Here is a 144,179-nt window from a genome sequence, read left to right on the forward strand (position 1 = left end):
AGCAGCAATTTTTTCATAAGCACCAGACAGGTGTTATGGAAGATTGTGTTCATGCCCAAAGGAATTTAATATTTTATCTTGTTTTAAAAAGGAAAATAGACAACACTATGGCTCTACCATTTTCTAATTAGCACCAGTGGCGTCATACTTAAAGGGCATAAATGGAAGATGGTGTCATGGGAAACAGAAGACCAGCGCATCGACTCAGTGACATGATTCTGACCAAGTCTCATACTCTTTCTCATTTATTGGAGATGATCTGTTCGATCTCAGAGTGTTTGAGAAAGATCAAACAAATAGTTCATATAACAGTGCTTTGAAACTATAAATACTCTATAAATACATCGTATCATCTCTGCCCAGTTATATCATGGATATTTTGAATGGAAATCCATTATATAACTGAATTTATTACAGGGCATGGACCCAGTAACATGATCCTGACCAAGTACTTTTTCTCATTTATTGGAGATGATCTGTTCGATCTCAGAGTGTTTGAGGAAGATCAAACAAATAGTTCATACAACAGTGCTTTGAAACTATAAAGTACTCTCTACAAATATATAGATAGTATCATCTCTACCCATTTTAGGCCCCACTCTTAATTTACAAAATTATCAGGCTGGCACTCTGAACTCCCACGTTGTACCTCCTTCTCTCCTGGCATTGACCACGGGGCAGAGCTGTAATTGTATCTGTGATGGTTCCTCCCACTGGCCTACAAGCTCCTTCAATTCACCTTTCCAGCTCCAGTATCTAGGACAGTCTTAGTACATGTCTGTTGAATGATTTGCTTGCTAAATGAATATTTACATAGGGCCTTCCATTTCTCATTAAATCAGTTCTCATTTTTCTTCTTTTGCATTAAAGTCTAAGACTCTTGTCCTTGCCTTATTACACAGAATAATGTTAATTTTTGTTCTGCCTCCTAAACCTTCCCTTACTGTTACTTTTCTGTGGAATTTTCTCTTTGACCAAGAAGAATCAGTACTATAACTGAAGTCACCACAAGCAAGACATTTCTACAAAGTCCTAGGAATTGTTCTTTTAGATTTATGGATATTCTGAATAGGAATCCATGACATAACTGAATTTATTTTACTAAAAATAAATTTTTTCTCCTAAATATTTGAGTAAAGTTGATGCTCCCAAAATATGGGCCTGTGCATTCAGTGACCCAATAGTTCTCATTCTTTGCTATACAAAGGCACAGGAATAATCTATATTAAACATATTAAGGAGAAGGTTTGACCTCACAAGGAAAGGTAACTTAAGTATGTATTCTGAGCATACCATTCCACCAAATTAACTGAAACATCCAGAGAATGTAAGGAAACTGATTTTTTAAAATCACATAGGTAGGTGTTTAATAGAATATATCATCTTACTCTTGCATTCTCATTTAATTGGTCATTAAGTCTCACAAAAGGAATTTGTTTAAGCTTCCATAATGCTTCTACTGGACAGCCAGGGTGAGGAATTTCTGAAATACACTCAGAACCAAGAATCACAAGCAGCAGTATAGCTTAAGAACCTAAGACTAAGGGACAAACATTTTTTAGGAGTTAAATTCCAAAATAGGAATCTGAAGTTGCAAAGTGCAGATAGATCCTCAAGTTTTTCACTAGTAAAATAAGGACAACAAGGAAGGGTTTGGGGTGGATTAAGTAAAGCTATAAATATGAAAATACTTTGTAAACTGCAAAGCAGTGTTCGGTGTTGTTTATTCAATGTATTTAAAATGTTTATTGGGTGTTTTAGAGCATGTCAGGCACTGCTCTAGGCATCGAGCAGTAAATGAAGCAGAGCCCTTGCCCTCACTCTGGTGGGAAGAGAAAAATAATAAAGATATAAATAGCTCATTGCAGTGTGATGATAAAAGTGCTGTGAAGAAAAATGAAGCAAGTTAAGGGGGATATAGAGTGATGGATCCAGAAGGCCCACTCATGAGATCACGTGATCAGACCTGGAAGGAGTGAGAGAGGGAGCCAAGCAGATAACACAGACAGATAAAGGGGCAAGGGAAAGGCAAGTGCAAATGCCCTGGAGCGACAGAGGGGCGTGGGGTGTCAGCATTCTTGTTAGCTAAGGATCTTTCTACAACAAGACTTAAGCAAGCTTCACCTATATTCCAGAGGAAAAGTATCATCTTGAGAGCAGGAAAAGGACTGAGATGCTGGTAAGGGGACTCAGGGGCTGAGGCTTTGAATGACTACACCACGCACTGCTTCCAGGAAGCAGCCATAGTTGGGAGAGAGATGTACATGGGGCAAAGGAACAAGGTTTTCCTTTAATGCCTCTTCCCCTTTCTTTACATCAGTGCCACCCTGTCTCAGAGACCAGTGGATGCTGGTCCTGAGAGGTAAAATCAGAGTGTCAGGAGAGTGGTGACAGTGGTCTCAAGCAAAAGAGGGAGCACTAAAGGAAGGAAAAGCCAGCTGACTGTCTCAGAGGAAAAAAGGGGTTCTCGGCCAATGAGCTGCAGGGTTGCTGCTCCTGAGTGAAGAGGGGAATGTCCTACAAATTAATATTTTATTCTGTCTTGGTATGTGTGTGTGTGTGTGTGTGTGTGTGTTTTGTTTTGTTTTATCTCTGAAGATAACAAACAGCATGTTCTATTCCAATATGGAAGATCACTCACAAAATTTTATTTCATTTTGTGACCTTCAATGGCTATTTATGAAGAATGCATTGATCATTCAAAATATTTTTTCTGAAAATGTAATTGCATATTATCCATTTCAGTTAAGAAGCAGCTGAAGCATTCTATACATATGACATACTAATTTTATCTTTACTCACAGAATTTTATGTTAACCTTAGGACATCAAAAGGAAGCAGACATCTCCATGTTGATGCATAATACCCGCTGCATACAAAAAGAATAACAACATTATCCATGAAGAAACATTGTTTCAAAAGGGAAGTTGCCTATATGTATTTTTTTTATTGTTGTTTTGATCATGTTTGATTCTGGCTAAGAGAAAGAAGGTACTGAGCCCTGGCCAGCTTGGCTCAGTGGATAGAGCGTCAGTCTGCGGACCGGAGGGTCCCAGGTTCGATTCCGGCCAAGGGCACATGCCTGGGTTGCGGGCTCGGTCCCTAGTGCGGGGCGTGCAGGAGGCAGCCAATCAATGATTCTCTTTCATCATTGATGTTTCTATCTCTCTCTCCTTCTCCCTTCCTCTCTGAAATCAATAAAGAAATATATATATATATAAAAAAAAAAAAAGAAGGTACTGATAATGGAATTTCCATGTATCTCTCAGTCATCCCTTTTGTGGGTCATAGGCCCTTTACAGATTCCAATGAATGCTACAGCCTCTTTGTCCCACAATTAAGAGACACAAAATTCTGCATTTGGTGTCAGGGGGTTATGGACCCCCTACAGTCTATCTATGTCCTACAGAACCAAGGGCGATAACTTCTGCTCTATAAGATTTCGCAATCTGGCCATGGTGGGCTCATGATCTCTACCATAGAGGAGCCAGATTCGTATGACTTAACTTATTTGCATTTGCTGGATTCAATTTGTAGATGAAATTACATTAATCTCTCCCTTGTAGAAGAGTTTAGGCTAAGCACTTAACACATGAGCCGAGAAAGACAGTTAGAAGCACAAACTTTCTGGTGCTCATGAATTTAGAAGATACTGTAAATGAGAAGGAACCACATTGACATTTGTAGTCACAAAACAATATGAAGAGTAGTTCTAAAGTGTATTTTATTATATGTTATTATTGTAATCCCAAAAATTGATAGGAAGCACCACAATGTAAATATAGTACATTATACAGGCAGTTGTTGAAATTTTATTTCTGCTGGACTTGAACATGCAGAGCCTGGAATATGCTGCCTTTCCCCTTTAACGCACTGCCATGGGGACCCTGGGATGCTTTCTGCATTGGTCTCTGCTTACAACTTCTTATCTTATAAGTAGCTGGGTCTGAACAGATATAGTTAGAACTAAAGAAAAGAATATTCCTGAGAGTATGGATTTTTACTTCCTGCCAAGCATTCTATTCTCATATACCCTTGTGACCCTATGGAAATGGGAACCATGAAAATATTTTCTGGCTTGGAGGTTAATCTATAGTTCACTTTCTGCAATGTGCTCCACCAAAGACCAGATGGGATACTAAAATGAACTAGGTTCCTACTACAAAGCACCCTTGTAGCCTGAGGCAGGGGATGGCATTACAAATATGTGTGCTATGTGGAGGTCCCAGCGGGATTTCCTCAAAGAGCCCCTCTGAAGGCGCATGTCCACTCTGGGAAGCAAACCACCCTGAAATTCCCAACTCACTCTGAGCACTGACCCTGCAGCATGGGTAAGGAGGCCAATTGGAACCATGTGTATGGGCGGCAGCTCTGGGCAGACTGCAGTGCCCTTGCCACACTGCCCACAGTCGCGGTCCCAGAGCCCTCCCAGATACAACCTGGTGGAACAAGCTCTCTAAAAACATGGACTTGGTCTTCATGAAAAAGCACACTTCTTGTGACAGTGAAACACATACTTGGGCCTCACTCAGTCTTGGGTTGAATTCTGGCTCTACTACTTTCTAGCTATATGATTTAGACAAGTGATTTAATCTTTGCGCTTCCAGTATATATATGATAATTACACATACATATGTGTAATAACCTGATAATTATGCATTTTTCAGGCTGTTTCACATAGTGGCTAAGAGAATAGAATAGTATGGAGAAGCAAGCTAGAAAAATGGTCAAGAGCTCTGTCAGCTTCAGTTTCCTCATCTGCAAAGTGCAAATAACAAATACCCAACAGGATTCCTAGTAAGGATTCATGAGTTAATATACTTAAAGGGCTTCAGCTAGAGTTTGACACATATTAAATGCTCAGTAAATCTTCATATCATTGAATAATGCACATAAAATATTTAGCAGAATGCTATGGTAAAGTAGGAGCTCAAAATGGCATAAGTATTATCCTCTTATTTTCTCCCTAAACATAGTCTGAAGGGAAACTGTAATGTGTATTTCTGTTGTCCTACAGACAAATTTAGTATGTTTAGTGTCCTCAAAACCAGCTCTTTTAAAACACCCTAAAACTTTGTATGCCATATCCAGAATGTCTCTACTGAACTCAGTCTGTGTCAATTCCCAAAATTTTCTGAGAATATAAAGCATAAGCTGAATTAGATAGAGTCAATGAAAACTAAAGGAAAATGCACAAAGAAAAAAATGTTAGTTTGGAATTAAATATGTGTGACAGAAGAATTTGTTAATCGCTACCAAAAATACTCTGGTACTTCTTGAAAATCTCAACAAGAAAAAAAAAGTTTAAAAAATATTTTTCTAGTGGCCAAAATAAAGATTTGTATAGCATTTTACTCAAAACAGCCATTTTCATTCTGCAGCCAGGATACTTTAAAGAGGAGAAAGCCCAATTGTATGCACTGCCACGAAAATGATTCCAGGTGCAACGAGCCCCTAAGATTTATATAACTCAGCTCTTAATTTATTTCCTTTAATCCACACGATATTTCCCAGCTTCTCAATTGTCAGCCACATGTTTCTCAATAAAGACCAAGGTGGCACCAAACTTTTAGGTTAGATGCTGTGTGTTTTCCTGACTGCCCAATATTAAAAGCAGTTAATGGTTTTTTAATAATCATTTCTGATGGTATTTTCAGAGGAAAATACTGTATTTAATGCTGAACCTTGGACTTCTGCATAGAATCAGTCAGTGTGTGCATGGTTACTAGAAAGATGGATTTTCAAACTCTGATGTTAAGGTCCCTCCCTGTATTTCAGACCCCAGCAAGGAGCAGCACTGAGCTGATAAGCAGCCATTGCCTGGGTGTAATGGAGGGAGCACGGAGAGAGGGTAACTACTTGAAATCAAAATCCATTGCAATCTCAACATAGAAGCATTCTTTGAAAAAATTACAGAACTACTCCCTAATGAGCAATGTGTTCTTATTATCTGTGTGACAAGGAAAAAAGTATAAATCTGAATAGATAACCTCAAAGAGAAGGTCTATGATCTAAAAAAGTTGTAGTGAACAGAAGTTCAAACTCTGTTATTAAAAATCAATCTTTTGGCAGATGGAAACAAACTTTCATCTATCAGAAGGTCTATTTTTACACCCGCCTGCTTGTACTTCCTTGCATGCAAGAACAATTTCTTGCAGCCAATTAAGTAAGATGATTAAGATAATTATTCAAACAGATAGAAAAATGTCTGTTACATTTGTTTTTAATTGTATCCATAAAAAATAAACTGAAAAATTAAAATTTCAATCAGGTTGACACTATGAATGCTTTCCACTAAGAGGTCTGAGTAAGAATTCTTTAGATTGGAAAGGTAATTTGTGAAGGTTTTAGATGCAAAACGGCATAAAGTCCTCCCCCTTTTAAACTTAAACATTAATTTATAACATCCTCGCTTTAAACAGTGAAATCTATTCTGCACCATCAATTACCATTAAAAATTCCAGAGGCCATGTTGTTACCTTTGTGATATTTTAGAGTCTTTGGAAATATAAGCCACAATCATTTCTCATTGTGCAACTTACGATGATAATTTATTTTTTAGGATGAAGCAGCCATCCGAGCAACTTTTCACACGCTGTGTACGCGGTGTCCATGTCAACATCAGGCAGAACAAACACGGCTAATTAGCAGAGGTTAAATGATAGATAAATCATTTCATGAGCAACACACGTAAAACTTTGTATTCTCCATGTATATTAGTGCCTCAGTGCTGTCTTTATCTTTGCTGCAGCCTGCATTCTTTTCTTTTTTCTTTTTAATATGATTCCCAGCATTTTGATGTCATATGTTTTGCCTTATTCCAGCATTTGGAGTACAGGTGTGCCACTGTGTTTTTGATGGAGTGTTGCTATTCCAGAAAGCTCCATCCAAAACACAGCCCCACACATGTAACCCAAACCCAAAGATGAGTCAGCCATTGTGCTTTCACTCCGGTGCTTAAGAGAACTCCTCACATAGCTCAACAGAATACAGAATTAGTAACACACACAACTGTTAAGGAATGGTCCAATATTTCAAAAGACCTCCATCTTCCTCTATGAGTTTTCAAGGAAAAAATTTTGTTTTTAAATTCTGTGTGCATCCTATTAGAATTACAGTCTATGTTTTGAGATTGCTAAAGTCTTTCCTTAGTGAATAAGCCCCCTATGCTTGCTTTATACCACCTCAAAAATGGGAGCAGTCCACAACACTGATGCAATTATTTTCTGAATTAGAACAAGAAGCTTGAGAGAATTTCTTGCCATGGCAATATTCCCTTAAGTGCTGGTTAAGGCTCCATTGATCCTGGCAAACATGTAACCAAATTCTTATTTCTTTGAAAATGTTTCACTTTCTTATCACATTAAGGAAATGACCACTTTCAAAAAGCTTACAACAACAAAGAGGCTTAATCCGGGTATTATTTTCAAGACACACTTTGGAGAGAGACTGGGTGCCCTGCTGGAGGCTTGTCTCTGCCAGTGTTTATTTCTCGTTCGGATGCAGTTCAGAGGTGATTAGTGAGAAAAATGCTGAAACGGGAGGACAGGTGTCATATTCTTTGTGCCCTCATTTAAAGCCTGCGCAGCCGATTCCAGGGTGGCAAATTTGGCACTCTGTGGGTGGCTGCCCAACTTCAAATGCTCAGCTGCTGTGGCTCCCAGGGCACTGACAGACTGTCTCCCCCACTTCAGAACCCCCCAGATGATGAGTCTCTGGCCCTTTAAACAAAAAGCCTGAGCACCATATGGTGATTTTTTAAAGTGCCCTCCAAAGACACAAGAACTTTATGAAGAGCATTCAGAACCCCTCCACTGCATGGGGTCTGTTCATCCTACTGTTTTTGTTGTAGAAACCAGGCTTTCTGTGGCTATACTTCTATCCTTTCATAGAAGTATAGCCACAGACAAATAGAAATTTAGAGCCAGGGGAGACTTATGCACCTTCTAGCCCAGACCCTTCGAGGATCAAAAAGGTAACATGAGCGAAAACACCTTGTAAACTGAAAAATTCTCCCTAAGAGTAAGGTACTTTATTTTGAAGATTGGGAAACCAATGGCTAAAAAAGTATGACCTATCTACTACATATGCCTGAGACTGATAGGTAACTGCAGAGTCAATTTTAACATTTTCATACAAATTCTTCCTTATGAAGTTTAAGATTAAATCACGAGTCCCATGACTTCTATGTGGAATGTATATTTTGAATGAAGAATTCAGGGCTTTTTAGTACAAATCGTCTATCTGGCAAGTAATACATAAAACGTCAAACTAAGAAGTTGCCAACTACAGGCAGGACACTTCCGTAGAGGTGATCTCAGGCTGGCCTAATGCAAGTGCAAGTGAGCAGCCAACATTCTCTATTTCAGAGGATAAATCGATACGCTTTGTCGAGGTGTCATCTTTGGCTAAAAATGAGAGTCTGATAGAAAATGTTGTGTGATGGTTTATACCACAAGTCTCGCAATGCTTTTGTCCAGGAGTATTTGCGATCCAAAAGGCAGAAAGGTATAGGGGGCTGCCCAAAGGGGGGTCATCAGATTTCCAAGTCTGGCTCCAAGGAGCCCTGAACTAACAGAGAAGCAAGTGGAACTGAGAAGCAAGTTCCAGGCCCCCTTCCCAGTGGCATTGTACAAGGAAGCACAGGAAAGAGCCAGAACTGCCAAATGGGCTCAGCCCAGTCAAGCCAGAGACCAAACGGGTGATCTCAGACCAAGCGCACAGCACCACAGTGGCAGGGAAGCCAGGAGCGCCGGGACCCCTACACTTCGGGCCTACCAGTGGTGCTGTCAGGTTTGAAGGACTGGAGGTGAATAATTGTTCATTTATTTGTGGACACCCCGTAGCACCTACAGCTGTCACAGAACTGGGACTGCACGGGAAAATGCTGTGTGTGTGCAGGGAAGAGCGCAGAGGCTAATCTGGAATCTTGCTGACCCACCACCCTGTTAGCTCATTCTCCTAAAGGCCCTGAATGCCTCCCAGCTGCTGCACAGACTGTGGGATTCCCTGGCCCAAGCATGCTCCGGTTCCTCCACTAAAACCCTCTCCCACCTCTGCCAGGGTGCCTCTCCAGCCGCTCATGGTATTGACACGAGGACAGAAATTGAGAAACTTGGAGAGAAAAAAAGGAAGTGTTGCAGGGTTGACTTTACTCATACCTAAGAAACAAATTAAATGCCTTATTGTAATTGGACTGCTTTTAGCTTCTCCACAGCTTTAACCGTGGACATCAGCAATGTATGAGGAAATAGGTACAAATTTGCAGTGACTTTCCGGCTCTGAGTTGAATGTGACATGTAAGACAATCATACCTTCTTAAACAGTGAGGCTGAAACACGGGGCGCTTCAGTGCCTTCCCGAGCCCAGGGCATGCCAGATGTCCACTAGCTTGTATGTCAGTACCCGGCCCCCTTGTGTTTGCTTTCTTTTACAAAGTGGGGATGCTGGGGATGGGCACACACAACGTTGTTTACTCAGTAGGCCTGTCAAAGCTACTGATGACAACTGTCAGCACATCAGCCACCCCCTCCTCCCTGGTTGGACTCTGCCTCCTACTCGCCAGGCTAAAATCCAGCAAAGCCAGGAATCCAGTGTCAGAACAGGGGGGAGAACTTCCAGCTACCCTTATTTCCTTGATTCTCTCCCATCTCAATAACCGAGGAAAAGAGCTTTCTTACGTTACTTCAATATTATATCGGGGAGTTTAAAATAACGTTCCACTTTTATAACGTAAAGTGTGCCCTGATTTAGCTCCTAAGCTAATGAGAGGGATGAAAAACAGTTAATATAGAGCATACACATTACTACAGAGTGAATCTCTCTCTCAGTGGGGTGCTTAGGATAAACATACATTCACATACTGTTTATTATACTTCAAAAATTAAAAAAAAGAAGTTTAGTGTGGGGAAAATTTTTCTAGCTGTATTTAGAGAGTGACCTGAGATGTGGGAAAGTTGTCTGTTGCTTATGTTATTTTTTTCACCCACTTTTGAATTCTTTGAGGCTACATTTCCCCTGAGTTAAGCAGAGATTGCCACCCACCTTGGCTCTTCCTGCCTCTGCCCCGACAGAACCTCTTTGTTGTTTTATCTAATCAGATTCAGAGGCCCTGCTATGGTTGGCTCGCTTGGATTTTTCAAGGAGGTTATATTTCTTATTTCCCAGGCTTCAGAAGAACTAAAAATAACTGGGTGCAAATCTGAAAGGCAAAGCTGCTCTATCTGCCAGCATTTCATAAGGAGATAGGATCAGGCTTAACCAAAAGACAGCGTATCTTTGTCCTTCTGTGACGATTAAAGCAAATTTGTATCCGATAGCAGTTTTGTGGCTAGAGCCGCTGGTTTGTTTTATGTCTGAACTTAATAAGTTTGTTTTTCCTTATTTGTTCATTCGAAATATCCATATGAACACCTATGCTTCCGTGATCATCTTAAAAATGAAACTGCCCTTACGGCATGCGTGGCCTTCCCCTTTGTGCATCTAATACTTAAGACAAAACAAAACAGGAAAGTAACTTTAAAATGGCACCAATAGGATGTGTTCTCTCTGAATGGCGACTGTATCACCATTTGTATACTTATGGCCACTTTCTAGATTTCAGTCTCATGCTAATTCCTTTCCCATTCAATGTAGACGCTCATCCAGAAACCTGAAGAGTGTGTGGCCCTAAGAATCATTCTGAAGGGTTTGTTAAGACAAGCGGGCTTCTTTTCATGAGGCTTTGCAGGCAGAAACGTTCATCTCTATGTTTTCCAAAGACGAATTATGCCCATGAAACATGGGTGAGGGAACATCTGTCATACATGAAAGATAAAATATATCTGGTCTTGCCTTTTCATGTTTTATTTTTTAGAGCCATAAAAAATTAAGAGGACTAAGTCAGGGGAAAAAGTTCAAAAAAGGAATTTGTGCCATTAACTCTGCTAGGGCGTCAGAGGAGATATAGGATTTCAGTTCTGAACTTACAAATATGTGAAACTAGAGATTATGAAAATAAATATTTAGCCATATTCCTCATCTTTTTGTAAAGGTTAATAGTTTCATACTGAATTAAAAGCAAACAAACAGTGGTGAATTAAGAACTTTGTTCAAACTGCTTTCTTTGTTGTGTTCACAGTGATAATCTCTCCTTACAAAACTAAGCAATAAAGATAAGGACTCTTCAAGATAACACTAAGAAATAGCACTGTTATCAGAAAGCATTTACATGCAACATGGAAATTTTAATAAGCAATTCATCATAAATGCAACATATGATTGCATATAATAATTATGAATAGCTGAGTTCAATCATCAGGTTTGCAGACAACTTATTTCACATTATCAGAGCTAAGTCCCAATTGATGTCAGAATAATAAAACTGACTTAAGTGGCAGAGAGGCGAGTGATGAGTTAGACCAGTGGTCTGCAAACTCATTAGTCAACAGAACCAAATATCAACAGTACAACGATTGAAATTTCTTTTGAGAGCCAAATTTTTTAAACTTAAACTATATAGGTAGGTACATTGTTATTAATTTAATTAGGGTACTCCTTCAATCGCACTGTATGTGTGCGCCCGCACGTGGTATTTTGTGGAAGAGCCACACTCAAGGGGCCAAAGAGCCGCATGTGGCTCGTGAGCCGCATGTGGCTCGTGAGCCGCGGTTTGCCGACCACTGAGTTAGACTGTCAGCTTATGAGAACAGGAAGTATATTCCCACTGTCTTGAGTTTTCCATCCTGGATCATGAAAATGATTGGTAGAGATTCTGAGTTCTCTGTGATTTTTGCCAAAATCTTTCCTATGCTAACTATTCTTAAGCCCTGTTCAAAGCAAGGACTATCTCTATCCACAGCCTGTCACGGGTGCTCACAAAATATTTGTTGAATAAATGAATGAAGGAATGAATGTATGAACAGCTTGAATATAGACGGTCTCAATCCCAGTAATGATTTTAAATGAAAATATGAGAAACACACAAAACTTTTTGTTAGCAGTGATGGTAACATTTTACTTTCCTTCTCACTCTAACATATTTTTCCAATCTAAAACTTTGCAAACAATGCGATAGAAAATTTAAGCCATTATCTGTAAAACTGAGGCCTCAGTTACTAAATGGTTATTCCATGTGAAGTTTTGTTTAAGAGGGGGAAAAAAGGATGACTAGATTAACAAGGAGTCGGAAATCTCTGAGGAACACTCTGTGTCTGATATAAAGGGGGACAAAGGAAGAGTATATGGTACAAAAAAGACCATAAGCAACTGACAAAATACTATTTTACCAAAATGAAAATGGTCAGCATCTGCTTTATTTTGCCTTGTCCAATATCCTTTGTGTTTATTTTCATTCCAAAAGCTAGTTTTGCTGAAAAATGCTTTTAAAGCATACAGGTTTGTTCCAACCATGCTAGGTGTTTGGAAGCAAAAGGCACAAATGCTTTTGCACAATATTTCCATAGGTTACACAAGCTCACAGATTTTCAGTTAGGAATATCTTTAAAATATTTATACAGTTCAAGTCATTTTGAAATGGGATCTTGCTCACACAGAGTTTTTAAAAATACTATTCCTTACATATTAAATGATTTCATATATTCATATCTCTCTCATCTGCGTATAAATACATAACTCTTCTGTAATACATATGTGCACACATACAGGAAAAGTCAATTTTGAATGAAAAACACACAAAACAAAGTGGAAGCCCACTTCAAAGAACATGTGCTAAGTATATCCATTGTAAGTAGGAAAATAGATAAGATCCATTTTCTTAATTATTTGCCAAACACCTACCAGTGCCAACATTACCAACGCTATCTTGTAACTTAACAATCTTGAGAGATAAATATTATTATTATTCCCATCCTATCTAATAAAAGAGTAATATGCAAATTGACCATCACTCCAACACACAAGATGGCTGCCCCCATGTGGGCACAAGATGGCCGCCACAAGATGGCTGGAAGGGGAGGGCAGTTGGGAGGGACCAGGCCTGCAAGGGAGGGCAGTTGGGGGCAATCAAGCCTGCAGGGGAGGGCAGTTGCGGGGGATGAGGCCAGCAGAGGAGGGAAGTTGGGGGCGACCAGGCCTGCAGGGGAGGGCAGTTGGGGGGTGACCAGGCCTGCAGGGGAGGGCAGTTAGGGGTGACCAGGCCTGCAGGGGAGGGCTAACAGGTTGGCAGGGGAGCAGTTAGGCATCAATCAGGCTGGCAGGCAGAAGCGGTTAGAGGCAATCAGGAAGGCAGGCAGGCGAGCAGTTGGGAGCCAGCAGTCCTGGATTGTGAGAGCCAGCAGTCCCGATCCTTGGCTTCCTACCGGGATTGGGCCTAAATGGGCAGTTGGACATCCTTCAAGGGATCCCAGATTGGAGAGGGTGCAGGCTGGGCTGAGGGACACACCCTCCCGTGCACGAATTTCATGCACCAAGCCTCTAGTCTTACTCATAAAGACATTAATGCCCACGCCACACAGCACTAAATAGCATAAATGAGATTTTGGCCATGTTCTGGTGAAAAAGCCATTATTCTTTCCAAAACAGTCCACCCTCCCTGCACACATACACTCACACATATGCATATATCCACAAGCACCCCTTTACAAACATTTCTATTTGACTTCATTTATTCGCTTTTGCTTTTTAATCAAGGTGAGGGACAGTAAAACAGATATGGATGGAAGGGATGGGATGGTATTTGTTCCCATTTGGTCCAGTGGACTGGATTGACTGGATTTATTTGAAAGGCAATGGCTAATGGCAGAAGAAAATGTTCAAATGTGCTTTGGGCTGCCAAGAAAAGTATGTTAGAGCATGGGAGAAAAGGCCCTTATGCCCACCTGTGTTGGATACCCAGCATTGTTCTGGCATCTGGTTAGGTAGCTTTGAGAATAGCCTGAGACAGTACCCTTGTTGTGGGCACTGCTATTTCCATGGTAGCAGTAGCAGTGAGGAGCCCCTCCACATGGCACTGCAAACACCTACCAGAGACACAAGAGCCAGGGCAATACAGGTAAGGAATTAAGGGACACTTCAGATGGAGAGGCTGATCTACTGTTAGAGATCTACACATGTGTACATACCAACATATATTACCCCTGGAGCCTTAGGATTCTGAGGAGGTACCTCAAAGGTCATCTTAGAAATTGAGGAGGAGGCCCAGCAGATGGGACTCCTGGCCTCTGTGCCTATGTCAACCAGAGCTGCTCTATTTTCAGATATCTCATACATTGAAGTTCCATGCCATAAATATTTTTTTAATTCTACTGCTTTAAAAACAAAGTACAAAACTAAACCATAATACCGTTTTCCAATTAAAATTGAATTTAAATACCGTTTTACAAATTATGCAACACAATAACTGGTAATGGTTGAAAGCTCTTTAAAGTAGCATTAAGAGTGGTTGCTTTTGATATTCCTGAGTTAGCCAGCTGTCTATAATTCTCAAAGGTGCTTCATGTACTGTGGACCACCTACAAGGTCATTCATATTTTTCATCCCTCATTTCCCTGCTCAAATTCAGTTCCTCATACGTACCTGCCTACTGGATATTTCCAGCTGCAACTTTAAATTCAATAATTCAACATATTCAAAACTTCTTTAGCTTACTTAGTCAATGCAATGGCCCCATTACCCATGTGTTCGTCAGTTAATCTAAGCTAAGAGCCTCAAAACTGTCATCAACACTTCTTCCTCTAACCCACTCCATAACTCACTCAAACCATTATATTTAGTTTCTGGAAAAAGATTTCAAATCCTTTTTCTCTCTTCTTCACTTCTCCTTTCTGTTAAAGCCATCATTACTCTTGCCTGACCATCACAATAGTCTCCAATCTGGACTCTTTGTCTTCATTCTCCTCCTTACCAATCTCAAAATAGACTACAGAAATATCTTTTTAAAACACAAATATGAACATATCATTTCCCTATATTAAAGACTTCAATGTGAAAAAAAAAAAACCACTTAGCATGGTATAAGAGACCCTTAAAACTCTACCCTCACCTTCCTAACTCAGATGTGAACACTTTTAACCTAAAAGGGTCATTAGTTATGGAGAAACCAAGATGGCAGCATAGGTAAACACTTAAACTGCTGCCTTGCACAACAATTTCAAAACTACAACTAAAAGACAAAACAGACATCATCCAGAACCACAGGAAGGCTGGTTGAGTGGAAATTCTACAACTAGAAGGAAAGAGAAAAGAGGAGCTGAGACTCAGAGGAACTGCAGAAGGCAGAGGTACGGAGGCACATGTGCGGCGGAGAGGGCTGGCAACTGAGTGAGCGGCTGGCTTTCTCAATCGGGAGGGAGACAAAAGCTCCGACTGCTCTGAACTCCAGTTCCAGGCGAGACTCTGGGGACCCAGACTCATTTGGGGAGAAACTGGACTGTCTGGCAGCGGGCGAAACTCGAGGGCGGCTCTCTCTCAGAGGTGCTTGCAGTGATTACCATGGGACACTGAAACCCAGGGGTCTCTTAGGGCAGGGCTGACTGGAAGCCATTGCTGTCTGCTCTGCCCTGAGACTCTGCCCCATCCAAGCTTAGCACAGAGGCTTTTGCAAGTCTTGTCTCATAAGGGTGTCTCCAGCATAGAAGTTCTCCCAGCATAGACACAGCTGATCCTCACAGCCAATTGGCCTGGAGGTCAATTCCTCCCAGTGATACCAACAACAATCAAGGCTTAACTACAACAAGACTGTGCACTCAGCCCACAAAGGGGTGCACAAAGAGTGTCCACCTCAGGTGATTGGGGAGGCTGAGCCATTGGGACCTATAGGACATCTAGCACACAAAGTTACTCTATCAACTCAGGGAAGCAGCCAAAATGCAGAGACAAAGAAACATGTCACAAATGAAAGAAATGGAGGAAAACAAATGACTGGATATAGAGTTCAAAACCACAGTTATAAGATTTTTCAAGAATTTTCTAGAAAAGGCTGATAAATTTAGTGAGACCCTCAAGGATATGAAAAGAACCAACTAGAAATTAAACATACACTGACTGAAATAAAAAATAATATACAGAGATCCAACAGCAGACTAGAGGATCGCAAGAATCAAGTCAAAGATTTGAAATACAAAGAAGCAAAAAACACCCAACCGGAAAAGCAAAAAGAAAAAAGAATCCAAAAATATGAAGATAGTGTAAGGAGCCTCTGAGACAACTTCAAGCCTATCAACATCCGAATTATGGGGGTGCCAGAAGAAGAGAGAGAGCAAGATACTGAAAACATATTTGAAGAAATAATGACCGAAAACTTCCCCCAGCTAGTGAAAGAAATAGACTTACAAGTCCAGGAAGCACACAGAACCCCAAACAAAAGGAATCCAAAGAGGACCACACCAAGATACATCATAATTAAAATGCCAAGAGCAAAAGACAAAGAGAGAATCTTGAAAGCAGCAAGAGAAAAACAGTTAGTTATGTACAAGGGAGCACCCATACGATTGCCAGCTGATGTCTCAACAGAAAGTATGCAGGCCAGATGGGAGTGGCAAGAAATATTCAAAGTGATGAATAACAAGAACCTACAACCAAGATTACTCAACCCCGCAAAGCTATCATTCAGAGTTGAAGGTCAGATAAAGAGCTTCACAGATAAGAAAAAGCTAAAGGAGTTCATCACCGCCAAACCAGTATTATATGAAATGCTGAAAGGAATTCTTTAAGAAGAGGAAGAAGAAGAAAAAGGTAAAGATAAAAATTATGAACAACAAATACATATCTATCAACAAGTGAATCTAAAAATCAAGTGAATAAAAAATCTGATGAACAGAATAAACTGGTGAATATAGTAGAATCAGCAGCATAGAAAGGGAGTGGACTGACAATTCTCAGGGGGAAAGGGTGTGGGGGGGTATGGGAAGAGACTGGACAAAAATTGTACACCTATGGATGAGGACAGTGGGGGGGGGGGTAAGGGCAGAGGGTGGGGTGGGAACCGGGTGGAGGGGAGGTATCGGGGAAAAAAAGAGGAGCAATTGTAATAATCTGAGCAATAAAGATTTATTGAAAAATAAATAAGTAAATAAGTTTAAAAAAAAGGGTCATTAGTTGCAAGAATTATGGCTGATAAAACAGGAAAGGAATTTATGTCAGTATATATTGAGTAGCTCACAGACATCTTAGGAAGTTTGAAGAACCAGATGCAGAAAAGGCAGGAAGAAAGAGAGGCTAAGCAGAAAAACCACAGCCACAAGCAGATTGTAGAACCAAGACAGTTGAGACCACCACTACTGCCACCACAACAATGGTCCTGTGCTTTGTACCACCAATACGACCTCTCCGGATACTGTTTCTGGATGCCAAGTGTGGCACTGGCCCCACAGCCATGCCCCTGGAAACTGGAACCCCACTAATGCTATTATGACCAGAAAGACTCTCCACTCAGTGTTTTTCTTCCTCCCTTGCTCCAGCCAACTGGCAGAGCCTGTTAGACATCCATTCCTTGCCAAGAAAGAGGGAGGTGGTATGGGTTACAAAAATAGCAGGCAGACCTTTTAGCTTCATAGGGAGAGTCTGGCTATTAAAAAAAAATGGAATCAGATGCTGGACAACAAAAAATCAACAGAGGTGCAATCCCGCTTCAGCTACTCAGGCTATACAACATTCTCCAAAGGACCTGCTCCATTTGCCTCTTTAAAAATGCTTTTCTCAAGACTGACTTCTTTTTTTCTTCCTTCCTTTCTTACGTTAATCCTTCCCATTGATTTTTAGAGAGAGTGGAAGGGAGGGGAAGAGAGAGAGAGAGAAATATTGATGTGAGAGAGACACATATATTGGTTGCTTCCCACATGCATCCTGACCAGGGTTGGGGATTGAGCCTGCATCCGAGGTATGTGCTCTTGACTGGAATCAAACCTGGGACCCTTCCAGCCCCAGGCCAATGCTCTACCCACTGAGCCAAGAGCAAGACTTCTTATTTTCTAATAAAGGAGCATCTATCTAACCCTGGTCTAAAGTCACCTCTACAGCAGCTAGCAGGGTCGCCTAAGACCATCGGAAAACACAGATATTTACATTACGATGCATAACAGTAGCAAAATTACAGTTATGAAGTAGCAACGAAAATAATTTTATGGTTGGGGGTCACCACAACATGAGGAACTGTATTAAAGGGTCGTGGCATTAGAAAGGTTGAGAACCACTGCTCTAGGCGGAGACTATCTTTTAGCTCTGTTCCGTGAGAGCCAGGCATTGTGCCTGGGACAAAATATGTCTTCAGTATGTTTGTGGAATAAATTTGTGGTTCCCCTAGTGGGGAATGCTTTGGAGTCTATGGGTGACCCCTAGAAGACACTGGCCCCTACTGTCAACAGTAGAGGCACCATCTTCCTCTTGCCCAGTGGCAGGAGCTGACTGTTCCCAGAACTTCACAAGACAATTGGAAGCTGCAAGGCACTCCTAGCCTGAGCACTGACCATCAGCCTCATAGTTGGCACCTCTCAATGCCATTCTGAGTTCTAACATGTTGTGGTCTTTGGCATACTGCTAAAGTTACACCTATAGCAAAGCTTACATGTGGTTGTTTTATTGCCAAAACTAGTGATAAGCTGGGTAGTATAGCAATCTTTTGGAAAATTTTTCATTTTTTTAGAAAAAGCTAAAGAAATTTCAAAATTATTCAAATCCTCATGGGTAATACTCATACACACTAAGATTTATATGGGCCTCCCTGTGCTGGGAAGACAGTCGAGAGCCTACTGTCTCTAATTAGATTTCAAATTACAAATGAGATAAAATTCTTGACACTTTTTAATATTGCACAGAATGTCAGTATAACAATAACAAATTTGATCATTTTTAGCATTTATTATAGTTGTTAAATTTATAAAGAATAAATTCCATGCTAAATATTAAAATTTTGACCAATAACACAATAGAAGATAACATATTCTTTATACTATTAATATTAACTGAAAAGTAACAGCAAGCATTGGTGAATAATGTTTATTTGTTTTAAAGGTGAGACTTCTTTTACTTGGTATTCACTTAAATTCTGGCAAAAAACACACACAATATGATTCTTCAACAAACACCATTGTCAGTAGTCCGCTGGGTGCCTATTGGAGGCACTGAAAACTATCATTCTCCAGGCATTTGAGAGAAAGTGATAAAAAACAAACAAACATGGTAATCATTCCACCAACATGCACCAGATCAAACTGAAATAGCTAACTTTGGAAAGAGAAATGATACAATAGTTGAAATGGAAAATTGTGTGAGGGATAAATATGCGTTAATTCGGGGAGAGTGTAATTATTGTAAGAGGCAGTGATAGATTGTGTTTACACGTTGGGAAACTTACAGTTTCATTGCACAAGTTACAGCTTTCATCAGAGCTCCTGGGAGGCTTTGGCACTCCAGCAGTCCTCAGAAATTCATGTTGATAAAACTTTTATTCTGGGTTTTGGGGAACCTTTCAGTTCCATACAGTCCTGGTTGGGTTTATCATTACATGTTTGGCCAGTGTAGGTGTGTACAGTATTTTTATGAAACGATTAAAGTGTATTATCTGTTCTTCCCCTACTTCTGTTTCTAAATTGCATTATCATCTTCACCTCGGGCCCCTGCATTTGGTGCAGTATGCTAAGAAATAAAATAAGACGAGTTACCAGCCTTGGGACACAATATTTTGACTCACGATGACCTAGATCCGTGGTCGGCAAACTGCGGCTCGCGAGCCACATGCGGCTCTTTGGCCCCTTGAGTGTGGCTCTTCCACAAAATACCACAGCCTGGGCGAGTCTATTTTGAAGAAGTGGCGTTAGAAGAAGTTTAAGTTTAAAAAATTTGGCTCTCAAAAGAAATTTCAATTGTTGTACTGTTGATACTTGGCTCTGTTGACTAATGAGTTTGCCGACCACTGACCTAGATAAACAAACAACAATGGAAAAAGAGGGTTTTGTGGCAAGGTTCAACTTGCATATCTACTAATCCTATTCTGACTTTTATTTATTTTATTATTAGAGCATTATTACTTTGGACCCCTTCCACAATATAAAATTTTTACTGCAAATATACAGTAACTTCCTTTATTTCCATTTAAGATATAAATATCCTTAAATGTTTTCTGATAGTTCTGTATTCTATGGATTTCTTTTTATTATTTTATTTATTAAATAGTTTGGGCTGACATTGGTCAGCATGAGCACATAGGTTTCAGGAGTGGGTTTCTATGTTACAAGATCTGTATATTGCACCTTGTGCCCACCACCCAGAGTCAAATCTTCTCCTGTCACCGTATATTAAGACCCCTTTCTCCCCCCACCCCCTTCCCTCTGTCTGTGTTCATGAGTTTCAGTTTTATCTCCTACATGTGAGTGAAATCATATGGTTCTTAGCTTTTTCTGACGGAGTTATTTCACTTAGCGGGCCCTTGGGGCTCCTGGAGGCCTCCTCCAGTGCCTACGGCCTACCACCCTGAATGAACGCACCCAGTCTCCTCTGGATTTCTTAAAATACAAAGCTCTCGCCGAAACCGGTTTGGCTCAGTGGATAGAGCGTCGGCCTGCGGACTGAAGGGTCCCAGGTTCGATTCTGGTCAAGGGCATGTACCTTGGTTGTGGGCACATCCCCAGTAGGGGGTGTGCAGGAGGCAGCTGATCGATGTTTCTCTCTCATCGATGTTTCTAGCTCTCTATCCCTCTCCCTTCCTCTCTGTAAAAAATCAATAAAATATATTTAAAAAAAAAAAATACAAAGCTCTCACATTAGGAACTGCCCATGGAATAGGCCTAAACATGGGAAATGCAATCCTTTTAACAATAACTTCTCAGAAAACAAAAGGCTTTATTGCTTTTTTCTGATTATAAATGTATTTGTAAATTGAAATGAAACAGAGGACTTTAATTTTACCCCTAATTTATTTCAGAGTAGATGAACAGCTTAAATGTATTTCTTGTTATGAGAGGAAGGAAAGGAAACTGCCAAAGAAAGTTACTTTAAGTTACATTAACTTAGGAGAAAAATGTGGTAAAAATAGCAAGGCTTCTTCATGCTCCTCAAAGACATTAGGACAGGTATTTTATCCCAATGGTCATCAGCAGTGGTCATCCTAATTCTGATGACTCTGAGGAACCCTATTCTGGAACAGTAAGCAACTAGTGAAGATTTTTTATTTGTTTGAGCCCTTTGGAATGAAACACAAAGTGAAAGAATTGTCTCAATGATCCAGTATTTATCCAGATTAAAGAAAGCAATTTACTCATCCATTGACTAGGTCCTCGAAGGGTAGAGGGTTGAGTCTGAGCAATGGCTGAGCTGATAGAGGAGATTCTACAACTCCCACACCTCCCATTGTACTACCCCTAGTCATTGCTTGTCATTGCTATCATTAAAATTAGAGAAACAAATCATGGCTCACCACATTCCTATTGTAATTGTAATTAGCTCTGCCTAGAAATAATGTGCTTATCTGTGCTCAGACCAAAGGGTAATCTGTCAATGCACAGAGGAGGGCTAGAAGGTTGGGTGTGGGGTTAGAGGGTGGTGAGCATTACTCCCATACATATGACAACCATTTAGGAAGTATTAACATTAAGAAAAGTGTTATAACTTAAACCATTAGATAATAAAATGGGGCCAAGGGAAAATGAAGCCAATAATTTCAACAACTATTTATTAAACACCTACTTTGTGCAAAACATTAATATAATATAAATATTAATAACACAACAAATCCTCAAAGAGTTTATGATATGGTAGGAGAAAAGAGGGAAAGAACAAGCATTCAATCAATTAATCAATATTTTAAAACAAAAATAAGATAACTTTTCTACTAGAGATATAAGCAAAGAACTGTCTTGTCCAATTGAAGTATCAGGAAGATACTGAAGGCCTGGGTGTGAGCATGAAATAAACCTGAATTCGACATGCACTTTTCTCAAAGATAAATGGATTCCATTAATAAGGCAGTGGTGCTAGAGAAGTAATGCTACTCTCAATATCCTTGATTACTGAATGTGGAATAATGCAGATGGTGGATTACTCAGGATTTTTCTTCCTTTGTCTTTCACCATGAGAACCAGTTCATTGCTCATTAAAACCTCCTGCAGAGGTCAAACAAGTGAGGGGATGGAGATGAAATTCATTTTGGAACTTGTTAGAAGCGTTGGTGAAAGGTTTGGTAGAATTGTAGAAAGAGCCTCTTTATATTTTCTTTTTCTTTCAAAGAAAGCTTGTTTTCCATCAATGAGATTTATATGGTGACTAGAAAGTGCTTTGACTTTCTAAATAAAATTTAAAAAGCTCTTCAAAGAAGGACTTCAAGAAAAATAAAATATTTTCCCATTTCATATCAAATATTAATTTATATTTTTCCTTTTAAAATTGATTATATAACCCAAAACAAACAAAAAATGAGTAAAATATTTAACTAACAAAGAACACATCAGTATTTGCACAGGTAGCAGGTCTGTTTTCATGTCTAAATGCCATGTTTTCCTATTAAAATTGATGAACCCTAAATTTACTAATTTACTAAGCAGGTGTGAGCAACTAAAAGTCTAAAATTAATTTCTGAAAAACCCAAATAATGACTTTAGAAGAGCTATTAGTAGCAAGAAAGGAGCATGATTTAGATAATAAAGCCTGTAGTGAAGCTCCAGAATCGGACCCGTGCTCATCGGCCCTCTGCCAAAACACCACATATGGTCATTGCATGTAAAGAGAGGGATTTCAGAGAGGAGCAGGCTACACACATGACGAGTTTGGAGACTTCCAGAACTTGAGAGCCACTGGAAGATTAGACAGTAAACCCAGTAAGATAGAACTGACTCCAAAAAGAGGATAGAAGTGAGGGGAGAAACAATTGTATGGGTATTAGTGAAGATCAAGGTTTGGCTGTTTAAATAGCCCACAAGAATGGATACCTCTACTCAGCCATAGGGTGTGCTTTTATTGTTTTTAAAGCTTTTTGGTAGCTGGATGCCTCTGGAGCTCAAAGGAGACAAACAAAAAAATGTCTTTTTATACACAAGATGGGAAAAATGGAACAAATACTAATGATAATAATTGGTATCAAATTATTTAACCACATACACTATATGACAAGCTTCACAAATAACAACACAATAGTTAACACCTATTGAGCACTATGATGTACAAGTCCCCATTCAAAATTTTTACATGTTTTAACTCATTCATTTCTTGGAACACTATGGTGTAGATCAGGGGTCCTCAAACTTTTTAAACAGGGGGCCAGTTCACTGTCCCTCAGACGGTTGGAGGGCCGGACTATAGTTTTAAAAAAAAAACTATGAACAAATTCCTATGTGCACTGCGGGCCCGGGATGAGTTGGCTGCTAAGCAGCGGCACCCGGCGGGCCGGATAAATGTCCTCGGTGGGCCGCATGTGGCCCGCGGGCCGTAGTTTGAGGACACCTGGTGTAGATGCTATTGTTGTACCTACTGAATCAATGAGGAATTTGGAATACATGGTGTCACATTCTAATCTAAACTTACTGTGTAAGTCACTATAGTTTCTCTCAGGCAGCCCTCATCCTGCAGGGGTTCCTTTGCCCACTGGTGGCTCCTTGGCTGGCCAGACCCAGAGCTGTAGAGAGGCCCCACAGGTGATTGGACTCCAGCTTCAGTGGAAAGGATTTTGATTGTTCAACCTCAACTATGGACCACAGTATTTTCTAAATCCCCATTGTATTTTTAAATCATGGTAAAATATATATAACATAAAATGTACCATCTTAGCCATTTAAGTATACAGTTGAATATTGTTAAGTTCATTCACATTGTTGTGCAATCAATCTGCAAACTCTTCAAGTCTTGTGAAACTGAAACTCTAAATCCATTTAGGAACCCACAGATTCACATTTTATTTTCTATCTCTATGAATTTGACTATTCTAGATACCTTATATATTGGGAATCACATAGTATTTGTCTTTTTGTGACTCACTTATTTCATGTAGTACAGAATTTTTGAAAACATAAAAAACTATGCTAATGCAAAAATATTAACAATCAGTTTTATAAGGAGGTTTTATATTATAATTACTAAAAAGGGCAATGACAATTAAACTTGTGTGTTTTAAAATCCAAATGCAAATTATTTTAACTTCTTAGTTTTTTGCATTTTTAATAATTTACCTAAAGCAAAAAAGTTTTAAATCAATATATGCTACCTATAACAATCAAAATATGTATCAATAGTAGATATTTCTTTTGAAATGTATTACTATCATTAGGATATTTGACACATTTTTATTGTCATTTTTTCAGATGCAAAGTTTATGAGGCACACTTTATTATGCTTTATGAAGTATATGCTATGTTCACTAAGAAATGTATTCCTAGACACTTTTAAGTTTAATTTTATTTATTTCCTTTCTTTATTTTTGCCAATTACAGACCTCACAAACCCAGCAGAAATTAAACATTACATATTTCCAAGACAAGTAGTCATCGGTACTTTGCATTTTAAATTTTATTCTTAAAATAAAATTTGAGAGCACCAAAGTCAAATACTAGCCTGATGTTTTTGTAACCCACCAGGTAATTTTATTCTTAAAAATTATTTTTATTTCATTACAAATGACATTAAGTAGACTATGATTTTTCTTTTTCAAAACACCTTCTCAGAAAGTGACAGTTCGAATTTCAAACTTCATTTTTAACAAAGCTCAAATTTTCTGTTCTACATTGTCCTTTCATGACCTCTGATGGTGAAAGTGTAAACTGACATTACAAATACCAACAGAACTAATGCCTCAAGTTACATTGACCTCTTATTGAAGAACCTTTCCCTTATTTTTATATTTATTTACCATGAGAAAGTAATAGTACCAATTTGTCAAAAATATTGAAAAATTGTTGGACAATTTCATTCCACTTTACAGCACAAAAAAGCCCTTTTACTCACAATCTGTAAATCTTTAAATGTGTGTGTGCACTTTATATAGCAGAACGAACATTTTAATTAGATAGCAACTTACTACTGTGACTAGTTCTCAAATGTAAATTGAATAAAAATAAAGTTGGACAAAGTTGAAACAATTATTTTCATTTTAAAAATCATCCCTCTTCCTAAATCTCTGTACATATAAATAATGGAGCATAATTGTATGTTAAGACCTGATTATCTGTGTTTATTATTTCAACTTAGCTAATGAGATTCTGTCTCACTCTGGGTTCCTCCAAAAAAGGCTTCCTCACAGGTAATTTAATTGGGAATATGACCCCAGAGAGCAGGAATAATGAACAGAGGAGTAAAAACAGGGAAGAAAAAAAAGCTGACAATAAGGGTGCATTATCAAAATGACCATGGCTATGGCCAACTTGTCCTGGATGCCATAGGTCTTCTGAGAAGCCTGAAATCCATGAAATAGAAAGGAGAAGAAATTTTGATGGCCTTCCATCCCCTGTGGTTGAAGGTGGCCCCTTGGACTTTGACTACTGCATAATCACTTGTAGGTTGCACATGTGTGGCAATTCAATGGGCATTTCACATTTCTATGTTAGAAAAGTTTCAGGGAAGGAAGCAAGAAGCTCACACCTTGGCCAGAGGTGAGGCACTCTCCAGCTGCACTTGCAAGAAGCTGGTCAAAGTCTATCAAAACTGGTTGTAGAAACAGTAACTTCGGTAAGATGTGGATGAGCAGATTTAAAGTGATGCACAAGTAGTATCTGATACCTCAGAACCTTTGCACTACTCAGATTCATCCTTTCTCTTCATTAACTACAGTCTGTCACTAAGTCTCCTTCAAGGTGCTAGCCAGCCACAACCTCTGCAAGTGGGTTTATGGAATAGCTGCAGCCCCTGCTACTGCAGCTGGTCCCAAAGCCTTATTGATAGTCACATCTTTCTCCTCCACTATCCATTCTGAATTTCTCTCAGCCTTGGCCAGCATCTCAGCTGGCCTAAGAGTTATCCAGACCTTCTTTCCTTGGGTTTCACCATTATCACCTGGCACAAAATACCAGGAGATGCACCAATCAAGTGCCTGAACATTCTCCCTGCCTCTATTAGATAGCAGCTACACAAACCCTTTATGTTAATAAGGGTAGATTAATCTTGCAAATATATTATTCCCCTTTGTTCTATGTCCCAGGAATGAGGAGTCCAAAGTGATCAGGTGACAGTCATGCTCCGAGGAACTCTTTTACTTTGTCTTCTGGTGGAGGTGTTCTCCTTCCTGGGACCCAGGACCTCTAATCCATTAGAGATTAAGGTTTCAGGAACAGGAAGCATAAACTTTGAAAATGGGTTACTAGGAGTAATGGTGAAAGTGACTGGTTGCATCTATACCCCTTGGTTCCTGTAGGGACATAGCACCATATGTCAGCAATTGATACAGCACATATAGCTCATCTTTTCTCTAATCCAGAACTTTAGCTGAGCTTTCAACAGGTCATCTGCTTCTGGATGACAAGATATACTGTAACCCCAATGGATCCTCTGGTCATACACCCATTCTTACACCACCTTTGCGGTAAATTAATCCCTTGAGCAAAAGCAATGTGTGGGGGATGCCATGCCAATGGATAAGGCATTCTGTAAGCCCTCAATTAGTGTGTTGGTGGAGACTCTGTTGACAGAGAATGCAAATTCATTGCCATAGAAAGTTTTAATTTTCAGTACGGATGAATTGTTACCATCTCCAGGGTGGAAGGGCCACAGACCCTTTGTACCTTCTGTGAAACGCTCTCGAGCTAGAACTTTAAATTTTACCTGGCTTCCATTTGCCCCTACTCTAACCAAAAAACCATGATGTCATTTCAGGTCCCCTGAATTTCACACCCTTCATCCAACAGTCCTTGAAAAGTCTAAGTATCATTCTTCCCAATTTTCACCTGGCCTCCATATGCCCCCATTGTGGCTCTTCTGGTCCTCTGGCAGTAGTGTTAATTCATACCCATTATCCAAAGTCCCCCAAAATGCTAACCATTCTTTTTTAATGTAGTGTTACTCTGGTAAATGGCCATAGGGCCCTTTGTGGAAGGATAGGGAGAATGTTTATAATCATTTTGTGATAGATAGGGTCTTTCCTCAAGGGTACTCAGCCTCCCTTTTAACCAATGAGATCTGTGAAGTTATATAAATCTACAAATTGGGTAAAGGACCCGGATTTTCCATTGGGGTAGCTGATGACAGGATTCTGCTCTCCAGTTCTCTTTGTCTGTTACACAAACAAGTAATCACCCAGTCAGCTGTTCATTTGTCTCATCTCTGAAAACACTATGATTAGCCCTTGCCACGGATTCCTGCAGATCAAGGCAACCTGATTGCTACTGCAGACTTCTGCCAGTGTCCGTAATTACACCATCTTGCCTCTGATCAAGTATTGTTACATGGGTTCTGCCCATTCAGAAATCCTCTAATCCCACTTATATCAGTGAGACTGGTTCCATAGCAGCATCTCCTAATAACTCTCACCTCTGGAGGACAGGCATCATCAAATTTGTTAAAAAATGTTGATGTCCCTCTCATCAGTGAATTCCTCCTTGCCTTCCTGAAGCGAATGTGCTAGGTTCTAGATAGCACATAACAAATTCAGTCTGACATGAGCCTTTGGACGTCATCCTTTATGTTAAGCCAAAGCAATTTCAGCATCTCTACCTCATTTTCCTATTGGCCATCATCACATCCAGCCTTCAAGGAAACATCCCAGCAACATATCAGGACCAGCTCCATGTGTTCTTATTAGGATGTTGAACACCAGGTCATGAGTAAGTATTCCCATGTCATAAATTCCCTATGCAGCCAGCCTTGTTTTATTCCTCCTACTAGTTCAACCCCTACATGATTTTCCCTGGTTCCTTTTAGTGTCTAATGTACTTGCTCTCTTTTAGCTAGGAGAATTAGACTGCTTCTACCAATGTGGGGAGTTCAGGGAAATCTGAGAGTGATTCCCACTCATCTATCCAAATGCCCGTATTCCAGGTTTCAAGATTACATTGTTTCCTACCAGAGCCTGAACTCAGTACACCCAAAGAGGCTGTGCCTGCAGTCTCCTTTGCAGCTATGTAGTCCTGATAATTTGATCCTGGGCCTGATTTTCAACACAGACTTTCCTGCAGGTGCAGGAAATGATCTTCTATAATAGTGTGAGTCAACCCTTCACCTTCCACCTGTATATCTGCCCAACCAACCTCATGTAAGAATCTGAGTAGCTGCATGTCACTGGCTATCACCACCTCATATCCCATTACCAGTGGGGTCTTCATTGCCATTTGACTGGTGGGTTACTCAGTTCCCAAATCCCATTCTATTTAACTGCTTTCCAGGGCTAATCCTGATACTGGCTATCTTTCCCACAGTACCCCTGAAAGCAGAATGCGAGACATAGAGCTGCACGAGAGTAATTTATTCGAGAATGTGTCACAAGTAGCAAAAGTGATTAACAGAAGAATGGCATCGAGAAGGATGAAAAGGATAATACAACACAAGAATGTATTATCAAATGGGCCATTGCTGTGAACTGGTTCTGATCATATAGGACATTCTGGAAAATCTTATGAAATGTGTGTCAATACTGTCCATCCTGGGGTTGAAGGGGAGAATCATTTATTCACTAGTTCCTTTGATCAATGCTGGGCCCACAAAGGTTAAGACCCCACACTTCCAAGTTTAAGTGTTGAGTGCTGAATGGATTCCCTCAAGGATCAGAGAAGCCTCAGGGCTCAGAAAGTAAGAGGTCTCCATTGCAGGCTCGGGGCCAGCCCACAGCCGAGTTACACCTGAGTGAAGCTAGTCAAAGCCTGAGTGCAAACGGTCCTAAGCAGCTGCAGCTGGAATCAAAGATGAGGCCGAGAAGATCTGCATAATATAAATTAATGTGAAAGAGGGCTGATTTGCAAGAGGCTTACTAGTAGGGATGGGTGGGAAAGCAACCTGGTGGGCCATAGAATTGGTACCTGTCATCATCTTGTATCTACACCGAACAAAATATAAAGGGAATTGAAATGATTTGTAGATTGCGAGGATCAAGTGAAATAATGCAGGTGAAGCTCCTATCAACTTGAGTGTGCAATAAATAGCAGCTTTAAAAAAATCTGTATTATTCAAATCTTGATCATAGGACACAGCTCTTGGCAGGTATACATTTGTATCACAATAAACACACGCTGAATTAAAAATTCAGACTGAAGATGCTTAGGTCTGTGACCTGTCTGCCAGCAGCAACCCTTTGTCGATTTTACTTTCACTACCATAAATGCTATCCTCTGAAACTCCAAATTGTTGGTTTGGGGTTTATTTTTAGAGAAATAGCAAAAAAAAAAAAAAAAATCCAAAGAAATAATTATAGATGACGCTATAGAAAGGGGAAATGGAGGTGCAGCAGGTTGGTGTGTTAGGGTGTATTTTAAATGTCTTGTCCACTAGATGGTGGAACAGAGTCCCTATCCTGACTACAGAATTCTTTCTCACAGGTTTGAGTCCCTCTTACAACGCCACACAGGACTTTGCACGTAGAGGAAACCCAATCAATTAAATGTTTTCAAAACTTTTGCTTGTTAAGCAGCGAGCTGAAACGACAAAGGTGGGAAAGGTTAGAAAGAGATGAGAAGCAAGGAACTACAAGGACTAGGGGAGCTAAACTACGTTTCCCAGAAGCCCACGGGTTGGACCTACAATATCCATCAAGCCTGTGTTCCCGCTCTTGTAACCGGTCGGCGCTTCCACGTTTCCGAGAGCGGTGCTTCCACGTTTGGGTTTGCTAATTTTCCCTCGCGACAAAAGAAACGCGGGGTCTCTACTGTGCGGCAGCGACGGCTCTTACCGCTACAGTATCCTAAGCCGAGGCGATTCCCGCTTTCACTCTTTCAGGCAAAAAGATGCTAACCGCCGTCCTGTCGGACCCACGAGCCACGTGACGAGCCCGGGTCATGTGACTCCGAGCCTGGCGGCTTACGTCTGTTACCCTGACAACTGCTGGGGCCCCAGCCGACTTCCCGGCTAAGCGCGGAATTCGGAAGCGAAGGTGGGTGAGGCGCGGACACTGCTTCCCGGGGGCCGAGAGTGTCCTCAGAGCTTTCGTTTTGGGCCCCTCCCCACCTCCGCCCGGACTCCAGCTGCAAGTGCGCCTTTCTCTTCCCGCCGCCACCGGAACCCGCGCTTCCTGGAGCCAGGACCCCTGCCGAGTGGGGACCCAGTGGGTGGGATCCGCCTCTGACCAGGAATTTGAGGCCAAGACCGTAACGGCACGCACCTTGATCGGTTGAGAGACGCTAATGAGGGTGAGGAGATGTTCTTCCGCAGGTTGGGCTGCGTGGTGTTGGGCTCTGCGCGCACCCTACCCTCTCCCCGCCTCTGAGAGAGGAAGCTGCCGAGCGCGGCGCCCCTGAAAGTTGAGTTCCTAAAGGGTGCTGGGAGAGCTTTATGCTGCAAGTCACGATTGCATCGTTTTTGTTGACTTTCCCTCGAGACAAAAGAAACAACTTGATTATTATTGGTGTGTATATTCCATTAATTTTATTTTATTTAGATTTTGAGTCTTAATCAGTTCCATTTGATTCCACTTTATGTATTTGGAAACATCCCCAAGTCTGGAAAGTCTGTTTTGCAAAGCTATTAATATGGATTGACTGATAAGTCAGCCCACATTGTCCTGTGCTTTGCCAAAAAGAAACTTTTTTTGGATTTGCTAATTTTTAAAGGATTCCTTGAGAGGACCTGGTTTGTTTAAGGGATGTTAAATTTTAACACATGCGCGCGCATACACACATGCATAGAGTTATGAAATATTGTGGAGGCCTTGAACAATAGGATGTTAACAATAAAAATGTATTTCTGGACTCTAAGTAAAAGGCAGACTTTGATAGCTGCTTTTCCAAATCAGCTTTATGAATGAATTAGGAATCTCTTGCCCAACTTACTGGTCCATAAGTGTTCATGTATACTAAAATCATAAAAAATGTCTGAGGTTTAAGTCTGGTTGTTTTCATGATGTGATATAAATTTCCTCAAAAGATGTTTATTATTTCTTGTTATTTAGTGTTCCAGTGTTGTAAATACTTTGGAGTGTTTATCTTGGCAAGTGAAAATTATTGATTATGACTCACTATTTCAAAGAAGAACTGGATGAAGAGTTTGAACAGTTCATGAAAGAGGTAAGTGTCTATTTTTAAACGGTGTATTGTAAATTTGTCTCGTATGAAATTCATCCTTCAATTTTCTCTTTCACCTCTAAGATCCAGTCCATCATCAAGCTTTGTGGACTCTGTCTCCAGATTATACCTATCATCCTTCCATTCCCTTCCTTTTCACTGCCACTATCCTAGTCCAGGACACCAGCAGCTCAGCTGGGCTGCTATAGCCGTCCCCAAGTACTGTCCCAGCATTCCTTCACCAATCTGCAGCCTGCATGATGTGTTATGTAAATCAGAGTCTGTTGGCCTTCTATCATCCTATCTAATAAAAGAGAAACATGCAAATTGACCGTACCTCTGCTACACCCACAAGCCACTCCCACCAGCCGATCAGGAGCAAGTATGCAAATTAACCCAACCAAGATGGCGGTTAATTTGCATACCCAGGCGCAGAGCAAGACTGAAGACAGTGTAGAAGGAAGCCAAGCGCTGCAGAAGGGAGCGAAGCTGCGGAAAAGCAAGTGGGGCAGCGGAGAAAGGAGGGAAGCAGGCGGGGCCGCGGAGACAGCCGCAGGAAGCCCTATTCTTGCAGGAATAGGCCCGAGGAAGCCCTATTCTTGCAGGAATCTTCCTGCAATGGACCTCTAGTCTATATATATAAAAGCCTAAGCGACTGAAGGATCGAAGGACCGGTCATTATGACGCGCACTGACTCCCAGGGGGCAGACGCTCAATGAAGGAGCTGCACCGTGGTGGTCACTGCGCTCCCACAGCCAACCTCCCTCGGTAACTCCCTCCGGCCAGCCGGCTCCGAAAGGCCCTGATTGCTGGCCAGGCCAAGGGACCTCACCCGTGCACGAATTTGTGCATCAGGCCTCTAGTCTATACTAATAAAAGGGTAATATGCTAATTAGACCAGACGTGCTTCTGGACGTCCTCCCGGACAAAGCCACAGTGGTGGGGGCCGAGGCAGAGGTTAGGGGTGATCAGGCTGGCAGGGGAGAGTGGTTAGGGGCGATCAGGCTGGCAGGCAGAGGCAGTTAGGGGCGATCAGGCAGGTAGGCAGGCAGGCAAGCGGTTAGGAGCCAGAGGTCCCGGATTGTGAGAGGGATGTCTGACTGCCGGACATCCCCCGAGGGGTCCCAGATTAGAGAAGGTGCAGGCCAGGCTGAAGGCCCCTCCCTCCCCCGCCCCGGTGCATGAATTTAGTGCACTGGACCTCTAGTAGAGAATAAAAGTCCAAATTCATTTCCAGCGTTTACAAAGCCTTGGATGATTTTTCTCATGCCTATTTCACTGACTTTATACCACTTTTATTTTCCACTTATGTGATATTGGCCTTTTCCCTTCTAAACATGTCAAGCTCCATTCATAGTAGGAGCTTTGCACTGGCTGTTCCCTCTGCCAATAATGTTGTTCCCCTATTCTTTACCGGGCTGGCAAAAATCTCATCTTAAATATCACTACCTCAGAAAAGGTTTTTTCTGTTCATCCAGTAAAAAGAAACCACTAAGTCACTTAGTATACCATGTATTTATACTATACAAAAGTATAATAATACTATACAAGTATTATTTTACTTGTATAGGTCTATTTTCTGTTTCCCATCATAAGAATGTTTAATCTATGACAAGTTGTAGCATATATCAATGTCTCATTCTTTTTTATAGCTTAAAAATATTTTATTGTATGGATTTACCACGTGTTTACTCACTAGTTTATAGACATTTGAGTTCTTTCCACTTTTTGGCAATTATGAATAATTATGGTATGAACAGTCATGCACATGTTTTTGAGTGGGTGTTACGTTTTCATTTCTCTTGTGTTTATACCTAGTAGTAGAAATGTGGGTCATATGGTAACTCTGTTTAACCTTTTGGGGAACTGCCAGACTGTTTTCTAAGTGGCTGTGCCATTTTCTATTCCCAGCAGCAGTGTATTAGTGTGTTAGGGTTCCAATTTCTTCATATCCTTGCAGCACTGTTAATTACTTGGGGACCAGTTTTTTTCTTTTGATTGTTGTTGTTGTCGTCATCGTTTTTGTTAATCCTCACCTGAGGATATTTTTCCCATTGATTTTTGGAGAGAGTGGAAGGGTGGGGGAGAGACATAGAGAGAGAAACATTGATGTGAGAGAGGGACACATTGATTGGTTGCCTTCCACACGCATCCCCATGGGGGCTGGGGATTGAGCCTACAACCAAAGTACATGCCCTTGACCGGAATCGAACCTGGGACTCTTCAGTCCATGGGCCGACGCTTTAACCACTGAGCCAAATCAACTAGAGCTTTTGTTTTGTTTTTGTTTTAAATATGTTTTTATTGATTTGAGAGAGAGAGATCAATTGGGGATCAAGTCTGCAACCCAGGCATGTGCCCTGACTGGGAATTGAACCAGCGACTTTTTGGTGCATGGGATAAGACTCGAACCAACTGAGCCATACCAGCCAGGGCTGTTTTGTTTTTAATTATTGTAATCTGGAAAGCAGTGCAATATTGTCAAATGTGGGAATACCTACTATGTATTAGACTAGTGGTCGGCAAACTCATTAGTCAACAGAGCCAAGTATCAACAGTACAACGATTGAAATTTCTTTTGAGAGCCAAATTTTTTAAAAAACTTCTAACGCCACTTCTTCAAAATAGACTCTCCCGGGCCGTGGTATTTTGTGGAAGAGCCACACTCAAGGGGCCAAAGAGCTGCATGTGGCTCGCGAGCCGCAGTTTGCCGACCACGGTATTAGACAACAGAGTTGGCATTCTGCATTTTTATATATTTTTTTCTGATTTTTGCCACAACCATGCAAGGTCAGTTCTATTATGACTATTTTTAACAGATGAATAAAGTAAAAAGAGGTGTAATATTCCCTAAGCAATAGAGCTAGCATATTTTGAAGTTTCAACTCAGATCTGTCAGGCCCCAAAACCTATATACTCCTTCTACACTCTTATGTGGCCATGAAGATTAGGAGTAGACTGAGTCTCAGACAGATTCTCCGAATTTGATAAACAGTAAGATGTAGGGAGGAGAGAGAAATGAGATATTTTGAGGTGATAGTAAAGTTTAGAGAATGAGTGGGAGGTGATGCAACTAAAATTCAGGTGGGATAAATAATATATTTTATTCCCTCCTCCCTTCCTGCCTGGCTGTCAGGGAAGACAATTAGTTGTTTTTGAACATTTAAAAATTGACAGTCTTACAAATCATTGAGCTAGAGTTGCTTGGTTGGCAGGTGGAAATGTGTTTTGTCATCTTGGAAGTTTAAAAGGTCCCTCTGGCAGCAATGTCCTAGTTGGGAGACTAAACAGTGTAGTAGAAAGCGGAAAGGTTTTAGTCACAGAGATCTCAGTTTGAAACCTAGCTCTGTAACACCAGCAGTAGCAGCTCGGGCAAGTTGTTTAACCTCTTTAAAGCTGTTTTCCTGTCTGTGAATCTCTCCTAGATTACTTCAAGATTGAGATAACTTGAGAATAGATCCTGACATAGAACAGGTATAGGATCAATGTTGGTTCCTTCTTTGGGAAGAGTGTGTAGAATGAGAATAAAAGAACCAAGAGCAGAGTCCTGGGGAAGTCTAGTGTTAAAGAAACGGACATTGCTAAGAGCTATTAAAATGGGTGGGTGAGGAAGGTTACTGAGCTTTTCCCACCAAACCACCAAGTTTTCCACAGAACTTGGAGGATGTGAATGCTGTGAAGTCAAAGGTAGAGAGTTTCAAGAAGTTTCAGAGTTGGTCACCGGTATAAAGTTCCATGACGTGATCAGGGAAGGTGGCTGACAATAGTCCTTTATTGGTGGTATTTAGGAGGTCTTTGGTACCTGGAGGAGAGCTGTTTTGGATGAGAACCAGGTTTTAAGGATTGTTTGGTTTGATTTGGTTTGGTTTGGTTTAGTTTAGATTTTTGTGTGTTTTTTTTTAAATAGAGTAGACCATAGTGTTTATTCTTTCAGTCCACAATTATGCCTGGGGATGCAGTGATGAGCAGGTTTATAATCTGAAGGTAGGGTAGAGAGGAGGGATTAAGATACAGAGATAAAATGGGACAACCAAGGAAGTAAGAACTTGGAGAGGTGGGAAGTGAACCCTCTGCAGGTTCTCCATATAGTGGAAGAAACAATTTCTCTTCTGAGAGAGAAAAGCAATGTTTTAACAGGTGAGTTTAGTGATGGAGTGAGGGGGAAAAGGGTGCGTTATGATTGAAGGTCTTTTATTTTCTCAGTGAGGAGAGGCCAAGTTATTGGCTAAGAGTAAGGAGGCTAGGTTGGGGTTAGAGTAGGGAGTTTAGGATTGTAGTAAAATTTGGATCTGAAGAGTTGAAAAGGACAAATAAATATTTATTAAATCCTATCAATTACTGTGACAAAATGCTAATTTCTCTGGAAAACACCTAAAATTCAGCTCTCCCTGGTCTTAGAATTCTGTGTTCTAGAGTGATGCTAGGTAATTTTGCTCAATCATTATTTATTCTTAGACTCTCAAAAATGTCTAAAAGAGGATTGTATTTTTCTTTTTTCCTTTCCTGATTTTCTTGATCAGATTTTCTTTATTTCTTTGTTATTGTTCTCCCTAGTTAGTTTACTTGTTTAATTCTGTGTATGAAATTGGTGTTTAGAGGTTTGTGCTTGATTTTTAAGTTATTTTGATCATATATGTTTAGAAATATGAATTCATACATTAATGCTGAGAATATTGCTTATGTATGTAATAGTTGAACTGTGAGAGAAGGAAGAAACATTTTAGTGATGAATCTGGAATTCTCAGATTTAAAATTTAGTAGCTTATATCTGATTTAGCTTTCAGATGATTCTTTTGAAAATTCAAACAAAACAGCTAGACAACCTAAAAGAGAAGTGAAAAAGAAAGATGCACTGCCATGGTGGATAACTGAAGGTGATTTTGAAGATGGTGGTAAATATTGCTGATTTTTCTTCTCACATTATTTGACCACAAGGGGTCAGTCAAGACTTTTAATTCTGGATTTTGTTACTGTACTATAAATATATAAAGAAAATAATTTGAATTGATTTTCTTCACTTTATTATATACAGTATTATATAATTGAGTCTTTGTTTCTGCATTATTATTATTAGGTTATTTTACATTGAGATCATTTGTATTTACTCAAATTAAGATGATGAATAATATCAGTATGTTTATATATAATTATATTTAGTGGTAAATTGATTTAAGGTGATTTAATAAAATATCCTGACAACATATTAATGTCATTGCATGGGCAGAATTTAACAAATCTATAGATTTTGGTATCACAGTTTCTTAGTAGTAAAATAAATAATTTATCACAGAACTATTCCTCATCGCATTGTTACAAATAGAAAATTACTCTCTGGAGCAGCAGTTGCTAACCTTTCTGACCTCACGGACCACTAGTTGGTGACCACTGCTCCAAAGGTTTCCTTAAACCAGCGGTCACCAACCTTTTGGACCTCATGGACCACCAGTGGTCCGCGGACCGCCCGTTGGTGACCGCTGCTCTGGACTGTTTTCTTCAGTGTACTATATATGGTGATCATCATATTTCTAAGGAACTGAGACTACCATGAAATACCTATGTCCACACTGCTTGTGGGTCATTACACACCATTTTATAAACTGATAAGATTTAGTATCTCTTCTCTAGGGGGAAAATTTACCCATGGCTTTTGTTTTTTCCCCACAAAACAGCCCAATGCCCTAATGTGCCAGTTAAGGCTCTACGTTATCTGACTGGAACCCTCCTTTCTAGCCTCATGTGCTCCAGCCATACTCGGTTATTCCTTCTCTCCTGGAAGCACCATTGGCTCCATGCCTGTGTGCGTTAGCTCATGCTTTCTTGCTGCTAGAATGCATTTCCTCTCATCCTTCTTGTCCAGTAAAGTTTGGTATTACCTCTTTTGCAATCCTTCCCTAACTCTTCTAACTCCCTTATCAACACAATTATTTTCTCCTTTGTTTCAGTGTCAAAACACCGTAATAGCATTTATGCATTGTGGTAATACTTGTAACCTACTTCTGAGGTTGGCAGCTTTGTGAGGGCAGGAAACACTTTCTTGTACCTCCTGACCCTCAATAGTAAATAATGAATGTGTTTAACAAATGAATGTAAGAGTGAATTTGGTAGTCATTTATTTGTTCTTAATAATGTAAATAAGGAATTGATCAATTGAAAAATTCAGTGCATTTTTTTTCATAAATCCCCAAACTATACAACAGTGTTAAAGTTTGCATGTGAAGAATTCATTTTTAGAATCTTTCCCTCCGTTGTAGAGGATATAATAAGATGAAGTGCTATTGGAATTGTTGACAAAGATTTGAGAGTTAATTAGCATTAAAGTATCTTTTCTAGAAAATAATCAGAGATGGAATGATGTGTAAATTCACTTCAAAGGGAAAGAATAGGTCCTAGACTAACACTCGAAGGTAGTCTGACTAAAGGTATTATTAGTTTTTAAAAGGATTTATCAGTCAGTAGTGTATTTGACGAGTAAAGGATGCAAGGAAGGATACTTAAGAAATAAACTTTTGCCCAGCTGGTGTGGCTCAGTGGTTGAGCGTTGACCCATGAACCGGGAGGTCAAGGTTCAATTCTGGTCAGGGCACATGCCCAGGTTTTAGGCTCGATCCCCTCTCTCCCTCTTCCTTTCTCTTTCTGAAATAAAATCATATTTAATAAATAAATACATAAATAGAAACAAACTTTGACATTGTTTTTTTACACACAAGGGAGAGAGTTTCTCCACCCAAGGGCATAATCTGATCCCTTGTTCAGTCACAAACTGTTACAGAGTTTATGTTATGTTCTGAGTACTAGGTGACTCTTAGTACTAGATGATTCCTCTCATCCAGGTGTCGAAGCTTCTCAGGGAGATGTCAACACCCTCTTGATGAGAGGAACCCATTACCTACCCTAGATAGATGCCATTAAACATCAACATTGAGAACTCCAGCCTTATAATTTTGCTTTCTCTTTCAGTCACCAAAAGGAAAAAGTGTTCTGCCTAGAGGATAAAACCGTCTAATCCTCCTGCTTCATTACAAATAACTCAGTTGCATCTTGGTTTCGGTTATAGTAGTCTCTCGTGAGCTCGGTTAGCATGGGTCACATCCCTGCGTCCAGCATTGGAACCAGGGTGAAACCCAGACAGATAGCACCACAGCACCCCAGCCTTGGCATGCACTTTCTCTGTTGACGTGTCTCTTGATTGTCTCTTGATTTTCTGTAGCTGTGGAAGTTATTTGAGCTATAAAATCATTATGCACACCTAAAGCCATAAAATAAATAGATTCTGAAACCTTTCCAAGAGGACACTAATTAAATTGCATTCAAACTTTGTGACTTCTTAAGGCTTCCTGCTAAGCAAAAGTTATATTTTTCTAATCTTAATATGTATTTCTATCATGTAATGTAATCTTTTACTTTCTCTATATATCAGTTTTTTATAACAAATGTGTACTATTAGGATAAAGAATTTTGATATTACATAACTTTATCATTGTTTTCTATTGCTTTTGGAATAAAGAGAAAATTTTACTCCTGGCCTGTGAGGATGCTCTGGGCTTATTTCTACCCTGACTTACCCTCACTCTCTACACCCACCTTCACTGGCTTTTTTGCATCCTCAGATGTGGCCGTTCCCTCACATTGTCCACCCTTTGTTCCTCTTCCCTCTGCCTGGAATTGTCTCCTTTTTCCATTTCAGCTGGTTATTTACTACTCTTCCTTCACATAGGGCAGACACTATTCTTTAAAATAGCATGGTACACTGTATAAAAGTGCTGTGCTCTTTTCACCCTTATAATGCAAAATTTTAAAATATTCTTAAGATACACTGCAAACAAATATAATTTTTTGTGTGAATTTTAGGTTTGATAAATTTTTATTTAATAAATTAGACTTATTTTATAGCTCCTGTCCACAAAATTAGTGTAATAGTATGGTGTTGGCATAGTAGTCAAAACAATGTCCTGAATATAAATATCCAGTTATATTAAATCCCATCCCTAGGACGGCTTGGAACAAATGTAAGCTATATGAAAACAAAGACGATTTCTCAGCCTATTATGGAAATAGAAGAGGAGTCTGCCGAGAGGATTCAGTTTCTCAAGAGCAGTGGAACCTCTATCTTAAGTATTGACAGCTTAGAAACAAATGGTAAGAAATGTGAGACATACGAGTTGACAGGTTAGTTACTATGCTTATACTCAGAATTTTTACAAAAATTACAATCTTGAAGCACTTAGATTTAGTATCTTCCTAAAAGGTTTACAAGTATACTTCTAGAGAAGCCTTATAATCTTGCTTATTGATTATGAATATACATCTATGCTTATTGATTATGAATGTACATCTACTGTATATTGGGTGAAAGATTAAGTAAAGTATGTTTTATTTTTTTTTAAATTTTACTATATAATGTCAAATGCATCACTAAAATTAATTTTATCAAAATTCTGTATGTTAATAAAATATTTGTGCCTTCATTTAGAGAGAGTAGTTTCTGAGATCAATCAAAATGTTCTTGGATTGGGATTGGACACATTCGAAGAAAAAGAAGAAAAAGAGCAATTTTTTGCCAGACTTGAGAAAGGGTTAACATCTTCCATTGATTATTCAAGATTAAATAAGGAATTGGATTCTAATGATTCCACATATTTTAAAGCTTTACATAGGTAATGTAAATATGTTATAAACTAATCATTCAATGATTTTTTTGTGTGTTTTTCTATATTTTTGGAAGACTGGTATATAAATGGATTAAAATGGGTAAATATTATAACAGGCAAAAGTAGAATCTTATTTTTAACTCTATTCTCTGTTTATTATGTTGGTCAGAGTTTTTCTTTTATGTGAACAGAATACATTGATTTGTATTCGAGAGCCCACTCTGCCTCCAGATATCTGAATGTCATGCCTGAGATACTACTGAGACTAATAGCACATTGCCAGAAAGCCCTTACTAGGAAAGTAACTTGTCAAGTGATTTTCCTCAGATAAGGTAAATAACTGAGTTCAGGAGCTGTTTTATACTCAGAGGGGAAAGGAACAGAAAGGGGTTGGGGAACCAGAGAGCAAAGACACAAACCAGGGTTTGTGTCCTACCTTTGTGTATATTTCACCCTAATGATTATCTGAAAACCTCATTTATTCTGGAAATCCTACTGGTTGACTGAGCTGGTCCTCTGTAAGTATGGTAGACTTTTGACATTTTCAAGATCTTTGTGAAACCTGATTATCTTTCATTTCCTCAGTTTTATATATCATTTAATATTTTAATTTTAAGTGGAAGTCAGATTATAATTCTAAGATTTTGAAGAACACCTAACTATAATTATCTTAAGAGTCAGGAGAATACTAACTTCTGGTTATTAGAGTACCTGCTTTCCTCACGAGGCTTAGGTTCTTACAGATGGTGGACTAAGCAGTGACTACCATGGACTGTGTAGGTTCTGAGATTGTTACTCTACTTGGACGTTAACAAGTTAGCCTGCCAGTTTTATGAATGCTGACAACAGACACAAGATTCCTGGGTCAGAAACAAAGGGCTTTATTTCTCACAACAAAAGCAGTTCAGTACCTGAGTGCCAAATTCATTTGCCTCAGTTCCCTATGCCCCAAAGGGCCCTTGGGGCAACACAAAGGGTCCATGATGGCTGTCTGCACACGTGGCTGCTTTAAGGAGAGGACCTGTCACTGAGCATAGAGAATCTACTGCTTTATAATAAAGTGGAAACAAGCCTTCTCTTTGGGCAGAAACATTGCTTCATCTCTCAGGGTTGCTCATGGCAAACATGACCCTGAGAAATGACCTAGGAAGGGGGGATCCTTGCATTCTTGGCATACCCATCAGGAACATGCAGACCCATGGTGATTGCCTTTCGCAAGTGACAACATAGATTAAGCCTTTTTAGGTTTATTAGTCACAAGATTTTGCCCCTTTGCAATATTTAACTTTTTTCTGATTTCTTAACAAAATTCTTAACTACTGATATTTTTGCTCTAAAACAGACTAGTCAGAGTGTAGCATAGTATTGAAATGCAAAATTATTTTCTGCTATTAATAATATTCTATCTAATGAAAGAGTAATATGCAAATTGAACGTACCTCTGCTACACCCACCAGCCACGCCCACCAACCAATCAGGAGGGAATATGCAAATAAACCCAACCAAGATGGCTGTAGCCACAGAGAGCAGGAGGGAGGCTTGGGTTTCCCTGGCAATGAAGGAAGCCAAGCTTTCCGCCTGCCCTTGCCGGCCCAGGCCTCCACTCAATGCTACAAAGTTTCAATTATAGAAGATAAATAAATCCCAACAGAAATGGCGGCAGCCACGGAGCTGGAAAAAGCAGGAGGCTGGGGTTGCCCGCGGTGATGGAGGAAGCCAAGCTTCTGCAGCCCTGGCCTGTTTTGGCCTCCGCTTAAGGCTACAAAGTTTCAATTATAGAATATACATTAATCCCAACAGAAATGGCTGCCACTGAATGAGCAGAAGGCTTGGCTCCACTCCAGGCTACAAAGTTTCAATTGTAGAAGATAAATAGATCCCAGGGCCTCTGCTTGGGTTGCCAGGGGGCGTGGCCGGCCTGCAAACCACCACAGGCCCCTCGCCCAGGCCACCCCACACCCCAAGGGAACCCCCACCCTGATCCGGGACACCCTTCACGGCAAACCAGCTGGCCCCCACCTGTGCACCAGGCCTCTATACTATCTAATAAAAAAGTATATGCAGATTGACCATCACTCCAACACACAAGATGGCTGCCCCCATATGGTCAAAGATCCTGCCCCCATGTGGACACAAGATGGCCACCACAAGATGGCCAGCAGGGGAGGGCAGTTGGGAGGGACCAGGTCTGCAAGGGAGGGCAGTTGCAGGCGATCAAGCCTGCTGGGGAGGGCAGTTAGGGGTGACCCGGCCGGCAGAGGAGGGAAGTTGGCGGTGACTGGGTCTGCAGGGAAGGGCAGTTGGGGGGGACCCAGACCTGCAGGGGAGAGCAGTTGGGGGGTACCAGGCTTGCAGGGGAGGGCAGTTAGGGGTGACCAGGCCTGCAGGAGAGGGCAGTTAGGGGTGACCAGACCTGCAGGAGAGGGCAGTTAGGGGTGACCAGGCCTGCAGGGGAAGGCAGTTAGGGGCAAACAGGCTGGCAGGGGAGCAGTTAGACATTAATCAGGCTGGCAGGGGAGTGGTTAGGGGGTGATCAGGCTGGCAGGCAGAAGCGGTTAGGGGCAATCAGGAAAGCAGGCAGGCGAGCAGTTTGGAGCCAGCAGTCCTAGATTGTGAGAGGGATGTCCGACTGTCCGATCCCAGTGGGATCGGGCCTAAACGGGCAGTCGGACATCCCTTGAGGGGTCTCAGATTGGAGAGGGTGCAGGCTGGGCTGAGGGACACCCCCTGCCTCCCGTGCACGAATTTCATGCACCGGGCCTCTAGTCTATAATAATAAAAGTCTAATATGCTAATTAGACCAGATGTCCTTCCAGACAAAGCCACAGTGGGCAGGGGCCGCTGCAGCAGATCCCTTGCAGAATTTTGTGCATTGGGCCTCTAGTAGTTTTATATTTTTTTGGACCTTTTAATCTCACTGGAGACAGGATTGATGGACTGAAAAAGGTGGAACTGATTCCTGGGTTTGAAAGAAAGCATATCTGAACTAATATATCCAGTGCAATTCAGACTTGCTCCAGCTTCTCTGTTGCCTTGCTGAGTTTTTCTTACCAGCATGTTAAACTTGCGGCCCACTGGCCCTGAGTTTGACTGGCCATGTGCTTGGTAAGACTCCTATTTAGCTCCTATTTCAGGATTAAGTTGCTTGTTAGCATGTAAATGACTGGTATTTTTTTCCTGGCCTCCTTGTAGACTTCACTGGTTCTCATGACTTGTGGTCGAGTCCTAATCTTTAGTGTAAAAAGGACATATGGATCCTGAGACATGTAAATGGACAAATTTATGTATAGAGTTAAAAAATATGGCATGTTTTCCTTTGTATTATTTTGTCAGCTACAATTAAGCTTTAAGGAAGTGATATTTTCAAAATACTTTGCTTATAGCTCCCAAGTTTTTTGCTTTTGATAAAATTGAGAAGAAATACATAATGTTAGAGGTTTTTAAAAATATATACAAAGGATTGCATGGAAATGTATTATTAACATGTAATACTAAATTAAATAAATATTTTTTTCTAGTAATCAAGCTAATATAGAACTAACTGAAGATAAACATGAGAATGAATCAAAACATGAAGAACTGGCAGGTAATTTCATTAGTTTTAAAATATACAGTATTTGAAAAGATAATATAGCTTTTAATAAAGATATTGGTAAGAAAAAAATAAAGGGAAATCATATTGTCTTGGAAAGAAAGAGCTTCGAATAGGTAGAGCGAATTGCTTGTTTTGTAACCTGAGCCACCGGGAAGTTGTTAAAAGTGCACTGCTGCCTTATTTGTGGGCCAGTTGGGAAGACAGAAAAAAGGAGTTTTGTGCTAGGAGCAGGGAAATCTGTGGGGCCAAGACAAATACCTTTAAAGCTTGATTGTGGCAGTACATCTTTTTTCCATCTTTTGACTTTTAAGGTATCTGTGTTTTAAAATGATTTTCTTATAGATAGCATATAGCTGGGTTTTGCTTTTCTATCCAATCTGACAATCTCTGACTTTTAATTCTAGTGCTTTTACACTTTGTAAAAATATATTTCTTGGATTGATTACTTACTGTATTGCTGTTTGTTTTTGTATCTTTCCATCTTTTTGTTTATTTGTTTTATTTGTCTTGCATTTTGTTGGATTGAATATTTATAGTATTCCATTATCCCTCCTTTTGGATGGTTATACCTCTTTGCTGTATTTTTTCTCTTAATTGCCCTAAGATTCACAATATGCATCTTTATCTTATTAGAGTCTACTTTCAAATTGCTGACAGTTCTATAGCTGAAAGTAGTAGAACTAAGTAGTGAGTCCAAGACTTCTGGCTCCTGGTTGCACTCTTAAGTGTTATATTACTTGCACTGTTTCTTATACTACCTGTTTGTGGTCCCATAAACACTACATTCCTTTCCATTGATTGGAAGTAGTTCCCAAATCCCAAATAGTTATCTAAGTTCATTGTCATAACTTCCCATGTCTCCCCACTCCTGTACATCATCTCTTTTTAAGCAAATTTAATCTCTTAGGTTACTTAAAATTTAGTGTTCCCGCCTAGAATATTAGAATCTTCATCATTTTCATATTGGTCCTAGAACCTAGAACAATGTCTAAAGCCAGTCAATCCTTCATAAGAGCTATAAACGTTACAAGTTGTTTAATAGATCCTGGCCAAATCATCCCTGCCCTATCTTCTCAATAAATAGTCTGATGGCATCATGTTAACATGGACACACCCTTTCCATCTGCTGCAAAGTCATTGAGATATAATTTGGGCCTTTAGCTGAGAAGTGCCCAGTCTTGGGAAACAGTGAAGGTCATATAGGCCAATATTTCCCAAGGGAAGTATCAGAAATAGACCTCTCATGAGTAGCATTTAAGGCTTATAATAGAAATACTTACAGACACCAAAAAAATCAACTTAAAAAATGAGTAGCCCTAGCCTGTGTGGCTCAGTTGATTGCACATAGTCCCATGCACCAAAAGGTCACTGATTCAGTTCCCAAGCAGGGCACATGCCTGGGTTGTGGGTTCGATCCCTGGTAGGGGGCACATAGTTGCCAGCCGATCGATATTTCTCACATCGATGTTTCTCTCCTTTCCCCTTCCTCTCTCTCAAAAATCAATTTAAAAACCTTTTTTTAAAAAAAGCAAAATCCATCCTTTTATGAATCAACATTTTACAAAAGTGCTGGCTTTTATAAGTAAGCAATTTGAGATTTTTGTCTTTAAAAAACAAATACTAAAATTTGTTTTAAAGATGACATAAAATCTTTTGGATAGCTCTAGATATTTTTAGTCAGTTAATACTATACAAGATTAAAAATGAAAGTACTTGGAAGTACAAGAAGTGGAATAAAATTAAGACAGTCTTATGAATTGAATTATTAAATCTTTGCAAAAAAATCTGTTAATTTATATTTATGTCAATATTTCAATAAATTATTCTTATGTCAAATTCTTCTTTTGAAATCAGTCATTTCCTGGAAATTGTTTTTTTTATGTGATCCTTACATTTTTAAAAATTATTTTCTTCAGAAAATTACAGTGATGATTTTGAAGATGAGGAGGATATTGATGGACCTTTGACTACTAAAGATGAAGAGACTAATTCCAAAGAAAATTCCAAATCAGAAAAAATAAATGCACCCAAACAGGTATAAATTATCTATTTGACAATTTTGAAATTTCTTTTATCAGTTTAGCTGTTATTATTTGGAGAGTTCGAAATATGGAGTTCTTTATAGTCTTTTGTTTGTTTGTTTTTTTGTTGTTACATGCTTCTTTAATAAAAGAATCATGTTAAATCTTTAATAAAATTCCATCGAAGATTATGTCTTATTATATGCAGTGTTTAGCTTTCTACAAACAATTTTGTTTTCTGTGTACAAATCAGTGTCAATGAAATAAAAAATAAAATTATACTAGGCAGAGAACTTTATTAACCTGTTTCAAACTTTATTCCCAAGCTTCTTCCACTTAATTAGCTGCAAAGAATGATTTATGTATAAGCAAAAACTGAAAAGAGCTGCTTTGTCCAGGGGCGTTGGGCAAAAAAATATTAGAGATCTAGGTTTTATCAGATCCATAAACAAAATTTGAAAAAGCAGTCATAATATAAAATAGCAGCTCCCAGAAACTTCTTCACGCTTATCTTCTTCAGAAGTTGACTCAGTTCAGTTTGATTCATTCTTGGAAGCCTCATCAAAATTCTCCGCAAGATCTGGAACTTCATCATCATCATCCTCTCCAGCAGTAAGAGCGATTTTCTGTCCACAGATTATTTGGGCAGAGCTTCAGCCAGTCTCCTTAAACTAGTCAGACTGTCTGTACCAAGCTGGCTTAAGATGCTGGGTAGCATTTCTGTCAGCTGCTTTGTCTCAACATAGCCTATAATGGTGAAAGTGTTCACTGCCAGAGATGCCTGAACTTTAGGGTTGTTGAAGTGGATCACTGTTTCTTAGTTTGTAAACATATTTACCTCTTCAATACCAGAGATATTGTTTACTCCTAACTTCTTTAAGGAGAACTGAAGTTTTTTATCATCAGCTGTAGCTGTTCTGTGAACCACCTTCTTCTTTCTACGAGCAGTTTCTTTCCCACCAGTGCACACTTGTGCCTGCAGTTTGGCGAGTTTCTCTTGATTCATGATAGTTTCTTTCATCTTGTTGGAGAGGAAACAGGGTTGAGTGGGGGACAAGGGCTGGTGCTTAGGGGGTCTAGAGCAGACCAGCTGAGAATAAGCGCACACACGTGGGGACGCAAGATCAGTTCTTTATAGTTTTGCTTATTGTTGTAAAGTTATAGGTCTCTTAACATACAGACATTTCCTTAACTCAGGATGTCAGTGTGGTATAAATCTTAATGAAATATCACAGCAGTTGGTGATATTCTTAAGGATATCTTTTGGCAAGTAATTGCCTTAGGTTAGGCTTTAGAAGTTGAAAACTGAATTAAAATCTCAAGTCTAATTTTAAGCAGACATAATAAATTACACTTTTCTTTGGTAGGTCTTGTCCTTGTGAATACAATAAATACTCCTCCTTGGTATTTAATGCTAGTAGTAACAGTGTCTGAGATCATAAATTAAATTACTCTTTTCACATTCAACATTGCTGTACTCATTTTTCAGTTCTTACCAAGACTAGTTAAGGGTACTGCAGCATATTGCCTATCTGATATAACTTATCCTTGAACTATCTAATAGTAACTGGTAGGACAATTATTATTATGTTGGTCTTGATCTGGACACAGTCTCTTTTGGGACTACGTGTTAGGACTAGATGTTTTGAACATGTGTAAAACCATAAACTAAAAAGTAAGGAACACTTTTGGGTATTAATAAATATTCTTAAGAAAATTATCTTATTCTAACCTAGTAATTTGCCTTTGGGTGTCTGTATCATGTAGCTTGGGTGAAAAAACCCAGGTGACCTTAGAAATACCCTAAAATTAAAGAGATCTGTGAGTATCCTTAGAAATGTAATGGGGTTTATTCTTGGAATATGACAATTACAATATTTTATGAAAAATAAATAGGTCAGTAGAAGGCACAATGGTGTGCTATATTAAGGAAGGGTAGCCTGCATTAAAAATGTGTTAACCTAAATGTGGAAACCTAGGAGAGAGTTGTTTGGGTAAGGATCAAAATAGGAAGGTAATAAAGCTCTGTTATAACAAGACTAGAGACTTAGTGCATGAATTCGTGCATGGGTGGGGTCTGGCTGACCCACCCCTATGGGGGCCCAATTGGGGCGGGCCGGCCAGGGGAGGAGGGTGTGGACGTGTGGCTGGCTGGCCCCACCCCCGATTGGGGTGGGGGGACTGATCAGGAGTGGGGCTGGCTGGAGGGAGGGGCTGTGGGAGGGAGGTTAGGAGGGCCAAACAGGGCCCCAATGGGGCCAGTTGGCCGCCTCAGTGCTTGTCATAGTGACTGGTTGTTCTGGTCGTTCCATTGTTCTGGTTGCTTAGCTTTTACTTATAATAATAAAAGCATAATATGCTAATTAGACCAGACATCCTTCCGGACAACCTTCCAGACGAAGCCGGGGCTGCGAGGAAAGCCTGGGTCCAAGGTCCCTGCCAGCTGCCAGAGGGAAGCTGGTGCCAGCAGCCCGGGAAAGGAAAGCCTACTCTTGCACGAATTTCGTGCATCAGGCCTCTAGTATGTATCGGTAATCCTACATACTGCCTATCCAAGAAGAGAATATAGGTGACACTAATTAGAAAAGTTATTCTAAGGGAACCTATAATGTTGATGAATTTCAATTATGTTACCATTTGGTGACCTACCTTTTGAAAATTTTCTCTCAAAATGTAGATGAAACCATGAGTACAAGTTATATTTAATCGTTAATTCTTAACAATAAGGGGGAAATGCTGATGTTACAATAGAAGGAATCTTATATGAGGTATTCATGTTATCCTGGAGTTAAAAAAAAAAAAGAATTTCTGAGCAAAGTTGATGAGCAGAGGGCATCTAGGTACTTTAAACAAGGCTTTTATAAAGGCCTAAATTAATTACTGGTAATTGCCAAGATTCTGAAGAAACTCCTATAAGTTCTCGCATAGCTGCACTCTCTAGTCCTGTCGAATTATCATTTGATTGAGGGTGATAAATCTAGAAAGAACATTTCCTGATCTTTTCACAATGGAGTAGAGCACTGGCTTTCAAATTTTGTTACTATTTCCATTATTATTTTACATAACATTGATTTTAAATGATATGATTCTTTTCTACCTTTAATTTAGGAAGAAGAGAAAACTGGCATGCTGGCCAATGGTAAATATTGTGTATTCTTATGTATTAGTTGGCAAAAAATTGTTCAGCATTTCATCTAAATAATTCTGAATAAACCACTATTTGTACTTGTTTTTTAATATCTCTAATGAATTAACGTTCACAGATTGTCTCAATAATATGTCTCTTCTGCCTATCTTGAATCCTTCTGTTATATTTAAGAAAATTTCTTTTTTAAAAGCCCAGGACTGGATAGCTTCATTGCTATATTCTACCAAATATTCAAAGAATCAATACCAATTTTTTAAAAATCTTTCAAAGAACAGGAAGGAATACTTCCAAACTCATTTTATGACACTGAGATCACCTTGATACCAAAATCAGACAAACATCATGAAAAGAAAATATTCCCATTTAAAATAACATTCAAAAGAATAAAAAACTTAAGAATAAATTTAACCAAGGAAGTAATAAATATGTACACTGAAAACTACAAAATATCGAAGAAATTGAAGCAGACACAGTAAATGGAAATATGTCACATGTACATGATTAGAAGAATTAATATTGTTTTAATGTCCACACTACCCAAAGTGAACTACAGATAGAGTGCAGTCCCTATCAAAATTCCAATGACATTTTTCAAAAACAATCTTAAAATTCATATGGAACCACAAAGGATCCAAATAGCCAACTCAGTCTTGTGAAAAAACAAAAGTGGAGGAATCACATGTACTTCTATTTAACATTTCAAACTGTTAAAAAGCTGTAGTAATCAGAACAGTATGCTATTAGTATTAAAAACACACATAAGTCAGTGGAACAGGATAGAGTGTCCAGAAATAGACCTATGTATAAATGGTCAGTTTTTGACAAGGACACCAAGAATACACAGGAAAGAATAGTCGTTCCAATAAATGGCATTTGGAAAACAGCCACATACAGAAGATAAAACTGGACTCCTGTCCACAACATGTACAAAAATCAATTTGAAATGGATTAAATACTTAAATAATGATATATATTTAGCCTTTAAAAAAAGTAAATTCTGTCATTTGAACAACATGGATGAACATGGAGGACATTTAGTTAAGTGAAGTAAGGTAGACACAGAAAGACAAATACTATAAGATCTCATATGTGGAATCTAAAAATGCCCAAATCATAGGGAGGATAGAATAATGGTTACCAGGCACTGGAAGAGCAGGATATAGGAAGATGTTGGATAAGGGATGCAGAGTTTTAGTTAATGTAAGATAAAAAGTTCTGGAGATTAGTGTGCAACTGTAGTTAACAGTAGTGTATTGTGTACTTGAAATTTGCTAAGAGGGGAGATCTCAAGTGTCCTCACCACATATAAAAGCTAAATAACTATGCAAGGTGATGGATGTTAATTTCCTTCATTGTGGTAAATATTTCATAAAGTATAAATATATCACATTGTCAAGTGTCAGGTATACCTCAACAAAGTTGGGGTATTTTATTTTTCTCAGGCCCTTTACCTTCCACATATAAATGTGTATTAGGCCTATATGTAAACATAGATATGTATGTTAATGTAAACCTACTCTTTTGTACATAAGGAGAAAATTATGCTTATTATAGTACATGATTATATAGTCTTTATGTATAAATACCTTTGTTTTTATATAGATTGCCTATGATTAAAATACTTTCTTAAAGGAACCATACAAATTTCTCTATATTCCTAATAACTTTTATTGTATATTGTTCTAGTGGTGCTGCTTGATTCATTAGATTCTGTTGCAGAGGTCAACCTTGATGAACAAGGTAAAGCAACTACTATGCCAAAGGTTCTGCCCGAAATAACTGACAATGAAATGACAGGAACAGGTAAAAATGTTTGAAAACTCAATATTTTCTAAATGTGTAATATTTCATGACTAATTAACTTCATTTATACATAATACATAATAACAATGTAATAACTATCTATCTATCTATATATATATATATATATATATATATATATATATATATATATAAAAGCCTAAGCGACCGTTACTACCAGAATGACCAGTTGACCAGTCACTATGATGCACACTGACCACCAGGGGGCAGACACTCACTGCGGGAGCTGCCCCCTGGTGGTCAGTGTGCTCCCACAGCCAACATCCCACTGCCCCTCCCCCCCCCGCCTGGCCAACCTCCCATGGCCCCTCCCCCCCAGCTGGCCAACCTTCCATAGCCACCCCCCCAGGCCAGCCAACCTCCTGGGGTCCCCCTCCCTCCCCCCCCCCCCGGCTGGTTGGCTGGCCCCCTGATAGGCCTCGATCACCAGCCAGGCTGAGAGACCCCTACCCATGCATGAATTCGTGCACCAGGCCTCTAGTATTGACAATAAAATTTTAAATCTCATATTTTCTACCATATTTAAAAACTTCAATAATCTGAACTTGTAATGGTGACGCCTAATGCTAGTCAGCCAAGTAAAATATGTTTTTAAGTAAATGCTTATTAATAAGTGAGTGCTGTTTATACAAAGTGTAGCACTGTGGGTAAATATTAACTAATTTTTTGTCCCTGTCCAGAGTATTCAATTAAATTTGCTATGTATAGGAGAAATAAAACTTCAGTCTTACTGTGTTTTTCTATAGTTCCCTTTATGTAGGAAAAAATTGGATCACATCCCAAAATTTTGAAATGCCTAGGACCATCTAGACTTTGCTTAAGTTTGTAAAGATCTTTAGGATATTGTCTTCGTAAACTTTTTTAAAGCAGTGGAATTCTATCTCCAAATGAAATCTTATGTATACTCTATGTAGCTAAAAATGGTATTTTGTCAGTATAAACATAAATGTTTACATTTGTAACATTTACAAGTAAAGATAAAACAAAATGGTCTTTTGAAACTTTTGAAATCATAAGTTTATAGATATTTGTTATATTTTCATAGCACCATCAGACTTCTAATATGTTAGTATATTTTGGTTTTGTTGTGTAATGCAAAAATATTCTTGACCTACCATATAAATAGCTACAAATGGGAACTTTTTAATCAGCTTGCTTTTCAAGATTCAGTTGACCAGTATGGTCAAGTAAACCAATCCAAACACATGGAAAACAAGAGCAATAGAATTGATAAATCACTAACCTACTCCAAACATCTACTTGAATTTTATTTTTTTCTTTCTTAATTAAAATATATTATACCTATAAGGAAGTATAATATACCTATATCATCTATACTAATAACCTATACCAGTGGTCGGCAAACTGCGGCTCGCAAGCCACATGCGGCTCGAGAGCCGCGGTTTGCTGCTCTGTTGACTAATGAGTTTGCTGACCACTGCCTTAGGGAAAAACACTTAAAAAACATTTTAATAATGTACTAATGTCTTTAACCTGAAGTCAACTTCTGGGTAAGGGTAATGCCTTACAGCAATGGTCGGCAAACTCATTAGTCAACAGAGCGGCAAACCGCGGCTCGCGAGCCGCATTGGCTCACGAGCCGCAGTTTGCCGACCACTGACCTATACTAATAAAAGGGTAATATGCTAATTAGGCCGGATAGACCGGATGTCCTTCCAGACAAAGCCACGGTGGCGGGGCCGAGGCAGAGGCAGTTAGGGGCAATCAGGCAGGCAGGCAGAGCGGTTAGGGGCGATCAGGCCAGCAGGGGAGAGTGGTTAGGAGCGATCAGGCCAGCAGGGGAGAATGATTAGGGGTGATCAGGCAGGCAGGCGAGAGGGGTTAGGGTAGATCAGGCAGGCAGGCAGGTGAGCAGTTAGGAGCCAGTGGTGCATTGTGAGAGGGATCAGGCCTAAATTGGCATTTGGACATCCTCAGAGGGGTCCTGGATTGGAGAGGGTGCAGGCCGGGCTGAGGGACCACCCCTCACCCCCATGCATGAATTTCGTGCATCAGGCCTCTAGTCCTATCCTATATAATAAAAGCCTAATATCCTAAGTGTCTGGTCAACCAGTCAGCTGTTCAACCAGTCAAAGCGTAATATGCTAATGATATGCTAAGGCCGCTCAACTGCTCGCTATTATGTGCACTGACCACCAGGGGGCAGACAGTCGACCAGTTGCTATGATGTGTACTGATCACCAGGGAGCAGACGCTCTGACCAGTAGGTTAGCGTGCTGCTGGGATCCAGCTGATCGGGACTGAGCGAGAGGAGCCAGACATGCCGTGGAGCCCTCCCGCAGTCCCTCTCTGGCTAGCCAACTTCCCGCATCCCTCCCTGGCCCCAATCGTGCACCGGTGGGGTCCTGCAGCCTGGCCTGCGTTCCTTCACAATCTGGGACCCCTTGGGGGATGTCAGAGAGCCAGTTTGGGCCCGATCCCGCAGACCAGGCTGAGGGACCCCACTGGTGCACAAATTCGTGCACTGGGCCTCTAGTGTGTCATAGTAGTGCAACTTGATGAATTTTCAAATACTGAAACACCCATGTAATCAGCAACCAGATCATGACCCAAACTACAAAGTCTACTCAGACCTCTTTTTTCTAGTCACTGCCATTCTAAGAGTCACCACTATCTTGACTTGTTTCACCTATTTCCATTTTAAAATATAAATATATAAAAGTCAAAAACTACAACAGAATTTTCCCATCAAGACAGGTTACTCATTTACTTGTTATTACCCGAGTATTCGGCTATGATGAAAGCATGTTCCTCAGTCTTACTGCTGTTTATTTAAGTTCATTTCACTTACGTGCTGTGATAGTAGATCCACTTGCAGAGTTTTCAGTAAGCAGACATGAATTCTTTTAAAACAGGTGTCCTCAAACTTTTTAAACAGGGGGCCAGTTCACTGTCCCTCAGACCATTGGAGGGCCAGACTATAGTTTAAAAAAAAAAAAAAACTATGAACAAATTCCTATGCGCACTGCGGGCCCGGGACGAGTCAGCTGCTAAGCAGGACAGACGGCGGCACCTGGTGGGCTGGATAAATGTCCTCGGCGGGCCGTAGTTTGAGGACGCCTGTTTTAAAAGACCAGTTTAGAGCTATAGTTTTTCTAATCAGTGATACATTATAGCAGTGGTTCTCAACCTTTTTAATGCCACGACCCTTTAGTACAGTTCCTCATGTTGTGGTGACCCCCAACCATAAAATTATTTTCGTTGCTACTTCATAACTGTAATTTTGCTACTTTTATGAGTCGTAATGTAAATATCTGTTTTCCGATGGACTTAGGCGACCTTGCTAGCGGTTCTCAACCTGTGGGGTGACCCACAGGTTGAGAACCACTGCTGTAGACCCTAAGACCATCGGAAAACACAGATACTTACATTACGAGTCATAATAGTAGCAAAATTAGAGTTATGAAATAGCAACAAAAATAATTTTATGGTTGGGGGTCACCACAACATGAGGAACTGTATTAAAGGGTTGGGGCATTAAAAAGGTTGAGAACCACTGCATTATAGTCCTGTATATACAGTATGGCCAGGAAAGCTTTGTTCTAAGATATACATGAAAACAAAGCAAGAGGTAAAGTTCTGACTCTGATGGTCTTCAGAGTCAGAACTTTGCCTACAATTACATAAGTGGCACATTTGAGTGTTTAGATTAGCTTCTTTTACAATTTTTAAGTTTTAAAGCACATTTAAAAATGAAATTTCAACCAAACATCTGTGGAACACATGATTTTCTCTGAAATACCATGATTTTGTAAAATACAATATGAAAACCACTGCTGTAGGTTATTTAAAAAAACTCAAAAATAAATGTATTGCTAAAAGTAAAAATTCTTTTGGATGATCCAAGCAGTTATATAAAGCTATAGTTTTTTGCTGTTATTTCTTAAGTGTTCTTGTCTCTGAAATATTTTGATGAGTCAGTTTCTGGAATATAGTAGAGTATGAACTTATTGTCATGTACACTTTGATTCTTATTCTCATCCTTGCCAATTTTCACCTGGTTGACACTGGACAGTTAATGCTTCTAAACCTGTTTTTCTTTAAAATTAGACCTTGTGATAGTCAGCTGTGATACATATGTTGCGTAGTACATTGTTAAGATTCAAGCAATAGCAACTCTGTGGTTGTTAACATTATTATAATTTATATCAACTGTTGGTTAATAGTACCGTTATAATAAAGAACCTGAAAGTATCTATAATAATAAGAGGGTAATATGCTAATTAGACCAGACATTATTCTGGACGTCCTCCTGGACAAAGCCGGGGCCGGAGGGAAGTCCAGTCCTGGGTGCCTGCGGGTGGCCGGAGGGAAGCCCAGATCCCGAATGCCTCCTGGTGGCTGGTGGGAGGAAGCCCGGGTGTCCCGGGTGCTGGAGGGAAGCCGGTGCCGGCAGCCAGGGGAAGGAAGGCCTACTCTTGCACAAATTTCATGCATTGGGCCTCTAGTTATAGTATAAATCTGATTAGCTGTGGAATATTGAATTTACCTGGTACTTCAGAAATACACTTGAAATGTTCAAATCAGTATCTGAACTTGGGTTAAGAACTGAAAAGATAAGTGGGGTTTCTGTTTTTGTTTGTTTTTACCATGCTTCTTGTAGGATTAAGCAGGCTCAGATTAGGTGCAGCATTGTCAAAGATCATCTTTTTAAAATAACATGGATGAAATTCTTGTGCTTTATTGAAAAGAAGGTTGGTATCTGTAAAAATGAGTTTTTCCTCACAGCAGCCTTCCATTTGTTTTCATTTGTCCCTCGGGCAGTACCGTGTTGTGCTATGGCTGCATGACCGGAGCAGTCACAAGGTGACAGTATTGCTCCACAACCTGATGCTTGCCTCTGCAACTCAGCGTTTGATCTGTCTCAACTTTCTTAAGTGGAAAAATATAAGCTTTTTATACAAAATATATAATAGTAATAATATATAAAATAAGCTACATAGAATACTCCCCTTTTAATGTAAAAGGCAGACTCGTCAGGCCTTTTCTCATAAAGGGCATGAAAAAAGTTAACTTGTATGACTCGGAGATATTTTAATATCACTTGGGTAAAGTTAGGAGAAAAGTACCCCTCCCTGCTCTGTTTCCTGAGCAGCACCTAATACCTCTCTCCTCTACTTTTAATTTGTAACTTTTAGGTCATTTTTTTTCTTCACATTTGCTCTACTGTTGCTTTAAAGCCTTGAACCTCTTCTTTCTGACACCTCACACCTGATAAATTAGGTATGAATGTTCAGTACCGCCGTGCTACTTACCATTGGGGTCATTTCTTTTATTTACTGGTATATCAGCAGATACTTAAGTATTCAGGGTATTTCTGTAGAGGAGAAAAGAAACACCTGTGCCTTTTTTCCTTTCTTCATAAAGATTAATTCTCTCCTTCAGTCATGCTACTCAGTGTGACAGATGGTTAGGGAAGAGTTAGGCTTACTTAACAGGCAAAATCTTTTTCAAGTCCTATTTAAAAATCCCTGCCACTTGTCACTTAACTGTTCACAATTCTGCTCTAAGTATCCCTCCTTTTTGTTTTTAAATTTTTTAAAATATTTTTTTATTGATTTCAGAGAGGAAGGGTGAGGGGGAGAGAGAGAGAGAAACATCAATAATGAGAGAGAATCATTGATCGGCTGTCTCCTGCACGTCCCCTACTGGGGATCAAGCCCGCAACCCAGGCATGTGCCCTTGACTGGAATCAAACCTGGGACTCTTTAGTCCACAGGCGAACACTATCCACTGAGCCAAACCAGCTGGGCTGTTTTTAATTTCTTAAAGCAAATCTATTATTTATTGGGGACATGCTCCATCCAAACAGCAGTTGTGACCTGAAGCATTAGAAAGATACCCCACTGTAAGGCATTCTTACAGTCTTTTGTGTGGAATTTGGATGCCTCTTACATTTAAAGTTAAAAATAGCCCCTTAGAGTTGTATACTATGCAACTTACAGTTTATATAGAGGAAGATGAGGTTGCATATATTGTTGTATTTTTAAGCACTAATTAATTAATCATGAGTATCAAAAGAAAAGGAGATGGGTCATCCCATGTCTCTCCTCTTTTTCCACTTTTCTATGACTCTTATTCTTTTCTCTAATTTTAAAAATTCCACTGTTAATAATGAAAGTTACAAAATGAGTAAGAAAATACTCATAGAAATATTAGACCATTGTTGTCATTAGGTTCCTGAAAAATTTTTTTTTTTTTTCAGAATTTATCAGTTGGGGGAAGGAGGAGAATGGTAACAGGGAAGGAAGAGTGAACAATGACATCAAGTGTTCTATTTCAGATGACTAGGTGATTAGTGATACTCTTAGCTAAAATAGGAAATACTGGTAGCAAAACAAATTTTATTTGGGGATATATTAAATTTGGTTGGGGATATGTTAGATGTGACGGACTTACAGAACAATCTAAATGTCTTTATTCAGTAAAAAAAAAAAAAAAAAAAAAGGGACAGCACTGGCTGGTGTGGCTCAATTGGTTGGGTTTCATCCTGTGCACCCAAAGGTTGCCAGTTGGATTCCCGGTCAGGGTACATGCCTGTGTTGCGGGCTCAATCCCCAGTCAGGGAATGCAGGAGGCAGCCAATCAATGTTTCCAATGTTTCACTCTCACATTGATGTTTCTCTCTCCCTCTCCTTTTCTCTCTCTGAAAATAAAAAAAAAAAAATTTAAAAAAAGGATAACAGACAGATATGAGCATCATGAGCATATGTGTAATAGATGAAGCTAAGGGTTTGGATGAAAGTTAGGCATTAAGGAAGCAAGTAAGGGAGGAAGAAAGGAGATAAGGAAGGAAAGTAGTTTAAAAAAGAAGGCTAAAGATGGAGCCCTGAGGTGAGCCATCTATAATAATAAAAGCGTAATATGCTAATTAGACTTGACAGCCGAACGACCTTCTGGACATCCTTCCAGATGAAGCCGCAGTGGAGGGGGCTGAGGCAGAGGCAGTTAGGGGCAATCAGGTAGGCAGGCAGAGGGGTTAGGGGCAATCAGGCAGGCAGGCAGGCAAGGTGTTAGGAGCTAGCGGTCCTGGATTGTGAGAGGGTTGTCTGACTGCTGGTTTAGGCCCGATCTTGCGGGGATCCCTGCAGGATCGGGCCTAAACCGGCAGTTGGACATCTGCCGAGGGGTCCCGGATTGCAAGAGGGTGCAGGCCGGGCTGAGGGGACCCCCCACCCCATGCATGAATTTTGTGCACCAGGCCTCTAATAATAAAAGGGTAATATGCTAATTAGACCGGATGTCATTCTGGATGTCCTTCTGGACGAAGCCAGGGCCGGAGGGAAGCCGCCTGGGACCCAGGTGCCTGCCTGCAGGGCCAGAACAAAGCTGCCCTGATCCCAGTGCCTGCTGGCAGCCAGAGGAGGAAAGCCCGGGTCCTGGGTGCCGAAGGGAAGCCTGTGCCTACAGCTGGGGGAGAAGGAAGGCCTACTCTTGCATGAATTTTTGTGCATCGGGCCTCTAGTTTTACCATAAAAGATGGAGAAGTAGCCATTAAAGTAGTTGGAAGAACAAGAAGAGATGCAGGACAGATCCAAGGAAAAGGACAGTGTTAGATGTCTTACGGAGTTGAGAACTGAAGATGACCAGATTTGGCCATTGTTTTTCATTATAGCAGCTTTTGCAGGAAGTTGGCACACACTGAATTGCAAATACCCATGTAATTACAAAGTTAGAGGAGTGAATTTCAGTTGAAGAAATGCTTGGTGACACAGGAAAACTGAAAGAGTGGTATTGATAAGGGAGAGACAGAATCCTGAGATGACTGGGCCACTTTGGGAAATTTAGGAATAGTTTTATTCAACTATTTTGAATTAACGGTAGTAGGAAGAGAGGGCAGTTAACTAGTGGAGTCAGATTTTATAGCTACCATGTCAGGACACATCTCAACTTTCTGAAGAATTATTGAGCCTGCTGTAATTTATATTGGTAGGCCATACCTATATATTACCTAGTTTTGTACTTTGTAATGTCATCATTGTCCTATGCCTTGTTCACCATTCTTCACAGATTAAGGGAGGACATTAGTGTTATATATTTCTCATGTAGTTGTGGGATTATACTGGAGATTACATTAATTTTAACAGGTGTTTCTTATGGACAAAGCAATAGTGATATTGAAGCTCTTCATCAGGCTTATTGTCATATAGCCCATTCCTTGGGAGATCCTGATGAACAAAGAATTGAGAATACTGCCATGGAAAATGTCAAGAGCTCAGAGAAAGATCATCCTCAAGAAAATGAGGAGTCCTCCAAAAACATCTCTACTACGGAATCTGGTAAAAGCTTATTTAAGATCCTCTCTTAAATAACAGTTTCCAATTTAGTGTAATTTGGACACAATTTGCTGTAGTGATTATTTCTCAATTTCTGGATTTATTTAAAGGGTTTGTTCAAATTAAATCTGGAAATCAGTGATTTAACTATAAAGTTAGAGGTGAACATGGGATAAAATTTCAGTTTCTTTTCTAATCTGCTTTGACAAATTAAGAAATCACTGAAATTGTTTTTTCACATTTTTTAATCTTTTCCATGAACATAGACTAAAATTATTTTTTAAATAGAGAACAGTATTTGGGGATCAACTAAATACATATTTAGCAAATAAAAGTGTATGTGGCTCTACCCAAATACATATATTTGAGACTTGTATATCTATGCATTAAATATACTGTATAGTTACATATATTTCAAATATAACTATCAAAGGAAGTTGTCTTGGTACAAGGAAGTTTACAGTGGGTTTCTTGTATGAGTCATTTTGTTAACTATGTCAATCAGAGAAAAAGTAATTTTGTTGGTATGAGACATAAAATTAAGCAAGTGACCTAACATTTTTGGTTGCTATTTTAACTTTTGCCCCCTCTCAGATCTGCCCACAGTAGAGGAGCTGATGAAAACTATCAGAATAGATTCCTTTGGGATCAGTGGTTTGGATTTACAACCTGTAAGGTATGCATTTTTTTAAATGGATTGTGCAAGTTATTTGATTGTTTATTGTTTTGTTGCTGGAAAATTGTAGAATCATTTGTTCTACATTATCATTCCTAGTGAATGATTAATGTGTAGCTTGTATGTGTCTACCTATGAACCATTGCTCTCTTCTTTTTAAATTACTTTTTACTCAGTTCATCAAAATTCTAGTGCTAAAATAAGAAAATAATAGATAAATGACATTAAGTAGTCTTAAAGCTTTTTACTGAAAAATATAATTTCTTCAGCTTTAAATAGCTTAGGGACAGTTGATTTTGAATGAAGGGATGGAAAATGAATTTCATTCTGTATATGAGTCATAGATTTTCTTGTTTATAAGCCAGTTAGTTTTGTAATTAGTCATAGACTGGCCATCATCCCGCAGGATGAGTTTGGGCACAAGAGAAGTGGACTTGGAGAAAATGCTTCAGCTCTTGTACAGAATAGCACATCACAATAACCTCATCATGAAACAACTTTGCATTTGTGTATCACTTAGAGCAGTGGTCGGCAAACTGCGGCTCGCGAGCCACATGCGGCTTGCGAGCCATATGCAGCTCGCGAGCCGCAGTTTGCCGCTCTGTTGACTAATGAGTTAGCCGACCACTGACCTAGACTCTTGATTCCAATAATTACAGGCTGTTGTTGTTCCTTGTGATTAAGCCCCTATCCCAGTGGTCGGCAAACTCATTAGTCAACAGAGCGGCAAACTGCGGCTCGGGAGCTGCATATGGCTCGCAAGCCGCATGTGGCTCGCAAGCCGCAGTTTGCCAACCACTGAGAGTGTCAGATCCATTATCTCATGTGGTTTTATAACAACTAGGACAGGCATCCTTAATACCCATCATTCAAGTGATGAAACTATAATAAAGTCACCAGTCGTGGAGCTCTCACAACATAGATTATTATATTTGTGTTTAAAACGCAAAGACAAGTACATTCACATTAAAGGCATAACAATAATTGTAGAAATGTTAGTAGTATAAACTTTAGTACACATATCCAAAAATTACTTAGTAAACTATACAGTACATAATCCTAGTTGCTGTAAAAGATAATCCTTGAAATTTTCATAGCTTTAGCATCCTCAGAATTTATTTCTTGCTCACATCATAATCTCATGGGTGTCAGTGGGGTTAGAGTGGGACTCTGCTACACACAATCATTTAGGGACTCAGGCCTCTTCTGTCATAAACACATGGTTTTACAGTTATCATGGCCTCATCCAACCAGTTGATAAGGAAAGAAAAAGAATGGTGTTGCATACTTTTATGCCTCAACACAAAAGTATTACACCGCTTTAGCTCACATTCTATGGATAAGACCTAGCATATCTAGCTAACAAGATCCTAGAGGACTGGGGAATACGATTTGCTTGTATACCCAGAGAGAAAAATAAATGAGCTTGATAGGCATCTAGCCAGTCTCAACCAGAATATACCCTTCCAATAGCCAAATTTCTATTTCACTCTTCTTTAAACACAGACCCACTTAGCTCCCTCCCATAGCAGACAGCTCAGAGTCCCATTCAGGACTGTATCCATCAAAAAGGCCAGGATTTCCAGGTAAAGTGCAGTCCTTTCCATCAAGTTTGAATGTGGCTCCTGATTATCAGTGATTTAAAAAGGCAAGTTATAACTGCCTCACTCCTACCATTGCAATATATAATGGTGAACTGCAACAAGTACTCCCATTCAGAAAGGAAAATACAGTAATCATTAGCAAATTGAAATCCACTGGAGAGACCTTTTGAAGACACCACTCCCTGACCCCACACGTGTGCGTGCACACACACCTTGCAAATAGGGATTTTCCTTACTTAGGCCATTTGCCATCATTCTGCTTTTAATGAGGAACTACCATCTACAATAATAAAAGCATAATATGCTAATTAGACTGGACAGCCAAATGACCTTCCGGGTGTCCTTCCGGATGAAGCCAGGGCTGGGAGGGTTAAGGCAGCCAATGTGGCTGCGAGGGCCGAGCCCCTTGCACGAATTTCGTGCATCTGGCCTCTAGTCCTATATAATAAAAGCGTAATATGCAAATTGACGAAACGGTGGAATGACTGGTCGCTATGACGCGCACTGACCAGGGAGCAGAAGTTCAATGCAGGGACTGCCCCCTGGTGGTCAGTACACTTTCACAGGGGGAGCGCCGCACAGCCAGAAGCTGGGCTCATGGCTGGGGTGTGTGGTGGCGGTGGCGGTGGCAGGAACCTCTCCTGCCTCTGCTGCAGCTGTGGGGTGGTAAGGAGGGAGGCTTCCCAGACTGCAAGAGCCCTGGACTGCGAGAGGGATGTCTGACTGCCAGCTTAGGCCCAATCCATGGGGGAATGGGGCCTAAGCCAGCAGGTGGACATCCCCCTAGGGGTCCTGGACTACGAGAGGGCACAGGCTGGGCTGAGGGACCGCCCCTTACCCCCCCAGGGCATGAATCTTGTGCACTGGGCCTCTGGTATAAATATATTGTTCCATATAGCTCCTGGCTCCACTCCTTGGAGGAATTTTCTTGTATTTTATCACCCTTGGGCACAGTGAAGTGGATTTTGCAAGGAAGGTGTGCCCATCTTGGAGGATGCACTCCTTTCTCAGTTCACTTCCTGCTTGTAGGTGGTTTTAAGACTCCCAGTCACTGGCTCTTATTTTTTATTTTTATTTTTAAATAAGGTTGTGGTTTCTTTGGCATTAGAGTTTCTTCAGAATGTTTAGTTAGGCTTCTGACTTTTTGGTTCCATGTGCCAGTAACTACACAAAGTTCTTTGTTAGACAAGGGTGTTAAATATTTGCTTCCTTGTCCCTCTGTGGGTTTTTTTTTTCTCTTGATTTAATTGCAGCTGCGCAATATCATTGGGAATGATATCCTTACATGTGAAAATGGCACCTTTAATATGATCTTTGCCAAGGGACTGAGTCAGGTTTTTCAACTGAGAGGTGTCATGAAATCTTGCTTTCTCATAGCATTTTTCAGTGCCAAATCTTACTATTTGAGTCAAGACACAGAGAGTAAACCTAAGAGGCACTGAGTTTCTAGATCTCTCCCCTTAGATTTCTTCTTAAAAATTTGCCCATTCTCTATATATTTTTCTTTTTTATTGACTTCACAGAGGAAGAGAGAGGGAGATTTAGAAACATCAGTGATGAGCAAGAATCACTGATCAGCAGCCTCTTACACACCACCTACCTGGGATTGAAACCGCAAACTGGGCGTGCCCTGACCAGGAATTAAACCGTGAACTCCTGGTTCATAGGTCGAAGCTCAATCATTGAGCCACACCGCCAGGCTGCTCATTCTGTCTTGAGCTTATCTCTTTCTTATATTATCTTTGTCAAAGTAGCCAATGGTAGCCGGCACTTAAAAACTTACTTTTCTCTGGCTAGTTCTAGTACCCTGACTTGATAGGCATATGGTTGGCCTTGTAAACTATTGTAGGTGACAATTCAGGAGATGCTTTGCCACTATACCACTGTAAAACATGGGTTGCCACCTCTCCAGCCTCTTGTATCAGTTCCTTTGCCACCCAAAACCCAACCACTAAGCTAATGGCACATATTTTATGTTCTCGTCACCATAGCACTCAACATTCTGAAGGCCAGAACTGGTAAATTACCCCATCTAGATGCAAGGTGGAAAGGAAATGTAGTTTAGTTCATACATGCAAAAGCAGAAAACAGTTTTGATGAACATCTAGCCAGGTTCTGCTACCAGGAAAAAAGAAAGAACTATTTTCAGATGATTCCATCTACTTCAGAAGCAGCTTCTGACGGTTACTGAGAAGTTTATCTACCTTATATGGAAATAGTAGCCTCTTAAACTTTCCTTTAATCTTGTTTTATGCACTAGAGGCCTGGTGCACGAAATTCATGCACTTGTGGGGGTGTCCCTCAGCCCGGCCTGCGCCCTCTCGCAGTTTGGGAGCCCTCGGGGGATGTCCAACTGATGCAGAAGTGGAAGAGGCTCCCGCCACCGCCGCTGTACTCACTGGCAGTGAGCCCGGCTTCTGGCTGAGCGGCACTACACCTGTGGGAGCACACTGCCAGGAGGCAGCTCCTGCATTGAGTGTCTGCCCCCTGGTGGTCAGTGTGCGTTATAGTGACTGGTCGTTCTGCTGCTCCGTCCATTTGTATATTAGCCTTTTATTTACAATTACAATTAGGATTATAGAATTAAATTACCTAATTGACCATGATTAAGTAATTTGAAAATAACAATATCCATATTCTTGGAGTCCCCATAATATGCTGATCTTTAACAACATTTAGAACATTTCAAGGGACATTTTCCATATTTTTTAAATCTAATGGTCTGAAATGTTAGATTGCATTTAACTGTTTTAAACCACAGAAATGATTTTATTTCAAAATCCTCGTGACTTTTACTTTAAAAATTTTCCTTTACTGTGATAAAATGTATGCCTTTTAATATTTATATTCTATAGCCCATTGGCATAAATTATGATTACTTCTGTAGTTTCTTCTAGACATGTATAAAATGGTTTTTCTGCCACAGATGCATGTTGGCCTTATAAGGTATGGTTAAACGATATAAAAAATTCACATAGAAATTCATATTTTATTTTTTCTTATACAAAAGCAGTCTTAGTCTTGTTTGGCTTGGCTTTCCTTTGAAGTAGGCCTCAGAGTCATTCATGTTTTCCCTTATACTGCATTAACATTATTATTTGAAATTCAAAACTATTATACAATACTATGTGAATATGCTCTATTGATCAGAATTGTAAATGATGTATTTAATGTTAAATACCTAATTTGAATAATTATACATATTAAATATGTGTGTATATAAATAGTGTGTGTGTTAATAAAACTGATATTTGAGGAGTCATGGAGTATATATGCTCTGTGTCCTGTTTTGTTTTATAGCTATAAAAAACAGGCTGATAGTAAAGAAACTGAAGTCATTAACCCCTTACCCCTTAAGATGAAGCCAAATGTGTCTCAAGAGCCACAACATGTGAACCCGTTACTTGACAAAAATGAAGAGAATGTGGTTTTACAAAAGACAACAAATGAAAGTATAGAAAATTGCTGCCCAAGAGTAAATACTACAGAAGAATGTATAGATAAAATGTACCTTGACATTTTGCGGAAAAAACTATCTGTTGCTCCTTCAGTGTTACCTCAGGAAGACAAAATAAAGAAAGTAAGTGTTCATAATTTAAATTAATTTGACATTGATAAATGAAGTTATATAAGTGCTCTTGATACATAAGTACTTTTTAAGTTTATGGGATTGATTACTTACCAACCTCCACATAGATCCTGGATATTTGTGAGCAATATTTATTACAACAGCCTGCAGTCCCCAAATTCAAAGTACCTCTAAGGCATTAGCTTTCTTTTAAAGGCCATCCTTTATTGATTAATTTTTTTTTATTTTTAGTAAGCATAGTCCAGCATTTGAGTAGCATAATAAAATAAAGTTTATTCATTATTCTAGTGCTTTTCATTCAGTCTTTCCAGTAGTCTGTTCTGCAAAAGTAGGTTAAGTTGGCATTTCATATCAATGCTATCAGAAACCTTTGAGAAACTTGTATTTCATTGTTCCTTTTTCCTGTGCCCTTGATCTATTCTGATTTATAGTTTCATGATCCCAATATTTTTATTTTATAATTTGGAATTATGTGTTTACCATAAACTATCTCCCATTTTTTCTGTGGAATAAGGCAGTGTATTCATTTTTTTTTAAATCTTGAGAAATCTGGAGGAAACAGTAAATATAGTTTGTCATTTCAAAATATGTTCTTCTCATCTCCCTCCGTGTTAATTCTCATAATTACACATAATGCTTTCTGGCAGGCTTATTTTGTATTATTTTGCTTTGTTTTACTCGCGACTTTAAAGATGTGCTGCAAAATACGAAAATTCTGATGACTTGGACTTCGGGAATTTTAATGTAGTGGTTTGCCTTCAGCAAACTATGTTATTTAGTAATCACTATGATTTTGCCATCTGTTAACTCTTCATTTTCAACTATAGTTGAAATTCATTTAAGTACTGAAGAGTTTGTACTTGTTATATGCAGACTTTTAGATCTCAACTCAGTTCTGGAGAAGGGGCTGTAATTGGTAGAGAGGTACCATATAAGAAGGCCAGAAGTGCACCTCCTTTACCTAAAAGAAAACCCCAGAGTGGTGTATATGCATCAGTTAGGAGCTCGGGCTATGGAAAACCCAGTTCACCATTCAAGACTTCTACTCTTGAAAAGAAAACTTCAAAGGACATGATGAAAAGCAAAAACTTGAGATCCATTCTCACCTCAAATCAAGCCAGAAAAAAAGGTAATCATCATATACTCTTTTCATAATAGAGTTCTGTTTTTATACAGTTGACCCTTGAACGTGAGTTTGAACTTCGCAGGTTCACTTATATGTGAAATTTTTTCACTGTAAATGTATTTTCCTTACGATTTTCTTAATAACATTTTCTTCTCTATAGTTTATTGTAAGAATACAGTATGTATTATATATAACATACAAAATACGTGTTGACTGTTTATGTTATCAGTAAGGCTTCCAGTCAATAGTAGTCTACTTGTACTTAAGCTTTTGGGGAGTAAAGTCATGTGAATTTTCGACTGCATGGAAGGTTGGCACCTCTAACCCCTGAATTGTTCAAGGGTCACCTGTAGTGTATTATTTTACCTTCCTTGTTCTTTACTTTTCCTGTTTCCTTCTTCCCTTCTATGAACTTTCCTTATTCACAGAAAAGAATTAACTTTAAGATACACATTCCATTTCTGAAAGATTCAGTTTATAGAAAGTTTTTCATCATTACTTCTGGGTTTTCCTGAATGATGCACATAAAATATGGGATGTGAATGTAAGATAGGAAAGTCAAACCTCCTGATCTGGTTGGCTCTGTAATAGCCAGTGTTTACCAGAGCTATAAATTCAAAATGCAAATGGCTACCTACAAGTAAAGGTTGATAGATTGTCTTGACATTAGTTCCGTATAGACATGGAGAGGCAGGATGTTTTATTTATAACATATTGCATATTTTGTACATCACAGTACTGCTTTTATTTCCTAATGTAGTCATTTATATTGACAGTTGGAAAGGGTAATTTTCAACTTGGAGCCAATGCAACTATTAAAATAAAGAGAAATGTTCAGGTCACAGCAATATTTCTGCTGCCTTTAGATTCCAGTGGGAAAGGTAGAGCAATAATAGAGCCAGAAGCATTTTGGCATTTTCTTTGTTGTTAAATTAAGTAGGTGATTGATTTCATCATTGTAATATGGTGATAGTTGTCAAAGAACTGACCTCATTGGAAAAATAATTTCTAGCTTAAAGTATCTTCCCCTGCTTTTCCCTACAACTATCCATTTCAGGACCACTTTGACTGTACAGGCATATCTCATTTTATTGTGCTTCACTTTATTGAGCTTCACAGAAGTTATGTTTTTTACAGATGGAGGGCAAGACCCTCCACCAACACAAAGATTACAACTCACTTTATTGTAATACTCGCTTTATTACAGTGGTCTGGAGCCAAACCCACAGTATCTCCAAGGAACGCCCGTTCTATATAATAAAAGGCTAATATGCAAATCGACCAAACTGTGGAACATTCGGTTGCTATGACACGCACTGACCACCAGGGGGCAGACACTCAATGCAGGAGCTGCCTCCTGGTGGTGGTCAGTGTGCTCCCACAGGGAGAGCGCCACTCAGCCAGAAGCCAGGCTCATGGTGAGCGCAGTGGTGGTGGTGGGAGCCTCTCCTGCCTCTGCGACAGTGCTAAGGATGTCTGACTGCTGGCTTAGGCCCACTCCCCAGAGTGAGCGGGCCTAAGCCATCAGTTGGACCATGCCCCAAGGGCTCCCAGACTGCCAGAGAGGGCAGGCTGGGCTGAGGGGACACCACCACCCCCCCCCCCCCCAGTGCACGAATTTCATGCACTGGGCCTCTAGTATTTAAATGTTTTTATGCATCAAAGACTCTTCTTCTGTCTTCATGGATATGTTTTTCACTGTAGTAACCTGTGCATATTAGATGGAAAGGCTAGGGCTGGTCTATGTCAGAATGAAGGAGAATAGCAGTAGAGGTTGATTATTCTGGAGAGAAAGGACTATGATTCTGTTGGATTAACATAAGCATCCTCCTAATCTAGGAACCTCTAATCCCTTCCCCTCAGAAGTCTTTTGTGTTTTCTTTCATCTTACTTTTGTGTAGAACATTTGCTTGTGACGTTGTCATCTACTCAGTTATTAATAATTAACCATTCACAGGATCTAGTACTTAATATTAAGAAAAGACTCTTGGGATGCTTATCAAATTTTAGAGTCATCAAGAAGAGTATAAAAATTTTCATTAATGTTTCAGGGGTATTCATTTTGTACTTCGGGGAGCAAGAAAATGAAATTTTGTTTTTAAAATATTTACTATATTTATTTTAGATATATTAGCCCTTAACATTTTTGAAGTTTACTTTATCCAAATTTTTTCATTTAACAAATATTTTTTCAGCACCTTACCTTGGTCCAGGCACTGATAGATACATCAGTAAACAAAATAGGCAGAAAACCTCCCCTCCCCAATTCTCTGAAACTTCTCATTGGATGAGGAGAGATAGACATTTAACAACAAGCATAATAATTAAATAAATGATATTATGTGCTAAGGCAGTGGTCGGCAAACTCATTAGTCAACAGAGCCAAATATCAACAGTACAACAATTGAAATTTCTTTTGAGAGCCAAATTTTTTAAACTTAAACTTCTTCTAACGCCACTTCTTCAAAATAGACTTGCCCAGGCCGTGGTATTTTGTGGAAGAGCCACACTCAAGGGGCCAAAGAGCCGCATGTGGCCCGCGAGCCTCAGTTTGCCGACCACTATGCTAAGGAAAAGAAAAAGTAGAGCAACAGTGTCAGCGGTGGAGTGCATCAGGTCACAGTTTTAAACAAGATAGAGTAGGCCTCCTTGAGAAAGAGGTATTTGAATAAAGATTTGTGGGAAGAAAGGGAATTGCCACATGGATATTTGAGAGTAGCATATTCCAGAAAGAAGAAACAGCCAGTGAAAGGGTCTGAAAATAGAGAGGAATGCCTGGCATGTTCAAGGAACAACATAGAAGCCCCATATGGCTAGACCAGAGTGAACAAAGAGGGTGGGTAGTAGGAGAGGAGATCAGAGAGATAAAGAGGCAGGCATATATGGGTTTTCCAAGGGCATTTTAAAGACTTCTCATTTTACTGTGAGTGAAAAGGTGAGCCACTAAAAGGTTTTGAGCATGGGAGTGACCTATCTGACTTATCCTTTAGACAGATTTCTCTGGATGCTGTGTTACAGACCATATACATACATACCCATACTATAGGGGACTAGAGGAAGGTTTCAGGGATCCAGGCTAGAAGTAATGGGGCTTGAACCAGGGTGGTGACAATGGAGGTAATGAGAAGTGGTTGGATAGGAATACATTTAGAAGATAGAAACAAAAATCTAAAAGACTTGTTTGGGGTTAAGAAAGTGGAGTCATGGATGATGCCAGTGTTTCTGGCTTAAAAAAACTCTAAGAACAGAGTTACTGTCCAGCTGGGTGAGGAAGGCAAGAGTAGAGGAGATGTTAGGGGACGGGGAGAGAAGATCAGGCATCTAGCTGTTGATTGGAGATGTGTTCTGTATGCAAGTGGAGATGACTAGGAGGCAGTTAGATAGAAAAGTCTGGAGTTCAAGAGGGAGGTTTGTACTGAAGATGTAATTTGGGAGATGTTGTTAAAAATAATATTTTTTAAGCCACGAGACTGATGAAGATTTTCAAGAGAGTGAGCATAGCTAGAGGAAAAAAAGCCAACCAAGGCCTGAACATTAAGTGGTCAGGGAGAGGAGGAGTAACTGCAAAGAAGAGAGTAAGGTTGGAGGAAACCTGAGTATGTGGGATCCAAGTGAACAACGTGCATAAAGGAGAATTGATCTGCTCTATCAACTGCTGCTGGGAGAAAAAGATGAGGACTGACAACTAACCTTTGGGATTAGCAAGAAGGAGGTCATCAGTAAGTTCGGTAAGTATTTTCCATGGATATGTGGCTGTAAAAGGCAAATAGGAGTAGAATTGGATATTTCCAGTTATAGACCACCCTGGAGAAAGGATATAAAAGGCAGGGAGAAATGGTCAGTAGCTGTCATGGAAGTAGAGTCAAGAGAAGCCTTTATTTTTGTTTTGCTTTGTTTTTAATGTTAGAAATAATAGTATAAATTGTAGTATGTTTCTGCTTTTTGGAAAGATCCAGTAAATAAGAAAACATTCATGATGGAAAAAGGGAGAAGAATTGCCAAAGCAAAGTCCTTGAGTAGAGGAGCAGTAATGGGATCTAGTGTACATTTAAAGGGTTGGCTTTAGATAGGAACATGGGCCGTTCATCTGTGGAAGCAGATAGGAAAGGGGAGGCTGTGGGTACAGATGCTGGTATGTGGGTAGAAGTGGTGAGAGAATGTGGATTATTTCTTCTGATTGCTTTCATTTTCTCTGATAAATAAAATGCAGTGTCATTAGCTGGCAGTGAGGAGAGGTCAGGGGTATTGGAGGAGAGAGGAGAGATGTGAAAGAGTTAACCTAGTCAGTGGTCAGCAAACTTGCAGCTCTCAAGCCACATATGGCTCACGAGCCGCGGTTTGCCGCTCTGTTGACTAATGAGTTTGCCGACCACTGATCTAGATTATTAGACCGCCAGCAGCAGAAAGTGTCTACTTGAAGTAGGTGATCATGAATTTAAATTGAGACAGGGTAGAGGGTGTGTGTTTGTGTATTTGTGTGTGCACAGCCCATGTTTTGCTGCATTATTGCAGGTGTAGTTGTATAGCTGAATTTACCAAGAGGAGTGTTTTTTGCCAAATGAGTACAATGAACTAAGAGGGCATCAAGAAGGTAATGAAGGAAAAAAGGACATTAAGGGCTGTGAACAGTTTGAAATAGGTAGACTCAACAAACTGCGAGTCCTAGTGGAACAGAAGATAGGAGATAGGATTGATAGAGAGTAAATGCCTCAGACTGAGATTTGGGAGTGATTTAGAAAAAAAGACCTAGAGTATGCCTCGTGGTAGTGAGTAGTTGAGGTAGAGAGAAGAATAAGGAACCGATGTCCAAGGGATTGAAAGGATTATCTCTGAGTACCTTGAAGTTACTAAGAGTGAAGATAGAAGTAATGTCACAGTAGAGGTTGGTATGTCTTATTTTTAACAAGACAACAATTTTTACGAGTAGTTTTTCTTATTTTGAAATTTTATAGTACATATGAATACCAAAATAAAAATAAAACACATCACTAAAATTTATATTAAAGTAAAATTTATATTAAATTTATATTAATGATAAATTATGGCTATTTTTATACTGAGCTATTTTTTTCATTAGACTATCTATTAGATAATGATTTTTTTATTCATCTTTTTATTGAAAAAAGTTGCCCCAATCAATGTTAGCTTTATTCAGAACTGTAATTCCTTTGGGGCGGTTATTTGTCATAGGTTGGGTTCTTCAAGAAGCAGGCTCTGAGATGGAGATTCATTTATAGGAAGTCTAGAGAATGTACTTGGGATCTATGCTGGTTAAGATGGAAAGAAAACCCAACTACTGGGGCCTACCCAAACTAAAGGCTTCTCTTTTTCATGTAACAAAAAGGCCAGGGATAAGCAGTCAGAGCTGGTGCCACTGTGCAAGGAACCAGATCCCTTCGTTGCTGCTGCAAAATCCTTAGTCCGTGACTTTTGTCATTATTATCTTACTAGAAGCCCGTGCATGAAAATTCATGCACTGGAGGGGGTGTCCCTCAGCCCGGCCTGCGGGAGCCCTCGGGTGGGAGGCGACCCGGCCATCAGGGGAAGGCGATGCCCTCATCACACCTCTGTTGCTGCCACTGCCAGCAGTGCAAGCCTCGGTCTGCCCTGGTTACCTGAGCCTCGGACAGCCTGGGCGGCTGGGCAGCCGCCATCCGAGGCTTGCCTACGTCTTGGGCCGGTCCTGGGCAGCTGGGGGGCTGAGGAGACTGGGGGACTCCGGAGGCAGGCGCGCGGAGGGACCGGACCCGCCTGGGGGTGGGCCTGGCTGTGCCGCACCCCTGCTGCTCCAGCAGGGCTGAAGGGACTGGGCCCCGCCATCTTGTGGCTGTGGGTGCTGCCATCTTTGAGGGTGTGGTAGTGAATTAGCATATCCCCTCTTTATTAGATAGGAAGATACTCAACCTTCAGCCCTGTCATGAGAAAAAGTGAAAAGTAAAAAAAAGAAAAAAAGATACATGCCAGTTAAACCATCAGCCTCTTAATCAGGAAAGGAGTCACTTTCCTGGAAGCCCCATGTAGGAAAATTTTGCTTTCATCTTATTGGCCAGAACTTTGATTGTGTGGCCACCCCCAGTTGCATGGGGTCCAGGGAGATGACTGTCTAGGACAAAATTAGGTTACTGTTAACTCTTGTGTTTTTATTTTGAGACAAATAATTTTATTGTCATGAAAGGAATAGTTGTTCATTATTTAAATAAAAAACATAGAAAAGTAAAAAGAAGAAAGCAGTAATTTAGCCAGAAACAACTGGCCCATGTCTCTCACTATGTATGTACTTAGAGATAGACGCAAGCTTGAATAATTGGAAGGCAGGAGAGGCAGACTTATGGATAGATGGACAAAACATTTTATAAAAATAAGATCACACTTTACAAGTTCTTTTTAAATAAAATATTAGATTTGGTTTTACTTAAATCTGTAAAAAAGGAAAAAAAAAAAAGTCATCCTACGAAATATTATATCCCAGAAGATCCCTTTAAGAAAAGAGGTTATGAAAACCTCTCAAAGGTTGTCGAAACCGTGTTATTCTTTTTAACTGCATTTTTAAATTTTATACATTACTAGTTTTCCCTTCTATAAAATATAAAACTCTTACAATCCCCCATTCACACCCTTGTACCCATTTTTTGTTGGTTTAATTTTTCTTGTTGAAGATATATTTATTCTCTCCTACATCTATAATTTCCCTCAGCTTTTAAATTTAGATCTTGGTTTTGATTCTTAAAGAGATCGAATGCTTTTCACCAGTCCTTTAGCCATAGCTTCTCCATTTTGGAATTATTTTGATTGGTTTCTTATTTGACTGAATTTTCATAATCATTGCTTTTTTCAAGAAGGGCTCATGGGTTCCAAATTCTGTTTTCATGCTTGAATTTTATATCTAGATACATTTCTTTCATGTATAAAGAGAGGAAATACTGTCTACATATCATTGGAAAATAATTACTTAGCGAAACCAAAATTAAGAACTTAGGAAGGGAGAATTCTGGTGTAAAAGCAATGACTGACTACAGCTTAAACAAGATCCACCTGTCACTCTTAGCTGCCATGTCCTAGGGAGAATCACCATGCCAGCAAATCACAACCCAGTCATTTGCCACATTCATGGATCTTCAGTGATTTGGAAGGATTGATGTCTGCTTTTCTAGTGACTCAAGCAATTTCTTACTAAATGCTTTAAGAAATTTCTCCAGAAAACCTAGATCAAACAGTCCAGTTAAACATGATTACTACTCTGTAAGGAAAATGTCTGTATGCCTGGGAAAAAGATTGCAATCTTTGGGTGAGGTACTACTGGTAAATTGTTTCTTCTTTAGACTTTTCTTTATTTTTCACATCTTTAATAACCATGTATTTCACTTTTAATGGAAAAGTAAACTTTAGACTTAAAAATTTAGCATCTTGAAGATATATTAAAATATAAATTTTAAATTCTTCATTCTTAGAGAAGGCAGCAATTTTTAACACTATGCCATAAAAAATTTAAAATTTGTAATACTTGACTATTTATCAGGGGCCACTGACTTCTTTTCCCTTAGATTGTCAAATGAAAAAATGACAACAGCCAACACAATAATAGCTATCCAGTGTCAGTGAATCAAAATATACTTATTTGTGTCAGATAGGCAAAAAATATATTTGTGTATGTGCACAGAAATTTAGTTTATGTGTGCCATAAGATGATAAAGGCTGAAAATCACTGCTTTGAATATGGACCTCAAGATCTCTTATAGGTATTTCCCTTAATTTTTTTATCATTAACTGAATTTATTGGCCTTATAATTATTTCTACTGTTTGGGTTTACAAGGTACCTTAAAAGCTGAAAATCTGACCAGATTATACAGTAATCACATTTTTTTCTAGTTGAATATATATTATCTGGGTATTAGAGCAGTATTATATCTTTTAAAATCAGTTCTGACTAGCTGTTATCAAGTTCCCATGCAATTTATATTATTTCATTGATACTATAATATCTTGATACACACTATTTATAAAAAGTGTGTTTTGAAAGCACACTTAATTTCAACTAAAGTGTTTCATAAAGTTATTAGCCGCTCTTTGATTAATTGTTTAGATATTCTTACTTAGTGCTGTGAACTTTAAAAAAAATTTACTCAAAAGTAGCAAAACCTGACATTATCCCAATCCACATTCTCACATTTATTTAGCTCCATTTGTCATTTGACATGAATCTTAGGTCTATTAACCTGTGTCAAATTGAGTAGAATGTTGATTATGGACAACAGTTCCAAGTTTAGTGTTTTATACATCAGCCTTTTTAAGATTCTCATTTATCTTATTGTTATGTAATTGCTCAGTTTGACTGAATTTTCATAATCCATTGTTTTTGGATTACACATTCAAAATTTTTTGCATTTGTGGTGTTTTTATCTACTGTCTTCAATATTTAGAAATCTTATCTGAAACAAAACTCAAGCCTGCTGCATTGGGTAAACCAGCTCCCAAAACTGCAAGTTGCCTGGCTACTCCTAAGAAGTCTGAAGATGCTACAGAAACTGGTTCCTGTGTTCATTCTCAAAATGTAGGTATTAAATTTCAAAACAATATTCATTTTTTTTGTTCTAAAATCATATTAAAACCAAATCATAAGTAACTAAATATATGAAACTTCTTTTGCTTCAAGTGTTCACTCTTATTGAACAGGTATTGCTTTTCTTATTTAGTAGAACATTATTAACCTTGTCATTTTATTCTTTGTGGGTTGTTTTGTTTTTGTTTTTTTTTCAAATCACCTGTCTTTGAATCTTATATGTAAATCTATAACAAAGTAATGCTTTTATTTAAAAGGATTCTTCAGGATACCGTGATGGGAACATGGACACAGAATTAATTATGTTTAAAAGAGTTCAGGAAGCAGAGGAAAAATGGAGGGGCGCACAAGCCATAATTGAGCAAATTAAAGTCACATTCTCAGAAAAAGAGAGAGAGTTAGAAAATAAGGTGGAAGAACTAAAAAGACAGCAGGAAAAGGAACTCTTCAAATTGAGTCAGGACAATTATATTCTTCAAACCAAGGTACTAGACACATTGTTCTATTCTTTTTTATTGTTAAAAAAGAACTTGTACTCTCTGCTAAATGCATTGTCACCTTTTGTTCCCTCGGGCTGTTTGGCTTGATGTATTTGCTGTATAAAACACGAGCATAGTTCCTGAGAGTGCTGATTTACACAAGAGTCTAATTCCAACTCCATGGGGGGTGGGGGGGAATCAAAATACTTATATTAGCTCATTTTGATACTTTTCTTCTTTTAGCAGTCCTTTTAAAACTAAATCCCTTAGTTCAGCGGTCCCAGCCTTTCAGACCTCATGGACCACCGGTGGCGACCGCTGCCTTAGTTCACTGTGACCTTCAAAGAAGGCAGTTCAGAAGGAACTGCTATAGAAGGTCAAAATGAAAAGAATGGCACTCTGTAGCATTTCTGAGTTACTTCCATTTCAGAACCATCAGCACAAAACGATACCGTGTTTCCCCGAAAATAAGACAGTGTCTTATATTAATTTTTGCCCCCAAAGACACGCTAGGTCTTATTTTCAGGGGATGTCTTATTTTTCCATGAAGAAGAATACGGTACACATTTATTGGTAAATGAAAATAAAGGAAATTGATTACCTGTATACAGTACAGTAGTTGTCAACACAAACCAGACAAACTGTGAATCCTACAGTATCAAGAATTTACTCATTTATTCAGTGACAATCATGTCATCATCTTCTGGAACATCATCATAACAATCCAATTCCTGAATTTCCTGGTGTATTTCTTGTGACTCCATTTCTTTCAGAATCAGTGGACCAAATCTCTCATGTTTAGCAATAGCACTGTCTTTAAATGAGTACTTCTTATCAAGGTAGCCTGCTCGCAGTGCATTTGCAATGCAACTGTCAGTGATTTTCTCCCATGAATTCTTCACCCAAGTCACAACTTCTTGCAGTTTAGGTTTCACAAAGTTTCCACGCTGATTTCTCTCCATTCTATTTTCAATGTAGTCATTAATTTCCATGTGCAAATTGTCTTTGAATGGCTTGTTTATTGCAATATCAAGAGTCTGGAGATAGGCCGTCATTCCTGCGGGAATCATTATCTGATCTATTTTTCTTTTGTGAAGAAATGTCTTCATGTCTTTAGCGCGGTGAGTGCTGGCTGCATCCCAGACTAGCAGACCTCTTTGGCTCCCTCGCATAACAAGCGGCAGCATTAAATCGACCCACTTCCTTATAACTGCTTGTGTGGCCCAGGCTTTTTCAGTTTCAAGAATAAAAACGCCCAAAACACGTTCAATCTTTTCCTTCTTGCCCTTAGAAATGATTAAAGGTCGGATTTTAGTGCCATCCAGACAAATTGCCAAAATACAGGAAACACGTGCACTTTTGTAAGCAGTGGAGGGAATGTACGCTAAGGAGGCACCCCGCTGTTCAATTGTTGTTTGAGATGATTGGCCCATAAACACTGCAGTTTCATCCATAGCAATCATGTTGGAAAGATTGTATTTAGAGAAGTCAGCATCATCAATAAAGGACTTGAATGCGAGTGCTCGCTTAATAACTTGAGTATCTTCCAACCTAAACAATGTTGTAGATCTTCTTAAAGACAGTTCACTTGGCTGAAGGAAATTATCCAGCCAGTGTTGTGATGCTTTGAAGTCTTCGGGGGCTATGTCAAACTGTGGTGCCATTGCAAGGGCAAATTCTTGAATCTGAGCCCTATTCACAACCAAAGCCTTTGCTCTCCTGTCAACAACCCATTCACAGATCAGGTCTTCCAGCTCGGAAAATAATGGTTGCCGACCTGATCCACACTTGCGCTTTTTAGCATTTCCCTTGTCCACTTGTTCAATGAGGTTACCATACTCTGCTCGCCATTTTCAGACCAATCGGATACTCAACATCTTCTCTTTGCAGAAAGCAGTAAGATTTTGGCCCCAAGAGTCTTCCACGATTCCTTTCTTGTACTCCACGAAGTAGCTTTTTCTTTTTGTGCTCATTTCTACCATAGGGGTCAAAAAAAAGGAATTGGGGTATCAAGGTGGGGGGAGGGGGATCACTCAAAATGACACAGGGGGTATGAGAGGCGGGGATCAAAATGGCACAGGAGAATCAGAGGGGGGATTACCATTTTAGTAACCCCTTTTGATCCTCCTGTGTCATTTTGATTGCCCCCTCTGATCCTCCTGTGTCATTTTAAGTGATCCCCCTTCCCCCACCCCTGTGCCACTAAACACCTTCACCAGACATCCCCCCTACCCCTTTATCAGACATTTACCCCCTGGGGCCTGCCTGGGGACTGTCACTGGGCTTCCTGGGGCCTGGATCTGGGCTAGAACAGGGTCTGCCACTGACTGAGAACCTTCAGTCATCATGAAGGTGGCCACGAGCATCAGGTAGTGTCACCAGAGACAGACCAGCACTCACCACCTTCGCCGCGTACCGTCCGCTCTAATCCTCCTGTTCTTCTACACGCATCTGCGAAAGTCTCCTCCTCTCTCCCGCCCCACGCTCACCGCTCACTCCGACCTCCGCTCCGCCTCCACACAGCAGTGACGTCAGGACTCTGCATAACGTCACTGGTTGCTAGACGCCAGTCGGGGCGGCCCTAGCAACCAGTTTACAGTAAATTAATTTTCATTCTGAGACAGAGCCTGGGTACCTTATTTTCGGGGGATGCCTTATATTTCACTCAGAAGGAAACCTGTAAGTAGGTCTTATTTTCGGAGGATGTCTTATTTTCGGGAAAACACGGTACTAATGATTTAAATGTAGTTGGTGTTACGTTAATTCCACCATGGTTATAAAACTGTTATTCTTTCTCACTTCATCATTTCTTTCTCCAAATAAAACAATTTCTGCATTTTCTCAAGTTAAATAGCTTTGGAGAAACAAACAAAAAACAAAGGTGGTTACATGTTGGAGAAACAACCAATCCTGTCACTGAAGAAAAATTGAAGCAAATCCAAAAAGAAATACAAGAACAAGAGACACTTCTTCAAGGATACCAACAGGTATGGTGGTTCTTCAGCACATAGTGAGGTTGTTCTTGTGATCCTCTGATTATAAAAACAAGGTACATTAAAATATTTGTGTGCTCATTTAATAGGTAATGGGAATTCTGGCAAATATGAGGAGGTGATAATTTGACTAGTCTGCCCATTTCTCATAGACAGAGTTAGAGTGGTTAAGAGCACAGGTTCTGTATTCAAAGAATCTGGTTTAAACTTAGCTCTACCATCTGCTGTGCTGTCTTGGACAAATGACTTCACTTCTTTAAGCCAATTTTCTCATCAGTGAAATGGGGATGATGATAATAGTACCTGTCTCATAAGGCAGTTATAAAATTAAAACAGTACAAACTAACCTCTTAGTGCCTGGCGCAGACTAACCAATCAATGAATGTTGCCTGTCATTATTTTTAACAGTCATGTTCCTTAAAAACTTTGCTATTTTCTATAAAGCTTTTCAGTAGATAATATTGAATAGTTTTATTCAATTGAAAAATGTGAATCAGTTGAGAGGGAAAAAATTTTGAATTAAATGGGAGAAAATTTGTCCTACAGAAGGCAAATATCCATGATATGTGATGGAATCTTGGTGATGTTGACCTGACAGTCAACCAGGATAGGTTTAGTAATCTCCATCATGAGATTTCATCTTAGTTTCTTCCCTGCCCTTCTCCTTCTATCTTACTACCTTTTTCTCTTTTGACAACCATAGCTTAAACATTGAGCCTACCAATGGCAAGCATCATCATCCAGGGACATCCCAAAAAAAGCATTACCACATCAGAGATTACAACAGTTATTATAAATGAAATAGGTCTGATTTTTTATGTGTTTTTTAATATATTTTTATTGATTTCAGAGAGAGGAAGGGAGAGGGAGAGAGGGATAGAAACATCACTGATGAGAGAATCATTGATCGGCTGCCTCCTGCATGCCCCCTACTAGGGATTGAGCCTGCAACCTGGGCATGTGCCCTGACAGGAATCGGACTATGACCTCCTGGTTTATAGGTTAATGTTCAACCACTGAGCCACACCGGCTGGGCAAAAAAGGTCTGATTTTATAGGACATATTGCCCTTGAATAAGATGTTTCTGAACCCTTGGCCTGCCATTCTGATCTTGCTGTACAGAGCATGGGTTTTTAGGAGGATTTCACAGATCTAATAGTTTGCCAACCATCCCCTCCCACAATATTAACACACAATATCTGTACCTATATAGTGTTTATGTACTTTACCCTGGAACACAGAGTTGGAATGCGATTATTCCTACAGTCACTCACCCATTTACTCTTGTGAAATGCAGTATCTCATTCTGACATTAGGCACTTGGCTTTGGGAATCATTGCAATTTTTTTTTTTTAAATAAGCATTTTGGAAAGAATTGTTTTCAGATAAGTTATCTTCTATGATAAAGAATTTTTAAAATATTTTGCTTATTCAAAAACTGAATTTTTAAAAACTTTATAATGTTTAAAGTGTTTCTCTTATGAGCATATGTACTTATGTAAGTACTACTTCCAACTAAAATGTAATTTTCTATTTATAAAAAGGAAAACGAAAGACTGTATAATCAAGTGAAAGATCTCCAAGAACAAAATAAGAAAAATGAGGAACGAATGTTCAAGGAAAACCAGAGTTTATTCAGTGAGCTCGCATCCTTAAAGTAAGTCCCTTTTAAGTTCTTAAAATAAAATATACTTAGACTATTTCTAAGCACTTTATTGTTATATTAAAAATACTTTTAGTTATACTTAGAAATGAAAAACTTTTATACACTATTTACAGTTTCATAACTTTTATACTTTGAATATTTAACTGATTTGTATTTTGGTATTAGATGAGTAATACATACTATAGTATTTCATCATATTTATATTTGAGTTTGGGATCACCTTCAGAAAACTAAACATATAATATTCCTCTTGATCGATCGTGAAGCCTGAGATGCTTATGTAATGATAGTAGTAGTAATGCCTTTCATAATAATGCAAAACAAAAATCATACAATGTCACTTACTGTCCTAGATCAGGTTCCATACAAGTAGAGTCTCAGATGGAGATCTTTTGGAGGTGATTCCTAGAGGATAACTCAGGAGAAAAGGAGCAAAAGAAGCAAGATGACGGGTGGGCAGGGGGAGGGAAGGTAAGTAAGAGTGTGTTCTCAGCTGAGAGTGGCTCCATTCTGCTCTCACCAGGAAGCTTGGGAGAACAGGTTGCACCACATAGTTGGTCCCCATCTGGGGCAAGAGAGGGAAGCCTTTTGTACCCCCAACCCAGTCTGTCACTGATTAAGAGGTGCCCCAGGAAGTGGTTGAGGTATATCCTCTGGACCAGCAATCATCAACCTTTCGGACCTCATGGACCACCGGTTGGCGACCGCTGCTCTGGACCAGGGGGAGGAGTTGCTGTTTATCTGAGGCATTTCTCCAGAGAAAGAGAACCTTGAGTTATCATCCAATACTAACCATGGAGAGCTGATGGAGCACGAGCACCTACTAAGAATTATATTGCAGGTCTTTGGGATGTTACTACATCCAGCTTTCACATACTAAGTGAAAAAGCTGAATCCATAAACATGGGCATGCTAGGATACTATCGGCTTTTAGGAAATGACTACCAGTTGTGCATCATTTCACGTAAACACCTAACTCTCAGGACTGCTCTCAGAAGAAGCTTCTTTGGCTGTGAATGTCATGAATGCAGTATTCATACTTCCTGCTCTTTTTTGTTGCTGTGAGATAACCTAGGGCAGTGGTTGGCAAATCGCGGCTCTTTGGCCCCTTGAGTGTGGCTCTTCCACAAAATACTACAGCCTGGGCAAGTCTATTTTGAAAAAGTGGCGTTAAAAGAAGTTTAAGTTTAAAAAATTTGGCTCTCAAAAGAAATTTCAATCATTGTACTGTTGATATTTGGCTCTGTTGACTAATGAGTTTGCCGACCACTGACTAGGGCAAGCATGTCAAACTCAAGGGCTAACATGGGCCAAATAAACGAGGCATGCGGCCCGCTAGGTGGACATGCTTGACCTCGGGTTTAAGAGGCAGGGCTGCTGTTAGCTTATACTGATCTTTCATGGGAAATAGAAAAAGTGCACCTTCTAACTGACAGACAAAGCTAGAAGGTATACAGGTTGGCAAGCAAGGCCACTTTTTTGTAAATTAGAAAAACAATAACTCTCCTTTTCACAGGTAAGTGTGACCCCAGCCCAAAGGTAATAATCTGCACAGTTCTGATACATGAAAGCATTTACATCTGCCTTCTTCACAGATGTTTCAATTAAGTATTTAAAAATAATAGATTATATACTACCTGGCTATTAATAGAGAGCTATTCCAGGATCCAAAACTGAAACTCTAAATGAACTTTCATAATGAAATCAACAGTTTATTTTGTACATTAGGGTTAGATCATCATATATGGATTCTTAAACTTCTTATATAATGTCTCTGGGAAAAAAAACAGAGAAATTGAGCCTAAGGTAAAAATAATAGACTGTTTGGGTTTGTTAGTTGCCATGTGTATGATTGGCAATTTGTGTTTCTCAGAAAGGAGTCTAGAATGATGTGAGAGGGAGTACACAGCACCACAGGAAATATGCAGCACATCTTTCTGTGACATGGATTTCTTGTCTGAGAATTGAGAGGATTTTATAGTTCTATTTTTAGTTATTTTCAGTGACTCACATAGTTTCAGCATCCTTTAGAGTTTTTAATTTTTAAAAATTGAAAATTTTGCATTGAAAAGTACCTTGTATAAAAAAAAAATTTTATTTTCAAAATAAATCAGAGAACAGATGCAAAGAAATCGTTTCCTGTCTCAAGTAGTTGAAGATTCAGAGCCCACGAGAAACCAGAATTTTACAGATCTGTTAACAGAACTACGCATGGCACAAGTAAGTGGAATAAGGATTTTAACTGACTATTAACAATAGTAAAGATTACTATTTTAAAAATTAGCATATGTGTAAAAATCTTATTTTATAATTTATGAATGAATAAGATCCTTTTATAAATTTCATACCACTTAAAAATTAAAAAAATATCAAAGATTAGCATTTAGCACATATATGTAACCTTAATATAGAGGAAATAGTAATTCTGGTTTTATAGATGGCATCCTTTTTATAACACAGCCTCTCTTCTGGCATTTATTATATGGAGCCACTTTAGAGGCATAACCTTATTTAGTGCATGCATACATTATTTCAAACAGATTCCTCATGGAAAATATACAGCTTAAATAGAAAAATAATTTGAAGATGATTGTTTACCTTAAAAACATAGTTGGCTTTTTACCTGTCTTCCTTAGTGGACTACACGCTTGTAGGGGACAGAGACTATATCTATAAAGATTGTATTTGACATACCTACAAAGGTAAAATGGAATAGTTACTCCATATTTTTTCTTTATTTTTATTAATTGTATTGTATTATTATAAAGAATATGGCCTAGAATTTTATGAAGCAGTATTTATCAATGGGAGACATTTGGGGTAGGGTAATTCTATTTTAAGGAGAACAATGTCATGTATTTTAAGGAGAACAATGTCATGTATTGCATAATTTTTATAAGCTCTGTCTGCAGTGCACCCACCAATCATTGTAACAATCAAAACCACTACCATGTTTTTAAACACCCCCTTGTGGGTGGGCAGTTAATTCTCCCCACAAGAACCATAGCACTAAACTAAAAAGCCCTTCCACTCTATTTGAAGGATTATGTAAACCAGAAAAATTACAATTACATATCACTTTTTAATCAGAAATTTATTATATGAAGTGAGGTTATGGTTACATAGAAATTTAAACATACCATCTATAATCATAAAAGCATCATATGCTAATTAGACCAGACGTCCTTCCAGACGACCTTCCAGATGAAGCGGGGGCTGCGAGGGAAGCCGGTGCCAGCAGCTGGGGGAAGGAAGGCCTACTCTTGCACGAATTTCATGCATCGGGACTCTAGTCCTACCTAATAAAAGAGTATTATGCAAATTAACCATCACTCTGCTACACTCACAAGCCACGCCCACCAGCAATCAGGAGAGAATATACAAATGAACCCAACCAAGATGGCTACGACCACAGAGAGCAGGAGGGAGGCTTGGGTTTCCCTGGCAATGGAGGAAGCCAAGCTTTCCGCCTGCCCTTGCTGGCCTAGGCCTCCACTCAAGGCTACAAAGTTTCAATGATAGAAGATACATAAATCCAAACAGAAATGGTGGCAGCCACGGAGCTGGAAAGAGCAGGAGGCTAGGGTTGCCCCCGGCGATGGAGGAAGCCAAGCTTTGCGCACACCCTGGCCGGCCCAGGCCTCGCTTAAGGCTACAAAGTTTCAATTATACAAGATACATAAATCCCAATAGAAATGGCTGCTGCCACGGAGCGAACAGAAGGCTTGGCTCCGCTCCAGGCTACAAAGTTTCAATTGTAGAAGATAAATAAACCCCAGATACCAGAGCCTCTGCTTGGGTCGCCAGGCGGCGTGGCCGGCCTGCAAACCACCACAGGCCCCTCGCCCAGGCCGCCCCACGCCCCAAGGGAACCCCCACCCTGATCTGGGACACACTTCAGGGCAAACCAGCTGGCCCCCACCCGTGCACCAGGCCTCTATCCTATCTAATAAAAAAGTAATATGCAGATTGACCATCACTCCAACACAAGATGGCTGCCCCCATGTGGTCAAAGATCCTGCCCCCATGTGGACACAAGATGGCCGCCACAAGATGGCCAGCAGGGGAGGGCAGTTGGGAGGGACCAGGCCTGCAAGGGAGGGCAGTTGGTAGGAACCAGGCCTGCAAGGGAGGGCAGTTGGGGGCAATCAAGCCTGCAGGGGAGGGCAGTTAGGGGTGACCAAGCTGGCAGAGGAGGGAAGTTGGGGGCAACCAGGCCTGCAGGGAAAGGCAGTTAGGAGGGACCCAGGCCTGCAGGGGAGGGCAGTTAGGGGTGACCAGGCCTGCAGGGGAGGGCAGTTAGGGTAAAACAGGCTGGCAGGGGAGCAGTTAGGCATCAATCAGGCTGGCAGGGGAGTGGTTAGGGGTGATCAGGCTGGCAGGCAGAAGAAGTTAGGGGCAATCAGGAAGGCAGGCAGGCAAGCAGTTGGGAGCCAGCAGTCCTGGATTGTGAGAGGGATGTCCGACTGCCCGTTTAGGCCCTATCGCACCGGGCTCGGGCTTAAACGGGCAGTCGGACATCCCTTGAGGGGTCCCAGATTGGAGAAGGTGCAGGCTGGGCTGAGGGACACACACCCCCTGTGCACGAATTTCGTGCACCGGGCCTCTAGTGTATAATAAAAGCATAAAATGCAAATCGACCAAACGGCTGTCCGGACGACCTTCCGGACGACCTTCTGGTCAAAGCTGGGGCTGCAGCCGCGGGATTGAGGCAGCCGCTGTGGCTGCAAGGGAGGGATCAAGGCAACCGTCGAGGCTGCGAAGGCCTACTCTTACATGAATTTCGTGCATTGGGCCTCTCTCTAGTAGTTTAATAATTGATGTTTAATGGGTTTTTGTAGTATATAAAATGCAACCTCAAATATGAATCCATTAGAGAACTTTCTTCAGATGTGTGTATGTACAGAATAACTATTAGAAGATACCAGGATATCAGGCGGCTACATCCTTCAGTAAAACAGTGCACTAGGAGAAAATCTACCCACCTTCGTAAGGGGCTGAGATGTCAAGTAAGCTTGTCTGTCTTCACTTGATCTCTAGATAGAGAAGGCGGAAAAGTCTCATCTGCTTGATGCCCATGCTTTCCTGGTTGTTCAGTGTAAATATCAATTCTCCTGCCTTCATTTGTGTTTTAGTATTTGAATTGACTTTACCTGCAGGGGAAGGTCATGCTCAAACAGCAGAAAAATAAACTGTGGTCCTGAGTCAGTGATGACCCCTAATGTGTTAGAAGAAACAAAGCAAAACAACTCTTAGAGGTATACAGCCTTACTGAGCTCACACAGTATTCCTACAGATAAAATCCCACTGACAGTATGCTCACAGTGCAAAATTACAAAACCCAGAGAAGCAATCCACTATGAGCAGGCATGGGACGATTTAATAAACAGCAGGATTAGCACCCCAATAGAATTACTGAATAGACTATAAAATAAATAGCCTTAAAATTATTAAGTATACTAATAAATAATGAGTAAAAGAAGGAAACAGACTAGGCAAATTCAGAGTAAAATAAACAACTCTTGAAATAAAATATATTCCTGAAAACTAAAGTATAAGTGAAGTTAAATAATTATATACAACTATAGAAAAAATAGTAAACTAGACGAAATATCTAAAGAACTTAGAGTGAGACAGAAAAGTAGAGAAATGGAGATTATCAGAAATATGAGATGTTAGAGTATTTAAATATTTTTAAAAGGTAATGGCTGAACGTTTTTCTAGAAATTATAAAAGAGATGAATTCTCAAATACAGGAAGCACAGTGAGTCCTGTTTAGGATAAATAACTAAAAATCTATATCTAGGCCCATTATGGTGAAACTACGAAAGGCAGAGAAAACCTTAAAGAAATTTTAAGATAGGAAAGAAAAAGTGTTAGTTTAAGGTAAAAATTCTTTGGAGATTTGTTTATTTGTGCAAATACCGAAAGGTGGGATGTAAATACACCTTTATTTTTATTCCCTTTGGTATTCTGTGTTTAAATAGTTTTAGAGCAAAAATTATTCATACTGGGATAAATCTGTAATATAATGATATTCATATCAAGTATACTTGTGTACAGTCTGAATTGTATCTTACAAATACTAATTGGTTTAGTCTTAACATGTGAGTTGTTTCTTCATAAACTACTAGAGGCCCAGTGCATGAAATTCATACACGGGGGTTCCTCAGCCTGGCCTGCACCCTCTCGCAGTCGGGGACCCTTCGCTCCTTACCACCTGCCTGCTCGTTGCTCCTTAGCCCTGCTGCTCCCGCCACTGCTGCTGTGCTTGCCAGCCATGAGCCCAGCTTCTGGCTGAGTGGTGCTCTCCCTGTGGGAGTGCACTGACCACCAGGGGGGCAGCTCCTGAATTGAATGTCTGCGCCCTGGTAGTCAGTGTGCATCATAGCGACCGGTAGTTCTGGCCATTCCACCATAATGGTCACTTAGCCTTTTATTATATAGATGGATGGATACATACTAAATACAAAGGTCCTGAACCCTTTCCTTTTAGTATCCAGGGTGGGGAGGAGAATGAGGCTGACCACAGGTCATTCATTCGGTCAGTCTTTATCAAGCACCTGCCAGATGCCAGGCACTCACACTGGCCTTAGAAAAACAGTAGGTAAAACAGGATAGTCATGGACCTTGCTCATTAGGAACATACTGTATATTCTAGTAGGAAAGACAGATAGTAAGTAAACCAATGAAATAATTGCACATAGTGGTCAATTCTTTGAAGAAAGTAAATGTAGAGAATAATGGTGGGTGGGGAGGGGGAAGGCAGTTTCAGTTGTGTGGTTGAGGAGGCACTCTCTGAGAAAATGATGTCTGAGTTGAGAGCTAAAGAGAAGCAGCAGCTAACTGCAAAAATCAATCCTTCTAGCCTAGGGGAAAGCACAAGCCCTAAATAAAAAATGGCTGACCTTCCAGAAGCAGAGGCCTCTGAGGCAGAGTGTGTGTCAGGACGAGAGTGGTGGAAGGTAAGGTCAGAGAGGCAGGCAGAGGCCCTATCTGGATCTCTCCCAGTAACTTACAAGGGAGGGGAAGTACTTGCTAGCCAAAGCCCTGCACCCACAGGATTGACATGGGCATACTGGCCTTCGTACTGGCGGGAAGTCTCAGTCCCTGGACAGATGCAAGCATAAAATAGACATCCATTCAAACAGTGATTGCATATTGGAACTCAAGATGTTTAAAGTTCCTTTGAATTCTAAAATTCTATAATGCTATGAAGTAGTCACTACAAGAGAACATTTCTAAATTGGTTGAAGTAATTAAACAAAACAAAGTGTATTTGTAGAAAGATACCTGAGCATTCAAAAACTTGAAGAAACTCAGTGCTCTCCTGAAAAGACATCTACAGAAGATGAAACAGTGAAATGATGCAGTTAAGTCTGTGATGTAGCTAGAAACCAAGATCATATAATACTTTATGAATGGATTGTTTTTTTAATAAGACTAGATTTTAAATTATAAGGAAGTATAATTTGTAAGAATTTTTATTTTGAAACTTAACTATACCAACTGTACTACCATGAGCCCAGGAGTTCAATTCAGTGTACATTTATTATCTGCCATGTGCTTAGCCCCATAAAGTAAACAGGTAGTAATAAATCAGTCTTGGTCCCCAGAGAGCTTTCAGCCTAATAAAGAGAAAAGGCGTGTACACAAACAGAAAGTAACAAATGCTATACTAGAGATAGAGTGAAGTTTGTGGGGGTGCAAAGGAGGGAATAATCAGGAATAGCTCCATCTGAACTAAGCTTTGAAAGATAAGTATAATTTTGTCAAGCAGCAGGATGGGGGCCATTGAGAGTAGTGTGGAATGTAGGGCATATTGAGAATTCACTCAACATTTTTTTGATGTGCCAAGCATATGTCAGGTGGTGAGGAGTGTTGTGAGAAGAAAATAAAGCATTATACCTGGGGGCCAGGATGGGGGTTGCTATTTTAGAGAGAGTGATCAGGGAAGGTCTTCTGGGGCTTCATTTCAACAGAATTCCTGAAAAGTGAAGGAGCAAGCCACCTGCTATCTGGGGGCAAAGGAAATAGTAAGTGCAAACACATTAGAGTAGGAGTGTGCTGGGCGTGTTCAAAGAACAAGGAGGTCTCTGTGGAGTGGAGTTGGGAGGGGGGAGATTTGTAGTAGGTGCAGTCATAAATGTGAGCAAGGCTGGGGTATGTGACATTGAAGGTCATGGAAAGGACTTTGGGTCCTTGGAGGATGGCAGCCAGAGAGTTTCAAACAAAGGAGTGATATTAACTGACTCGTTAAAGCAGTCCTCTGGCTGCTGTGAGGAGAACACGGTAGACTACGGGTGCTGAGAGTGGAAGAGGCAGGTTATTGCAGTATCCAGAAGTTAGAACAGTAGATTAGAAGGTCTTTCAGGCTGTACTGAGTTAGATGATTAGAACTGATTCCAGTAGGCTGTGGGGAGCTATTAATAATTTGGGTGTGTGTGTGTGATAAAATCAGAGCTAAAATTTAGGAAAAATAATTAGCAGTATTTGTAATAGATTGTGTGAAAGAGACCAGGCTACAATTTATGTTGGTTTAAAAATAATTTGCTTGGGTATTTCTATGAATATCAAGAAAGAAAAAATCAGTTTATTGGAAGACATCAAAAGACTGAAACAAGACAAACAAGCTCTTGAAGTAGACTTGGAAAAAATGAAGAAAGAGAGAGACCACGCCAGAGATCAGGTTGCTTATGTTACAGGTAACACACTGAGCTAAAACAGTTCACCTTTATACTCATAACTGTTTAATCGGGAATTTAAGTAATAGCATTTGGACAGTATAATCAAATGCTATTCCTTGAAATACGTGTAATGTTAGAAACTTTTTTAAATTAGTAATAGGTATGTGTATTTGATTGGCTTTATCATGGATAATGATAAGATCAAAGAAAATCAGGTCTATTTTAAATTTGCAGCATTTTATGTTTAGTTGTTTACATCCGTCATCCCAGCTAGATTGTGACCTTTCTGAGGGTCTGGTCTGCCTTTTCATCCCCGGGTCTATAATGTAGGCTCTCTAGTATTTGCCAAAGAACAAATAACACTGCACTATGTTTGTAGAAAACACAAGGATAAATATGGCATTCTCTACCAGGGAAAACAAGAGAAAGTAAGAGAAGAATGCAAAAAAAAAAAAAAGTTTAATATAAAAAAATTACAAATAAATATGAGTCATGGTGCTAAATAAGAGTTTCAGGGAGGAGTGACATTTGAGCTGGGTCCTGGCAGAGGGTAAGATTCAGAAGTGAAGAATGGAGGCTGCTGTTCTAGTGTTTCATGAGCATGATACTGAGTGCACTTGTGGGTTGGATGGCAGAATATAGGGCCAGAAAGGTAGATCAGAAGTTCTTGTTTGCCAAAGTAAAGATATTTCCTCTGCAATATTATGATCTCAGTATAAGATATGTACAATAAAATTCACTTACCTGTTTATAAGGAAATTATACTTACTTTCCTCATCTGTAAGAATAGAATAATAAGAATGAAAGCCATTATGTAAGTTATGTTAAAATCATGTATGGTAAGCACCTACTAATGTTTGCTATTGTTACTTTTTTAAGTAATTATAGGAATGCTCTATTTTTATTATATCTTCAATATTTATTTCTCCATGGAAACAAGTTTACTTTTATAATGAAAGTCAGTGGGGAGATAATTGATGTATCAAAAATGTCTACATAGCTAACTTTTCTAAGTTTGAGGATTAAGATTAAGAACACAGTTTTCATCTCCCTTTATTAATAAGTTAAACTAGATACTACCTTGCATACATCAGTAGTTTTTGCCTCTTGTTTTTTTCATAATGCTTTTTCATTAGGTAGGCATTGTTTTTCATTTAAAATCTTTAATTTTTCAAAATTACATTGAAGTTATTATTTTATCCTATAGGTGAGAAATTATATGAAATAAAAATTTTAGAAGAAACGCATAAACAAGAAATCAGTCGTTTGCAAAAAAGAATACAGTGGTATGCGGAAAATCAGGAACTTCTGGATAAAGATGCAGTTCGACTTAAAGAAGCAAATGAAGAAATTGAGAGGCTCAAACTTGAGGTAATCATTTTAGAGTGTATTTCTGTAGGTCCACCATATTGCATTTAACAGTTTTTCTTAGCCTTATGTCATTAATACTCTAAATTCTTGAATTAAATAGCTGGTTTGGGTTTGCTTTTAGATGTATAGTCTAGTTTAGATTATTCTGCAAATAAATCCAAGCTCCTTATCACAACCTGCCAAGTTCCCACATGGTCTGATCTCTGCCTGCTCTCCAGCCTCATCCGAACCACACTTCCACAAACCACTCTCCCTCAGTCACACCACAGCACTCACTGATTCTTGAACATGCCAACTCACACCACTTGTTGCCTTGACCTAGATTACTCTGTCCTTGGTTTTCCTTTGTCTCTCTCCTTGTTCAGGTCACAGCTCAAATTTCTACTCCCCAGAAAGACCTTTCCTGACCACCGTATCTAATGTAGCTGCCAACCTTGCCCTCTCTGACCCTTTCTTCCCATTCCTTCACTGTTTTATTTTTTTCTTCACAGCACTCTCTGAGGTTGTTTTGTCATTAATTTACTTTATTAGCTTATCAACTCTCTCCTTTCACTAGAGCATAAGCACCAAGAAAGCAGGGACCTGGTTTGGCTCATGCGCCCCCACCCCTCTAGCACAGTGCCATGTCTGGGATTAATAAACGAATGAATAAACTACCATTGTGTTTTCCTCCTCGTGTTTCCCGGGTGGGTTTTAAATATGCTTCATTACATGTTTTTACTTATTGATAGGCTGAGAAACTGAAAGCTGAATTTGGAAATCCATCTATTCAGAGGAAGACACATTTAAAAGATAAAGCAGCTGATGCCAAAAGAATTCAGGACCTAGAGCGACAAGTATGTGTTCAGGGTAAATTTTCATTAAGGTATACGTAGAGTCTATTGTGTTTTTTCTTGTTTCAGTTTCTATAAGATGTAGTAATATGAAACTGCCCCTACTTGATATACGTATTTAAAATACTATTAATAAAAGTAGTAAACAACATCATTTTATAAAATCTATAGTTTATGCATAAAAATTTAGACTTATGTGCCTCATTGGATGGTAGGCCTATTGATGACAGGTTATTTATATCAGCTCTATTAGACATGAAGGATGAGGAAGCAGAATTTAGAAATGCTGGGTATAGAGTTGGGGGCATGTTAGTAATGCTGGGAAGTATTGCCAGACACCTTGGAAACAGAACATTCAGCACCTCAAAGAGCTGGCGATAATTTTGAGCTCTTACTCATTATTTAGGCTTAAAAATACTCATAGTTAGTGTAACTGGGAGACCTTTTTCAAAAATCATATAGTGACTTTTATTATGATAAAGATTTTTTTCATTAAAGTAGTTGTTTTGTGGGGTGGAATATTTATTAGTTAACATTTTCCAACTTTCTATAATATAGTTTTTTTCTATTCATAACTAAATATTAAAATAAGGTATTCCAGCCCTGTTGATGGAGAGCATGAGTCTTCAGTCAAGTAATGACATTTAAATGTATGGCTACTATTCCATCACAAACCCCAAACTGTGAGGTCATCACTAAGCTGAATATTATCTCAGTTTTATGAGAAGAAGGAAAACTAAGCTAAAAGTTACCTTTGTTACTTTTATAGGCCCTGTTCTTATTTTAAAAGGTATGACTTGGCAGTGTGATTCAGTTCCAGGAAAGGAACCACAAAGGTGATCTAAAGAGCTAGAAATATTCTGAAGTATAACCAGGATTGCTTGGCTCTTTTTTAGTGCTTAGATTTACATTAGCCATCCAGAATTGTGAGAGAAACAAAACCAAAGAATATACCTCTCTAATAGATAAATTTATTTTAAAAGAAATAATATAGAATTGAATGTGTGAGAAAAATATTAAGCATGCTTAATAGCAAAATTAAGATGTGAAATGGTGATAAATAGTGATCAGAAATATGCTTTACAAAAGTAACCGCCCTCTGTTTTTTTCTTTTTTTTAAATCTTTATTGTTGAAAGTATTACATATGTCCCTTTTTTCCCTCATAACCTCCCTCTTTTATTAACACTTTCATTAAAAATTTATTGGTATCATCTTCGATTATATCTTTCTAAATTATTATCATTAGTAGTATTTTGTATAGTTGGCTGCATGTACATCTTAGATCTTATTAATTCTATTCCCATGAACATTTCTGTCCTAATGATGTTAAACCTTAATACATATTTTATAATCAAGGTATATTATATATATTCAGGCTCATTTTGGAGCCACATATTCTGAAATAGGTTAATTACAGAATAATATATCTCCTTTTCTAAATAGCACATAAGTAAAAATGGAGCTAATTAAATGCATATTATAGTGAAAATCAAATTATATGCATTTGTTTATACTTTCATTTAATGGATATTCCAGTGAGAATTTTTTTTAAAAAATTTTACTTTGTATGGCAGCCACACTAGTATCAGTGATTAAAGAATAATATTAAAAAATCTGATTTTTCCCCCCAAAATATAATATACATTTCAAGGTATCAAAATCAGATTGCCACTGTGGAGAACAATATGGAGTTTCCTCAAAAAGCTGAAAGTGGAACTCCCATTTGACCCAGTAATCCCATTCCTAGGAATATATCCTAAGAAACTAGAAACACCAATCAGAAAGGATATATGCACCCCTATGTTCATAGCAACACAATTTACAATAGCTAAGATTTGGAAACAGCCTAGGTGCCCGTCAGCAGATGACTGGATCAGAAAACTATGGTACATCTACACAATGGAATACTATGCTGCCATCAAAAAGAAGGAATTATTACCATTTGTAAGCACCTGGATGGAATTAGAGAACATTATGCTAAGTGAAATAAGCCAGTCAATGAAAGAAAAATACCACATGATCTCACTCATTTGTGGATAATAAAAAACATTATAAACTGATGAACAAAAAGATAGATACAGAGGCAATAAAGCATCAAACAGACTGTCAAATTACAGCAGGAAGGTTAGGGAGAGGTGGGGGAAATAAGAGATCAACCAAAGGACTTGCATGCATGCATATAAGAATAACCAATGGATGCAAAACATTGGGGGGTGAGGGCATGTATGGGAGTGGGGTGGGGGTGGGGCAATGGTAAGATATGTACACATATAATACCTTAATAAAAGAAAAAAAATCAGATTGAAAATATTTCTTAAAATTTTAAAGGAATGCATTGTAAATATGTTAAAACAAACGTTAGATCTTCTCTTTTTAATACATTTGGTATATATGTATATACCCTTATATGCTTACATCTAATGGAAATAACTAGGTTTTAAATACCAGAGGAAGGAAAGCTTTGACAATTTTGTAGACAAATAAGTTATCAATATTTATATCTGGATATATCCCATTTTATGGTACATCTGTGAATGTGCAAGCAGTTTTTATGAATGGAAATATCTGCTGTTAATTTTGCAAATGATGTGACCCTTCAATACCTAATATGAACAATGTTCAATTTATAAACAGGATGTTGAACACCAGTAACCCTCCTTATCTTTAAGGGAGGTAGTTTTTGAAACCAGATCAAAGTAAAAGACAGTCATATCAAGCCCTCCCTAGATGGTGGGCATTCTGCTAAGCCCTTTACCAAAATAAAGGTCATTTGTTCCTCACTTAATTGTATCAACATCATGAAATTGGTATTATCATCCCCATTTTGCCAATGAAGCAGCAGAGATTTTGAGGAGTTGACACAGGTCATAAAGCTAGAGGCACAGTCTTAACAGCAAATGTGCTCTAGCTGCACAGACTGCCTCTTACTAGTAGGTGCTATTTATTTATTTGATTGCATACTCAGAGACTAGAAACTGTTAAAGGAATTTACTGTTTTAGTATATGTTTTCCAAAGACATCTTAACCATAATACCGTTAAACAAAGAAGGCATACACACATATGAATATATAAAATCAAACTCTAATTTCTGTGGACCCTGGTGTCATTCTCTTCTACAGAAAGACCATATAATATGTTGTTGTTTTTATAGACCAAATGAACATTCATTTTTGTCATCTAATCCTCCTTCCTAATTAAAGTCATTTTAAAATAGGTTACACTTCATGTGGAGGGGGTTAGGGTAGGGTGGAGGTTCTTGCAGGAAGGAGTATGCTTATTGCAATAAGTTTGCACACTCATGTACATATAAGTAATATTTCAGACAATAGACAGCATAACTACCATTAGAGGAGATCTGTAGAAAAAAGGAGGGAAAAGAGCTTTGTCCTCAAAAAGACTGGTTGTTAGTAGTAAAATAGTCCCAAGATCTGTTTCAAATGAATATGAGAGGATTTCTGTAAATTCATCAGTAATTAATTAGATATTATACTGTAGGATTTTTTAATCAGACACCTAAGGGTGTAAAATTTGAAATTAATGTGTGCTTCTGTGCATTCAGTTCAGTCCTGAGATACGATATAAGTATCTCTTTGAAACCTAGACATAACTGATATAGCATAATCTATATTAAACTGCTTAATTAAATATTTGCAAACAACATATATACAAAAATATTTTACTAGGTTAAGGAAATGGAAGGAATTCTAAAGAGAAGATATCCTAATTCTTTACCTGCTTTAATATTGGCTGCATCAGCAGCTGGTGATACAGTAGATAGAAACACAGTGGAATTTATGGAAAAAAGAATAAAAAAACTAGAAGCTGATCTGGAGGGCAAGGATGAAGAAGCAAAGAGAAGCCTTCGTACCATGGAACAAGAGTTTCAGAAAATGAAGGTAAGTGCCATAAAGATGGGGCTCAGAGATGGACCATGGGGCACTTCTCATGTCACATCTTAACAAATAGCTCTAAACATCCTTTCTCACAAAACCTTTACCTTGAGTGTCAGCTGCTAAAGCAACCTAGATTCATCCTATCTTTTTGTTCCCCTTCAGTAACTTATTTCAAATGTGAAATAATCAAGCACAGGATAATCTTTACATGAGCCCCTCTCAGTGATATTAGAATTAGTGTAAATTAAGTCATGAAAAGGCAGAATAAAGCATCTCTGATATATATTTAGTATAAAATATTTTAATTGCTATGCTTAAAAATATTTCCACTGAAATTTGCATGTTCAAAGGCCCATTACTACAGGGGTCATAGGGCATTGGAACTGTTGCCATGTCATAATCTCCTCACCAGGTTGTGAACTTTTTAAAGTAAAAAACTGAGTTTCTTTATCCCTAGAATCTGGCCCAGTGCCGGGCAAGCAGTCATAGCAGAATAAATATTCATTGAATGAATGAGCAAACAGTATCAGTGCCTCTTTCCACCGAGTAATCTATTGAGGTTATTTCATCATTTATAATCTCCAGGATACAAATTTTAACCTAACTTATTTACTCCATATGAGATTTCTAAATTGCTATTAGAAAGCTGAAAATGTTCTATACCTTAAAGACTTCGGTATCCCCAATCGCTTTTCCTGTTTATCCTCCAAGAGTATATATAGTTTGTCAATTTGCATAAAGAAGGGTATACAATAATAGCTTTGATTGTAAGGTTTAAAATAAGCATTGGGGGTACAAAAACATGTGTAAGTTAATGTTTATGAAACAACATTAATTCTGAAGTTCTATAACATATATTGAGACTATATAATGTTACGCCCTTCAAAGATTAGGACTCCGATGCGTTTGACTCAAGGAACACAGAGTTGGAGGCATCACAGTGTGTAATCAGTGCCTGTATAAAGGAATCGGTAGGTCCTGGAAGGATACAGAGCTTCAGTAACTAATGAAATATTTAGCAGTGGTTTGACATTACCTGGATTCTTTTCAGATTCAGTATGAACAGAGACTAGAGGAGCAGGAGCAGCTACTTGCCCACAAATTGAAGGCAGCATCCCAGAACCAGCATGACAACTCCTCCAGGGTTAAAGCACTAGAGAAGGAACTTGACGACATTAAGGAAGCCCATCAAATCACTGTAAAAAACCTTGAAGCTGAAATAGACACGTTTAAACAACAGAATGCTGAATTAGAACTCAAGAAAAATAGAGATGATAAAGATTTCCAGTCTATCGAGTTCCAAGTGGAACAGGCTCATGCTAAAGCTAAACTGGCAAGACTCAATGAGGAGCTGGCGGCAAAGGGGAGAGAAATACAAGACCTTTCGAAAACTGTGGAGAAGCTTCAGAAGGAGAGAAGGATGATGCTATCCAGTCAGAACTCTAAGGGGAGGGAGGAAATGACTGCAAAAAGGGTAAAGAAGGATGTTTCGCACCCAGGTAAAGGAAATGCCAACTCCTTCCCTGGAACCCTGGATGGCAAGCTTTACCAACCACATACTTTTACTGATTCCCACATTTCAGAGGTTTTACAAGAAAACTGCAGATTGAAAAATGAACTGGAGAAAGTAATTGTGGAGAGGAATGAGTTGAAGATGAAATCTGACATAGCTATGAACCAGTTTGAGAATTCCATGAAAAGGTAAAATGTGAATTTGTTAATATGTGAAGACAAAAAGATACATTTTTAAATTATAAGATGTATTTCCTCTAGATAGTTATACCCTGAACTGAATTTTAAGAAATTGTATTACATTGCTAAGCATAGATCTGTTTCATTTTGGAACCAGATTCTGATGAACCTGAATCTGAATCTCCATGTGAACCCACACCATGTCCTGGGCTGACCAGTCTTGTCTTCTTTCTTCATGTATTCAAATGGTGTTAGTGGGCCTTCTTGCAAATGAATATCATTATTTGTGATTGCCATAGGCAGATTACTGTCAAAAACAGCTATTAGGAAAAAGAGGTGACATTCTAAAAGGACAGGGTCCTTTTTTCCAAAATAACTCTTCCAAATTAATCTTATGGTCACATCCATTCATCTCTTTCCTCCTCAGAATCTCCAAGTACTATCTTTCCTCTGAGGTTTCCAACATGCTCAGATTTTTTTGCCTGATCACACCAAGTTCTGGTCCCCTTTCTCTGTCTTTCTGTACCGGTTTCCCACAAGTCGCCTCTTCTTTTTTCCCCTGGTCTCTCAGAAATGACTTTTCCCAGACCAGTGGGGTTTTCTCTATCCTCGTTATCCTTGACATCGTCCACTGTACTGCTTTCTTGAGTGGTTCCCTCCCTTAACCTCCATGATTTGGCCACTCTGATTAAAACTTTTTTTCTGTTCATTTTAATTGATTCATGACTTCTCTTTATTCTCCCTCCTCAAAAATCAGACTTTCTAAGCCTGACTTGCTGAATTTCTTCACTGCCTTTTGCTTGTTCATGTTTCAAGTCCTACCTCTTCCACAAAATATTTCCTAGAGCTTCCCAGGAAATTTCCTGCCTCTGCCTTCAAGCTTTTATGTAATTTATATACCATGAAAGCACTAATCATAACTCTACCTTGTAGCTCCTTGAGAACTGTTATAGGATTATACTTCTTTTACAACCTGTAAACACAATAATAGGTTTGAGTGTGAGAGTTAAAATAAGTCTTCAGGTGTACAGAAATGTCATTTAATGTTGATGAAGCAATATATAAATTATATATTGAATATACAGTTAATGCCCTTCAAAGATTAGGATGTCAATACATTTGACTACTCAAGAAACACAGAGTTGGAGGCATCACAGTGTGTAATGAGTACTTGAATTAAGGAAGAGGTAGGTCCTGGTAGACTAGAGGAAGAATGAGCATAGGAAACAGAATGAGCACAGATAGTACCTAATATGTTGAGGTTTATTGATTGATTGGTGGTGACCTCTCATTGAGTCATCATGGTAACCATATTGCTTCCAAGTTGAAACTTTTTTTCTATAGTCCCGAATGTGATAGTATCAATTAAGCTATCTGTAAATAATCACATTCTTTCCTAGAAATAATTTAAAATTTAGGGGTTTTTTTTCTATAAATTTTTCTATACACATTTATAATTTTTGAATATTGTTAATCTGTTTCTCAGACAGCTCTGGGTCTGAGAAGCGAGAAATACCTTCCCTGGCCAGATTCAGGCAGTTTTTTATTATGAGCACTTAATATACCCATACCATGGGTGCTTCAGATTTTTATGCTTTTCTTAGGACCCTAATCACATAGTTTCCATTTAAGAGATTTTCATATAATCAACTGATATACATTTGTTTGTAGTTTTGGAATTGTTATGTTATTAGGTATCAACAGTGATTTAGTAAATATCTGCTTTGATTAAAATCCTGTCATTTTCAAATAATATTTTCAATAAGAGAAGAAATACTTAGCCATAAGTAATGTATCAGCTCTTTAGTTGTAACTTCACCATTTACTAAACTGCCTCTGAATGCATAAATTTTGTCACAGAGACAAATGAATAGTCTCTCATACTTAACAGTGCAAACTAATTACATTCAGTTATCCTGTGTCCTGAGAATTACTGTAAAAATAATTTATTCTTACAACATGCAACTAGCCCAGAGTCATATACATGGGCCAGAAACTGGAGAATGTTGCCTAGACAAAGCATTGGAGTTTTTAAAGGGAACAGTTGTGATTATCCACATAACAATCTGGTCAAGAAATCTTAGTCTTTCTTAAAAGACAAGACAGACCCTCTACTTTAAATCCAAACAGAACATTTAGAACCTTCAATTCCCTCAGAAAGTGCAGCCCCACACTGGGGGTAGAGTGGAAGACCTGCCCTGGATTCTAAGGTTCAAATGGGCCGGCTCGAACCACAGGTCTGCAGCTTACTGATCTGAATCCTGGATACATCCCTCTCTCCTAAACTCAGTCAGTAATTGTGAGCTCGTGGAGTGGTTCTAGGCCAGGGGTGGGCAAACTTTTTGACTCGAGGGCCACAATGGGTTCTTAAACTGGACCAGAGGGCCGGAACAAAAGCATGGATGGAGTGTTTGTGTGAACTAATATAAATTCAAAGTAAACATCATTACATAAAAGGGTACGGTCTTTTTTTTTTTTTATTTCAATAGTTTTATTCATTTCAAACATTTTAACAAGGAGAATGTAAACACTAATTATTATAATTTGAAACTTCAAAAAATGGAGGAATCATAGCACAATAATATACCTTACATTGAAGATGGCAAAGGCAAAATAAAATTGCCTAACAAAGGAAAGGTACAAAAGCCTTTCAAATTAAACTTAAATATAATAAAATAATTTAAAACTAAAACAAATAGAAAAGAACAAAATGTGAAAACAGTAAATTAAACATTTTCTTTAGTGCAACTTCCAAATTATGCCCAGGACGTAGATGTAGATGGCAATGTAGACTGGGTTGAAAGGTTTTTGGTCTTTAAAACATCAACTTCAGTGGGAACAGTGTTGTTGGTTTCCTTTTTAGCTAATGCTCTGATACTGTGCTCTCCAGGGGCATGTCTCCCTACATCACCACGATAACGTGTCTACGCATTCCCAGGGTGATGTCCGGAGACTCGTCCGCGGGCATTACAAGGAGCCTCTGGAAGATTGAGAGGTTGTTCCTTCTACTGAATGGGCGGATATAAATCCGCCCACTCAGAAGAAGGAGCTGCGGCCGTGTTTTCCGGCGTTGCCATGTTAACACTGCTGCTGGTGAAGGAGCGGAGGGGAGAGCAAGAGAACCCTCCGCTCTTTCAGCTCCGCGGGCCGGATAGAACAGCCGAACGGGTCGGATCCGGCCCGCGGGCCGTAGTTTGCCCACGGCTGTTCTAGGCAGTAAGTAATGTGTGAGTCACATAGCACAATGCAGTGGATACTGGTGCCCTCTCTCCCTTTGCTTCTTACACTGCTGTTGTGCTAGCTCTGAATTAAAGGTTGAAGAGCTGCTTTTATGTGTGGTTTTCTTTCATTTGCTCTCAAGGGTCAAGGAAGACACTGCAGCACACATCACATCTCTCAAAGCATCTCATCAGAGGGAAATAGAGAAACTCCTTTGCCAAAATGCAGTAGAAAATTCCTCTTCCAAAGTAGCTGAACTAAATCGTAAAATAGCAACTCAAGAGGTAGGTGACTTTAACAAACTTTCTTAGACTTCAATGTGATTTTTTTCCCAGTGCTGTTAACAGAATATTAATTTGGAAATATTTTAACTTCACTTTGTTATGTTGGTGATAGAAATGGTATTGTTGGCTTGATTTTATGTTTTTGAGGATGTCATTGCCATATGTTTAACTATTCTAAAGTTATACTCTAAGTGTTTTACAGTTTTATCCCTACATTTTCTCAAGTAGATCTTCTAAGTAGGTGTTAATGGATGGGTGAGGGTTGTGTCTAATGTGATTGGCACCTTAGTACTTGAACTTGAATGTTAAACACCTCCCTTTACCCCAAGTCCCACCTGACAAGTAATTGTCATGGTCATTCTTGCCCCACCACATTTTATTCATTAAACAAATAATGATTCTGGGTCTACAGATAGGCACCTGGGATAAAATAATGAACAGAGAGATCTACACATTATAAATTAGTCTTTTTAAAATTATGATAGGGTTTGCTGACAGGGTATACATTTCCTCAAAAGTGTCTTACTGTGTATATCTACTCAGATACCTATGAATATCTACCATGTGGCCCTTCTTCTATGGTGTTAGTAAGTTGGAAAAAAAAAAAACAGCATTAGGAAGGTAGGGGATGGTGAGGGTAAAGGGGAGTGATCAACCAAAGGACTTATATGTATGCATATAAGCCTAACCAATGGACACAGACAGCAGGGAGGTGAGGGCATGAGTGCGGGGGTTGGGGGGCAATGGGGGGATAAGGACACATATGTAATACCTTAATCAATAAAGAAGAAAAAACAGCATGTGCAACTTACTTTCAAATTGTGTATCCAAAAAAAAAAAGGTGGCAAAATGTTAACAGTTGGTAATTCAAGTTGAAGAATACAGGAATGTTCATTTTGCTCGTCATATATTTTGTAGGTTTTAATTTTAACAAAAAAACTGAGGGGAAAACTTCAAGAAATAATGATACCTTTTTTTTTTTTTTTTTGTCTAAAGTCTTACATATGTCTCCTTTTTCCTCAATTGACCCTCCCCGCCCCTTGTCATTCCCACCCCGGGCAAGCCCCCACAGCCCCAGTGTCTGTGTCCATTGGTTATGCTAATATGCATGCATACAAGTCCTTTGGTTGCTCTCTAACCTCCCCTCCACCCCCACCATTTGTCTCTGGATCTATTCTTGTTCATCAAATTATGTTGATCATTATATCACACATATGAGTGAAATCATGTGATATTTATCTTTCTCCGGCTGGCTTATTTCGCTTAGCATAATGCTCTCTAGTTCCAGCCATGTTGTTGCAAATGGTATTCCATTGTATAGATGTACCACAGTTTTTTATTCCACTCATCTGCTGATGGGCACTTTTAGGCTGTTTCCAAATCTTAGCTATTGTAAATTGTGCTGCTATGAACATAGGGGTGCATATATCCTTTCTGATTGGTGTTTCCGGTTTCCTGGGATATAGTCCTAGAAGTGGGATTACTGGGTCAAATGGGAGTTCCATTCTCAACTTTTTGAGGAAACTCCATACTGTCTTCCACAGTGGCTGCACCAGTCTACATTCCCACCAGCAGTGCACGAGGGTTCCTTTTTCTCCACATCCTCGCCAAGAAATAATTATATCTTGCCCTGGGTTAGGACAGTTGGTTGTTGTGTCGTCCCATACACCAAAAAGGTTGCAGGTTCAATTTCTGGTCAGAGCAGATAACTAGGTTGCAGTTTCAGTCCCCAGTCGGGGTACGTATGGGAGGCAGCTGATCGATGGTTCTCTCTCTCTCTCTCTCCCTAATATCAATAAAAAACATCCTCGTGTTAGGATTAAAAATAAAAGAAATAATTATTTCACTACCACCTTTCCTACCTATAATTATTTAATAGCACCTTAATTAAAAACAAATCCTCGCCGAAACTGGTTTGGCTCAGTGGATAGAGCGTCGGCCTGCGGACTGAAGGGTCCCGGGTTCGATTCCGGTCAAGGGCATGTACCTTGGTTGCGGACACATCCCCAGTAGGAGGTGTGCAGGAGGCAGCTGATCGATGTTTCTCTATCATCGATGTTTCTAGCTCTCTATCCCTCTCCCTTCCTCTCTGTAAAATATCAATAAAATATATATTAAAAAAATAAAAAATAAAAATAAAAACAAATCCTCCAGTTAGGGAAGTTTGAATATTGGCTATATGTTAAATGTTATGAAATTGGTGTAAAAATGTTACTGTGTTTTTGAGAGAAAATACCCTTTAAGGAAATGCATGTTAAAGTATTTGGGGTACTTAAAGGTGAAATATAATGAGGTCTATAATTTAGTCTCAGCTCAGAAATAAAGAACTGTGACTGTTTTTAATACTTTAATGAAAGAGATTCAAAGTGCTTTTCAAAAGTAACCATTATATAGCCTTGTAGATAAGCTTCTGTAGTCTTTTTACTCATAAGTCGGGTGTTAGTGTGCAGTGTAAACATTATATCAAGTGATTATATAGTAAGGAATGGTCTAAGAGTTGGGAAAAGTAGTATCATTATGCCATAGTGCCATAAATATGTTGTTTTCCCAGAATTCTAAATATAATATTGCAAATTGTGAGTTAAATGGAAATCATCATAGTCTGGTCATAAAAACAGTAAAAGTGAAACATTAGAGATAAGAGATGAATTTTTCCTAAGTTTTTTCAGTTTCTTGGTGGAAGTATTTGTTTTATTTCCATTTCTTTGTCTAAAAGTATGAGACTAACATATATTTCAAAGATATTAGGCTTGTGTTATCTTTATTTAGTCAATAGCTCTTTAATAAAAGCTATTATTCTACTTAATCACAATGTATAAAGATAATATTGGCCACTTCAAAATGCTTAGACTTTTTAAAAATCATTATTGATTTTTAGAGTGAGAAGAACACTGATCGGTTGCTTCCCACATGTGCACTTGCCCTAACCAGGGATCTATCTAACCTGCAACCTAGGTATGTGCCCTGACCAGGAATCAAACCCACAACCTTGTGGTGTATGGGACGATGCCCCAACCAACTGAGCCACACCGGCCAGAGAAGAATGCTTACACTTTATAGAGGTTTATCTTAAAGGCTTCAGGAGAAAAATACTTGAGATAAAAAAGCCATGTAGTTACATAGTCATTAATTTGTAATATGTGATGCTTTATATTAAATGTTGAAAGAGCCCTAACCGGTTTGGCTCAGTGGATAGAGCATTGGCCTGCGGACTGAAGGGTCTCGGGTTCGATTCCGGTCAAGGGCATGTACCTTGGTTGCGGGCACATCCCCAGTGGGGAGTGTGCAGGAGGCAGCTGATCAATGTTTCTCTCTCATCGATGTTTCTAACTCTCTATCACTCTCCCTTCCTCTCTGTAAAAAATCAATAAAATAACATTTTTAAAAAAATGTTGAAAGAAACAAAATGATGAATTTATTCAATGAGTTTAATTAATTCAATGAACTTAATTCCTATGGCAACCCATTTCTATGTTAGAACTTGTAATTTTAAAATATTAGGATCTTTTTTATTTTTTAGCACAAACGTCATTAGTTGGCTTTCTTATATTTTTCAAATAATGTTCAAGGAAGAACGTTGTTAACTCAGAACTTCTATCGTAATTTTCTAGGTACTTATAAAACATTTCCAAAATCAAGTTAATGAGCTGCAAGATAAACAAGAATCTCTTCTAGTTTCTCAAGTTCGAGAAGAAATCCTACAGAAAGAGGTAAGAATTCACGAAAATATTGGGCTAACACAAGTTTATTTTAGCCATTTCAATCATATTCACATTTCTGCATTTTTTAACTTAAATGTACAAATAGACATAACCTAAAAATACCACAGTCAAGATAATATTAATATCTTGTTTAATGAAAATCTGCTTTCCCCAGATGTTGATATTTTTTGGGTAGGTTTTTAGTAAGTAAAATTAGTACTTAATGCAGAAATGGCTTTAACCATCTAAGACTAATTTGGTTAGCAAATAGGTAAAGTAATCATCACAGTGATGCTAGATCACCAATAATATAACTACAGGAAATAGATTTTTTAAGTATTTACTTTAAGTATATACTAGGCACTGTGCTCTATGTGATTCTTCACCATAACCCCAAAGCTTAGGTACTATTATTCCCATTTTATAAATAAATTGATGCTAAGAAAAATTAAATAATTTACCTGAGGTAACCAAGCCCTGTCATTGGACATTGAGGTCATTACCAGTTTTTTCTATAGTACTTAAGTAACAGGAAGCATTTTTGATCAATCTTTACTTATGTATCCAGTTACCAACATAGGATAAATTCACCAAAATGCAAGAATTTTATAAAAATAAGTATTCAGCCGAAACCGGTTTGGCTCAATGGATAGAGCGTCGGCCTGCAGACTGAGGGGTCCCGGGTTCGATTCCGGTCAAGGGCATGTACCTTGGCTGCGGGCACATCCTCAGTGGGAGGTGTGCAGGAGGCAGCTGATCGATGTTTCTCTCTCATCGATGTTTCTAGCTTTCTATCCCTCTCCCTTCCTTTCTGTGAAATATCAATAAAATATATTTTTTAAAAAAAAAGTATTCAACTTTTATTATACTCTTAAAGGTGCATTTAAGTAGATACAAATGAAGAGAAATTTTCTATATTTTTTATTTTGAACTAAATTTCTGCTGATCTTTCTGCAAATCATCCAATTAAAGTCTGCATATCTATTTTTAGTCAGGAATGTTTCACATTTAAAAATATTTTGATTCGCCTCTGACTCAATTTGCTTGTATTTTCACATTTTTAAAACTAATTTAGGAAGTGTGTATGTTTAGTATTATCAATGTTATTAGGTAGTGGGTGTTTCCATGTAAAACGATTGAGTTTGTTAATTTTATCTATTTTCACATGTTAATTATTTTACTTTTTGATATTAGCAAATTATAATTATGTGATATAAAGAAAATAGAAGTAATTGTTCCATCAAACCCAATATAAAGATCCTTCAGATCCCCTCCATTTAACTCTCGGGTGACATAAAATATTACCGTTTTCTCTGTGTGCTATAATCAGAAAAAAGAGGTACTGTACTAAACTGCAATTCCCCATGTGTCTTTCATCCTGGCAACCTAAGACAGCAGCAAGCACAGAAAGTTTATTACTTCATTATCTGTATTTCACGTGCATACATTTATTTGTGGAATGAATTATAAAATGATAAGAGAATTACAAATAGGATTATAGGGAGTTGACAAAAGAAGGATCCATATTTACTGAACTCTTTCTGTATTATTTAATCTTAAAAGTAATCAGTCTACTAACAAATACTTTATAACAAAGCTGAATACACCAAAGATAAGTGTCCAGCTTAATTTCGAATGACATAAACCAGCCTGGCATACGTGGGAGGGAAAGCTGGGCCAAGTATCTGAAACATTTTGGATTGTGAAGTCAGTTCAGATCTAGGATGACCCTTTTACTTCCTGGACTAGGGAAGGAAAGCTATTAATTATCCTAACAACTTAAAATACCTTTGTTGACAAGAAGCTTCTTATATAGTGAAATTTTACACAAAAAATATGTGGTTAATATTCTCCTTCTTAAGACTACCTGTTAAAAATGAATTACTTATCATAGTTTTTCATTTACTTCATACCTCTATTTTAGATTACAAAACTCTTAGAAGAATTGAGAGAGGCCAAAGAAAACCATACACCAGAGATGAAACATTTCATGGGCTTGGAAAAGAAAATTAAACAGATGGAAATGAGACATAAACAAAGAGAGCAAGAACTTCAACAGGTAAAGTAATAAATCACATGTACATATTTGTATAGTTCTTCACTTTGAAGTACCTCCAGTTTGCTATAGTTTTGTCATCCCTAGCAAAACTTACTTTGTAAAGTGTTTCCATTATATATTGATCTTATTAATGATAAATACATAGCTTTTCAGAGAAAAATGACTTTAAATCTCAAATACCTGAAGATTGGTTTGCCTTATATGTGGAGAAACAACTTTTATCAAGTTCTTATATGCCTAGCACTAGTAATATCATTACTGTACTTAATCACAAACAGATGAATTAATGGAAATTAAAAATGGCAGAAGGGGCCCTGACCGGTTTGGCTCAGTGGATAGAGCGTCGGCCTGCGGACTGAAGGGTCCCAGGTTCGATTCCGGTCAAGGGCATGTACCTTGGTTGCGGGCACATCCCCAGTAGGAGGTGTGCAGGAGGCAGCTGATCGATGTTTCTCTATCATCGATGTTTCTAACTCTCTATCCCTCTCTTTTCCTCTCTGTAAAAAATCAATAAAATATATTTAAAAAAAAAAAATGGCAGAAGGGTATGATGATGTAGTTTGGGCACTAGCCTTGGTGCTGATATTTAACTTTGCTTGAACAGTGTATTATTCGGTTTGGTCTGACACAGCAAAATATACTGGGAGGCTTAATAAAACAACAACTAATTTTCTCATAGTTTGGAGGCTAGGATTCCAAGATCGAAGTTACAGCTGATTCGTTTTCTAGTGAGAGTTCTCATCCTGGCTTGTAGAGGGCCCTTCCTCAGTGTGTGCACTGCAGGGTGGAAGAGGGAAAACAGAGAGAAAGGTCTCTGGTGCCTCTTATAAGGACACTAATCCAATCATAATCTGATTATGTTTGGGGCCTCACCCTTGGGACCTCATATAGGCTTAACTTATATAGGCTTAACTTAAAGAACTCATATAGTTTCTTACCCTAAATATAGCCACACTGTGAGTTAGGGTTTCAACGTATGAAGGGGTAGGAGGGTGGCACATGTTCAGTCTAAATCAGTGTAAGTTAAATATTCTTTGCAAATAAAAATTACCACATCCATGCAAGCTTTATGATTGACCTGAGTTCCACAGAGAAACCCTAGGTCTGTTTAATCATACCAAGATGAAAAGACCAATTAGCAACCACCAATTCATAAACAAGGCAATTGTGAGAAATCTCAAAACACACAGGTGAGTCTGAAGTACTCCTTTGTCCCACAGAGACCAAGAAGCACTGCATTAAAAGGGTAAGAGGAGCCGCCACACTCTGACAGCATCGCCCTCCCACAGGCCAGCATAGCGCTACACCAAAGGGTACCCTGCGGCCTACATTTTCTCCAGTGGGAAAAAGAGCTCAAGGTGAACATCCAGCTTGCCCACCACTGTGGGTTGCTTCCCAGGAGGCCCACTTGGTCTCACCTCATGGAGATTTCAGGGCAGAATCTATGGGGCTCAACCACTGTAGATCAGATTGTGACTGCAAAGTCCACCTCCTGCCATGGACACACTAAATCTTTAGCTACGTGTAGAACAATTTCCTCGGGGAAGTGGGGGGAGGCGAGAAACAAAACAAAAAGCAGCTAGCTAAACAACAACTACACATCAAAGCAAGCTGAGGCAAAATCTCACTAAAAACTTCCACCTCCAGCTAGTGACCCACAATCAAGAGGAAGCTCAAAACCCAGATCTTTTCCCTGAGGAGTAAAGAGTTTGAAACCCACATTGGGCACTTTAACAGACCTGCACCTGAGAGATGAACCTCCAGAACTTAGCTTTGTAAGGCCATGGGGCTTGTGACCCGAGACCAGGAGACTAGCAAACTAACAGCCCTAAAGGCCAAGTGCATGCACCCACTCCAGGGCTCAATGCAGAGGCAGCACCCAGGCTCTCTGTGAAAGAGCTTTGCTTACCTTAAAGCATTGGCCTGAGGGGAAGGCATCTAATACAACACACATCTAGGAGCCTACTGAAATACTCTTCAGGGACAAGGCTGGTGAGAGCTATCTTTACACTCTTCCTCTCGCCTTGCTACAACTTGCCAATATCTTCCAGAAAGGAGCTTGCACCCTCATTTGGCACCTCAGTTTTTGTGGCTGCCACCCAAATATATATTGCCTTGTTGGCCCACTGGACAGTATATATTTGCATACTTTAATAGCTGCTGCCTGAGGGTTTGGCTTCCAGTCTACCTGAATCTAGGTGCTGAGATCCTCTCCTTTGAGACACTGACAGGTCTTGACACACTCCCAACTAATGGAAACCACTAAAAATAAAATAGGTTGTTCATATAATTACAAAAATTTAAGAGAAAACCAAGAACTAGGAAAAGGAAGGCAGAGTTGAATGACAGCTTCATCTATATGACACCCTCCTTCAAGACTGTGGCAGGTGGCTCTTTTATCCAATGTATAGAAACTAACACAGAGAGTCAGGAAAAAATAGTGAAATATATTCCAAAATAAAGAACAAGATAAAGCCTCTGGAAAAGATCTTCAGGAAACAGAGATAAGTGATTTATCTGTTAAAGAGTTCAAAATAATAGTCATAAAGAAACGAATGAACAAAGTAAAATTATAAGGAAGTACCAAATAAAAGTCACAGAACTGAAGACTACAATTACTACACTGAAAAATACAATCGAGGTGTTCATGGAGGAGGAGAAAAGATGAGTGAACTCAAAGATAGGACGGTGGCCCGGCTGGTGTGGGTCAGTAGTTGCGCATCAACCTATGAACCAGGAGGTAATGGTTAGATTCATGGTCCAGGTACATGACCAGGTTATGGGCTCAATCCCCAGTGCAGGATGCAGCCAAACAAGGATTCTCTTTCATCAGTGATGTTTCTATCTCTCTATCCCTCTCCCTTCCTCTCTGAAATCAATAAAAATGTATTCAAAAGCTTAAAAAAAAATAAAGGCAGGACAGTGAAAATCAGCAGCAAAAAAGAATGAAAAAGACAGAAGAAAGAAGTGAAGGTAGCTTAAGGCACTTATGGAACACCATCAAACAGACCAACATTTGCATTACAGGGGTCGCAAGAGGGGAGGAAAAGGGGCAGAAAACTTATTTGAAGAATAATGACTGAAAACTTTCATAACCTGGGAAGGAAATAGCATCCAGATCCAGGGTGCCGGGTGTTCCATATAAGAAATACCCAAAGAAACCCACACCAAGACATACTGTAATTAAATTATCAAAAGCTAAAGACAATGAGGAAACCATAAGACATCAGCAAAAACTTTGCAGTCCAAAAGGGATTGGCTCAAAAAATAGCAGAAAGGACGAAATGAATTATGAAGGAATTATGACAAACTCAGTCATAAAATAAGTCACAGGAATGTAATGTACAACTTAAACATAGCTAATAATATTGAAATAATATATGGTGACAGAAGGTTACTATATATTGTGATGATCATTTCATAAGGTGTATAAATGTTGAAGCACTGTGTTGTACCCCTAAAGTACATTATATGTCAACCATAATTCCACATTTTGATTTTAAAAAATACTGAAGAAAAAAAAAAACTTATTACCAGAATACCCAACAAAGCTGTCATTCACAGTTGAAGGAGAAATGAGTTTTCCAGACAAACAAAAGCTAAAGGAGTTAATCATCTCTACACCAGCCTTACAAGAAATGTTCAAGGGACATCTTTAAGTTGAAACAAAGGGGTGCTAATTGGTAATAGGACCACATATAAAAGATGAAATCTCACTGGTAAAAGCAATATATTCTGTATATAGTAATATGCAGAATAATCTAACATTGTAAAGGTGGTGGATTAATCACATAAAGATAATATGAAGGTTAAAAGGCAAAAGTAGTCAAAATATAGCTATAATAATTTCTTCAGGATAAAAAGATATAAATTGTGACATCAAAAACAAAACAGTAGAGGAGAAAAATACAGGGTTTTAGAATGTGTTAAAACTTAAGTTGTCTTATGTAAATAATCCTCATGGTACCACAAAGATAACCTTATAGTAGATACACAAAAGATACAAAGGACTCTAAGCATACCACTAAGAAAATCATAAAAGCACACAGGAGGAGCACAAGAAAAAAGGAACAGAAGAACTATAAAACACCTACTAAATATTTTTAATGGCAATAGGTATATATTTATAATTACTTCATATGTAAAAGGACTAAATTCTCCCACCAAGATGATAGAGTAGCTCAGTGGTCGGCAAACTCATTGGTCAACAGAGCCAAATATCAACAGTACAACGATTGAAATTTCTTTTGAGAGCCAAATTTTTTAAACTTAAACTTCTTCTAACGCCACTTCTTCAAAATAGACTCGCCCAGGCCGTGGTATTTTGTGGAAGAGCCACACTCAAGGGGCCAAAGAACCGCATGTGGCTCGTGAGCCGCGGTTTGCCAACCACTGGAATAGCTGAATAGATTTTTTTTTAAATCTTTATTGTTGAAAGTATTACATAGGGCCTCCTTTCCCCCCCATAAACCTCTTCCATCCCACTCCTGTTCCCGTCCCTTCCCTCCCCCCGCCTCAGATTTTTATTTTTAAAGACTTATCTATATGCCTACTGGAGACTCACTTAAGTTGTAAGGACACAGACAGTCTGAAAGTTAAAGGATGGAAAAAGATTAATTCCCTGCAAATGGATACCAAAATAAAGCTTTGGTAGCTACACTTATATCAAACTAAATAAGACTATATGGTAAAGACTAAAAAAGACAAAGGTCATTACATAATTAAAAGGTGTCAATACAATAAGAAGATGTAACATTTAACAATAAGAAGATATAAAATCTAACATAGGAACACCTATATATATAAAGCAAATATGAACAAACCTAAAGGGGGAAATACTTAGAAATACAATAATGGTAGAGAACTTTAATATTCCACTTTCAGGAATGGATTATCCAGATAGAAAATCAGGAAGGAAACATTGGCCTTAAAAAAATACATTAGACCACATGGACTTAATATATACAGGACATTCCACGCAAAAGCAATTGAATACACATTCTTTTAAAGCACACATGGAACACTGTCCAGGATAGATCTTATAGTCAGCCACAAAACAAGTCTTAATAAACTTAAAGACTGAAATGATGTTAACCATTTTTCCTGACCACAATTATATGAAAATAGAAATCATTTACAAGAAGAAAATGGGAAAATGCACAAATATGTGAATTAGACCACATACTCCTAAACATATTATGCATCAAAGAACAAATGAGAAATTTAAAAATATATATATTGAGACAACTGAAAATGAAAACAATATACCAAACCTCATGAGATGCAGCAAAATCAGTTTTAAGAGATAACTGTAGCAATAAATGCCTACATCAAGAAACAAGATCTCAAACAAACAACCTAACTTTACACCCCACAGGAAGTAGAACAAACGAAGCACAAAGTTAATTGGAGGAAGAAAATAAAGATCAGAGTGGAAATAAATGAGATAGAGACTAAAAGACAGTAGAAAAGGTCAATAAAACAGTGTTGGTTTTTTAAAAAGATAAAGGCAAACCTTTAGCTAGACTCACCAAGAAAAGAAGAGGACTAAAATACATGAAACCAGAGATGCAAGAGGAGATGTTACAACTGATACCAAATAGATCATAAGACAGTACTATGAACAATCAATTATAGGGCAATAAATTGAACAACCTAGAAGAAATGGACAAATTTCTAGAAATATACAAACTACCAAGACAGAATCATAAATTCAAAATTTGAACAGACCGATCACTAGAACAGAGATTAAATCAGTGAACAAAAATCTCTTAAAATTCCAATGGCTTCACTGGTCAATTCTACAAATCATTTAAAGAAGAATGAATACCAGTCCCAAACTCTTGCAAACCGTATAAGAGGAGGGATCTCTTTCAAACTTATTTTACAAGAGCAGCATTACCCAATACCAAAACCAGGCAAGGATACTATGGAGAAAAGAAAATGCAGAACAATATCTCCCATTGAACATAGATGCAAAAAGCCTCAACCAAATATTAGGAAACCAAATTCAACACTACATTGAAAGGTTCACATATTATGAATATTCAAGAGATGCAAGAATTGTTCACTACCCACAAATCATTGATGTGATGCATCACATTAATAAGGTGAAAGATAAAAATCGCATGATTATTTTAATAGATGCAGAAAATTTGAAAAAATTCAAGTTCTTTTCATGGTAAAACTCTCGAAAAATGGGGCATGGGGGGAATGCACCCCAATACAGTATGGTCCCCATATTAAAAGCCCACAGTATCATCATACTCAGTGGTGAAAGCTGAAAGCTTTTTTCTTAAGATCATGAATAAAACAAGGATGCCTACTCTTACCACTTTTATTCAATATAGTATTGGAAGTCTTAGCCAGAACAATTAGGCAAGAAAAAGAAGCACATAAACTAAAAAGGAAGAAGTAAAACTTTCACTATTTGCAGATGACATAATGTCATATATAGAAAACCCTAAAAACACCAAAAAATTGTTAGAAGTAATAAATGAATCGGCCAATTTGAAGCATACAAAATTAATATGCAAAAATTGATTGTGTTTCTATACACTAATGAACTATCAGAAAGACAAATTTTTACTAATTAAGATTTGCTTTAAGGTCATTCAAAACATTTTTTAAAAGCCAAACTAATAGATACAGAGAACAGATAGGTAGATTCCATAGGTGGGAGGTGAGGATGGGTAAAATGAATTAGGGGGTCAGATGTGCCAACTTCCAGTTAAAATAAACAAGTCATGGATGTGTAATGTACAGCATGTTGACTATAATTAATAATACTATCCTATATAATAAAGAGCTAATATGCTAATTAGACGGGACAGCAGAACGACCATTGGAATGACCATCTGGACGACCTTCCAGACAAAGCCAGGGCTGCAGCCGCCACAGCTGTGAGGGATCGAGGCAGCCGCCGCGGCTTCGAAGGCCTACCCTCACACAAATTTCATGCATCAGGCCTCTAGTATTGTATATCTGAAGAGTATATTTTAAAATCTCATGTTAAGAAGCAGAGTAAGTAAACACTATGCTTGCCTCCTCTCACAACTGAGAACCACATAAAGACAAGCTGAACAAAAGTTGTATAACTAATGATATAATAAAGAAGCCACACAAGACTATAAGAGTGGAGTCACAGAATGGGCTGGTCCCACACCCACAGTGTGGTGATTCTGTAAGAATCAGGAGAGATATCTCAGCTGTGGTGTGAGAGCTGCTAGCCCCACACACGACTCCCCATCCTAGGACACCATTGTAAGGAAGAGGAGTCTCTATAACATCTCGCTGTGAAAACCAACAGCAACTGCACCTGAGTGAGATGGAATGCTGCTGGAGAACCAGGTGATCCTCTTGAGGAGCTGTGCACAAACTCACTTGCTCACAGACTCAGTCCCTTTGGGCCTGAGCACAGGCGGAACAGCTCAAAAAGCATCAGGGAAATATGAGGAACTGGGTTGACTAGCTTCAAAGCAAGGGCTGGAGGCCACAGTGGTCAGAGCAGCTCTCTCCAGGGACAGAAGCACTGGCAGGCAACAATGTTCTGTTGAGCCCTTTTCCCACCCAGCTGGGAGATACAGGCTGGGGCCAAATGGTAGCTCTCCATTAACCTGGCTGACACCATTTACCCATCCTAGTGACTCCTAGAGACAATGCCCTACCCAATTCATGCACCCAGCCTGAACAAACCTCAACTTAATAACAGCCTTGTATGACAAGCCCACAGCTAACATTCTCAATGGTGAAAAGCTACAGTATTTTTTGAAGATCAGGAACAAAACAGGGTTGTCCACTTTCACCACTTTTATTCAACACTAGAGGCCCGGTGCACGGGTAGGGTCCCTCAGCCTGGCTGGCGATTGGGGCTGGAGGGAGGGACCAAGGGAGGTTGGCTGGCCGCAGGTGTTTGGCTGTGGGAGTGCACTGACCGCCAGGGGGCAGCTCCTGTGTTGAGCATCTGCCCCCTGGTGGTCAGTGCACGTCATAGTGACTGGTTGACCGGTCATTTGGTCAACCGGTTGTAACAGTCACTTCCAATACTACATATACTATATATATGTAGTATTGGAAGTCCTAGCCACAGCAATCAAACCAAAAATAAAAGGCATTCGAATTGGAAAGGAAGAAGTAAAACTGTCATTATTTGCAGATGACGCGATACTATATAGAACTCTAAAGATTTCACCAACAAGCTATTAAGACTAATAAGTGAATTTGTTAAAGTAGCAGGATACAGAATTAATATTCAGAAATTAATTTTTAAATGCCAGCAATGAACTTTCAGCAAGAGAAATTAAAGAAAACAATCCCATTTACTTTTGCATCAAAAAGAATAAAATACGTAGAAGTAAATTTAACCAAGGAGGTCAAAGACCTGTACTTGGAAAACTATAAGACAGGTCACAGGGTCCAAAACAGATAGGAACTTTGAGGACGTGGCCATTGCCTTCTCTGAGGAAGAGTGAGGGCTCCTTGATGAGGCTCAGAGATTTCTGTACTGCAATGTGATACTAGAAGTCTTTGCACTTGTAGCATCTGTAGGTTGTTGGCATAACACGGATGATGCAGAGGCCTTTTCTGAGCAAAGTGTATCTGTATAAGGAGAGTCATAGGTCAGGCCTCTAAGACAGCTCCAGCAACCCAGAAGATTCATCATGTGTGTAAGTGGTGTGTCTCGGTGTTGAAAAGATATTTTACACCTGAGTCACAAGCAGCATTATTTGAGCAGAAAAGCTTCTTTAGTGACGCATGTTTGAGAGAATTCTATTTCATTGTAAAACCCTCACTAAAAACAGAGGGATGCCAGTGGAGAGAAGCCTTGGAAAGAAGCTATGGAAGGGCCTCATTTGTGAGCAGGTGCAGCTTCTACTTATCTTGGGTGCCTTCAATCAGTAGGGAGGTTGGGAAAGTCTTCCCAGGCATCATATGGCATCTGCAACACCAGACCACTTTCAACACTGGGGAGCCACACAGGGGCAGTGAGATTTCACAGGAATTTCTCAGTGGAAAAACTTACCACCAGTGGAGTGAATATGAAAAAGCTGCCAGCCACAACCAGAAAGTTGTTCAACATCAAGGGTATATGCTCTGGAGAAGTGAATTATGAGGGTAACAAATGTGGGGAAGTCTTTAGACGAATTGTTAACCTCTATCGACATAGAATTCACACTGGAGAAAAGCCCCATGAGTGTACTGGTTGTGGGAAGTGCTTCAATGAAAGCACTGCTCTCATAAAACACCAGAGAGTTCACACTGGAGAAAAGTCATATGAGTATAGTGATTGTGGGAAGTCCTTTAGACAAAAGTTTACCCTCATTCTATATTACAGAGTTCATACTGGAGAAAAGCCATATCAATGTAGTGATTGTGGGAAGTCCTTCAGTCAAAGCTCTACCCTTATTCACCACCACACAGAGTTCACACTGCAGAAAAGCTATATTGAGTATAGTAATTGTGGAAAGTCCTTCAGTCATAGATCTACCCACATTCAACACCACAGAGTTTATATTGGTGAAAAGCCATATGAGTGTACTGATTTGGGGAGTCCTTCAGTGAAATTTAATTTCAGTAAAAACCACAACGTTCACACTGGAGAAAAGCCATATGAGGGTCCTCATTGTGGGAAGTCCTTCAGTCAAAGCTGTAACCTCACTCAGCACCAGAGAATTCACACTGGTGATAGGCCTCATGACTGTAGTGAATTTGGGAAATTTGTTAGCCAAAAATCTAGCTTCCTTAGACACCTGATTGTTCACAAAGGAGAAAAGCCTTCATTGTGCAGGGAATGCTTTCTTTTTCTCACTGAGAATATCAACACTGAAGGGGACTCTCTGACACACATTTAACTGAATATAAACTCCTTTTATTGCAACATACACTCTGCTAAATTCCTCGTAAGTGTTAGGTACCAGTGAGGCTTTAAAGGAGCTGCACTTGCTAACCTACCCAGGCCTACTACCCGATGGATGTCACTGTGAGTATTAGTGGCTGAAGCGACTTTACCTCTAGCACCTGGCTCACCTGCATCAGTCACAACCCCTGAGTGCTCAGGGAAAATGAATTCTGTGCTCTCACTTGTGCTTGAGGAAATATGATTAGTCCAAGCTCTTGGCTATACCACCTACGTTTGTATAAATGTACTCTATTATGTGTGCACAATGACAAAATTGCCTCACAAATTTCTCAGAATGTATCCCCACTCGTTAAGTAGCACATGACTATAATTAGAAAAAAAAAAGAATTCTTAAATTCATAGGAATCACAAAGGACCCCAAATAGCCCAACCAATCCTAACAAAGAACAAAGCTGGAGGCATCACACTTATTAATTTAAAACTATATTACACAGCTATAGTCTCAAAATAGTATGGTACTTGCATTAAAAAGAGGCACATAGACCAGTGGAATAGAATCAGGAGCCCAGAAATAAATCCATGCATATACAGTTAACTAATATTTGATAAGGGAATAGAGAATACTCAATGGAGAAATGATAGTCCCTTTGATAGATGATTCTAGGTAAATTGAATATCCACATGCAAAAGAATGAAACTAGATCCCTGTCTTACATCACTCATAATGGATTAAAGATTTCAAGTAAGACTTGAAACCATAAAACTAGAAGAAAACATAGGGAAAGAGCTCCTTGACAAGTACCTTAATAAGAGTTTTTGGATATGAGACTTAGAGTACAAGCAACAAAATGAGTAAACTAGTGGGACTACACTAAGCTAAAAAGAGCACAGCTAAAGAAATAATCAACAAAATGATGAAAAGGCAACAAAAAAATAAAAAGGCAACATGAAGTGGGAGAAAGTATTTGGAAACCACACATCTTATAAGGGGTTAATATCCAAAATATATAAGGAACTCATATAACTCAATACCAAAAAAATAATAATAATGCGATTAAAAATTGGTAAAGGGCCTGAAAAGACATTTTCCAAAGAAAATATTTAAATGGTCAACAGGGTACATGAAAAAGTGCTCAAGTTCACTATTAGGGAAATGCAAGTCAAACCCACAATGAGATACCCCCTGAGCCATTTAAAATGTCTGTCATCAGAAAGACAAATAACCAGTACTGGTAAGGATGTGGAGAAAAAGGAAACCTTCTGCACTGCTGGTGAGCATGTAAATTGGTGCAGCCATTATTGAAAACAGTATGAAGGTTCCTTAAAATATTAAAAACAGGCCTACTAAGTGATCCAACAGTTCCACGTTACATATCTGAGGGACACCAAAAAGATAGCTGAACCCCCATGTTCATTGCAGCATTATTTAGGATAGCCAATACATGGGAACAATGTAAATGTCCACTGATGGATGAATGGATAAAGAAAATGTGGTGTGTATACATCAACGCAGCAATACTCAGCCATAGAAAATGAAATTCTGCCATTTGCAACAATGTGGATGGACCTTGAGGGCATTATGCTAAGGGAAACAAGTCAGAGAAAGACAAATACTATTATGACCTCACATGTGGAATCTAAAAACAAACAAAACCTCATAGATAAAATTGGGGGGTTGGGGGGAGACTTGATAAAGATGGGCATAAGGTACAAACATCCAGTATAAGTTCTGGGGATGTAATGTACAGCATGATGACTATAGTTAACAATACTGTATTGTGTTTTTGAAAATTGCTAGGAAAGTAAATCAAATTTTCATCACAAGAAAACAATTTTGAAACTACGTGAGGCGATTGTGTTAGCTTAGAATTGAACATTTATACAGCATTTTGTGTTCCTCTTAACTCAAACACCTGTTTACACAATATTTCTGAGGTGCTTTTATTTTAGAATCATGAAGTTAATCTATAGCAAGACAGGATTATAGATAAAAAATTATATTGAAGATGTTTAGCATGTTTAACATTTAGAAACATTATTGGTTTTGTTGCCCTAACTAGTTTTTGTATGTCTAGCTTTCTATGGTTTGTAATGCTTGTGCCTAATGATTCCCTTAAGGTACTTGACAGGTTACCCTCACTTCATCATTGACCCCCAAAACAAGGCAGTCTAGTGATAGTTAATAGCAGGGACTCTGGGGCCAGGCTGCCTCCCACGGGCTATGTGTGAACCTTGACCAAATTGTTTTTTTGCTTGTTTTTTTTACTTACCTGTGCTTCAATTTCCCCACCCATTAAATGGGTGTGTGTGTGTGTGTGTGTGTGTGTGTGTGTGTGTGTGTGTAAGTGCTTATAACCAACCCCGGCATATGGTAGATGCTACATGCATGCTTTTATCACTATTTCTAGTTCTAGAATGATTGCAATGACATGCGTTGTACAGTATATGAAAACTGTCTTGATTGCATCTCAAGGGTTGTTCTGAAGAGGAACAGCTTTTTGGATGTTTGGATTCATACCAAGGTATTAGAAATAATTTCTGATGCTTTAAATGGTACTTTTATTCACAGCTTAAAAAAAAAATACTGTAAAACTCCCTACAGAATTAGATACTAAATTTCCCTCTTCTTACCACCTTCACCTGCAAGCCTGTTTGTTGACACAAGGAAACCCGTTAGGTGGGGCTCCCCCCCTCTCCCCCTGGGCCACAGCTTAACTGTTACCACATTGTCCCACGTTAGCTCTTCGAAATTGTTAAATGTCCTTCACCCCCACTGTGAACTCCACCATTGATATGGAATTTTTTTTTATTTACAGATAATACAGCAAACACACCAAGTAGTAGAAACTGAGCAAAACAAAGAAATTGAGAAATGGAAAAGACTCGCACAGTTGAAGAATCGTGAGCTGGACAAGTTCCGCACAGAATTAGACTCGATCTTAGATGTCCTCCGAGAGTTGCAGCGTCAGGGGGTGGTTGTGCCCGTTGCCTTTGCGGAGGAAGTGAGTGCACCACAATATTAACTAGAACTTCACATGTCATAGGACCTCCTGGGAGGGCCTGATGCGTGGTGGCTGGGATCGTGCCTCGTCAGAGAAGGCTGTTAAAACAAGTGTTCCAGGATGTTCCCAGAAAACCACACAAAAGCAACATTTCAAAATAAATTGCTCTTAACCAATAAGAAAAAAAAGAAGCATTGTAGCATATTTTACTGAAAATCTTTAACCAGTCAGGTTTTAAATAATTTACGGACAAATCTCTTTATGTCAACATGGAGATTAGAATTAGTGAATTTCATAGTAAAAGTTCTCACACGCTAGATGTGAAAAGAAAAGAAAATTGCACCTACTCTGCCTTTCTAAGTGCCAGAAAAGCAGCTCCTCTTTCTCATGGAAACGCAGAGAGGGTGTGAGCACAGTGGCTTGCACAACCACATCACCAGTCACCGAGCAGGAGAGCTTCCACAATAACTTGAACAAGAATTATAATTTCTGTACAGTAGATAGTGAACTACCTGTGTCACCCAGATTTCCACTCCCACCTCTACGTGCCTCATTTTTTTCACCTGCTATAAGTGCAAAATATACAAGTAATAAGGGGATTTGGTTTATTGTTTTATGCTACATGTCTTAAATGCCAGTCCCATTTTTTGTAACTCCTTCGAGTTGCAGACAGAACGTAACGTTTTTACTTTCTCTATTTAAAAGGTAATATATGTTCATTAGAAAAAACTAAAAGCATGCACAAAAGCAGCCGGATTGTTATTTTACTTTGCAATTCCCATTTCCAAAAGCAGACAGTAGTATGTAAGATACTGGTCAATTAAGGCTATAGCCACTTTGTTTTCAGATGTTCTAGCCCAGTACTGTCCCACTGAAGTATAATTAATGTGAGCCCCATATAATTTTTATTTTATTGTAGCCACATTTAAAATATTTTTAAATGGAATTAATTTTGGAAATTTATATAATCTAATATATTCAAAACGTGAATATAAGAGTTTTTACATTATTTTTTCATACTAAGTCTCCAAATTCTGGTATATTTTACATTTATAAACACATCTCACTTGGACTAGCCACATTCCAAGTGCTCAATAACCACAGGCTAATAAGTGCAATTCTAGAAGAATAATTACAGTGTGAAGCACTGTATAAAGGACAGGTGAAATAGGTCTTGGTGGAATTATGGATAGCAAATGTGAAATGTGGAAATTAATCATAAATGCAATGAATGTCAATGTTCAGCATTTTTTAATGTCCTTTTCCTAAGGGTACAAAAAGCATTATAGCTTGCTATTTTTTTTATGTGAAAGAATCTTAATTTAAGTTATAATATAAACTGTTTTGGTTATTATTTGCTCTGTGTGTTTTTTATCTGCAAACCTATTAATTTATAGCTACACCCACTCCTTACTTTGTCTTTTTGACTCTTCATGGACTGTTCATTCCAGGCACAAACATGACTGATTCTGAAACACAAGAAGTGCAAGCATCGAATAGATGATTACTTATAGCAAAAGTGCATCCTATTTTGATGAGGCTTTTATATTCTGTTTTGGAGTAGCTGTGCACATGTCAGATCTTCAACTCTATTTACAGATTAAAGATCCATAATACTTTCAGAACTTTTAGTTACAACTAAAACCAGCAAGAACCATATTCCATTCCTTAGTCAATACACTAAAGGTCCAGGATGAGAACATGGAAAACAACTTAAGACGCTTTTATGAAGATTTAAGCTCCAGAAAATATCAATCTTCTCCTACCAGTTCCACCTCCTCACAATGTCATAAGGCATCCGTAGGCCTTCCCTTCGGGAACCTCATCAGAATACATGGCTTGCCCCTGAACACACTTGTGCAGAGAGATTTCTGAGTGAGCCCATAGCATTCTACTGGCTACCCTGGGAAATCCGGGCTTTAGTATTAAGGTCTCATTCCATATTGCAAAAATCCTAAATTTATGACAATGTCGGTGAAAGCAGTCCCTTTCCCACCCATACCTGTGAGGACTCTAGGTAGTCCAAGATCTGCACGCACATGAAATAAGAGGTAACCTTACTCAGAATAAGGTGTTTTTTTTCTATTTGTAGTTACGACAGCCTTCCTGTTCCAAAGAGCTCCTTAGTGGTGAAAAAAGTGAAGATAGAATGTTTTATAATCCTTCCAAGTTATGGGTAATCCTATTATAGTATTTGAACCATTTATGGCCTTTCTTCAGTTTCTATAGAAGTCTTTAATAAAAAGCACATGTAGAAGATTTTTTTTAAAAAAGCACATGTATTTTTTTAAAATATATTTTTATTGATTTCAGAGAGGAAGAGAGAGTAACATCAATGATGAGAGAACCATTGATCAGCTGCCTCCTGCATGCTCCCTACTGGGGATCAAGCCTGCCGCAACCCAGGCATGTGCCCTTGACTAGAATTGAACTCAGGACCCTTCAGTCCGCAGGCCGACGCTCTATCCACTGAGCCAAACCAGCTAGGGCCACATGTGTTTTTTCTCAATACCTGTCCAGCTTGGTAAGAGTAGACCTAGTGCTAACGAACCATTTCCTCCCTCCAGTTTAAACCATAGATCCATTTTTCTCCAGGTTTGCTGAAAGCTTCAATCACAACCAACTAAAGAGTACAAACAGGAAGATATTCTTTCCCACCTACACCTACTTTATAAGATTGTGTAAGTAACAGGGCAGCATCAATAAAAGGAAATCTCCAGAGGAGGAAGAGAAGCACCAAGTTTCATTAGAATAAAATGAGTTGTTAGTAAATCATAGAACGAGAAATGGACTAGACTTTATGGAAGAGAAGACAAAAGCAATAGGACAATTGTACCAAGAATGCATCGTTGGAGCACAGAAGTGACGAGGCCAGAGCACACCAGGAGCTTGGCCCAGTAGAGCTAGTCTCGGCCTCCAGGTCGCCTGCTGAAGGGTCCTCCTACCTCAGTGTATTTATATCACAGTGAAGTTCTGATGCAGAGGACAGATGAGGACAACGGCACATGGCCTGTGTAACTCCTTAGAGAAAAGTCTGGAAGGGACTTGGGGAAGGATTTGTGAGGAAGGTAAAAGTGAAATCATGAGGGAAAGAATACTTATAAAAGGGTGAAATTGAGCCTGCTCATTAGAGAAGACAGTGAAATGAAGCAGCCTTTGTTTTTCCTCCCACCAGCTCCAGGCGGCAATGTAAATAACCACACACGTGCATGCCCTTGTCTTCTTACCTGTTTTGCTCATTATGGCCACATGCAAGGAGCCTAATGAGAACAGCCAGGTACTCACTCCCCTGACCGGGGGCCAGAGCCCTCACAGCAGCCCAGTCCCTCACACATAGGAGCATAGTAAACAAATTGCCTTCTTTTGTCCCTTGACCTCCATCTACAAATACCCCAAAGACAATAGCTACTCCCATATTCATAGCACAACTCTGCTCCCAGCAGGACGACAGGATAACGTTGGGTCTGCCTCTCTGCCTGTCCTCTCAGTGCCAGCCCATTCTCAATTCCTGCCCGAATTACTCACTGTTCTCATAAAAGTCAACATGTTTGAAACCAGCTAATTTCTCTCCCTGAAACCAGCTGCCCGCTCCCCTGGGTTTCAACATTGTTTAGTCCTAAACTTTGAGGCATCCTTGACCTCCTTAGTGAATTCAGTGTGCTCTGACAAATTGCCATAGATGAAACAAACATTTCTCTCTCACAGTTCTGGAGGCTGGGAAGTCCAAGGTGGAGAGTCCGGGTGAGGGTTGGCTTCCTGGTTTGAAGATAGCTCTCTCTCCTGAATCCTCATGTGGTGGAAAACAACAAGCCCTTCTGAGACTCTCACAAAGGCACTAATCCCATTCATATGAGCTCCGCCCTCCTGACCTCATAATCCTAACCACCTCCCCAAAGCCCCACCTCCAAGTATGGGGTTTCACTGTGAATTTTGAGGAGATGCAAACCTTCAGGCCACAGCATGTAATCATCAAACCTATAGCCGTATTCTTTCAAAATAACGCTTGCATCTCTCTGTCCACTGAAGCCCAGTCACCATTTTACTGCTTGCTTTTTTAATAGAGGTTTACTTGCTTCCTCTACCCAATGCTATTCTCATTCCAAACAGCAAAACAGCATTGCCAGGTAGTTCTTCCTAAAACTCTAAACCACCACCCCATTTCACCCTGCTGTTTTTCTAGGTGTAAATATCAGAATTTTTACCTTAGCCTTCAAGGTACTACTCCTTCTGATCCCAGCCTTCCTCTCCACACCCCAAGACCTCTAATCTAAACAAATCCTCCGTCAGTTTTCTATTACTGCTGTAACAAATCACCACAAATTTTATAGCTTAAAACATCATGGGTATGTCATCTCACGGTTCTGTAGGTCGGAGATCCAATGCAGTTCTCGTTGGGCTGAGATCAGGGAATCAGCAGGAGGCTCTAGGACAGAATGTTTCCTTGCCTTTTCCAGCTTCCAGAGGGCACCCACATTCCTTGGTGGTTGCCCCCTTCCTCCACCTGCACAGCCAGCACCTTTCACTTCTCTGAGCATTCCTGCAGGGTCCCATCTCCCTCTGACTCTCAACTCAGCTTGGAAAGGTTCTCTGCTTTTAAGGACCTACGTGATTAGATTGGGCCCACCTGGATAATGCAGGCCTCTTCCCATCTCAGGCGCCTTAACTTAACCACATCTGCAAAGTCCCTTTCGCCATGAACAGTAATATTTTCTCAGGTGGCTACCTTGGGTGGGTGGGTAGGGATTCTGCCTTTCACACTCCCCTCATTCAAACCAAACTACTAATCTTCTAACCATGCCATCTATACTATCACCTCTGCTGTGTCCTCATGCTCGCATTGGACCAAATCACTCCCACCACTTCCTCCGTCCACCACACCAGGTTTTCATGGTCACATTCTTCTCTGAATGGAAAATATTTTCTGCATCTTATGTCTAATTATTGTTTTCATTTATACACACACACACACACATTCCCTGTCCATCTCTTTATTTTTGTAACACCTAGAGGCATCAATAGGCATCCATTTCATAATGACAATGACATTGACAATGATGGCACAGGCCTCTCACACTCTTATAAAGAAGGAATCATTGCTACACTGCCACAGAAATGGGCTTATAGCTGCGATAGTGTTTATCTTTTTATTTTATATCACTGTAGTTAAGACTTTTTAGGCCATGGATTTTTTTAATAATGTCTTTAATTTTTCAATTACAGTTGACATACAATATTATATTAGTTTCAGGTGTACACCATAGTGATTAGACATGTACATAACTTATAAAGTGATCACCTTGATAAGTCTAGTACCTATCTGACATTATACATAGTTTTTTAAGATTTTAATGTGAATTTTCTTTAACCACTAATCAAGATCTATTTTAGGACAAAAATCTAAGAAGATTTCTACCTTCTAACCAATTGTCTACTAGCCCTTAAACACAGGGTGCTTTAATAAAGATTAGAGCTGTGCTACACAAATACACAGGATCCGTACAATCGTTGAGGATGTAATTACTAAGGAAGAAAAACAAAATCCATTCATAAGTGCCTTAAACCTCAAACTGCTCACAGGAGAAATCATTGAGTGTCACATTGACATGGCGCCTGAGTGTGATGAGAAAGTTGATTTTCCTACTCAGAGTTATGCTGCTAATTTGTTGGATGATAAAACAGTTTTCCCATTTTATTTGTTCCTAATAAGTAAACATACTCCTTGCTGCCAGATCAATGGGCTGAATTTCTCCCATAAGAAGGACATGCTTAGCCCGGCCGGTGTGGCTCAGTGGTTGAGCATCGACCTATGAACCAGGAGGTCATGGCTCCATTCCCAGTCAGAGCACATGCCCTGGTTGCAGACTCACTCCCCAATGAGGGCTGAGCAGGAGGCAGCGGATCAATTCAATTATTCTCTCTAATCATTGGTGTTTCTATCTCTCTCTCCTTGTCCCTTCCTCTCTCTGAAATCAATAAAAACATATTTAAAAAAAAAGGACATGATGATACTCCATGCAAAAATTTTCCTTAGAATAATAGGCTTTTTAAGGGCAAGGCTACAACTGCCATTGAGGGCTAGTACAGAGCTGGAAGGAAACAATGGAAATACAGTAGGTCTGAGTTGAGGTACTACTTCTGCCCTGGGAGCCAAAGAGATCATTGATAGCTTTAAAGATATGACATTCTCCCAAGAGCTCAATGTTGAGGGAGTATCTGAACAATAAATAGATTGACACAGCTGCATGTAATTATCACAAGTCAATGAGAGTGTTTTGACGTGTGGAAAATAATTATCCCATTATTCTTTGGAGGTACAATAATAGCAATAGAAATAATAAAGGTTGAGAGATCTTGGAGATAACAAAAAATAAAATAAATCATTCTAAATCTGCTGGGTTCCTTAACAATATGCTGGAAATGAACTAGATGTCTTCTGCAGCCCTCTCTGAACGCAAGGCTCACTTCTGCAAAACATAAAGTGAGGTTTTCCAGCACACAGAGGGAACAAGTCAAGCTTTCTGATCGTGGGAGGTTTACGGTATGGCAGGAAAGATCAGACAAGTACATGGAGCCAGCTGTAAGTAAAGGCAATAGGAGTGCTATGAAGTGTGAATGGAGCACAGAAGAAAGAAAAACATGTTTTGGAAAATGTGGCTTTGGAGATTAATCTTAAGAAATGGGTGGAATTTTGGCAGAACGGTATCTAAGGAAGAGAATTTAAAAATTGATTCTAAAATTCTAAGACAAAGGACCCCAAAATAACCCAAAACAACTTCAAAAAAAGAACAAAATTGAAGAATGTATACTATCTTATTTCAAGTCTTACTATAAAGCTACAGTAATCAAGAAGTCTGATATTGGCATAAAATAGTCAAATAGACCAATGGAACAGAATAGAATATTCAGAAATAAACTAATACATACATTGACAACTGATTTTCAATAAAGGCACAAAGGCAATTGAATGGAGAAAGGATCTTTTCAAGAAATGGTGCTGGAACAATTACGTGTCCATTTGCAAAGAAGTGAACAACGTACTAAAAAATTAACTCCAAATGGATAATAAAGCTTCATAGAAAACCTAAATGATAAAACTTCTAGCAGGAAAACATAAGATGAAACCTTTATGACCTTCAGTTTGGCACAGATCTCTTTGATAGTACAATGAAGCTTAGTTTATTTTGTCAAAGTGAATGTTTTTTAAAAAAATGATAAATTGGACTTTACCATTCTTCAAAGACACTATTAAGCACATGTAAAAAACAAGCCATAGACTAAAATAAACTATTTGCAGATTATATATTTGACAAAATATTCATATCCAAAATAAAGAACTCTCAAAAGTCAATAATAATACAAAACAAAAACAAAAACACAATGAGCCAGAGACTGGAAAAGACACTTCAACCAAATATATCCAGACGAAAAATAAGCATTAGTTGTTAATGAAATGCAACTAAAAACCACCATGAGATACTATTACACACACATACTAGTATTAGAATGGATGTCATTAAAAAGATTGACCTTACAAGATGTTAGCAATGAGCCAGAGCAACCAGAATTCTTATACACTGTGAGAATTTGAAATGATATAACCATTTTGGAAAACCACTTAGTTTTTTTAAAAGATATACACTTACCTAAAAAATAAAGAATTTAAATTAAAAAATAAAATAAAATGCAGAAGAAAAGTGAAAATAAAAGTTATACAATTATCTACCATATAACTCAGACATACCTCTTCTAGGCACATAAGAAAATAAAAGTATGTATTCACACAAAGACTTGTAAACAAATATTCATAGCAGTTTTATTTTTAATAGCCAAAATTGTGAATAACCCAAATGTCCACAACAAGTAAATAAACAAACTATAACTATCCATAAAATGAAACAGTGAGCAATAAAATGGAGTGAACTATTGATACAATAACCTGGATGAATTTCAAAATAATTGTGCTGAATGAAAGAAGCCAGACATAACAGAGTACATACCGCATAATTGCATTCATACAAATGTCTTATAAATGCAAACCAATATAGAGTGACAGAGAGCAGATCAATAAAAAGCAGATCAAAGTTCATTTCTTTACATATGGACATGTAATCATTCTAGAACTATCTGATGAAAAGATATTTTCCCCATTAAATTCCCCTGGTGCCCATATTGAAAATAAATTGTCCATATATGTGTTGGTTTCAGGGGAAGGGATGAGGGCGGAAGGATTACAAAAGGGCAAGAGAAAACTTTTGTGGTTAATGCATATGTTCATATCTTGATTGTAATGATTTCTTGAGTATTTACGTATGTCAAAATATATTAAATTATGTACTTTAAGTATATGAAAGTTATTTTGTCAAGTATACTGCAAAGTTGTTTTAAAAATTGCATCTTAGGCCTGGCCAGTGTGGCTCAGTAGTTGAGCATTGACCTATGAACCAGAAGGTCAAGGTTCAATTCCTGGTCAGGGCACATGCCTAGGTTGAGGGCTCAATCCCCAGTGGGGGACGTGCAGAAGGCAGCTGATCAATGATTCTCTCTCATCATTGATGTTTCTATCTCTCTCTCCCTTTCCCTTCCTCTCTAAAATCAATAAAAAGATATTTATTTTTAAAATTGTAATTTAGTCCTGACCCATCTCCATGCCTGACTAGAGTGAGACAATCAGCCCCTCTCCCTACCTGCCTAACAGGAAGGGGAGAAATTTTCTCATGGAAGGTGACAGCATAGTAGTGTCACTGGATTTTTTGCTCACAGTGTCTGCTGAATAATAAAAAATTGCTAGACATGTGAAGTGTCAAGACTATATGATTAATAATCTCTATATATAAAAGCCTAAGTGACCATCACAACGGAACAGACGACCAAACAGGCTGCGTGGGGTGACTAGCCCGGCAGGGGGGTTAGTGAGGGATGACCAAATGACTGAGCAGCAGGCTGCGTGGGGCGACCAGGCCCATAGGGGGGCAGTTAAAAGTGACCAGGCTGGCAGGGGGGGCAGTGAGGGGTGACCAGGCTGGTGGTGGTGGGGGGAGTTGGGGGCAACCAGGCCAGCAGGGGGGCAGTTAGGGTGACCAGGTTAGCAGGGGGGCAGTTGGGGGAGACTAGGCCAGCAGGGGAGGCAGTTGGGGGTGACCAGGCCAGCAGGGGGGGCAGTTAGGGACAATCAGGCAGGCAGGCAGGTGAGCAGTTAGGAGCCAGTGGTCCCGGATTGTGAGAGGGATGTCCGACTGCCAGATCCCCAGGATCGGGCCTAAACCGACAGTCGGACATCCCCCAAGGGGTCCTGGATTGGAGACGGTGCAGGCTGGGCTGAGGGGACCCCCCCATGCACGAATTTTGTGTACCGGGCCTCTAGTGTGAGAATAAGAAACATTAGACAACAAATGTAAGCCCGGGTATCAGGGTCAGCAAATAAAGGAATAAAGGCTATAAAATAATTAATATGTCCAATAAAGTGGAGGAGATAATGGACAAAATAGATGAAAGGATAAAGACTTTCACCAGAGAAATATACTGAGTGTTATGTTTGAGAAGAATCTGACAGATACTCTAGTACTGGAGTTTTCAGTTCTGGAAATGTGGTGAATTGAGCTAATGTGAGTCCCTTTTAAAAGTAAAACTCTTAGTAATATTGGATAAAATACAGCAACAAAAATAACTGCGAGCTAACCGTGAAGGAAAAAGAAATTCCCAGGTGATAAAAACAAACAGGAAACTTAAAGCCAGAACAGGAAGCTGTGGGCTGGTGCCACAGTGTCCTGGAGGGAAGGGGCTTTAATCCACATAGTGATTAGGGTTATAATGTTCGTTAGGAAAAAGCATTCATGCCTGATATACTCTCTTGCTTTACTGAGACCCCCTGCATGAAAGTCAAAGAAAGGGAGACTCAAAGGACTCTACACACTGACACAGGAGAGGGATGAGGAAACTGGTGCAATTGGGGTCTCTAGGGAAAAACAGACTCCCTTCAAAAAGCTAGTCCCTAAGCTCATCCTTCATGTGGATGTGGGATCCTTAGTTGTACTCCACTTAGGGTACAGGAATCTGCAAGCAAAATATAACAGAATTCCAGCTTGATCAAATCACTTGGAGCCTAAGGATAAGCAACATAGATTTGTTCTCTAGGGTAACTTTTATAAACCAGGGTTCATGGGACAATCACAGGAAATAATCCTTGCTAAAGAGAAACTCACACAATTCTACACACACACACACACACACACACACACACACACACACACACACGACTAAGAACAGTCAAAAATAATTAGCTGTTAGTAGAAGACTTAGTAGAAGCAAAACCTAAAACCCCAGGATGCTTAGTATTCCAGAGCCTAAAATCACTTTCTGAAGCAACCTAAAAGAGAGCCTGAAATAAGTATGGATGAATCATTTTAAAAAATAAATCATAGAAAATGTAATAAAATCAGGACATCATGTAAAAAGAACAGATCATATTTTTTAAAAAGAACAAATAGGCTCCGTCTAGTGTAGCTCACTTGGTTGGAGTGCTGTCCCATGTACCCCAGGGTCACTGGTTTGATTCCCATTCAGGTCACTACCCATGTTGCAGGTTCAATACCCAAGTGGGGCGCATATGGGAGGAAATTGATCAATGTTTCCCTCTCACATCGCTGTTTCTTTCTCTCTGTTTCTCCCTTCCTCTCTCTAAAATCAATTTTAAAAACTCAGACCTTATGAAAATAAAATATATGTAACAATTGATATACGGTACAATTCAGTGGGTGGATTAAACAACAGACTTTAACTTTTAATATCTAGTATGTTCATTAAAATTCAGGAGTAATCTCTAAAATACTTGCTTAAAAAGAGAATAAATACAATGGCACTAAAATGAGCCAAACTGGTTAGGGCTCTAAGTGTTTTATATATTATATTACTTAATGCTCACAAACTTTGAGTGGGATAGTACCCCTTTTTGTATAGAGGAAACTGAATCTCAAAGAGATTAGGTATCCTGGTTAAGACTGCACAGTTATCAAGGGATGGATCCAAGCCCAGATAGACTATCCATAGACCCCATGCTCTTGACCATGACTACATGATACAAAGCAGGAACAATAGAGTACAATAAATAGAAATCACAAAACAGATGTGAGAAATAAAACATCATCAGTAATCACAATACATTTAGATGGAATAAACTTACAAGTAAAAGATAGGTTTACATATTTCATTTATTTACCTGAAACAAAGTGAAAATTAAAACATAGATTAAAAGTTAAAAAGAATGACAAAGGTCCAAAGTTAGAGACAGAAAAAAAGATATACCAGATAAATACTAACCAACAGAAGGAATCATTCAAGCCTTCCACAGATTCATTATTTACTTGAAGCCCAGCTTGGCTTGCTCTGTGCTTTACAACATACTAAGTGTCCCAGAGCTTTAGTTCTCCTCCTGCACCACACATAAGCAGGTCTCCGAGTAATGTTGTTTTGTTCAACGGCTCTTTGTTCTAATGTTGATCAAAGAAAATACAGATCCCTGGCTGGGGCCACTGTCTGTGTGGGATTTGCATGTTTTTCCCATGTCTGTGTGGGGTTTTCTCCAGGTAGTCCAGATATTTGGGAACCAATCCTTTGTTCCTTAGTTTTACAGGTCCACAGATGGCGTTTTCCCCACGATGGCGCATACCCAGGGTCTCACCTGAACCTGACTTAGATAATTAAAATGATGAGATTTGGGACTTTGGAGTTGATAAGATTTAGTGTATATATAGAACACTGAGTTGATGCTCTAATAATTGAGACTTTGGAAGATGTTGGGATGAGATCAGTGTATTCTGCATGTGGGATGGATATGAATCTTTGGGATCAAATGGAAGACTGTTGGTAGGCTTATGTCCCCCAGTCATGTTTATGTCCTACTCCCAGAATCTGAACCCATTACCTTACACTGACTAAGGATCCTGAGATGGGAGATTACCCAGGTAGTCCAATGTAACCAATCCCAGGGCCTTTAGAAGGGGGAGGCCTGATGGTCAGAGACAGAGACATAAAGGAGAAGCAGTGGTCGCAGTGAGAGGGACTGGGAGCCGAGGAGTTGAGTGGCCTCCCGGAGCTGGAAACGGCAAGGAGATGGATTCTTCACTGGATCCTCAGGTGGAACACAGCCCTGGCCACACCTTGACTTGAGCCCACTAAGACTGCTTTTGGAGTCTGCACCCCAGAACTCTAAAAGAATAAATCTGTGTTTCTTTAAGCCCCACAGTGTTATCCTTTGTTCAAACGGCAATGGGAAATGAATTCAGGAACCAACAGGAACATGAAGCACTGCTGCCTGCTGGGCTCTAATGAAATTTGTTGTTTCCGACTCAGGAGTCTTGTGTCTTGTGTCTTCCATGCACCGAGCCAGGCTGGCTGGTTAGCCAAGGGGGGTAAGACCTTAGACCCTTCCCAGTCCTTGGCATTTAGTTCACAAAAACGACGGTACTCATGGGTATTTTTCCAACTTTTAAATATCCTTCAGTCTTTTAATAAATCCATTTCTAAATCAAATACCATTTGAAGAGCTTTTACTCTTAATAAAAAATAGTTTAATTTTATTAAGTAAATTATGAGGAATATTCATATTAGAAGTTAATAAAATCAGCATTCTTTGCTACTCTTGCTCTCTTTCCTGAAATTATTCATCAAAAACAGCAGGTCTCTATTTGCAAGAATGTGTTATAGCAGCTTCAGTTACAAAAAATATTTCACTCCTTGTTCTGCTTAGCATTAGGTTCTCAAAGAATAATATTTTCCTCAAAAGACATTATGGGAAAGGGATTTCTTTTGATGGAACAATTCCTAAATGAAAGCTGATGTGACTTGGACTACTAGACTCCTAGAGATAATAGAAGTTAGGAGGCATTGTAAACAAGGAATAGTTTTACGAAGGAAATAAAAAACACTGGATGTGTGAAAACAAAGAACCAGAGAAAATTCCTGTGCAATCAAACATATTTATTTTTTAACATAAGCAAGACAGGTGGTGAACAAATCCATAATGAATATGTCACCCAGAGATTAGCAGTTGGCCATGCATGTAACCTGGAAGTGTAAAACCAAATTATTTCTGACACCAGGGGCGTGTTTAAATGTGTTGTACCAGGCCAACCTGAATATCTATTAGTGGGGTATTTACAACCCATTCGCCATCTTAACTCAAAGCCACACACTAGCCAGATGACCATCATCTACACATCTGCCAAGTAAGTAGACTGCATGGCAAATAGCACTTTACCTATTCAGTGGCCAAGGGGACAACAATGTGACCAGATACAGACAGATCAACACAGACACACACCAGTTACCTCCCTCACTCAGTTGATAATTTGGCTTACATTTCTTGGGGACTGGAGTTCTATTGATATTCATTCTAGGAGAGGAGGGGCAGTACTGTCCCCTGGTTTGAGCATGGGTGGCCATAGGTCCTCAGAAAAGCTGTTTTGGCACAGCCTACAGAAACGTTGTCCACAGTGATATGTGAGCCGAGTGTCCTGACATCCGGGTGGCATTTGGGCCCCGATGAAAGCTCAGCTTAGTTAAGGGTTGAGTGCAGGTACAGACATTTGCAGGGGTGGGGGTCCTACAATAAGATATAGGATCCAGTTCTCTAGTTTATGCGGCTTTACGTATATCCCAGCCTCATCTGCATGCACGGTCAGAAATTCACAAAATATTAGAGCCAGTGGGGATCATCTACTCCAGACTCCCCACCTGACAGGAAGAAGATGCGGCAGCCCAGAGGGAAAGCAACTGCTAAAGGCAGAGAATGGCCGTGGCAGGGCCAGAGTGGAACACAAAGATAACCCCCATTCAAGAGCGCTGATGCCCAGTATGTGGCCAAATTTCTCAACAATAAGGAAGGTGAGAAGGTTACTTTATTCCCCCAAAGCCTCAGATGTGTTTATTTAAAGGCATAAAAACTCAGCTTAATCAGCTCCCTTCTTAGGGGCAATCTTCTCTCTTTTTCTTTTTGTCTCCGTTTCTCTCTCTCTCTCTCTCTCTCTCTCTCTCTCTCTCTCTCTCTCTCTCTCTCTCTCTCTCTCTCTCTCTCTCATTCACAGACACACACCATTTTGGTAAATGAAGATTTCTAGCTATACAAACACACCCCAACATCTTCAGGAAGACATATTACAGAGCATGTTTCTCAATCCAGGTCTCTGTGTGAGGTCTGGGAAACTGGCTTATTTTCTAGAACAACAGGTGGTTCTGAAATCAGAAGATCATCGTCCCCAAAGGAGGAGTTCTGGTCCGTGTTCACAAAGTTGGGGATGTCAAATTTCATGAGCCTGTTCAGCTCCTCCTCTGGCCGCCCGCTGCTTCTGGTGACTTCCTGCAGCTGCACGTCGCTGTCAAGGGCTGTGGTCTGCTGGCCAGCTTTGGCCTTCTCCAGGTGCTCCACCTCATTGATGTAGCAGTGAAAGAGAGACCGGGACTCCTCATTGCCCTTATCTGGCTCCAGCGGTCTTCCAAAGTCTGACACAAAGCTGTTCATTCTGAATCTCTTCTCCGAAGGCTCTGCATTGCTATAGAGAAAAGGGAAAGAAAGCATTGCTTACACTCTGCCTCATTCTCCTGCTGAATCATGGTTTGGGTCATGTAGGGCAGGCCAGCTTACTTTCCACTGAGTGCAAGTCCCTGTACAGAGCGTGCAGACAAACATCAGAACTGAGAGACGTCACTTCTGAACATGCATAAGTAAACCCAAGGCAAAGGCTCCAACATGAGGGCCCCTGGACCTTCCTGGAAAGAGACATCTTGTGGAGGAATCATCGAATTTGCAGTGGGAATCTCGGATCACCTGCATCAGGATTACTTCAAGTGCTTCTTAAAATGCAGAGTCCTGAGTCACACCCCCTCAGAATCTCCAGAAGCAGGGCCCGCTAATCTGTATTTTCATAGAATCCTCCAGGATCACTGCTCTTGGTCAGGTCTAGAACCACTGGCCTGTATCATGCTGCCTGAACAAAGATAATATTATCTCACAGAGGTGAGTTTCTTATTTGTCAACACTGTTTGTATCCATTTATCTCATTCGACTCTCAAAACTGACCAGCACAGCCCAGCCGGCATGGCTCAGTGGTTAAGCATCCATCGATGACCTATGAACCAGGAGGTCACAGTTCGATTCCCCATCAGGGCACATGCCTGGGTTGCAGGCTCAATCCCCAGTAGGGAGTGTGCAGGAGGCACTGATGGATTATTCTCTCACATCATTGATGTTTCTATCTCTCCCTCTCCCTTCCTCTCTGAAATCAATAATATATATATATATATATATATATATATATATATATATATATACACACACACACACATATATTTAAAGAAAACTGACCAGCACAGTCACTTAGAGCAAGAATTACTATACCAATTTTATAAACACAGAAGCTAAGGCAGGGACTACCCACTGGAGTCACACAGCCAGTTAGTGATAGGAACAGGAATAAAACCTGCTTCCTTATTCCATTTAGTGTGAAACAAATGAGCAACTTAATGGCAGTAAGTCAATGAATAAAATAGCTCTCAATTAGTCCTACAAGGACATTAAATATTCAATAGGTTGTCCTTTTATTCCTCCTTTCTTTCCTTAACTGATAAACTAAAGGACTTTTATGGGTAAATTGAATACCCTGATATTCCATGGTCTTTAACCCCTTCTTCCCAGATGTATACAAAAGTTGCTTACACACAAGCAACTCCTTAAGGGCAAGAATCATGTCTGAACATGTTTTCAAATCCAAACAGAACCTAACAAAAACTAGGCTGTGTTCATCAAGTGTGTAACTTTCTCCATTTCAGTTAACTCTCTTCCTTCCCATCCCATCACTCAGGAAAAAGTGCTGACAACCAAATTCCCACGGGGTGGGAGGAACAGAGATTCCATGTACAGGTCTGGAAAATATGATCATATACACAAACCTCCAAATTATCAAGAATCACCTGGATTTCAGAGATCGGTAATCCTAGAAGCTTTGTAATCCAGCCAGTTGAAGGACTTTTCTATCAAATTGTATGGGTTGCATCAAACAAGGAATTTCTCTCAGAAGCCCGAGCTTTTCCTTGTAGAAAAAAACCTGGTTAACAAATCTCATTGTCTGCCGAGCAAATGTGACCTGAAGATCATTGATTTACACAAGAGTAAATCATTAAACATTCAGTAGGTCCTGTATTCAGAATTTAAAAAAAAAAAATGTCTTTGGAGAGATGCTGAATGACCTCTGCTCTAATGCAAATTTAAGTGGTCTTGTCTTTCAGTAGGTGATCTTCCTCCTCTAATTGTCTTCACTCAGTTTTAAAAAATGTTTGAGAACAGCGATGAGTATGCCAGCAACATGTGACCTAATAAGCTAAAAGAAGGGCTTAACATGTTTGAAAAGGCGTGATTAAGATTGCTGGGGCCCACACTCTTCTCTAATTGCAGGACTAAGAAGCTATGAAGAAGAATAGCTTCCACCTACCCTGGGCATCAGCCAAGTGGGAAAGCAGACCCAGAAACCCAGCTGTGTGCAGCATAACGCAGGCCACATCGGGTCCATTAAGCACCCCTATTAAAGAACAAAGGCACAGGAGTGCAAGAGTTTCCTCCCTTCCCAGAGCAGAGCCCAGGCCTCTGAGATGCCTTCCCTGTCCCACCTCTCTCCCCCTAAGCTTTTCCCTGAAGTTCTCTTGGTGTGAGAACAGTGCAACTTATCTGATTCTCCTTCTCTGAGAACAAGGGAAAAGTTCATCTTTGACTTTGACTCTGGTAAACATTAAATATTCAGTAGGTTATCTGTCTAGTCTTCTTTTCTTTCATTGAATGATAAACTAAAGGAATTATATGTGAAAACCTATTATCATGGACACATCTTGCTTCAATGTAGTTTCTATTCATCCTACCATTGGGTAAAATTTACATACAGAAATCCATAGATCTTAAGTATAAAATTCAACGTATTTTTATTAATTTATACATCCATGTAACCACCATCCTCAATCAAGATATAGAATATTTCCTTTTTCCTAGGAAGTATCCTTTCATTCATTTTCCACCCCCTTTAGGTAACGCTGCTCTGATTTCCATTTCCATTGGTTAGCTTTGCCTGTTCTTGAACTTCCAGTTCATTCCACTTCCCATAGGCAATCTGTCTTGAAATTTTCTTACCACAGATTAGTGTAGCCTGTTCTTGAAATGGAATCACACAATATTCAGCCTTATGTGTCTGCATTCCTTTGCTCAGGTGTTCTTTGAGATTCATCCACATTGATCCATGTAACAATCATTTGTCTTTTTTCTTGCTCAGTATAATTCCACTGTATAAATACACTACAATTCATTTATTCATTATCTTTTTTAAGGTTATTTGGGTTGTTTCTAGTTTGTGAGTAAAACTGCAACGAACATTCTTGAAAAGTCTCTTTGTTCACCTATGTTTTTAGTGCTCTTGAGTACATTCCTAAGAGTAGAATTACTAGGTCATATGGTAGATCTGTGTTTAACTTCATAAGAAACCACGAAGTTTTCCAAAGTGGTCATGCCATTTTCTACCCTCACTACAGTGTATGAGAATTAGAGTTGTTCCACATCCTTGTCAGCATTTGGTGTTGTCAGTCTTTTTAATGTTAGCCATTCTCATGGGAGTGAAATGGCATCTCACAGTGTCTGTGTGAGTCCTTTGCCAATTTTAAAAGTTGTGTTGTTTTTTGTTTTTGTTTTTACTTGTAGAAGGCTGGTAATATATTCTGAATACAGGGCCTTTGCCAGATATATGTATCATAAACACTCCTTCTTGTGTTTTGTAATATATTCTGAATACAGGTTTTTTGGTAGATATATGTGCTGCAAACATTTTCTCTTGATCTGTGACTTGTATTTTCATTTCCTTAAAGATGTCTTTTAATGAGCAGAAGCTTTAAATTTCAGTTAAGTTCAATGTATTAACTTTTTTCTTTATGTTTATTGCTTTTCATATCCTATCTATAAAATAATTGCCAAACCTCAAATCACAAAGATATTCTCTTATGCCTTCTTCTAGAACCATGCTAGTTTTAGAAGCCACTAGCCACAGGTGGCTATTTACATTTGAATTAAGAAAAATGTAAAACTTGATTTCTCAGTCAGCTTACTCACATATCAGTTACTCAATAGCCACATGTGGCAAGTGGCTACCAATTGGACAGCACAGAGAACATTTCCATCCTCACAGAAAGTTCTCCTGAACAGAGCTGTTCTAGGACTTTTACTTTGGGTATATGATCTATGTTGAGAAAGGGGTCAAGGTTCATTCTTTTCCTTATGCTTATTTCATTGTTCCAACACTGTCGTCAAAAAGATTTTCCTTTCAATTAATTTCATAGAAAATTCATTGTAGAATGTCTATATACTAGTAACAAACAATAGGAAAATGAAAAAATAATTCCACTCATAATAGCATCAAAAATACAATATTTAGGAATAAATTTAACAAAGAATGTGTAAGTCCTGTAAACCGAACATTTCAAAGCACTGCAAAGGGAATTAAAGGAGACTGGGAGACTTCAGGTGGAAAGTCTTCTAACCATATAAACACAGACATTAACTGATAGCGCTTCCTCCTCCCAAGGACCAGAAGCCCTTCTGTTTTTGTCTGCTAGTATTCATTCTTCAGTGCCTTCCAACAGTCATTCTTTTTATTTTGTCCACATTTTATCATTGTTGTGTGCAAGGTAATTCTGAAACGAGCAAATCTGCCTTCCTGGAATCTGCCTTAGTCCTCTGGGCAGACATGAATCGTGTATGGTGCCACCTTCTACAAGAAACCTTCCCTGACTCCTCCCATCTGAATTAGGTTGTTCACCTGGAGGTCTGGGTGCTTCTCTCCATTTGTCTTCTCATTCTGTATTACACCCCCCTTTTTTTTCACTTGTCTGGCACCCTCATTAAGATGATGAACTCTGCGTTTCTTGCCTATGTTCCCAGTACCTGACACAGTACCAAGGACATAGTAGATGCTCAATAAAATTTTTAAATGAATAAGTGAATGCATCCATCATGAAAAGATCTTAAAACTAAAGCAACTCTTGCTTTTGAAGGAGGCCTCTTCTACAGTTCCTACAGGGTCAGAATTCCAGGCCTAAAATCAAGAATATGTGATCTTTAAAAGAAGATACCCTGAGTGTGGGCTTCCGAGCCATAGTTACAGGAGATTCTTGATGCACTCAACTGTCCCTCTCTGTGCCTTTGCTTGTGCTGTTTCTTCTACCCTGTTTTGTCTGTCAAATCAAATCCCTTCTTCACTGTGCAACTCAAAAGTCACTGCCTCATGGAGAATCTCTAATCTCCCTCCTCTGTGCTCTTGCTGAATGTCACTGACCATTTCTTCCAGGATGCATCTTTTCCCACCTCCTGTCACAGCTACTTGTGTAGTCCACTCTCTCCTATATACTGCTCTGCTATGTTTTGTGCATCTTTGCATCTCTCAAAGGGCCTTGTAGCCACAGACCCTCAATCAGTGGACTGAATGGCTGTATCTGCAGGGTGTTCCAAAGCCCTGATATCTGAGAGGCACAGCCACCTCCAGCGTTTAGAGACATGCTCCTTCCTCTGTCACCGAAAGACAAGGCAGGCCAGGAGGAAAGACTCCTCCATTTGCTGAAGAAAAATACTCATAATGCTCTGGATTATTCCCCTAGGGATTTTCCAGACTTATGGCGAGATTTTACAAATGAAGCGCCTACTGCTGTGCTAAGAGTATTAGCATGCCCATTAGTGTCCTCAGGTTTCTCTCACTCGTGAAAAGTGGCAGGCAGGTCAGCTGCAGGCATCTGGTGTTCCCAGCAGTCACTTCCAGTGGACTTTGAAAGATGAGTAAGTTACAAAGACCTATGAAGAGTTAAAGTTTCTGCCCTAGCCACTTTGGCTCTGTGGATAGAACATAGGCCTGCGGACTGAAGTGTCTCAGGTTCAGTTCCCATCGAGGGCACGCACCTCAGCTGTAACCTCCATCCCTGGCACTGGGCACGTGTGGCAGGCAACCAATTGATGTGTCTCTCTCAGATCGATGTTTCTCTCTGTCTCTCCCTCTTGCTTCCACTCTAAAAATCAATGGAATCTCGAGTGAGGATTTAAACAAACAAAAAAAAGAGTGAAAGCTTCTGTACTTAACAACTTGAGAAAATCATAATAACCACTAACATTTCTGAAACCATAGCCTGTACTGAGAGCTGTATCTCATGTAACAAGCCCAGAGGTGCCAACCAAACCCTCTGTGTGTGTGTGTGGAAGTACCTCTGGTTGCTTTAGTGGGTAGAACTGACTTTCAGGAAGATGCCAGTTTCTCTGGAAAATGCCACTACCTCAGTACAACCCTCTGTACAGTCCTGGACAAGCCCATCACTGTGCACTTGCCTCTTAGTTGATGGGGAATTAAAAGTAACTCCTGAATGAAGGTGTATAAATTTATAAATTGAATCAAATACATAAAATACTCAGATTTTCTCCTTTTCTAAAAAATAGTCAGATTTTCTACCTGTTGCTAGGAGTAGACCTCTTGGAGTGGCAGGACTTCCGTGGGCCCCACGCACTACACCCGCACTTTGCCAGCTAGCTCCCGTGGCCTTGGTCATTCTCAAAGACCTTGAGCATGGACACTTTCCTGCTGTTAGCTTTTAGTTGCATTATATACATCCTTTAGTCAGTGCCATATTCAGGTCATTGCAATTCAAGGTAAAATGTAATTTCCATTTTTACAAGGTCCTGAGCCATCCTGCTCTCACCCCTAAATAAAGAGCATCACCACCTGGACAAAGTCCACTTAGCAAAGGCTCCAAAAGGGTGGTATTTGAGGTATGTGATGTCTGTGGTTTGATAATTTTTTAAAGAAGTCTAAAATATCCAACATAAAGCTGTGACCCAAGCCTTTCCTGCTACTCTGTCTCTCTCTCTGGCGGATTTACCATAATAGAGTCATAATGCTTTAACAAGACACCATAGAGAGCAAATGGCTCTTTAGTTGAGAAAGCAGGGGGAAATGGTGCTTTTACCTTCCTTCTCCATAAAGGATCCAGGTAAGAGGGCTTTTTTCCCCCCACAGACAACAGCAAATATTCCATGGGGGAAATAATCCCCATTAAAGCTGCTTCTTGGCCCTATAAGCTTTTAAGAAAGGTGATGCCAGCCTTATAACAGTCTATCTCCCTCTTCAGTGTACTCCACTAGGGTGTACCGATACCTGGTTCTCTTCTCCTGGGCAGATTACCCTTCCCAGCCTGGGCAGCCAGGGGGGTTGGCTAGCTCTGCCCATTGAGCTGGGAGAGGAGGGGATGTGTGTGTGTGTGTGTGTGCGTGTGTGTGTGTGTGTGTGTGTGTGTGTTGTGTATCACCTGTTTTTCTTTCTCTCCCCTTCCTTCCTTCCTTCCTTCCTTCCTTCCTTCCTTCCTTCCTTCCTTCCTTCCTTCCTCCCTTCCTTCCTTCCTGTCTTTCTTTCATTTCTTCCTTCCTTCTTTCCTATCTATCTATCTATCTATCTATCTATCTATCTATCTATCTATTTTTCTATCCTATATAGAGAGAGGGATACAGATTTATTTTAAGGAATTGGTCCATGTAATTGTGGAGGCTGGCAAGTCCAAAATCTGCAGGTAGACTGGCAGGCTGCAGACCCAGGGCAGAGTTGCAGTTTGAGTGTGAGGCAGTTTGCAGCATTCCTTTTAGCTTGAGGCAGGTTAGTCTGTCTACGAAGGCCTTCTACTGATTAGATGAAAACCACCCATATAATAGGGATGATCTGCTTTATTCAAAGAATACTGATTTAAATGTTAATCTCATCTATACACACACATACATACACACAAGATCTTCACGGAAACATCTGGGATAATGTTTGACCAAATATCTGAGTACCATGGCCTGGCCACATTGACCCATAAAATTAACCATCACAGGAAGTCATGTTATAATTTGAGTTAGGGTTCCCATCTATACAATCACCTGCATCCTACATCAGACAAATCCATCTCAGTAATTACATCATAAAAATCCATCTGTCCCTCTGAGGAAAAGGAAGATAACGAGATGTTATTATTCCCTGACCACTCTAATAGATGTGCCCTAATCTGAGTTTGTACTCGACTTCTCTTACTACTGTTGCAATCCACATCGTATTTCCAAATCCATGGACTAATATAATAGAAGATAAGGCATGTGCAGATGTCCATAAGGACATGGACCGAGAAAGGGGGAAGTCTGTGTCTTTTTAAGTGTCAATTAATGAGATTCTCAACCATATATCTCCCTATGCTTCAATAAAATAGTATTATCCTTTCATGTAAAATGTGTTTAACTTTTTTTCCCCCAGATCCTGATGTCTGGACATAGCTGAGTTATGGACAGAGCTGTTCCCTTTACCCAGACATTTGTTATAGTTCAAGTGCAGGCTGAAGACTGAACAACAGATACTGGAGACTGTATAGTGAAATATGGTAATAAGAATGCGGTAATTATACAATAATAATGAACTCTTAAGAAAGAGAAACTAAAAAAGAAACACAATCCCATTTACCATTGCAACAACAACAACAACAAAATAAGATACCTAGGAATAAACTTCACCAAGGAGGTAAAAGACCTGTACTCAGAGAACTACAGGACATTGAAAAAAGAGATAGAGGAAGATACAAGCAGGTGGAAGAATACACCATGTTATGGGTTGGAAGAATTAATATCATTAAAATGTCCATACTACCCAAAGCAATCGACAGATTCCATGCAATCTCTATTGAAATATCAATGGCATATTTCACAGATCTAGAACAAATATCCCAAAAATTTATATAGAACCAAAAAAGACCACGAACAGCCTCAGCAATCTTGAGAAAAAGAATAAAGTTGGAGGGATCATAATACCAGATATCAAACTATACTACAAAGTCATTATAACAAACAAAAAAGCCTAGTTTTGGCACAAGAATAGGTATATAGACCAATTGAATAGAACAGAGACACCAGGAATCAACCCACACCATTTTGGTCAATTACTATTTGACAAAAGAGGCAAGAGCATACAATAGGATAAAGATAGTCTCTTCAATAAATGGTGTTGGGAAAATTGAACAGATACATGCAAAAAAAGGAAACCAGACCACCAACTTACAATGCTGCACTATCCTGTGGGGTTGTCCTTCTCCCTGGCCACAACTTATGAACAGCCCTTCATTAAATGCTCTTCTAATTACCTAATTTTAGTGTGCTACTGTGTCTGCTGGAGCCAACTAAAATGGTATTCAACTTAGGTTTTATTTCCGCTTTTTTAAAAAGTTGGGACAAAAAAAATTCTCCAAAACATTTCTGAGTTTTTGAAAACCATAATTTAACAAATACCTTCTAATGTTGCTCAATATCCTTTAAGCACCCACGTAATAATTTTCTCCTTAAATCCAAAGCCCAACACAAATATTCTTTGTCCTGCTATGAATATCACATAATCTTTAGTGTTTCCTTTTTTAATCCTAGATTCAAGGAAACTCAGCACTGAACTCAGTGTTTATTGGCAATGATTAATTCAATCGAATATTCAGTAAAAACTATTTCTCTATTCCTTGACATGTTTTTAAAAACTAGTTTTCATCCTACTTAGTGGTCATTGTCCTTTTTCACTGTTGTTAATCTGGCCAGTCATCTAACTTCTCTTGGGACTAAGCAGAGAATGAATCCTAATTAATAAGTATCTCAACATAAACAACAGGCCTGCATCAGCATTAAACTATAAGAAAGAACCCAAGAAGCCCAGGTTCACAAGGTTCCACTTGAAAACAAGCCCCAGAGGCAAGAGGCCAGGAGGAAGGCAGAACCCACCCACAGGCGCCTAGATGCAGGCAGTTATCCATAACCAAGCCCTTCTCTCCACCCCTGGAAGTAACCCCCAGCCCTGGATACTATTTCTGTTTCTTCAGTTCCCTGTGGAACTTTATAGATATTTAGGAACAGCCCAAACTTACTCTTGGTGTGGGGCTCCTGTCTTGGTCAGCAAAGTCAGCACAAAAAACATGAAAATCACGAAGACTGCGAGACCAACCCAAAATCCAATCACAATAGAATCTGCAAGACAGTGAATACTGGGATTAGCATTTCACAGGAGCTGAAAACTTGAACAGTCAAGAAATCTGAACTTTTTGGTACATGAAATGATTGTTGGTTCATCAACAATCTATGGGACAACCTGACCCATCCATCAACTGGGGACAGGTAAGATGTAGGGATGAGGGAGAGAGAAGAACCTGAGTCACCTCCATGTTTCCGTCTCAGGTAACACTGAGAGACTTCTGCCTGATTGACCTCTGGTTTCCACTTCCCAGTAAAGGAACTGAGGACAGAAAATAGGCCACCCAGGACCCAAAGATTCCATTGAAATATCTTGAGTTAGAAAATGCCATGTTTAGCGGAAACTGGAATATACAGTTTTAAATGAATTCTGATTCAAACCAACCCATTTTTTTCCCCACTGCTTTTCATGCTGGAATAGTTGAGGTCCTCATTGCCTCTTGCTGAGAACATGCAAATGGCCTCCTGACTTCTCTTCTATCTTTCCTTGTGCAGCTTGGTGTGAACCTGCTTTATCCCAGCTCTGATAATATTGCTCTCTTATGAAAAACACTTCAACAAAGATAGACCCAACCTTCTCCAGATTAAAAAAGATTCCATACATAAAGCACTTTATACAATGCCTGGCATCTGAGAAAAAGGTAATCTACATTTGCCAGCTATTATTGTTAAATTATTTTCTCTCAGCTTACCCCTACCTTAAAACCCATGTTTCACATCAGACTAGGGAAAATTGTATCCCTATATTTACCTTAATCTTAGGCACAACTTCCTAATCCCCATGCCTTTTCAGGGACTCTGACCTTTACCTGGCTAGAACAACTGTCCCCAACCTAGAGCTGATGCAAGTCCATCCACCCTTAAAGCCACGCCTTACACCATCTCCTTCACCAAGCCTGGGCGGATTTCCCCAGCTGATGAGCTCTATCCTGTCCTTGAACCCCATGGTCTTTTTGTCTGTGCTTCACTACAGGGGCCCTTCCTTGACCCTGTCTTGGAAGACAGTCACAAGTGTATGTCTCTAGGACAGGGATGAGACTGGACTGTCTACAGACCCTGGCACAAATATAAAAGGGTCTCAAATCTGGAGGAGACAACTGAGCTGAATTATTTTACATTTTCTGATTTATTCTAAGAAGTCAACCTATGTGGGCATGCAGTGAGAATGCTGAGCAATTTTAAAAAACGAATGGCTTAGACACTAAATGTATAAATGCAAAAGCATTATTCTAATTAAACTCTAATTCATTTTGTTTAAAGCAAAGAAATCAGATTAGCAGTTTACTTTGTATAATTCATACTTTCATTCTACATATACTACTGCCTAAAGGTTAACAGCTACTATTCAACAATGTGCTCAATAGTCAGCATTCTGGATGCAAAACCCATGTATCTTTCCTGGGGTTAAGCGGGCCAAGGAAATAGAAATTGTACACTTTGCCTTATAATGGAAATGAGGCCTAAAAAAGACACAAGGACAAGCCCCCAAAAAACACATGTAAGCAAGTGCAACTGACATGTAACAATAACAATTCAATTATGGGGGCACAGACTGTGCAACACCATTGTACAAATAAATGACAGCACACTGTACTTCATCAGCTGCCTGCAGAACCAAAGCAAATTCTACAACAACACACACCAGCATCACATTCAACTGAGAAGTGAATCTAGTCGAATTGCTTCACTTTTAAAATATGTGTATGAGGAAGGGGTTCTCAGGAGGACAGCTTTCACACTGCAATAGGAGCTGCATCCCAAACCCACAGTGGACAGAGGTGGGAGAGGGTGTCGATCATCCAGCCCAGACCCTTCCCTCTGCCCTTCTAGGGCCCCAGAGCCCTGATCAAAAAGCAGCAATAATGTGGACATGGGAGGGTCCCAGCATAGGAGGAGTCTTAGGCGGGCAGAGCAGGGAGGTTCTGTGGTTAGAATTTCAGAATCTCTGTGATTCAACGGTATTTCCAAATGTTTCCTTGATAATGCGGCATCTATGTTTCTCATCACAATGCTTCCTTTTTCCTTTGTCATTTATGCAGTTTTGCTTATTTATATTCCCCTTCAAACAAAATTCTACTCCCTTAAATTATTTCCTTTAATTCTTCTGTACTGCATCCTCTGCCGTGTGGTCCAACCCCAAGGTATATTCTCACCCTAAACTCCGTTCAGGGATGAATGGAGAACCCCATCTCACCCTAGGAATATATAAACTCTCTTGAAATTGTATTTATATG

General features: G+C 39.3%; 2 protein-coding genes and 1 pseudogene across 9 annotated transcripts in view; 1 reads left to right on the top strand and 2 right to left on the bottom strand.

The window, feature by feature from the left end:
• The first annotated feature begins 29,603 nt into the window (after window positions 1-29,603).
• CEP162 (centrosomal protein 162) lies at window positions 29,604-119,222 on the top strand. Its single transcript, XM_080666079.1, has 27 exons — window positions 29,604-30,176; window positions 30,935-31,049; window positions 35,824-35,938; window positions 39,036-39,182; window positions 39,517-39,700; window positions 43,213-43,280; window positions 45,206-45,324; window positions 48,419-48,449; window positions 50,145-50,261; window positions 58,388-58,579; window positions 59,171-59,252; window positions 64,157-64,436; window positions 65,319-65,574; window positions 73,990-74,120; window positions 74,387-74,614; window positions 77,455-77,595; window positions 79,146-79,258; window positions 81,382-81,487; window positions 87,846-87,972; window positions 89,162-89,325; window positions 90,057-90,161; window positions 93,844-94,056; window positions 95,105-95,754; window positions 99,107-99,248; window positions 102,860-102,958; window positions 104,874-105,008; window positions 117,684-119,222. The coding sequence occupies exons 2-27, from the start codon at window positions 30,993-30,995 to the stop codon at window positions 117,888-117,890; spliced, it is 4,209 nt and encodes a 1,402-aa protein (XP_080522205.1). The 5' UTR covers window positions 29,604-30,176; window positions 30,935-30,992; the 3' UTR covers window positions 117,891-119,222.
• On the bottom strand, window positions 45,844-46,331 carry LOC308247248 (transcription factor BTF3-like; annotated as a pseudogene). The gene has a single exon. The product of its transcript is annotated as a transcription factor BTF3-like (transcript).
• Window positions 119,223-130,826: 11,604 nt separating the features above from the next.
• The window catches only part of MRAP2 (melanocortin 2 receptor accessory protein 2), a 68,421-nt gene continuing 55,068 nt past the window's right edge, over window positions 130,827-144,179 (bottom strand). For 6 of the 7 annotated variants that reach the window (XM_080664588.1, XM_080664583.1, XM_080664587.1 and 3 more), the window contains 2 exons: window positions 141,843-141,942; window positions 130,827-132,412 (listed from right to left, as the gene is read on the bottom strand). In XM_080664588.1, coding sequence (XP_080520714.1) covers window positions 132,034-132,412; window positions 141,843-141,942 — 479 coding nt within the window. In that variant the 3' untranslated portion in view covers window positions 130,827-132,033. Of the gene's footprint in view, window positions 132,413-133,829; window positions 133,949-141,842; window positions 141,943-144,179 lie in introns of all 7 variants that reach the window. The other variant, XM_080664589.1, reaches the window with a different exon arrangement.

Source organism: Plecotus auritus, assembly GCF_963455305.1.
Source record: "Plecotus auritus genome assembly, chromosome: 4".
NCBI lineage: Eukaryota > Metazoa > Chordata > Mammalia > Chiroptera > Vespertilionidae > Plecotus > Plecotus auritus.

Bases quoted from the DNA above. Each gene is read 5' to 3' on its own strand.
- CEP162 (XM_080666079.1), top strand. From the start codon at position 30,993: ATGACTCACTATTTCAAAGAAGAACTGGATGAAGAGTTTGAACAGTTC. The intron at 79,259-81,381 runs GTAAGTCCCTTT...AAAATAAATCAG, and splicing joins AGTGAGCTCGCATCCTTAAA to AGAACAGATGCAAAGAAATC. The intron at 87,973-89,161 runs GTAACACACTGA...TTTATCCTATAG, and splicing joins TCAGGTTGCTTATGTTACAG to GTGAGAAATTATATGAAATA.